General features: G+C 33.0%; 18 protein-coding genes and 1 non-coding gene across 29 annotated transcripts; 12 read left to right on the top strand and 7 right to left on the bottom strand.

The window, feature by feature from the left end:
• Nucleotides 1-3,387: 3,387 nt before the first annotated feature.
• Nucleotides 3,388-5,907, top strand: LOC112714843 (7-deoxyloganetin glucosyltransferase-like). Its single transcript, XM_072205687.1, has 2 exons — nucleotides 3,388-4,671; nucleotides 4,790-5,907. Exons 1-2 carry the CDS (start codon nucleotides 4,047-4,049, stop codon nucleotides 5,722-5,724), a joined length of 1,560 nt encoding a protein of 519 aa, XP_072061788.1. The 5' UTR covers nucleotides 3,388-4,046; the 3' UTR covers nucleotides 5,725-5,907.
• Nucleotides 5,908-6,233: 326 nt separating this feature from the next.
• LOC112714842 (uncharacterized) lies at nucleotides 6,234-8,499 on the bottom strand. The gene is made up of 4 exons (XM_025766526.2): nucleotides 7,479-8,499; nucleotides 7,254-7,399; nucleotides 6,734-6,953; nucleotides 6,234-6,645 (listed from the first exon to the last, which is right to left on the bottom strand). Exons 1-4 carry the CDS (start codon nucleotides 7,920-7,922, stop codon nucleotides 6,463-6,465), a joined length of 993 nt encoding a protein of 330 aa, XP_025622311.1. The 5' UTR covers nucleotides 7,923-8,499; the 3' UTR covers nucleotides 6,234-6,462.
• A 33,080-nt stretch (nucleotides 8,500-41,579) lies between these two features.
• On the top strand, nucleotides 41,580-42,804 carry LOC112714840 (protein EXORDIUM-like 2). Its single transcript, XM_025766522.2, has one exon. It carries the CDS (start codon nucleotides 41,631-41,633, stop codon nucleotides 42,522-42,524), a length of 894 nt encoding a protein of 297 aa, XP_025622307.1. The 5' UTR covers nucleotides 41,580-41,630; the 3' UTR covers nucleotides 42,525-42,804.
• A 2,340-nt stretch (nucleotides 42,805-45,144) lies between these two features.
• Nucleotides 45,145-49,227, bottom strand: LOC112714838 (phospho-2-dehydro-3-deoxyheptonate aldolase 2, chloroplastic). The gene is made up of 5 exons (XM_025766521.3): nucleotides 48,329-49,227; nucleotides 47,644-47,921; nucleotides 46,827-47,103; nucleotides 46,367-46,612; nucleotides 45,145-45,699 (listed from the first exon to the last, which is right to left on the bottom strand). The coding sequence occupies exons 1-5, from the start codon at nucleotides 48,794-48,796 to the stop codon at nucleotides 45,448-45,450; spliced, it is 1,521 nt and encodes a 506-aa protein (XP_025622306.1). The 5' UTR covers nucleotides 48,797-49,227; the 3' UTR covers nucleotides 45,145-45,447.
• Nucleotides 49,228-49,868: 641 nt separating this feature from the next.
• Nucleotides 49,869-53,608, bottom strand: LOC112714841 (polyadenylate-binding protein 2). 3 transcript variants are annotated; one of them, XM_072205686.1, is made up of 8 exons: nucleotides 53,175-53,271; nucleotides 52,926-53,028; nucleotides 52,419-52,489; nucleotides 51,566-52,102; nucleotides 51,097-51,246; nucleotides 50,502-50,693; nucleotides 50,303-50,430; nucleotides 49,869-50,206 (listed from the first exon to the last, which is right to left on the bottom strand). In XM_072205686.1, exons 5-8 carry the CDS (start codon nucleotides 51,151-51,153, stop codon nucleotides 50,158-50,160), a joined length of 426 nt encoding a protein of 141 aa, XP_072061787.1. In that variant the 5' UTR covers nucleotides 51,154-51,246; nucleotides 51,566-52,102; nucleotides 52,419-52,489; nucleotides 52,926-53,028; nucleotides 53,175-53,271; the 3' UTR covers nucleotides 49,869-50,157. The 3 variants fall into 3 exon arrangements, with proteins under 3 accessions (XP_072061787.1, XP_025622310.1, XP_025622308.1); XM_025766525.3 differs by lacking the exon at nucleotides 51,097-51,246 and having other exon boundaries at nucleotides 53,175-53,343; XM_025766523.3 differs by lacking the exons at nucleotides 51,097-51,246; nucleotides 51,566-52,102 and having other exon boundaries at nucleotides 53,175-53,608.
• A 342-nt stretch (nucleotides 53,609-53,950) lies between these two features.
• Nucleotides 53,951-57,093, bottom strand: LOC112714837 (ABC transporter G family member 1). Its single transcript, XM_025766520.3, has 8 exons — nucleotides 56,676-57,093; nucleotides 56,244-56,323; nucleotides 55,667-56,137; nucleotides 55,493-55,579; nucleotides 55,293-55,421; nucleotides 55,025-55,216; nucleotides 54,854-54,940; nucleotides 53,951-54,763 (listed from the first exon to the last, which is right to left on the bottom strand). The coding sequence occupies exons 1-8, from the start codon at nucleotides 56,950-56,952 to the stop codon at nucleotides 54,128-54,130; spliced, it is 1,959 nt and encodes a 652-aa protein (XP_025622305.1). The 5' UTR covers nucleotides 56,953-57,093; the 3' UTR covers nucleotides 53,951-54,127.
• A 1,646-nt stretch (nucleotides 57,094-58,739) lies between these two features.
• Nucleotides 58,740-62,250, top strand: LOC140175928 (uncharacterized). 2 transcript variants are annotated; one of them, XM_072205684.1, is made up of 3 exons: nucleotides 58,740-59,108; nucleotides 61,146-61,359; nucleotides 61,581-62,250. In XM_072205684.1, exon 3 carries the CDS (start codon nucleotides 61,608-61,610, stop codon nucleotides 61,989-61,991), a length of 384 nt encoding a protein of 127 aa, XP_072061785.1. In that variant the 5' UTR covers nucleotides 58,740-59,108; nucleotides 61,146-61,359; nucleotides 61,581-61,607; the 3' UTR covers nucleotides 61,992-62,250. The 2 variants fall into 2 exon arrangements, with proteins under 2 accessions (XP_072061785.1, XP_072061786.1); XM_072205685.1 differs by having other exon boundaries at nucleotides 58,763-59,108; nucleotides 61,562-62,250.
• Nucleotides 62,251-69,046: 6,796 nt separating this feature from the next.
• Nucleotides 69,047-73,263, top strand: LOC112714833 (uncharacterized). The gene has a single exon (XM_025766514.3). The coding sequence runs from the start codon at nucleotides 69,285-69,287 to the stop codon at nucleotides 73,074-73,076; it is 3,792 nt and encodes a 1,263-aa protein (XP_025622299.1). The 5' UTR covers nucleotides 69,047-69,284; the 3' UTR covers nucleotides 73,077-73,263.
• A 603-nt stretch (nucleotides 73,264-73,866) lies between these two features.
• On the bottom strand, nucleotides 73,867-77,076 carry LOC112714835 (tRNA (cytosine(38)-C(5))-methyltransferase 2). 3 transcript variants are annotated; one of them, XR_011867048.1, is made up of 10 exons: nucleotides 76,858-77,076; nucleotides 76,664-76,774; nucleotides 76,186-76,279; nucleotides 75,977-76,095; nucleotides 75,758-75,880; nucleotides 75,305-75,605; nucleotides 75,079-75,173; nucleotides 74,747-74,926; nucleotides 74,513-74,577; nucleotides 73,867-74,321 (listed from the first exon to the last, which is right to left on the bottom strand). XR_011867048.1 is itself a non-coding variant. In XM_025766516.3 (10 exons), exons 1-10 carry the CDS (start codon nucleotides 76,936-76,938, stop codon nucleotides 74,246-74,248), a joined length of 1,113 nt encoding a protein of 370 aa, XP_025622301.1. In that variant the 5' UTR covers nucleotides 76,939-77,076; the 3' UTR covers nucleotides 73,867-74,245. The 3 variants fall into 3 exon arrangements, 2 of the variants coding, with proteins under 2 accessions (XP_025622301.1, XP_025622300.1); XM_025766516.3 differs by having other exon boundaries at nucleotides 74,747-74,809; nucleotides 75,758-75,839; nucleotides 75,951-76,095; XM_025766515.3 differs by having other exon boundaries at nucleotides 74,747-74,809.
• Nucleotides 77,077-77,840: 764 nt separating this feature from the next.
• On the top strand, nucleotides 77,841-84,746 carry LOC112714831 (probable DNA helicase MCM9). 5 transcript variants are annotated; one of them, XR_011867046.1, is made up of 20 exons: nucleotides 77,841-78,123; nucleotides 78,210-78,312; nucleotides 78,404-78,503; nucleotides 78,596-78,734; nucleotides 78,933-78,999; nucleotides 79,267-79,441; nucleotides 79,760-79,859; nucleotides 80,634-80,731; nucleotides 80,821-80,886; nucleotides 81,494-81,586; nucleotides 82,016-82,132; nucleotides 82,265-82,337; nucleotides 82,564-82,630; nucleotides 82,752-82,833; nucleotides 83,055-83,176; nucleotides 83,252-83,319; nucleotides 83,640-83,749; nucleotides 83,840-83,883; nucleotides 83,961-84,113; nucleotides 84,323-84,746. XR_011867046.1 is itself a non-coding variant. In XM_025766509.3 (20 exons), exons 1-20 carry the CDS (start codon nucleotides 77,987-77,989, stop codon nucleotides 84,400-84,402), a joined length of 1,998 nt encoding a protein of 665 aa, XP_025622294.1. In that variant the 5' UTR covers nucleotides 77,841-77,986; the 3' UTR covers nucleotides 84,403-84,746. The 5 variants fall into 5 exon arrangements, 3 of the variants coding, with proteins under 3 accessions (XP_025622294.1, XP_025622295.1, XP_025622297.1); XM_025766509.3 differs by having other exon boundaries at nucleotides 83,836-83,883; XM_025766510.3 differs by having other exon boundaries at nucleotides 83,836-83,883; nucleotides 83,961-84,126.
• A 975-nt stretch (nucleotides 84,747-85,721) lies between these two features.
• Nucleotides 85,722-89,079, bottom strand: LOC112714832 (dicarboxylate transporter 2.1, chloroplastic). Its single transcript, XM_025766513.2, has 4 exons — nucleotides 87,901-89,079; nucleotides 86,966-87,279; nucleotides 86,361-86,809; nucleotides 85,722-86,194 (listed from the first exon to the last, which is right to left on the bottom strand). The coding sequence occupies exons 1-4, from the start codon at nucleotides 88,726-88,728 to the stop codon at nucleotides 86,079-86,081; spliced, it is 1,707 nt and encodes a 568-aa protein (XP_025622298.1). The 5' UTR covers nucleotides 88,729-89,079; the 3' UTR covers nucleotides 85,722-86,078.
• A 3,759-nt stretch (nucleotides 89,080-92,838) lies between these two features.
• LOC112714830 (small ribosomal subunit protein uS2c) lies at nucleotides 92,839-95,456 on the top strand. Of its 2 annotated transcripts, none has more exons than XM_025766508.3 (4): nucleotides 92,839-93,009; nucleotides 93,203-93,581; nucleotides 93,995-94,173; nucleotides 94,423-95,456. In XM_025766508.3, exons 1-4 carry the CDS (start codon nucleotides 92,945-92,947, stop codon nucleotides 95,201-95,203), a joined length of 1,404 nt encoding a protein of 467 aa, XP_025622293.1. In that variant the 5' UTR covers nucleotides 92,839-92,944; the 3' UTR covers nucleotides 95,204-95,456. The 2 variants fall into 2 exon arrangements, with proteins under 2 accessions (XP_025622293.1, XP_072061779.1); XM_072205678.1 differs by having other exon boundaries at nucleotides 92,840-93,009; nucleotides 93,335-93,581.
• Nucleotides 95,457-99,412: 3,956 nt separating this feature from the next.
• LOC112714827 (bifunctional riboflavin biosynthesis protein RIBA 1, chloroplastic) lies at nucleotides 99,413-103,230 on the top strand. Its single transcript, XM_025766506.3, has 7 exons — nucleotides 99,413-99,684; nucleotides 100,114-100,492; nucleotides 100,584-100,805; nucleotides 101,088-101,410; nucleotides 101,724-101,853; nucleotides 102,214-102,510; nucleotides 102,599-103,230. The coding sequence occupies exons 1-7, from the start codon at nucleotides 99,629-99,631 to the stop codon at nucleotides 102,866-102,868; spliced, it is 1,677 nt and encodes a 558-aa protein (XP_025622291.1). The 5' UTR covers nucleotides 99,413-99,628; the 3' UTR covers nucleotides 102,869-103,230.
• Nucleotides 103,231-113,314: 10,084 nt separating this feature from the next.
• Nucleotides 113,315-113,386, top strand: TRNAE-UUC (transfer RNA glutamic acid (anticodon UUC)). The gene has a single exon. It is a non-coding gene; the product is annotated as a tRNA-Glu (tRNA).
• A 1,956-nt stretch (nucleotides 113,387-115,342) lies between these two features.
• On the top strand, nucleotides 115,343-117,054 carry LOC112714825 (uncharacterized). Its single transcript, XM_025766504.3, has one exon. It carries the CDS (start codon nucleotides 115,614-115,616, stop codon nucleotides 116,898-116,900), a length of 1,287 nt encoding a protein of 428 aa, XP_025622289.1. The 5' UTR covers nucleotides 115,343-115,613; the 3' UTR covers nucleotides 116,901-117,054.
• Nucleotides 117,055-117,899: 845 nt separating this feature from the next.
• LOC112717217 (cuscuta receptor 1-like) lies at nucleotides 117,900-123,325 on the top strand. Its single transcript, XM_029289559.2, has 8 exons — nucleotides 117,900-118,476; nucleotides 118,568-118,723; nucleotides 119,359-119,433; nucleotides 119,523-119,693; nucleotides 120,039-120,122; nucleotides 120,247-120,411; nucleotides 120,721-120,792; nucleotides 120,870-123,325. The coding sequence occupies exons 1-8, from the start codon at nucleotides 118,077-118,079 to the stop codon at nucleotides 123,089-123,091; spliced, it is 3,345 nt and encodes a 1,114-aa protein (XP_029145392.1). The 5' UTR covers nucleotides 117,900-118,076; the 3' UTR covers nucleotides 123,092-123,325.
• An 819-nt stretch (nucleotides 123,326-124,144) lies between these two features.
• On the top strand, nucleotides 124,145-126,801 carry LOC112714823 (pentatricopeptide repeat-containing protein At5g09450, mitochondrial). The gene is made up of 3 exons (XM_025766502.3): nucleotides 124,145-124,309; nucleotides 124,491-124,791; nucleotides 125,652-126,801. The coding sequence occupies exons 1-3, from the start codon at nucleotides 124,275-124,277 to the stop codon at nucleotides 126,543-126,545; spliced, it is 1,230 nt and encodes a 409-aa protein (XP_025622287.1). The 5' UTR covers nucleotides 124,145-124,274; the 3' UTR covers nucleotides 126,546-126,801.
• A 2,410-nt stretch (nucleotides 126,802-129,211) lies between these two features.
• LOC112714820 (root phototropism protein 3) lies at nucleotides 129,212-132,421 on the top strand. The gene is made up of 5 exons (XM_025766499.3): nucleotides 129,212-129,544; nucleotides 129,682-129,798; nucleotides 130,011-130,080; nucleotides 130,200-131,492; nucleotides 131,659-132,421. The coding sequence occupies exons 2-5, from the start codon at nucleotides 129,683-129,685 to the stop codon at nucleotides 132,214-132,216; spliced, it is 2,037 nt and encodes a 678-aa protein (XP_025622284.1). The 5' UTR covers nucleotides 129,212-129,544; nucleotide 129,682; the 3' UTR covers nucleotides 132,217-132,421.
• A 1,006-nt stretch (nucleotides 132,422-133,427) lies between these two features.
• LOC112714822 (transcription factor bHLH143) lies at nucleotides 133,428-136,926 on the bottom strand. Its single transcript, XM_025766501.3, has 4 exons — nucleotides 136,796-136,926; nucleotides 135,725-136,312; nucleotides 135,421-135,580; nucleotides 133,428-135,335 (listed from the first exon to the last, which is right to left on the bottom strand). The coding sequence occupies exon 4, from the start codon at nucleotides 135,316-135,318 to the stop codon at nucleotides 134,257-134,259; it is 1,062 nt and encodes a 353-aa protein (XP_025622286.1). The 5' UTR covers nucleotides 135,319-135,335; nucleotides 135,421-135,580; nucleotides 135,725-136,312; nucleotides 136,796-136,926; the 3' UTR covers nucleotides 133,428-134,256.
• Nucleotides 136,927-139,540: the final 2,614 nt, after the last annotated feature.

The following is a 139,540-nucleotide window of genomic DNA, read 5'->3' as shown; positions in this document are numbered from 1 at the left end:
TTCAAGTTCATTACGTTCTATATTTGAAATTACATACTTACATGCTATTTTTGCTACTCAGATGGGCCACATATTTGCCCTCTTCTGATGGGAAGGAACGGCGGATTATACAGTATCGTCTGACATTGGATTGACTGACTCATCGAGATGTAAGTATTTTGTTTTTGTTTGTTGTTATTTTAATTGTTTTTTTCACACTTATATGTATACATTGGTATAATGCTGACCTTGCCTCCTGTCCATCAGATTGTGTGGGAGCCTTATGGTTTGCTGGACGTACTGGCAGTCATCCATCCGGAGATACTGACCGAGGAGCACAGCCGGTTATGGCGGGCTATCACCAGCCTTATCTACTTTGCAGTTATTGAGTGGCATCAGGTTGACAGGGTCTTTCCACAGCTAGGGGGCATACAGCATTTGCCTGAGCCAGCGCTCAACATAGAGTATCTTCATAGTAAGGACGGCAAGGATGGAGATAGATGGTTCCCCACTTACTATAGGACATGGCATCAGCATTGGGACGAGCGAGTTCGTTCTGTGTTGAGTGTCCAGAGAGTTCCTGATCCTGGTCCATCCACTGAGTACTTGGACTGGTGGCACCGTGTTGCACATAGGATTCTGTCACCAGGAGTTGCTTTCGCCGACCCAGGTTCCGGACGATGCTATACTCAGAGGGTCGTCGCAGGCGCCGACTAGAGTTCCAGCGTTCGATATGCCGGATAACAGACGTTTGGAGCGGAGACGATGCATCGGTACACGTGCCACTGATCGCGAGTGGCGCTGGCTAGACGACATGATGCAGGAGGAGCAGGTTGGTGGTAATGACGGAGGCCAGGCAGATCATCGCCTTCGCCAATCTTCTGCTAGACGACGAGCTGCTCGTGGTGGAGGAGCACCTTCCGTCCACCACGATGATGAGGCAGGATCGTCCCGTCAGCACCCTACAGACACTCATGCTGGTGGCACCACGGAGGCTAGTATAGGTGGTACACCTTTTACCCACGTATCTAGCTCTCAGGTACTACATGGGTGTAGCACACAGCTGTTAGCCGATCTTGCTGCCACTTCTTTCACCATGAATTTGGACGATCAGTTGGGTGGACCCCAGTTCTATGCGGATTTTGATGAGTTCATACAGGGTGACGACGTTCATCAGTACCAGAGCCCGATTCCAGGCGGCCCTTCAGACCCTACGGAGTATAGGCCACATCCAGCGAATATGCCTGAGATCCAGGTTCCTGAGACCCAGCTCCCGGTTGACTTGAATGAGCCCGCAGGCAGCCCGTACGACACTTGGTTCGGGATGGGGGGGACGCCACCATCTGCATTTGGAGTTGGGGCACAGGAGGCTCCGCCGGGAGATCGGCGAGCGGCTAGGGTTAGGCGTCCGACTCGATGTGGCACAGGCTCGCACCTACTTGGTCCATTCGGAGGCGATCATGATGTTGACGGTGACCAGCAGTAGCGTCCGACTCTCTTAATTTTCGACAGTTATCCATGTATGAATTATGACTTATTTATTTTCTGTTAGGGTTAACGACTTGTGATAGTTATATCTGTATTAGTTATGTAGTTATACCTGTATTATTTCTGTACGAGTTACTGCGAATGACGATAAAATTTTGTATCAATTCGTGCATTTTGCATCATGGGTTTTAAACCCTAACATATAAACACCACTATACTCATAATCCGCTACAGGGTGTAGTGGATTATGCATAAAAGCCATTTGGTCATAAACCGCTACAGGGTGTAGTGGTTTATGAGTAACTCCGCCCTCAACGTAATCTGCGATACCCTGTAGCGAATTACGTGCAATTAAGTTTCGCTGCAGGGTGTAGCGGATTATGTATAGTTGCGTTTGTTGCATTTGCGTCTGGAAATTGTCAATGTTATATTTGCGTAAACGTTTTCTTCAATCATTTTATTTGCGTAAATTGCCCATTAAAAAATATAAATTTATATCCCAAACATCTAAAAAATGAAAATAACATTAATATGTGTAAATATATAAATAGAATGCAAACAAATAAAAAACTAAAAAAATTATTTTTTTATAAATAAATTGATTATATAAAATAAAATATAATTGATGATAAGACATAGTATTTATATGACATGGTTGTTGAAATAATAAATAAAAATGACATTACTTTATCATAAAAATATGATTTTTTTAAACTAATATATATATATATGGTAACATATACCATTTGAGCTATTAACTCATTTTAAATAAGGTATATATACAAATGTACCTCACAAAGACATTTCAAGGTTCATACTAGGGGTGCACATGGGTCGGGTGAAGTCGGGTTTGATGTGACCCAGACCCGGCCCGAAAATTACACCGGATCTATTTATTAGACCCGAACCCGGCCCTAGACTTGATGAAACCAAATATTTAAATCAATACAAAATAATACAATCTTATGTATTAGTCTAAAGTCTTATGCATTCTAAACATAAAATATTAATTTATAGTCTTCTAATGACTAATAACACAAAATATTAAGGTTTACAATACTTAAATTCCACATAAGAATAGTTATGATCTATCACTAATAACACAAAATATTAATTGTGTATGATGACCGGACCACCGGACCGACTTCGGGTGACCCGAGCTATGACCCGGACCCGATCCGAAATAATGACCGGGTCTATTTTTGAGACCCATACCCGACCCTAGACCCGATGAAATCACACCAAATTAGTCCATAAAGTGTTCGGGACCGGGCCGGGCCTTCGAGCTGGACCGGGTTTGTGCACCCCTAGTTCATATATATCTCCCATTCAAGAATAAATATCCATTTAAAGAAAAGCCATTCTAATATGGCTGCACACAAGGTGTTTGAAAAAGCCATACAATGATGATGAGTACCACGGAATTATTAGAGGGTCGTCAAAATTTCATCCAGAGATACTAAAGCTGATCAGGATCCCAAAAAGTTCTGAACAGGTTTCAGAAATTGCAATTGCTGCCTACAGATCAAAAGTCAAAAGTGCTGTTGAGGAACTTAGTGCTGACAAAGTTGCTGTTGAGGCTGGTGACAACGAAGCAATTAGAAAATGGCGGATATGCCTTGCTTTAGAAAGCATTACTGAAGGGTGTGATACTTTTGTGCCTTCTTGTGATTTGATTTGACTCTTTGGTGACAATTGAAGTCTGTGACAATTGATGATGACTATTGTGAATAAATCCTTGTAGTATGGCTATTGTGCTTGAATAATTGTTTAGCATTTCATACACACATTTTACTTGTCAATATTATATTGTTTGGTCAATGCATAGTCACCAGTAGTCACTAAAGACACAGCTATTAGAGACGTAGCCTATGTATAATGTATGTGATGCTTTAAAGTTTGAAGCGGCAGCAATTTTCAAGGTTCATATATATCTCCCATTCAACACATTCCTCCTTACATGGATAGGATACATTTTTTTCAGATGGATGGGATACATGTTTACCATCTTTTGGTACCTCAGCCTTGGAAGATTAAGCTATTTTTTCCCGGATAGGAGTTCTAAAAGTTTATTTTTGGTGGTGTAAAGACACATACACACATCTTAGCAAAATCTAAATTGTTTGGGCCGCTAGTCAAAAGCTATTGTCATGATCACATTTGCCATTCAGTTCCAAGCATGCTTATAAATCTTTCAACCAAAAATATGAGATACTTATTTTATGAGATAAATAATAAAGTAAAAAAATGGTAGAGCAATCTATTGTTGTTACCATAAATAATAATAATAACGTAATGCAATTTTTTCAATCTCAGAAACTTTTATAGTACAATTAAGATTTTAAACTTTTTTAATGCAAGTGTCCAATCTCAAAACCATTTTGGCATATAACTCTAATCTAAAAGGTTATTTAATTGAAGATGCTATCTTATTTTTTTTTGTGTCGGATATCCCATGATGTCTCAATTTTCTCTTTAATTTGCTATGTATCTTTTGAATGACATCAACAACAACAATGAAATTGATATATATGAATAAATATGCAGGCTTATTGACAGGAATATGAAAATAAATAAGCATGCAGGCACAGCTCTTCATCATCATCATTATCATCAACCTTACAAGAAAAGTTTCTGAGTTTTTAATTAGGAAAATGAATTCCATCATTGAAAGTAATAGAAAACCGCATGCAGTGCTAACACCTTATCCACTTCAAGGCCATATCAATGCAGTGTTCAAACTAGCAAAGCTTCTTCACCTAAGAGGCTTTCATATAACCTTTGTCCACACTGAATACAACTACAAACGCTTCCTCAAATCAATGGCTATGTCTCCCAACAACAACAACCACCTTATTCATTCCATTCCGCACTTTCGCTTTGAAACCATCCCTGATGGTCTTCCCCATCCTGATGATAATGGCAATGATCATAATCAAGATCTTCTTGCTCTTTGTGACTCAGTCAGGAACAAATTCCTCGCCCCGTTTCGAAACCTTCTTGCTAAACTTATAGACTTGGCCTCAGCTGGTGCTGTCCCTCCAGTTTCTTGTCTTGTTTCTGATGGAACCATGCCTTTTACTATACAAGCTGCTCAAGATCTTGGACTCCCTATCCTTCTCCTTTTTCCATCTGCTGCTTCTTCATTCTTGTCTGCTATGCACTTTCGCACTCTCATTCATAAAGGTCTCATACCACTCAAAGGTAAGTACCTTCACTACTATTCTTCATGTCCAATATTCATAAATTTTATAAAATGTGAGTATGTGACACTGAACATACTCCTAAAGTCATGTAATTTATCTATGTGATATATATGCAGATGAAAGTTGTCTGACAAATGGATATTTGGAGACAAAAGTTGATTGGATTCCAGGAATGAAAAATTTTAGACTCAAGGACCTGCCTGACTTTATAAGGACAACAGATCCAAATGATCCCATGTTACAATTTCTCATGGAATTGACAGATAAAGCTCACAATGCTAATGCTGTTGTTTTGAATACTTTTGATGAACTTGAGGGTGAGGTAGTCAATGCTCTCTCCTCTATGTTACCTGCTGTTTACACCATTGGCCCTTTCCCTTCATTTTCCTATCACAATCCAGAGGATCAACAACTGGAAATTTTGGGTTCTAATCTTTGGAAAGAAGATACTGTGTGTCTTGAATGGCTCGACTCCAAGGAGCCGAGATCTGTTATTTATGTGAATTTCGGCAGTATAACAGTTATTTCGCCCGAAAAACTATCAGAGTTTGCGTGGGGTTTGGCCAACAGCAAGAAGCCGTTCTTATGGATCATTAGGCCTGACCTTGTTATTGGTGGCTCGGTGGTTCTGTCCCCGGAGTTTGTTGATGAGACTCAAGGTAGAGGCCTAATAGCTAGTTGGTGCAACCAAGAGCAGGTGCTGAACCACCCTTCAGTTGGTGGATTCTTGACTCACTGTGGATGGAACTCGACCACTGAAAGCGTGTGTGCCGGAGTGCCAATGTTGTGTTGGCCTTTTTTCGCAGACCAACCAACAAACTGTAGAAATATATGTAATGAATGGGGCATTGGGATTGAAATTAATAACGATGTGAAGAGAAAGGATCTGGAGAATCTTGTCAATGAATTGATGGTGGGAGAGAAGGGAAAGAAGATGAGACAAAAGGTCATGGAGCTCAAGAAGAAGGCAGAGGAGGTGACTAGACCCGGTGGTTCTTCATACATGAACTTGGACAAAGTGATTAAGGAGGTCTTACTGAAAGAAAACTAGATTAAATTACTGCCATATTTTTTCTTTCTTAATAATGAAATGCAGTATTGTGATCATTCAATTTTATCTTTCTCCTGTTGAATATGCAGCATTGTGTAGTAAAAAACTGGTGGCATCTGTTTGTGCTCCATGTAGTGGAATGTGAAAAGTCCTCATCAAGCTGTGTGATTTTTTAATGATTAAGATTAATTGTTTGCCGGCTAGTTTAGGAATTGATGATTAGTTTATGTTACTAATTACTACAAGTTGCATGCATAAGTTCCAGAGAGTAAAGACAATTTATTCCATTAAAAAATAATATATGCTTCTGCATTTTAAGTAAGAAGTCTTCTATTCATAAAATAATGATTAAAGAGGTCTTGTTAAACTTATTGATACTAGTTTTTCCTTTCTCCCTGTGATGCTAATGCATAATAACTACTAAGTAACTGTGAATATAGTTCTTTTAACTTTTTGCTCAATCTATCTTTTAGTAATATGAAAATGTTAAATGTCACTAAGATGAAGCATAATGAAAACCAAATTTAAACCCTTTAAAATACATGACCATATGATGAAACAGAAAGTAATACCCCTGAACCTTTCTCTCCATTGATATCTCCACACTGTACTTATTTGTATATATACAAATCTCATTCTTTGTTTGCAAGATTGGCTAAATTGAGAACAAATTTAATAGAGGTAACAAGGTATTATGGTAGGGTACCAAATGTTTAAGCCAACCCTTAACTGAGCAAGCTAATTGAAGTGCTGCTTAATCAGAATCTGAGCACCTTCAACTAGCCTCTTCACAACTTCACCAGCAGGTAGAATTTCCTTGATGAGACCAACTCCTTGGCCGGCATACATAGCCATGCTCTCAATATCTCCTGTGGTTGTCATGTTTGGGACAGTACCTGCGAAACGGCGAATCTCTCTATCCTGTTGGATAGAAAACACAAAGGTTTCAAGTGGTCTGCAATAGCATATAAAGATCAAAGACAGACACAATGAAGGTTTGAAACTTTACCATGCCATGGATTGTTGAATGGCCAATGAGTGGCTGGTTGGTTTCATTCTCATGGGGTGGAAGTGATCTCCAATCCTTGTAGAAGGGTGTCTTGAGAACACGCTGCGGCGCGCCAGGCCACCTTGCCCTCCCAAATACATCTGTGTACTCGGTTTCATCCATTTCAATCAACTTCCTCTTGTATGTTGGATGAGCATAGCTTTCCTCAGTTGCCACAAACCTGCAAAATTGGTAGATTATGTTAATAGAGAACACTTTGACCAGAGTAAAAACTCGCGTGCAGATATCTTCACTTAAAAGTTGATAGATAGAAATTGTTAGATAACAATTTAGTTAGCGACTATGCTACGTGTACATCAAAACCAGCCACTAAAATCAGCCACACATGTACTTATACACAAATATATTGGTGACTGATTTTGATGTACGAATAGCATTTTTGTTTAGCTAAATATATCAAATCCTCTGACAGTTCTTGGCTATGAAATTCATCACATGAAAAATAAAAACATGTTGATACCTTGTCCCTAGACATACACCCTGAGCACCAAGAGCCAGAGCAGCAACATAACCTCGAGCATCAACGATTCCACCGGCTGCAATAACCGGAATGTTCCGATTACCAACGAGATCAACCACCGTTGGCACTAACGATATCAAACCATCCTAAACGAAATTCATCATGTGAGTAACTGAATTTGGAATAGTACACAAGACAAGTGAAGGCAGCATGGAAAATGAATACCTGACCAATGACATGACCACCGGCTTCGCGTCCTTGAACAATGATTCCATCAACACCAGCATTAATGGCCTGTTTGGCACCTCTCAAATCCCCAACTTGTGGAACAATCTTGACACCAGCTGAATGAGCCATGGCAACTAAATCAGGGGTACAATCTCCCCAGTAGACCTGCAAGATTGCAACTTTCTCGTCCAAAATGGCCTTGAGATTCTGTTCATGAGGAAAAGCAAGGACTACACCGATCCCAAAGGGTTTATCGGTTAAGGACCTGGTCTTGTTTATGAGGCCCCTCACATAATCCGGGGATTCCCAATCGGGGGCCCGGAGAAGACCAAGACCGCCGGCATTGGCAACAGCAGCAACAAGCTCGGGGCCAGAGATATCAGGGCCTAATGGCGCCTGAACTATGCCATATTCAAAACCCAGTAACCCTCTCCAACCCATAACCAATGCTCATCATTTCTCTCATCACTTTCTTATTTTATATCCACCTCGAATGACGTGTTCATTAATTAAACTCTGTTTAAAATCAGTATAAAATATATATTAAAATATAAATATATTATTAATTAATTTTAATATATTAATAATATTTTTTATTCATTTCTCACATTTAGTATTATTTTATATGTATTTTTTAAAAAATTTTATTTTAATATACTAATTAAATTTTATTTTTAGTTGCACACGTATTTTTTTATAAAATAAATAAAAAATTAGTCTATTATATATCTAAATTTTATTTAAAAATTTGTTATTAACTATTAAATTATTATATATATAAAATAATATTCTAATTCCTAACACTTGTTTCACGGTTAATCCAAATTGGTTTAATTTAAATTTTTTAAAGATAATTTTATGACTTTAACATGCATTGGCAGAGGAGAAATCAAATAAGTAATAACTCTTGTTTGTGAATGTGGCTAAGCTTAACTCTTGAATAAATATGACAATATCATTTAGGTAATATGAGTTCATTTCACTTTCTATTTTTTTGTGACGAGAAGTTGTAAGATACTTGAGTTTGTGCTCACATAATGGCAAAGTCCTGCACGGAATAGCACCAGTCCTTTTGTTTATTATTCAAAACTATATTATAGTCCTAATCAGTATACTAGTTGAAATTGAACACTTCTCACTTTATATTATTATATTATTCATTTTTTGAGAGATTTGGAACCTTTTCTGTTTTCTTTTTGGGCCATTAGGAGCCTTTTCAGAGTAGTCCGAAGTCCTAACACACATTTATTCTGGGCTCAGGTCCCTTCTAGGGTGGGCTCATATTTCTTAAATAAAATTTAGCCCCAGTTATTAATTGAATCAGTGTCGGAAAAGAGTTTAGCTCATGGCCCATGGGTTCAGTTGAAATAGGAGCACCCCAAAAGAAACTATAACTGGAACAATCCAAGAGAGAGTGTGTATGACCCCAAAAAAAATGGAGTGAGTGTGTGTAAAAAGAAAAAGGAAACGAAGCAATTTTACCCATCAAAATTACAAATACTTACAAAATTATCCATGTAAGATCGAAACGGACTTTTTACATTTAAACTGCGTTTGTTTACAAAGACAAGACACTGGAATATGGACACAGAGATACAAAATCGTGTTTTAGAGAGAAGACATAAATAGAGACAGTGTATCCAAAGACACTGAATTAGTATATTTTGTGTCCATCCTGACAGAAAAAACACAGAGATACTAACAAGAGACACAACTTATTTTTCATTCTTTCTTTCATTATTCTTGTCAATTTTGTAAGGTATCAAATATGAGATAGGAGGTGAAAGAAAAGGAAAAAATGATAGAAGAGAAGTTCAAAGGAAAAATTGTTATTGTATTTCTTTTTGAGTTAAAAGGTAAAGGTAAAGAGTGCTATAGTACAAGTATTTATGGTGTGCTAGTGTGATTGAAGGGTATATTTACAGTTGGTGTTTAGTGTAACAGATTGGGGATAATTATAACTATTTGAGAGTAACTAACTGTTGAGGTGTCATTGACAACTTAACAACTCTTGTTACAGCTTCCGCTAACCGGAGAATGAGAAAGTGTATTTGTATACACTAACATGCCCCCTGGAACCAAGGGTTATGTTTGTCTTGACATATTCCTGCCTTCCTTAAGGTTCTGTTTCAAACACTCTTAATAGGTTCTTGAATTTTGAGAAAGCAGTTGCTAAGAGGGGCTTTGTTAGCGTGTCTGCCAACTGATCTTGAGCTGAGATACGTTGAACAAAAATTTCTTTTTTGGTAACAAAGTCTCTGACAAAGGATTGACTTAGTGCAAAGTGTTTGGACTTGTTGTGTAGGATTGGGTTGGCTGATAGTAGAATGGCACTTTGATTGTCACAATAAACTATAGGCTTGGTAGAACAGGTGATTCTAATTTCTCCCAACAAGTTTTGCAATCAGATGATCTCAGTCATTGCATCTAAGATGCCTCTAAATTCTACTTTAGTGTTACTCTTTGACACTGCAGTTTGTTTTCTGCTTGCCCATGACACCCGGTTCAAACCCAGATAAATTGCATAATTATTTGTTGACTTTCGGTCATCAATATCATTAGCCCAGTTAGAGTCACAGAATCCATATATTCTGAAATTGGTGAATTTACTGAACTTCAAACCATGCTGTAAGGTGCCTGCTAGATACCTAAGGATTCTTTTGACAGCTTTCTAATGGGATTCAAGTGGGTTATGAAGAAATTGAGCTACTTTATTTACTGAGAAGGAGATTTCCGGTATGGTGATTATGGCATATTGTAGGCCACCTACAATGGACCTGTACAGTGTAGGGTTGTCGAAGGCATTGTCACCAAAGACAAAGAGTTTTAGAGATGAGGTCATGGGGGTTGGCACCGATGTACTTGATTTGTTTTAGTGTAACTGTTCCTGTGGAGCTTTTGCAGACTTCAATCCCAAGGAAGTAGTGCATTTCACCAAGATCTTTTAGGGAGAAGGTGTTGTGTAGTTGCGCCATAACGATTGTAAATTCACTCTCAGAGGTTCCAGTGACTAATATATCGTCCACATAGACGAGGATGAAGGTGGATGAGGATGGTGTGAGTCTTGTGAATAGGGATACATCGGATTTTGTGCTTGTAAAGCCAAAGCGGTGAAGGGCAGCACTAAGCTTTGTGAACCATGCCCTTAGAGTTTGTTTGAGTCCATAGAGCGATCTTTGGAGCTTGCAAACTTGCTGAGTGTTGGGGGATACAAAGCCCTCTGGTTGTTGCATGAATACATCTTCATAGAGGTCACCATTCAGAAATGCGTTATTGAAGTCAAATTGGCGAATTTTCCATCCCTTAGCAAGAGTAATGCTTATCATGGCTCGAACCGTTGAAGGCCTGACTACTGGGCTAAATATTTAGTCGTAATCGACTCCTTGCTTCTGGTGAACCCTTTTGATACAAGCCTGGCCTTGTATTTTTGAATGCTGCCATCACGGTTCCTTTTTACTCTGAACACCCATTTGCAACCTCTGGGAGTTGAGTGAGATGGAGGATCAACTAACCGCCAGGTGTTGTTCCTTTGCAAAACTGAGTACTCTTCCTCCATGGCTTCTCTCCAATGTGGGGTAGCAAGAGCTTCTGCAATAGATGTTGGGAGACACTGATCTGCAGAATTTTCACTGGTAGAGGCCAAGGTGACAGCGAGTGCTTTCGGCTTGTAAATGTCACTTTTACTCCGTGTTTGCATTCGATGGGTGTTCTGAATTGTGGGTGGTGGAGCTCCAATGAATTGTGCATCAGGTTCAATTTCTACTTGCAATGGCACAGTGTCATGGGACTCTGTAGATTCAATGGTGTTAGTGGCTGTATCATGATCAGTGACTTCAACAGATGCAGTTGGTAATGAATTTGCTATAGCATTGATATTAGTGGAAGGTGTATCATGAATGTCTATGCATGGATTTTCATAAAATGTGAAAGTAGTGGGTGGGGTGAGGTTTGATCTGATTGAGTTCGGTGTAAGGGTATTGAATAAAGTGGAGTAAGGAAATTCGTGCTCTCCAAAATATCACATTTCTTGGCATGTAGATCCTGCCTGAAGAGGATAGGCATTTGTAGCCTTTGTGGTCTGGGCTGTAACTTAGAAAGATGTATTTTTGAGATTTTTGGTCAAACTTGTGTTTGTTGTAAGGTTTCAGCAGAGGATAACATGTGCAGCCAAATGGTTTTAGGTGATGGTAGTCAGGGGTGGTCTTGAAGAGGATTTCTAGAGGAGTTTTGAGATTGAGGACCTGGGTTGGTAAGTGATTGATAAGGAAGGTTGCAGTTAGGATGGCTTCGTCCCAAAAGGAGAGGGGTAAGGATGCTTGAGAGAGTAAAGTGAGATAGGTTTCGGTTAGATGTCTGTGTTTACGCTCAACAAACCCATTTTGTTGGTGTGTGTGAGTACATGTTAGTGTATGTTGGATACCCTGGGTTACAAGAAACTGGTTGAAGGGTTTTGAGAGGTATTCCCCGCCGTTGTTAGTTTGAAGAGCTTTGATTTTGTGGCCTGTTTTATTCTCAATCATGGTTTTATATTGGAAAAATATGGAGAAGGTTTGTGATTTTGCTTGCAGCAGATAGGTACATGTGTATCTGCTGTGAGCATCTATGAAGCAAGCATAGTATCAGTAGCCAAACCTGCTAGGAGAAGGAGCTGGCCCCCAAAGGTCTGAGTAGATAAGTTTTAAGGGTGTGGTGTGTTGTGTTTGGGATTGGGAAAAAGAAAGTTGATGTATCTTGTTCATGCAGCAGAGTTCACATGGTGTATTGGTGAAGCTATTGGTCTGAGGTGGATGAATATTGAGTTTGGCTAGAACAAATTTGGTGATTTGTGTGGATGGGTGGCCAAGATGCTTATGCCAAAGCTCTGGGGTGTTGGTGGTGTGTGTATTCTGGTTGGCTAAGGTTTGGGTTGTAGTTTGGACAGTTAGGTAAGAGGGGCTGCTGTTTGGTGAATGCTGACAAGGAAAATTAACAAGCTTAAGGGTGTTTGGTGTAGTACTTGAGTTATGATGCAGGCCAGAGGAATCGATGGCAGTGCTATTTGAAATTTTAAGGATACAGGGATTGTTCAATGCAGTGTTAGAGATACATGCAAAATTATTTGAAGATGTAATGATGGTGCAGTTCAGTAGAAGATTAGCAGTGTTACAAAACGGAGCTCTTTTATTGAATTGAGAGGCAAATGTATCAAAGTTTGCAATTACATTGTTTGCACTATCTTTTTGATTATTCTTTTTTACATTTGTACTGTCAGCAGACTCACTGCTACTACTTGCTAATTTGCTGCTATTGGCAACATGCCTTTTGACACTATTTACAATGTTATGAACAGATTTGCTAACACTATCAACACTATCAACAGACTTGCTTTTGCAAACTACTTCTGTCCTGCTTTTATTTGACTCTTGCTCCTCTTTTTCTAAATCATAACAATCTTGTTTTCTTTCTTTTTTCTTTGAATAAACTGCATTTTTTACTCCTTCTTTTTCACAGACATCTACACAAATGCTCTTTTCAACATTTGATGATTTTTCTTTCTCAACTTTTAAGATTGGCCTTTGAATTTGAATATCATTAAATTTATACAATCAATTCCTAATTCTGCCTTGCAGCAAGATCTTCTTAGATTCCTAACATTTTACAGTACATAGGTAAGACCAGAACTCAAAGAACACTCCATTGTCTAATGCAAATTTTGATATACTAATTAGATTTTTTGAAATGGTAGGGACATGAAGTAAATTCTGGAGTTTGAAAATTTTGTTTGACATAGATGCATGAAAGATAGACCTTCTAATATTAGCAATATTCATACCTTTTCTATTACCTCCAAACACCTGTTCAGGTCCTTGATATTCTAAAATGTTGATTAAGTTCATTTGGCCGAATGTGATGTGATTAGAGGCGCCTGAGTTCGGGTACCATCCTGGATCCGACCCTGGAGTGGTGAGCAGTGCTTGGAGGTTTTCATTTACTTGTTGGGGTTGAGCTTGTGGTCTGTATGGCTGAGATTGGGAGGATTGTGGTTGATAGAAGGCTTGAGCTTGATGATTTTGCTAGTGAAACCCATCATTGGGTAGTGGAGGTCCACTGGTCGAGTGTTGAAGCTCTGGATTTTGGTAATTTTGGTTGAAACGGTGATAGCACTGCCACACGATGTGGCCTATTCTTCCATAGAGTTGGCACTGGAGTTTGTTATTCTGCCACCAAGAACGTCCTCCTCTGAAGCTTCTTCCCTTGCCTCTTCGACCACTATGTCCTCTGCCATAGTCTCTTGAGTAGCTCTCATAGGGCGTTTCAGTTTGATATTCTACATCTTCTTTGCTTGAATCTGGTTTCTTGTGGACTAGGTTTGAATGCACCATGTTTAAATCTGTTTTACAGAATCTTTCATTTACTTCTTCCTGAGCTAACAACTATGACTCTAATTCGTGAATAGACATGTGATCAGACCTTCCATTGACCATAGTGATAAAGGCAATGAATTCTTCGTCCAATCCTCCAAGTGTGCACCCAAAATACTCATCTTTAGTTACAGGAGCTCCAAGAGAATAGAGAGAATTTGCTACCTTATTGATCTTTGCGATGAATTCTGTGGCTGATGAGCCATGCTTTTATATTATTTTCAGCTGAATTTTCAACAATTTTATCTTCGATTTCATTCTGGCTGTGAAATGTTCTTCAAAAACCTCCCAGATTTGGGAGGTATACTCATATTCAACTACCTTGTTTACGAAAAATTCATCCAATGCAGACAACATCCACGCTACCAAATATTCGCCTTTTTGCTCCCATTCATCAAATTCTTGTGAGACTTTATCTGCAACTTGATCTTCTACTGTGTTGTACTTTCTTGGAATTGAATTTGCTATGATGTAACTTTGTAATCGGTTGGCTTTGATGCAAGCTAGGGCTTGGCGCTTCCAAGATTTGAAATTGTCTTCATCCAGTTTAATTGTTGCTAGAAAATTGGCAATGGAGGCCAGGGTTGGAGCCGAGCGATTTTACAGTGCGGAAGGGGCGTGATCCATGGATCAGAACGAGAGCTCTGATACCATGTAAGGTATCAGATATGAGATAGGAGGTGAAAGAAAAGAGAAAAATGATAGAAGAGAAGTTCAGAGAAAAAAACTGTTATTGCATTTCTTTTTGAGTGAAAAGGTAAAGGTGAAGGGTGCTACAGTACAAGTATTTATAGTGTGCTAGAGTGATTGAGGGGTATATTTACAATTGGTGTTTAGTGTAACAGATTGGGGATAATTGTAACTAATTGAGAGTAACTAATTGCTAAGGTGTCATTAACAATTTAACAACTCTTGTTACAGTTTCTGCTAACTATAGACTGAGAAAATGTATTCGTATACACTAACAAATTTTTCATAATTATATTTTTTTATTATTATATTTTTCATCTCAAATTTTTTAAATGAAAAAATGAGAATAAATTAGATTTTTATAATTTATTCTAGTTTATCATCAAATAGAATATAAAAACATAAAATTTTGTATCTCTATCCATCAATATCCTATCCTGTCATATTCTTAGAAACAAACGCAGCCTTAAAGACATCTAATGCTCCTCAACAACATTAAGTTAGAGTTCGATATGGCCTGTTAGTGTTGAAGTAGAATTTTAAGTTAAACTATCCCAATTTTCTTAATTTTGAGTTAATACTCGTATTAGTTGTTAAAGTTATATGCACACTTTACTTTGGGTATTTAAATTTTGAGTAAATAGCCATTTCTGACCATAAAAGATTTAAACGCTGATAAAACTAACCATGGAAAATTAAAACTAAAGTTATACCCATGTAAGATAAATTTCGTTCGACAAAAATGACCAATTATTAAATTTTTATTCATAATTTCATAAATACCCGTATCCTTTCTTCTTCCTTTCTCATCTTCCTTCCAAAACCACCACCAAAATTTATCATTCCACCATATCTACTCCTTTACTCTCACTTCTGCTAAAAAAAGTTATTCACCTTCTAACACATTCTTCATCCTCTTCTATGCCATTTCACAACTTAACCTTTAATTTGTTCTTTTAAGATTTTATTCTATTATCCCTCGGCCCGGAATATCAACAATGATAAAAATCACTTTTTGACAACCCCCCACCCAGATTCGAACCAAACACTATCGTATGCAGGTCACAACATTTATCTCCAAAAAATCACACCCCATTGTCTATCTTTTCCTCCTTCACCTATGCTTTCTAGGATTTCCAAAGACAAACATGGAGAAACAGAACTACCCTACCCTAAAACTTTTGCTGCCGTCGACCCTCCATTCCCAAATTTAGTGACCATGAAGAACGCCTTCTCATGAAATGCACCGTTCGACCACTCTTCGCGTTCGTCTTTCTACTCGTCTTTGTCTTCACCCTTACCTCATTGGTGCGGTGATTTAACAACCACAGACTAATCGGCAAGTGCACCTGATCGTACCAAATAATACCTCATGTGAGTGAGGGTCGATCCCACGAAGATTGATGGATCAAGCAACAATGGTTAAATGATTTACTTAGTTAGACAAGCAGAAAAGGGTTTTGAGATATTCAAAAGATTTAAATTGAAAATATCAAAAGGCAGGCACGCAAGTAAATAAGTTGAAAATAAAATATTAGAGAAACAGTTATGACTTTAGAGTTATCTATTTTTTTCGGATTAACTTTTCTTACTAACTATTTTAATCATGTGGGATTTAATTTATGACAAACTATATGTGACTAGACCCTAATTCCTTAGATCTTTCTAGTCTCCTCTAAAATTCATCGACTGCCAATGCCTTGGTCAATTAATTCCAATTAGAGGGTGAAGTTCAAATTCCAATTTATATGCCACAAAAATTCTAATTACCCAAAAATAAGAGGATTATATGTCATGTATCCTGTTAAATCCAAATAATTAATATTTAGGAGAATATGTTTTCAAGTTGTTGTTCAAGTAAAGAGCTTTTTCAAGTTATACAAGAACTCAAATAAAAAGAGGATATACTTCCGTTCCACCCAAATTCATAAGATAAAGAGCAAAAATAATTCTTAAATTATAAATCCATACATGAATTAAAATAGAAAAAGTAATAAAATCAATCCATACAAATAGACAGAGCTCCTAACCTTAACAATGGAGGATTAGTTGCTCATGGTTTAGAGAAGAAAATAAGGATTCTGATAAAATGTATTTTTGTAGTCTGGAATTGAATGAAAAATTCAATGTTGCATATCCTTTTATATCTAATCCTAATAGATTTGAAATCTAATTATCTAAAATTAAAAATAATATATTTTCTTAAAAATAAGATTTGAATTTAAATCAGAATAATAAGCAGGTCTTTAGTTGATGGGTGGGGACCACATGTTTTGTCCATTCTGCAGTTTCTAATCTGTGTTTTCTGAGATGAAAACTGGGTCAAAATAGTCCAGAAATTGCCCCCAGCATTTTTCAGCATTTTCTGCATGTCGCGCATGTCACGCGTACGTGTCGATGGTCTTTTTCGCAAGTCACGCGGAGGCGTCGGTCACATGCACGCTTCGCTGTGCAATTCTTCAAATCACGCGTACGCGTCAGTCACGCGCACGCGTTGCCATGGAAAGTTCCAAATCACGCGCACGCGTCAGTCACGCGTACGCGTCGCTCCTCGCTGTCATCTCCTTTTGTTCTTTTGCTGCAGAAACTCCATCAAATCCAGCCGAATGCTACCTAAAATAAACTAAATTGCAAAAGACTCAAAGTAGCATCCATATTGGCTAAAAGATCATTAATTCTTTATTAAACTCAACAAATTATATGCAAATTCACTAGGAAAAGATAGAAAAGATGCTCACGCATCACTCATGCACCGTGTTTCGCCGCCCCCTCCTCTACATCGAGCACAAGACGCGCGTCGTCTTGATCCACGCGCCCCTCCTCCTCCTTTGCAGCTCAACGCCACGCTGCTCCGCCATGTCGCCATCTAGATCGGCGAGGACAAGGCCAAGTAGGAGATCCAGCAGCTCCTCGATGGTAACTTCGGCAGCGAGGCTCACCGTTGAACCTTTATCTTGTGGCGACGGATCATCCATCACCATGACGCTAGCGCCGGAGATAGGTCCTCCTCCCGGACCACCATTTCAGCGACACTCCGTTCTCTGATGTTCTATTGTTACTGGTTGGATCTCCGTAAGGTTCTGAATAATTGGGCGAAGAAGAATCGATTCGAACTAAATATCATAGATGAGCTGATTCGTTTGGTGAAAATTTCGATTGACAAGAAAAACGGTATCTTGGGTGAGAATTTATGAAAATACGATTCTTGTGGGATTGTGGGAATAGAAGAGTAGATCTAGTGAGATGGTGGGTTTTACGGTGGAAGTGGTGGTGGTGGTTATAGAAAGAAGATGAGAAAGGAAGAAGAAAGGATAGGAGTATTTATGGAATTATGAATAAAAATTTAATAATTGGTCATTTTTGTCGAACGAAATGTATTTTACATGAATATAATTTTAGTTTTAATTTTTTATGGTTAATTTTGTCAACGTTTAAATCTTTTATGATCAGAAATGGCTATTTATTCTTAAATTTTTTATTTATTCAATTTGTTCTCCAACTTAATATTTATAATTCACGTTAGTTCATAATTTTATTTTCGTTACAAAATCATTAATAGTATGCCAAGATGAACTAACTACTATTACATACTCTTTAACATATACATTATTAAATATATTAGGTACTTTTAAATTAACATTTAAAAACTTTAATAATCATAACTTTAAAATATACTCTAAAAAGAAATATTAGGTAAACCAGAAAGAAAAAAAAAAAACAAACGTTGGGAAGCAGCAGATAGGGAAGGAGCTATAGCTAGCTGTGTCCCACTACAGTATATTGAAATTAGAGCAACTAATAAGCTAACCTAAAATTAAAATCAAAATGGTTCTTAAAGATAAAGGATGTGGGCTATACATGTATTCTACTAATAGCACCTATATAGTATTAATAAGGGGTTGCTTTAATTATAGCTGGGTCTGGTAGTCGATCATCCATCATAATCAACAATTTCAAAAACATCATTATTTGATTTCTACTTTAACTAATTTAATTAACCCCCAAACTTAAATCATTCATATACATCTATTTATATGTTAGACGTAAGTCAAACCTACGTATCATTTACAAGTATATATAGGCAAAATGAGTAGTACATTTGAAAGAAGAAAAAATAGGTAAAACTAGAGTAGGAAATCAACTACTTACTTGTATACATACTTTTTAAAAAATATTAAATAAATAAAAAAAATCAACTAGTTCTATTTGTTCAGTATGATGGTGTTTGAAATTTTCTAGTCATAGTGCATCCAACTTTGGATTTAGGATAGAAATATAAAACAGGTCAAATCAGTCTTTTTTCTTAATAAATCAGACTTATAATGTATTTAGGCCCATAATTTATTGTAGATTTTATTTTAATTACTGAATCTGACTTGATTTGTAGTCTAATAAAAGGTTTTATATATAATTTTTTATTAAAATAAAAAATAACATTTTTTTAATTTTTAAAAAAATATATTTATATATAATATGCTAAATTCAATCTTTATAATAATATCTAAATTTTTAAAATATTTAAATTATAAAAATTGTTTATAATAAAGTATAATAAATTTAAAACTTTTAATAATATTTTAATTATAAAAAAAATTATATTTTAAGTCCTAAGAAGTTTATTAAACTATTTTATGAGCTTAAATTTAACTTATTAATAGAATTAAACTTTTAAATTAATTTAGAGTTAAAATTATTTTATGACAAATCAGGATAGCCTCCCAAAAACTTGCATAGGAGGCCACCTGACCTATTTCCACTTTTAGTTGGATTATATACCTTATTGTGTTTTTTCTTCACAAAAAAGTCATGGAAGAACGGAAAGATTTATGGCTTTTCCTGAAGAAAGGATTAAAAAGAAAAAAAAGTGCCCCCTTTTGAAGACTTTGATTTAAATTATTTTTCATGAAAATGGCAAGAAGCCAAATTGGAAGTCAAATGTGTCCTAAATAATTCATTTCAGTTTGAAGTTAAACCCTCAAATTTGTAAGGCCTGAAAGCTGTTTTGTGGAAAAACCAATATTGTTTTTGTTCATGATATCATCTTCAAAATCACTATTTTATCTCATAATCAAAGTCATTAATCAGTACACCAAAAAAAAGTCAGTAATCAATTGGGAGTATATTTGGGTGCTGAAAGAATACTACATATATAATATATATACAAATTAAAAAAATAATTGTGCATTTTTATATGTTAAAGTACATTTTACATTTTACTAGGTTTAGAAATATATAGATATATATGATTAGTCTTAAATAAATTAAATAATGTGATTAATTATGCTAATGTCTGCTTTAGAGCTGACAAAATATCTTGTAGTATCCATCAAGAGAGGCCGGTGGTGGTAGTAAGACTAAGACCTAAGAAAAGGGAATGCGTCAAAATCGGTGTTCAATCTTTTAATGATAAAGAATTATCAGTGTATATATAATTATATATATAATGAACTAGAAACTCTAATATAAGAAGCAAGCAATGCAAGTTTGATAAGTGTTTGCTTTAATTTGGGGTCTCCACCCTTTCAAAGTATGAATAATAATGTTGGCTTAACTAATTAAGATTATTGCTGTTGATGGGTCATTAGTTAAATTAAAATTTGGGTATGACTAGGACAAGTATGACATTGGTCATGAACCATATATCTCATAGCTAGAAAAATAATATAATAAAAACTTAAGTGAGATATGTTGAATGAATGAATAAGTATTTTGTAATTAAATTTTAATTCAGCTTTTAAAAGGTTACGTTTTTTAAACTATTAGTTTCTTTTAATAAAAAAAAAACAGAATATTTATTAATCTAAACACAAAATTTCTTATAATAATAAATACATAAATTTTGTATTTTTTCAATTTTTTTTCTTTTTTATGCTTTTCTTTTGTTTTAATAATAAATTATCATTTTTATTTACAAATATTTTGAATATTAACAAATTTATCTACCAAAAATAAAAAATAATTTGATATCTATAAAAAATGTATTTTTCGGTTGATAAAAATATCTAAATTTTAAAAAATTATTTAAAATTTCTAAACTATATACTTAACTTAATAAAGCATCGTATCTCTAATTTTTAACATTTTTTACTACCAAAATTCATTTTTCATGAATACAAAGTTATTTTCGTTTTTTTTTTAATAAAATTATTTTTTTTTTGTCCACGGTATCCCCCAATCTGACAAGCCAATGACTAATCCGTCGCAGATCGGAACTCCATTATTTAAGGATCTGCCGCTAACCAATAAGTTGCTGCATGCACAAGGCGGGATTCAAACCTCCGACACTTGCTTAAACGGACGAGTGAGCTGACCACTCGACCAACCAAATTGGTTAAAAACTAATTGTATTTGGTTTTGGTGTCCAACACAGTTTCATTCTAATCACATTTTCTTTTTTTTTCTTTCTCTATATATTTTATAATAAAAACTTAGGTACAGTCAATTTCATGTAAAATTAATAATTGAGAACTTTTAAATAAAAATTTAGTCAAATTATTTAACAGTTCTTAACTATCAACTTCACGTAAAGTTAACTCTACTTAAATTTTCACCATATTTTATCTCTATATATTTTATCAGAATACGAGTTGAGTATCCATATGTTAACACGGATCATGAATTAGAGCTTATCATGTAACATATTTGTAAACAATTATTTTTCAATTTCAAATTCAATCCGTTCGAACAATAATAATCATGTTGTATATACTAATAAAACATATATATATCTAAAAGACTGAAAAAAGTAGTTTCTAATTGAGCCTAGACATATACAAGAGCAGCACCAAACACGTCCCAATGAAATGGTGGTGGGGCTACTTGAGTTGCTTGAATATCATAATCATAAGTCGCCATCCCAATATTATTACTATCCATTTAGAAATGAAATAGTCAAAGATTTAGGCCATGCTTGGGATTATGGCATCGCAATACTCATAATTTGAAAAGTTCCGTGGCTCAATTATATTGGTATCTAATATTTCAATAATATAGTTTCGCAATGTTATTATCGGTCATCAATGTATGGAATATATATGTCGCCATTGAAGCTAATTAAGATCAGTGTTACGAAATTATTTTTTCAAAAATTTAAATTATATAAATAATTATATTTCTAATATGATTCTTTAAGTAAAAATATCTTTTAGAATTTGTTTGAATTTTTATTATAATTTCTTTTATTTGTCTTATACTTTTTTTTTGAATAATAATAATAATTAAATTATAAACTTTTTTATTATAAAAAATTTGATATCATATTATAAAATTATTTTTTTCAGAGACTTAAAATAATTTGTTAATAAATTAATTGGTTAATTATTATTTGTTATTAATTGGCAAGGTTGTTAGGCAGCATATGCATGCATATATTTATATGCATGCATCTTCATTTCGTTTAGTTAGATTGTGTTCATATGTGCTTTTCATAGCATATTATATATATGATGGATTCCCTACATCTACTAATTATGATTTGATATTTTGATTGTCTCTAGTTTCTACCATTATTTAAATGTCACGCTCACTGAACACACCAAATAATTTGGAATATATTACTATTATTATACTATGTATATACCCTACACAAGGTTGTATCTCTCTCCAACCAATATTCAGATTACAGAAATTGACCTTCTGAATTTTTTTAATTTAACTTTTGATCCTTTAGTGCTTGCTTAGTGACTGCTTGTGATTGTTTTAAATATTTTCAAGGATTCTCAACAATTTTTTATTTTTCTGTTGAAAAAGTACAGAACAACATAGAGCATTAGCCTTTAAGAAATATAGACAGTATTATTTGAGTAAAAGATTATTAAAATTTATTATTTTTTATTATTATTCAAATTTATTATTATTATTATTATTTTAGTTATTAATTTAATTTTTTTAGTTTAGTAATCCAATAATATATTTTTATTTTTTATTATTAATGACTAATTAATAACAAAAAAAAAATAAATTTTGATAATCATCTAATATTTTTTTTAATTTTAAAAGAATGTAAGTCTATTGATCAAGTAGATTTTTTTTCAGGTTTTGTAACAAAATATGATCGATAATATATTCTTCAGGTATTTTTTTGTTTTTGGGATTCTATCGGAAAAGTTAGTTTCATAGCGACTTCGTAGAAATAAAAAGAAAGAAAAAGGAAAATATGTTGATTAGTTATGTGATACATCCAAATAAGTAATGATAATATGAAATAAACACATATTCAAATAATAACCTTGCTTTATAATAAATTAAGAAATGAAGAAAATTAACTTTTAATTAATTAATATTAATTTTTTGTAATATTTTAATTCTCATTTTTGAAAGATTTAGAATTTAGAATTTAGAATTTAGAATTTAGAATTATTTAAAATTTAAAATTTAGTGTAAAAAAACAGTTATATTGACAATTGAATAATATTGATTAATTGGATTGTTTCAGACTTTCAGTGCATTGTTTAATGTTCACAAATTAATTCTACATCACGGGTATGCATATAATGGTTCATATTGAATAACAAGTGCATATTATTCGGACCAACTTGGATAGACAGCTATAGTCTATCCTTATAGATTATTAAAAACGTGAAAGGTTTAACTAATACGTAATATAATGGATACAACGTAAATTAAAGTTATTCCCGAATCTTCATCCAAAATTAATTTATGTACTGGAATATTAGTTGATAAATCATAAGTTCATAACATATATAGTTAACCAAATTAATGGTGCGGGTCTAAGTGAACTTCTCAATTTGTTAAAAAAAAATTAAAGAAAGTCAGTTCATTAATTATTATAATAATTAATAAATATTAAATAAAATAAATTTTGATTATTTTTTATTTTTTTAATATTATTATTGTTTATTTAATATATAGGTTAAATAACTTTAATTAATATAAACCCGTTTGTTTATACTATATGATTTTTCATGTTAAAAATATTTAATAACAAAAAAATTAGTCAAAAACAATCATAATTTATTTTATTTAACATTCATTAATTTAAAATATTAATTATTACGATAATTAATAAATATTACAAATTTTGTCTATTTTTTTTCTAGCATTATTGTTCTTATATATATATATATATATATATATATATATATATATATATATATATATATATAATCACTAATATTAAAAAAATAAAAAAAATAATCAAAATTTATTTTATTTAATATTTATTAATTATTATAATAATTAATAAATATTAAATATGACAAGTTATGACTATTTTTTATTAATTTTTTTATTGTCAAACGTTTTCGATATATAATATTGAACTGGAAAATAAAAAGTGAGTCATTATAAGTAACGTGTCATTTAGGTTCAGAAATCAGAGTGAACATTCTCGTTAGGTTATCGTAGCAGACTAGCAGTTCTGTGGATGGCGAATTAGGTGACCAGTATAATTAAGAGAATAATTTCATTATTAATAACCAATAATTCAAAAACACCCTTTAACAGAATTCGGTACTTTGGTGCATAGAGTTTGAAAAGTACACAATTTAATTAGTAGTTATAAGTTACAATCAACTTGAGTTAGTGAAATTATCAATTTATTTAGATTCGTAATGAATTAATTTTTAGGCTGTTGGATTAAAAATATCGTAGACAAAAAAAAATAATAGTTACATAAACATTATTCAAAAATATTTTTTAAATAATATAAAAATAAAAAATAATTATCTTTTAGATAAATGAATTCATCTAAAAAAAAGGCTAAATAGTAATTCAGAATAGGTCCTTTTTTTTTTAATTCAGGTTTGGCTTATGACTTCTTCTTGAATTGCTAGGATCCAAAGAACTTTGTTCAACGTTGAAAAACAACATCTATTTTTCCTAACAAGAGATGCTATATTGGTCCCCCCCAAGTTGCATTTATTTATTTACTTATTTATATGAACCATATAACAAGGGTCAAATGTCAACCGAGTCCATAGTCCATACCCTAAGGGAAGAAAAAATCTACCTCTAAATGAACCAAAATTCTAAGACAGCTATTAGTGCCATTTTCTACACTCTTTATTACAAAGTTTCTCCGCACGTGTTGTATGTGAAACCAATGCATTTTATTTTTTAAATTTTTTCACACCAAATATACCCAAAATACTTGAACATTGTACGTAGAAATTTCAAAACTAAATACATATAAATAATTGTGCCTTGTTGGTACCCATTATTGTATACACAGCTTTAGGTTTTTGGTTTTAATTAAACCACTTTAAATGTCATTAATAATATTATTGGAAAATAATATTGCCCGCGTATGTTATAAAAGAGATAAGGAAGAGGTAATAAATATAAAATAAAAAATATAATTAGATAATAATATTCATCACAATTACTATTTTAATATAATAGAGATGATTAATATATTTATTAATATTATAATTATTGTAATTTAAAACTACAAAAAGAGAAAGAGTTTATATTATAATATAAAGAGAAAGAAAAATATTTGTTTTATTGTTTATTAATTGTTTTATATACGTGCCTCTATTTATATATGCATGGAGGCTTCTTTTTTCATTATCATTAAATATAAAGACCTTGGTAACATAGCATTTCGGTAAGAAAAAGATGAGTCGTTTATGGTCATCCATTTCATTCTTATCACAACAATCTCCCTTGAATAACCATTTAGGATTATACCTCGTTAAAACCTTACTAAAGAAAATCAAATAGAAAAAAATTTTAATGAAGGAAAAGAGTACAAAATTATTTGTAATGGGAACTGTCTCATTGAAAACCTTGTCAAGAAAAACCCAATGAAAAAAAAAGCCTGACCAAGAAAAAAAGAGTACAGTCTCCCCCTCGTGTCGACATCATTTAATGTCTCGAAATTGGCGCATCTCAATCTCATGTACCAATCTTTCAAAGGGAGATTTTGGAAGTGACTTTGTAAATAAATTTGTCAGATTGTCACTTGAGTGGATTTGTTGGACATCAATTGTCCCTTGATTTTGAAGATCATGGATAAAGAATAATTTGGGAGAAATATGCTTTGTTCTATCACCTTTGATATATTCGCATTTAAGTTGAGTAATACATGCTGTATTATCTTCAGGACAGTTGGAGCTATCTTCTTATCAATCAGTCCACATGATAATAGAATATATTGGATCAAATTTCTCAACAAAAAACACCCTCGACTAGTAATGGTGTTTTTGCGGAAAACGAATTTCCAAACACATAGATCTAACCGGCAAGTATACCGGATCGCATCAAGTAGTAATAACTCACTTAGAGTGAGGTCGATCCCACAGGGATTGATGGATCAAGCAACTTTAGTGGGTGATTAGTTTAGTCAAGCTAACATTGAAGGGATATTGGATGAAATGTAGCCAACAGAATTATAAATGACAGGAAATTTAAAGTTGCAGAAAGTAAAATTGCATAAAACTTAAAGTGCAAGAAAGTAAAATAGCTGAAACTTAAATTGCACGAAATGTAAATTGCATTAAATGTAAAGAGGATTAGGTGTAGGGAATTTAAAATTCAACAAGAAAATGTAAAGAGCAATCAAGCAGAGGAGTAAAAGATGAAATAAGTGCAGCAGATTTAAACAGAAATGGAAAATTGCTTGAAGAAGCAACACAGAATGTAATTAAGCTCAATTGTGAAATTTAAAGAGACAAATGAAGATCTCAGGGAATCAAAGAGACTAGAAAATAAGTCTAGATCTCAAGCCCTTCCTTGATTTAACAGCAGGCAGATTGAAGAAGAAATGAAGATGAAAGCAGTAGGAGAACTTTGATTTAAATTGCAATTCACTGAAATTATGCAGCAAGGCAAAACAAAGAGAAATCTCAAAGGGAGAATGAAACATAATTTCTTCAATTCTCCACCCAAGATTCAAAACTAAGAAAAGAAAACTAAAAGAGAGAGCTCTCTACTACTACTCCTAATGCTCCCTAGTGGAGCTACCCTTCCTTTTTGAAAATGAGAATGATGCCTTTATATAGGCTTTTTACAAAATAAAATGAAATTGAAATGAAAAATAAATTAAATGAAAATCCTAATTCTAGCTTGTTCTTGTGCCTTTGAGTGATGATGTGGGCTTTACTTGCTTTGGATTTGAGGAGAAATGGATTTGGTTGGCCTTGATTTGGTGAAGAAATGACTTAAGTAGGATTTTTGAGTGAAATTCAGCCCATCTTGCTTCCAGGAGGCTCCTCTGCTCTTGTGGAGAGCAGAGCAGTGAAGCTTTGTGTGGGGATGCATGTTGCGTGCTGAGTATAGTGAGGCATCAGGATGCTGCCCTACTCTTGGGGAGAGCGGGGCAGTGGTGTCAATTGCGCTCCTGCCCGTGCATCCAAGCTGCGTCCTGGCCGTGTCAAGCGCGCCTCATTTGCGTGCTAAGGAGTGGCGCTTCCAAGGGGAGGTCCCAAGTTCAAACCCTTGTGAAAGCATTTGGGAAAACAACTTTTCTTAAATCTTTAGGAAGAGAGCACGACATTGCTCTCACCAAGAGAGCACTCTGCTCTCCTTGAGAGCGCTACTTTGCTTTGGAGTGAGGCTCCAGCTTCGAACCTTGGTGGAAGCAATGGCTGATTTTTTTTTCTTGTTTTCGGTTCTTAAAGATGCCTTTCACTCGTGCCTCAATTTATGCCAAATATGGATTGCTATATATCGTTGGAAAGCTCTGAATGTCAGCTTTCCAACGCAACTAGAAGCACATCAATTGAACGTTTGTAGCTCAAGTTATAGTCCTTTGAAGTAGGCATGGTCATGCTGTGAGCGCCCAGATTTTAACTTAGCGAAAATTTGCTTCCAACCTCACTTTGTTTCATCATGATATTGCCCTGCTCTTGGCAAGAGCGGAGCAATGTACGTGCTGGTTGCTTCCTCCTTTAATTTGGTCATGGGCCACGCTTTTAAAAGCGTGGCCTAAGGCTCCAAAGTGTGCTCCAACTTCAAAGTGTGCCCCAAAGCTCTTTTTTTCTCCTTTTTAGCTTATTTTGTGCTTCTTTGCTTCTTTTTCTTCTTATTTCCTACAAGATTTATAAATTTAAAAGATCAAGAAAATATTCTAATTAAGCACAAAAGAATGCAATATTTAAGCACTAATCATCAATTTCTTGTATGAAAAAGCATTGAAAAATAGGTATATGATGACTTGCCATCAACTAGCTTTATGTATCACTAGTATTTCAGCATGATAAGAGGATGTTGCTGCAATCGTCTATTTTGTGGACCTCTATGATGTAGCTATACCACCATATATGAACAGGTATTCTGTTTGAGATCTCCCTTTATGTGGATCAGACAAGTATCCAGCATCTGCATAACCAACTAATTGTGACTTGGATTCATATGGATAAAACAATCCCATACCAACCATTCCACGAAGATATCGAAAGATTTGTTTGATTTCATTCCAATGTCTTCTGGTTGGAGAGGAACTGTATCTTGCTAGTAAATTCACAGCAAGTGATATATCGGGTCTCGTATTATTGGCAAGATACATTAGTGTTCCAATGGTACTAAGATATGGTACTTCAAGATCAAGAATATCTTCATTTTCTTCTTTAGAACGAAATTGATCTTTTTCCACATCCAAAGACCTTACGATCATTGGGGTACTTAGGCCCAATTTGGGTAAATAACTTAAATAAGTTCTTTTGGAAAAGGAGCTTAAAGTATAAGGACTTTTATTAATAGTAGCTTATAAATAAGTTATTTTGTGTTTGGATTTTTAACTATAGAAGTACTTATTTTAAAGTTGTAGCGTTTGGATAAATAACTCAAAAAATACAATTTTTTTGACATAAGAGAATGGATATTAATTTTTTTTAAATTGTTTAGACTCATAATTTAAACCAGTCTCTTTCAAGAATTTTATTTTTAAATTTGCCCAACCAACTTTGTTAAAATGTGTTCCAGGTCTATTTCGAGCCACCATCTCTTCTTTACATATTTTCATGAATATAACAGTATTTCGTTCATTCCAATCAGCTTTAAATTTTCTTCTGGACTTGCCACTTTCATGAATTTGTTGGGGAAGAACATAAAAAAAAGAAAATTATAAAACTAATAATAAAAATAATAGCAAGTTGTATAAAAATAAAATCACATATAAAAAAATAAAATTAAAATCACATATAAAAAAATAAAATTAAAACTGAGATTTCATAGCATACAAAATATTCAATACAAATTTAATAATAAAAATAGAATGATAAAATGATAAAAAAAATACCTGGAAGGAATATATGCTGGTTCAGATAAAACAGAAGATGGTGGTGAAAGGTCAATACTTCCAGCAGATGAATCATTACGTGAAAATGATGGTGGAAGGCCAACACTTCCAGTAGATGGAACATTGCGTGTGAGGATGATGGTGGAAGGCTAGTGCTTCTAGAAGATGGAACCTTGCGTGAAAATGGTGGTGGAGGGCCAGTATTTCCAGTAGAAACAGGAAACATTTTTCCACAGAATCAAGAACGAAAGTAAATTTTTTTGTTTTGAAATCAATTTTTTTTCACGGAAGTGATAAAATGACTTATCAAAAAGGAGAAAGTCATCTATTTCTACTTCTTCCAAAAGCTATAAATTAACTTTTTGGGAAGTTAAAAGCTCTTCTTAAAAATAGTGCCAAACACACTTATCGTAACTTTTCATAATTCAAAAGTCAAAAAAAGTAACTTTTGTGCGTTCCCAAACGGGTTCTTAATGGATGTGACTTATTCATATAAAATCGCTTCAAGATATTTTCTGTGTATGTTTAGGGGTGGCAAGCGGGAAGTCCGCCCCGCCCCGCCAGAAGCCCGCCCTGCCCCGCCTAGTGAGGCGGTCCCAAAATTCCAGCCCGCCTCACCTAACAGCGGGCTGGTGGGCCGGCGGGCCAAGCCCGCCAAATATCCTCTTTTTTTACTTTTAACTATATATATATATATATATATATATATATATATATGTATATATATATATATAAAGGCATAAAAAAATCTCTTTTATTTTTTACTTTTAACTATTATAATTTCTAAAACTATAAACAAATTATAATTTTTATATTCACAAACATTAAAAGTCTTTGTAATTAGAAATATCTAATAAACATAATTATAAACCAAGTTTTTATCCAAAACATAATTATAAATATTGTTTCCAAAGCAAAATAAACATAATCCAAAACATAATTATAAATATTGTCTCTAAAACAAAATAAACATAATCCAAAACACTCAATTTTCATCTTCATTCTCTTGTAAATTGGGTTGGGAGAAGTTGGATTTCGGTAAAAATACCCCCTTGCTAAAAAATACTAAGCCCAGCGGGGAAGTCCGCCCGGCCCCGCCAAAGCCCGCGGTTTAAGCGGTGCGGGTTAAGCGGGCTTTTGCTATTTGGCGGTCCCAATTTTTCAGCTCAACCCGCCTTTTTTGGCGGGTTACGCGGGCCGACCCGGCGGGTTTAGGCCTGTTTGCCACCGCTGTGTATGTTGTTTGAAGAATAAAGATCCCATTTTTTATATGCTCGATCTGCATGTCGAGACAAAATTTAGTCTTTCAAAGATCTTTCATCTCAAACTCTTCTTTTAGAATTTTTATAATTGTTGAAATCTTTTCAGGAGATCCAATGATATTTAAATCATCAACGTACATAGCAATTATAATGAACCCAGATGCAGATTTCTTTATGAAAACACATGGACAGATATCATCATTCTTAAATCCATTTTTGGCCAGATACTCAGTAAGACGATTATAGCACATTCATCTAGATCACTTTAGACCATATAAAGTTCTTTGCAATTTGACTGAATATAATCCTTGCGAATATTCATTGGATGGTTTAGATATTCTTAGTCCTTCAGGGACTTTCATATAGATATTACAATCTAATAAGCCGTATAAGTAGGCTATTACCACATCCATTAAATGCATATGTAGTTTATAATATGCAGATAAAATGACCAAATAACGCAATGTTGTCGCATCCACTACAGGGAAATACGTTTCTTCATAATCTATACCGGGCCTTTGTGAAAAACCTTGTACTACAAGTCGAGCTTTGTAGTGTACAACTTCATTTTTCTCATTTCGTTTTTTCACAAATATCCATCGGTATCCAACATGTTTTACATCTTCTGGTGTACGGACTACAGGTCCAAAGACTTCACGTTTTGCAAGTGAGTCTAGCTCAGCCTTCATGACTTCTTTCCATTTTGGCCAATCATTTCTTTGTCAACATTCTTCGATTGATCTTGGCTCAAGATTCTTACTTTCATGCATGATATTTAATGTCACATTATATGCAAATATTTCATTGACAATTGTCTTATTTTGGTCTCATTTCTCTCCTATAAAGACATAATTTATTGAGATCTCATTATTTTCACAATTTTCAGGTACCTGGACGTCTTCTGGCGTTAAAACTATATCAGAATTTTGGACAACTGCAGGTGTCTTTACTATATCTTTTTCAACAGGAAAGTATTTACCTCTTTTCTTTTTCGAGCATTTTTGTCTTTGGAACCGACAGGCCTGTCACGCTTCTGGTGTGATTTTTTTTAGTGGCAATTTGTCTGACTGGGATATCAATTCGAATTGGGACATTTTTCGCTGGTATATAAGATTTGGTTATCCTCTTTGTATCGACAAATGTATCAGACAATTCATTTGCTATTCTTTGCAAATGTATAATCTTTTGAACTTCTAGTTCACATTGCCCTGATCGAGGATCTAAATGCATCAACGATAATGCATTCTAATTAAGTTCCTTTTCAAGAAGCTTATACTCTCCCTTTAATGTTGAAAATTTTGATTCATCAAAATGACAATCTGTAAATCGGATTTTAAATACATTTCCAGTTTGTATCTCAAGATACCTTACTATAGAGGGAGAATCATATCCAACATATATCTCTAATTTTCTTTGGGGTCCCATTTTGGTGCGATTAAGTGGTGCAATGGGAACATATATCACACACCCAAATATTCTTAAATGGGAAATATTTGGCTGCTAGCCAAAAGCTAATTGCATAGGAGAGAACTGATGGTGTCTCGTTGGCCTCAAACGAATAACTGATGCGCCATGTAAAATAGCATACCCCAAATCGATGTTGGGAGATTTGTTCTCATAAGTAAGGGTCTTGCAATTAATGGGAGGCGTTTAATAAGTGAATCTGCTAACCCATTTTATGTGTGAGCATGAGCTACTGGATGCTCAACACTTATTCCATTAGCCATACAATAAGCATCAAATGTTTGGGAAGTAAATTCACCAGCATTATCAATACGAATTGCTTTGATTGGATTTTCTGGAAACGGTGCTTTTAATCGAATAATTTGAGCCAGTAATCTCGCAAACGCCAGGTTGCGAGAAGACAATAAGTACATATATGACCATATCGAAGATGTGTCTATTAGAGCTATAAAATATTTAAAAGATCCACATGGTGGATGAATAGATCCACGTATATTGCCTTGAATCCTTTCTAGGAATTAAGGGGACTCAAATCCAATCTTTACTGGTGGTAGCCTTAAAATTAACTTCCCTTGAGAACATGCAGCACAAAAAAATTCATTAGATTTAATAATCTTCTGGTTCTTTAGTGAATGTCCATGAGAGTTTTCAATAATTCTCCGCATCATGGTTGTTCCTGGATGACCCAATCTATCATGCCAAGTTATGAATTCATTTGGGCTAGTAAACTTTTGGTTTATAATGGCATGTGATTCAATTGCACTAATTTTGGTATATTATAACCCAGATAAAAGTGAGTGTAACTTTTCTAATATAACTTTTTTATTTAAATTATGAGTTGTGATACATAAATACTCATGATTTTCCTTATTTATTGTCTCAATATGATATCCATTTCGGCAAATATATTTGAAACTCAACAAATTTCTTAGGCTGCGTTTGTTTTTAGAGACAGGATAGAATATGACACTGAGACGGAGATAATAGGACGGAGACACTAAAAATCATTCTTTGTGTATTGTGTTTGGATATGATGGATAAGACACTAATGTAATGTCTAGTATTATGTTTGGATACACATGGACAAGATTAAAATACTATATAAAATGACAAAAATAGTCCTTTGATTCCAAATTTTTTACATCAAATACAAATTAATTTAATAAAAAAATGAGAGTACATAGGAGTACAGACAGAACTTGAAAAAATATTTGAAGAGACAAAAAATTTTAATAAAAAATATATTAGTATTTATATTAAAATAAAATTTATAAATATAATTATTTTATTTTTAAATTTATTATTAATATGTAGGAATACATATGGTTAAGATTAACAAAAAAAAATAAATCTGAGTTTGATTAATAAAAAGTTTTGTTTAGGTTAATAAGCTAAATTAATTTTAAATAAAAAATTAGTTTAAAAAAATCCATTTTTACATGAAAAAAATAGTTTTTGCACATAAAAATCTATTTTTATTTAGAAAATTAATTTTTTTATAAACAATTATTTTTTAAAATTATATAAAATCAATTACAATTTATAAATTATTTTTTAACATTTTAAAAGATCAATTTTACTTTTGATAATATTTATCTTTCAAAAGTTTTAATATTAATTATTTTTTTATTATTTTTATTACAAATCAAATAATATAATACAACGTTAAAATGGCATTGGAGTAAAAACAATAAAAAAAAAGAATTATCTACCTCAATAAAAGTTTCTACAGAAAGGAGAGAGTACCTGAAAAAGAAAAAGATAGAGAAAAAGCAGGAAGAAGAAAGTAGCTATATGAGAACAACGCAATAGAAAAAATAAGAAGGGGTAATAGTGGAATAATAAAAAATATCCATGGACAAAAAGGAAAACAAAATTTATAAAAAAAGTCCGTGTCCACTCTTTCAAATTTCGTGTCCATCATTGTCCTTCGTAAAAGAATGGACACAAAAGTATAAAAAACTGTCTCAGAGATAATATGTCCAGTTTCCATGTCTCTGCTTCCAAACACTTTTTAAACAAGTGTTGTCCATGTCTCCGTCTCCTGCCTCCGAAAACAAACGCTACCTTTGAGACTTCGTAGACAATAGTGCATTATTTATTATGAATTTTGTTCCTCTGGAAAACAAAATTATAGCTCTTCCAGAGCCTTCTATTACATTGCCTGAACCAATGATAGTATTAACATATTTTTATTTTAGTACAAGATGGGTAAAATATATATCGCTTTTAAGAATGGTGTGCGAACTTGCACAATCCGCAAGGCATACATCTTCACTATATGTCCTTGTCATTCTCTTCAAAGACAAATAATAATAAAATGAGTAGAAATATTTACGCAATAAAATTATTTCCTTAATTGAAAATATTTTTCTAAGAAATATAGTATATACCAAAAATTTTATTATTATTATCTTAGCACATTCAGTAATTTTAAAATTTATAAATATTTTATTAAACATTATTTATATACATCGTACTTGAAATTCAAATGTATAGAAAATAAAACTTAACAAGAAGTTCTTTACATTATTTATTTATATAGATACTTAACAATCTTACATATTAAACTATTCCATCATTGATCAAATGACCAATATTTTCTTCAGAATCCTCAAAGAAATCAGATATTCATAAGGAGTGATAGAATTTTTAGCATTATTTGAAACAAAATTCGACTCTTTTTCTTTGTCATCCTTTTTCCAAGATGCTTAATAAAGATCGATTAGATGCCTTGTGGTACGACAAGTACGTGACCAATGGCCCTTTCCACCACAATGGAAATATTTATCCTCTATTGATTTATTTTACCCATTATTCCTTTCTTTATCCCACTTCTGGTGAGATTCTTTGTGAACATAATTCATTTTTCTTCCATAATTTTTCTTGTTACTAAAACCTTTCCATTTACCTTTTTTGGGGTAATGATTTGTCGTATTTGCTTCAGAAAATGGGGCAGCGCCAGCTGGACGTACTTCATGATTTTTTAAGAGCAACTCATTGTTTTAACTCATTGCTGAATTATATTCATTTATAGACTTAAAATCCTGTAGACGTAAGTGCGTCCATTCATATCGGGTTTGAGGAAGTATCACCGTCTTTTGATGATTATACCTTTTTTCAAGGTCTTTCCACAGATCTGCAGGATCTTTTAATGTGAGATATTCATTTTTCAATCCTTCGTCAAGATGACAACAAAGAAAAATCATGACTTTGGCTTTATCCTTCTGGAATACATTATTTTCAGCCTTAATGGTATCTCCAAGATCCATTGAATCAAGATGGATTTCAGCATCTAGTATCCTTGATAAATAATTGTTTCCAGATATATCAACAGTATTAAATTCAAGATGAAAGAGTTTCGACATAATGAAAATTTGTTATCTAAATCTTTCTAAAAATTTGATCAGAGTCTCGTGATGATAACGTGTTGTAAAATAAATAAGAAAGATGTAATAGATATAAAATAAAGAGGTATAATTAGATAACAATATTCACCATAATTACTATATCAATATAATAGAGATGATTAATATATTTACTGATATTATAATTATTGTAACTTAAAATTACAAAAAAAAAAGTTTATATTATAATGTAAAGAGAAAAAAAAATATTTATTTTATTATTTATGTATTGTTTCAGATATGTGTCTCTATTTATGTATATATAGAGATTTTTTTTTTACTATCATTAAATATAAAAACTTTGATAATATAATATTTCAGTATAAAAAAAATGAACTGTTCATGATCATCCATTTTATTCTTATTGCAACAATTACATTGTTGAACCCTTTTTGGTTGTGTATGTATAGATTTTGACTCTACTTAAAACGATAATAAGGCGTTGGTTGACGACCACCAAACATGAACATTATATTCATTTAATTTTTAGTAGGTAGCTATATATTCTCTCCCGTGAATGTAAAATTTTTATCACTCTATAGTCTCTACTTTCTAGGCTTCATGCATCTACATTAGACTTAGCTTCCTTCACAATCCACAAAACTCATGATTTGGAAATGGAAAATAATATTAAAAAGTTTTTAAATGTATATGATACATTAGTATTTCAATAATTTTAAGAGTTGATTTTAATTAATATATATTATTATATATATTTTTTATAGTTGAAAGTTTGAAACTAACAATTAAAATTATTCCAACACTGGTGTACGATATACATATATATAAAATATAATTCTTCCAATAATATTAATTTACTACACTACTAAACTCATGTTAGGCCGACCATGTAGGCTGTAGCCTTATAATTTAGAGTTAAATTGATAAATTAATTTTCAGTCCTGTTACGTTATCAATAATATATCTGCTAATTTTTGTCAATTTTTGTTTATGATTGTAGTTAATAAAAGTGTCTTTGTGGATGTGTCTAATAAAAATATTTTTTTATGATTGTATCTCATGAAAGTGTCTTTAATCTTTATAGATGTATTTCCTGGATGTGTCTCTTTATACATGTGTTTAAAAAACAATAATTAATTATTGTTGACAATAAGTTGACAGATAGTATATTGATACCCTATACTTTTTCATTAATTTTTTAGTCAATATTAATTAGTATTTTAATATTATTTTTATTTTAAATTTTAAATTCTCAAAAAAAATGTTACAATAAAATAGATTAACAAATATTAATTAATTAAAAATTAAATTTTTATAATTATTCTATTATTTATTAATCATGCCTTTACTTAATTTGTTTGGATATGACGTTGGTGTAAATATGCATATTTTTCACGTCCTCTAATCTTTTCCTGTGATCTATAAATTATTCCCCAAATTAAATAAAAGTCCTAATCCAAAATTACCCAATGAAGATGGCTTATAATTGACATACTAAAAAACGAAACATGTCTTAATCGCCATAATATTGTTAGGTTGAAAATTATCCACACATACAGTGATGCTCTCCGTGAGTTCCATCGTAACAAAAGTTGTTTATCGTCACATAATCCAAACAAAACTCATTAATTCACGGACAAAATTACGCCTCTGCCCATTTTGGACTTCTTCCCCTTCCTTTTTATATATCTTCCACAAAATTCACAATATTTCACTATAATCAAAGTTCTTATTATTTATAATACTGCTTAAACAATAGCGTTATGTTCATATATATATATATATATATATAATTATTTTACAAATATCTTTTTTATAATTTGCTGTTCAGATAAAAATAACTAAAATATCTTTATTATATATTAATTTTAAAAACTCTAAATCTTAATCCTATGACTATGACGACAGAGAAAAAAAGTTAAAATTTAGAACTTTTAAAATTAATATATATAATATTAGTATTTTAGTCATTTTCTATTATAGGAGTATTGTAGTAATTTTTTATAAAAAATATTAATTTAGACCAATTTAAAATTTAATTTACTATTTTTTTTTATCAAATTCATTTGTTTTACCTAATTTTGATAAAAATAATATGATTTAATTAATTATATATAATAAATTTTAATTATTAAAAATATTTTTAAAAAAAAATATTTTAAACGTATTTATATGAGTAAGTCTACAAATTATTGTTATGCACATACAATAAAAAAATGATAACACAGCTGTCAATATTGCTGCTTAATTAAATTATTGGAACACATATTTTCCAATAACTGTTTAGTAATTGAATACTTATATACATGCATGGATACACGTAAGTATGTAACCCATGGTTATTGATTATTATTTATGAGATTCATGTGGTTGAATTCAATAATACACAACAAATTCGTTTAATGGTTGCAAAACAAGTACCAACCAAAGTAACTAACAATATGGAAAGGTGACGTTAAATAATGAATAATGTGTGTTAGCAGTGAATATATATAGTATAGTATAGTATTGAGTGGTGGTACCTGCCATATATATATTGCGTGTGTTGGTATTCAATGAATCTTCAATGATAGAGGAGTTGTTTAATTACTGCTCCATTTAGGGCAAATAGTAATATTCAGAACCAATCCTAACAAATATACAACAATATAATTATAAGCCCATCCTTTTTTAATGGTTCCATTATCATTTTAATTTATGCATCCACAAGTTTTAAAATTTCATAATATACTGATGTTAAAGGAGTAATAATTCTAATTCATTTTTTAAATTCTTGAAAAAGTTAAAAAAATTCAAATATACATGTCATTTCTAAAATCATAAAATTAAAAAATAAAAATAAAAATAAAAATTTTATTTATTTAAAATGTATTCTTCAAGTATTTTATTAAAAAAAAATTGTTAATAAAAATTAAAATAAATATTTTTTTTCGGTCTCTCACTTATTTGTCCGATTGAAAATTCTAAATAATTTTCAATTATTGAAATAATTTGTTTAAACTCGCGGTCCCTCTAAATGGCGACTTGCTAGTGTATTTATCCGGAAGTCTTTAGACTAATAATTAAAATTGCTTAAACTAATTACTTAAATAGTTATTAGAAATTAATTAAAAATGTTTAAATTGTAAAAGACTGATTTATATTTAGTCCAAATAATTATTATGGATCAGAAAAAAAATATGGTGAAAACTCATATATAATTCGATAATGTTAAAAAGATAAAAAAGTTAGTTAGAATTTGTCTTATTTAATATTTATTAGTTGTTGATAATTAATAAATATTAAATAAGACAAGTTATAATTATTTTTGGTTGATTTTTATTTTTATCGAATATTTTTGTATATAATTTATGTGAGATTAATAATTAAAAATTATTAAATAAAAATTTAGTCAAATTTATTAAATTATCTAATAATTTTTAAATATCAATTTTGTATAAAGATTAAAGACAGAAAGAGATGGGATTGCGTGTGATGTTTGGGTTTATTATGGCTAGCGCCAAAATGGAATCACTGATTCATAAAACGAACTGGTTGGCTTCTTCAATCTTCGTTCCCCCAACTCGCACGTGAATTACCATTACTCATTCTTTTCATTCAAAACCAAAGTGGTATTTAATTTCTAGCTTTCAATTATACCGCTTCATTTGTTGTTTTTGTTTAATAATAAGGAAAAGTCTAGGAAACCAGTAGATTTGTTGAATTTTGGCCAGTATGTAACCAACAGAGGAAGGTGAGCCATTGGATGAAATTTCACGCCAATTTTACACCATCAAATCATTATTGATGGCTAATTGATGGCTAACAATCACAAAAATTGCTGACCCCTAACATTGCTATAATAATAATCTATCCTCATTACTTTCTTATTAATGATGTGATTGTGACTTTAATTTATTAAGAATCAAAGACTGGTGCATGAATCTTCATGGGTTATCTCTACTAACTACTTTTTTAATTATAATCCCCTTCTCCTAATCTAATCTCATGTGGTGTGTGTTAGGCTGTTAGCTTTACCTTTAATAAATAATTTGTCTCTCTTTTTTTTTTTTTTTGTTAACTCTTTATATGCATGGTTCATCATGTACTTCCCACCAATACTAGACTAAACAAATTAAAGCGAAAACACTTCTGTTCAAATTCTTTGTCATTAATTCTTAAAAAATTAATTTTGATGGATATTAGTGTGATTAGGTCAATCTCCTCAATACTATTATATATATTATGAACAATTCATGTTTTTTAATCGAATGTTTTTTAAATTTATTTATGGTTTTTAGCACTTTTTATGACATTACAACACTCAGTTGTCTCGTACATCATTACTGAATCCTTATTTAGTACTGTTTTAGAATAGAAAATGATTGTTCATATTAAAAACAGTATATGTTCTTTTGAAAGACTATATATATACATACATAATCTATAAATATTAATTTGAATACGACAAAAGTGGAAGGCCTGCGTGTTTTTGGATTGTGGTTAATTAAACTGGAGTTTGAATAAAAGTAATTTTATAAAATTGATTTTAGGTAGAAGTAAGTATGTGTCAACATGATTTATATTTGACAATTTTATAGTAAAATTGATTGTGATAAAATAAATATTATTTGGATAATATTAGTTAAAATCACTTTTAGATAGATAATTACTAAAAAGAACATGACATTAAATTATAATGTTATTTTTTTATATATATTTAATTTTTTTATTTTTTTCTTATATATTTTTATATAGTATATTTTTAATATTCTTAGTACTATTTTTTGGTATGCTATAATTTTTTACTATTATTATTATTTATGGTTAATTTTTTTTGTTTAATTTATTTTACCTAATGGGATCAATAAATTATATTATAAAAAGATAATAATAAATATAATGCACAAAAATTACCATTATAAATATATAATGTCAAATAAAAAATTAGTAAAAAATATAAATAATAAATAATAGAAAAAAGAGTTCATGTAAAGAGAAATAATAAAAATTTTATAAATAATATAATAATACGTATAAAGAATAAAGTTGGTAAAAGAAAAATAAAGGATAAATGTCAATGGCTAAAAACCAGTTAGTGCAACGCAGAAGTTAAAAATTATTGTTTCTTGTAAACGTGGTTTTGTAACTAAAATCACTTATGCGTTTGTAGATAGAAAAATTAGCCAAATCAAAAATTGAAACGTTCAAAAAACTGTAACGTATTTTTTCTCTCTCAACGTGGTTGTCAAACAAGGAAATTGTCATTATTTTAATATCAAGTTTCATGTAAATTAAAGAAGAGTGTTAGGAACAGCAAATTTTATGATTTGTAATTATTAAATAATTATTATTGATATTTTTAATGGTGTGAAATTTTATCTAAAACTAAGAGTATAATATTACTCATTTTTTTTTACTAATTAAATACGATCAAATTTTAATAAAATTACTCACTCTTTAAATTTTTTTTAAATTAAATAATGCTAAGGTTGCTTGGAAGTTGGAAGGTATCTGATGTATGTGGCCATGTGGGTAACAAAATGATACTTTCTCCCATTGCATCTTAATTAATAACTACACTACCTAGCTAGCCTCTATGCAATGGAATTTTGGTTTATGTCTTTTTGAATTATCCAACAACCGCCAAAACAAATGCATGTACATCGATAATGATATTAGTGAGTGGCCATTCAGTTTAAGAAATATTACATATATTGGTTTTCAATATCGATAAAGTGAGAGAGGATAAATAGTTTATTTTGTATATTATAAAATATATATAATTTTTCATTCAATTTATGTAGTTGGCTGGCACCGTCCCATGATATTATGTTTAAATAACAAAAAGTGAAAATTGAAACGCTGAATTTGCACAGTGGCCATCCAGATTCCAGACGCACTATGGTTTTGATTTCTGAACCAAGTTGCGCTTCTATTTTTAAAATTAAATTAACACTTTGTTTGGTTTAGAAGAATTTAAAAAAAAAAAAATAGATAAAAAATTAGTTTTTTATTTTGTTTGGATCAAAAAGAAAAATGAATAGAAAATATAAAAGTATATGTAAAATCTATATTAAATTTTTTTTTCTAAAATTAAAAAAATTTAAATTAAAATAAAAAATAAGTTAAATTATAAATTTATCCTTATAACATTAGTATAATATAATTTATAAAGGGTATTAATGTAATTTTATTTAAGTATGATTTTTTTTTTCTATTCAAACAAAAAAAAATTTCTTCTACTTTTTTTTTTATTTTCTCTTCGTCCAAACAACACAAAAAAATTAACTTTTCCTTCTATTTTTTTTTTCATTCATTTTTTTCTACCCATTTTCTATTTTACATCCAAATAAAGTGTAAAAAAATCCCCTAATAAGAATAAATAAATGTGTTTATTTTATATCATTTATAATTAAAATAGTAATACTTTGACGTATTGAGTAGGATAATGGCTCAGAAGCCATAGGCTGGGGAACCATCAATTTGATTGCTCTATACTTTCTGATGATATGACGTCAGCTTCACGGGGACCCTCTGGCCCGTCTGATTGCGTGTGGATTTCCTCTAAACAAAATAACCAAAGCACTCCACTCTCAGTCTTGGGATTGTCAAACTTAATCAGCGTAGACCGCCACGTCACCCGCCCGATACTCCAGAGCATCCAATCACATACTCCCACGTGGACCCTCTCCAACCATACCCGCGTATAAATACCCCTTTCCCTCCCGCTTTCCATTCACCTCATTTTTCAATCTTCATAGAATCTTTGACCCTCTAAGATGGCCTATAATTACCACATTGCCACGCTGTTGGTTCTGCTTCTCGTGAACTCCACGGGAGGGGCGCTAGTACAGCAGCAGCCCCTCGTTCTCAAGTACCACAACGGCCAACTCCTCAAGGGAAGGATCACCGTTAATCTCTTATGGTACGGCACCTTCACTCCAATCCAACGCTCCATAATCGTTGACTTCATCAACTCCCTCAGCTCCGGTGGTCCACCACAGCCTTCCGCAGCATCCTGGTGGAAAACAACTGAAAACTACAAAGGTGGAGGCTCCTCTGCTCTCCTCGTAGGGAAGCAAATCCTACACCCGGCTTATTCCCTCGGAAAGTACCTCAAATCAACGCACCTCCTTTCTCTCGCTTCCAGCTTCAACGACGTGTCCGCCATCAACGTCATTTTAACGGCTAAGGACGTTTCCGTTGATGGTTTCTGTTCGAGCCGTTGCGGAACTCACGGCTCGACTCGTTCCGTCAACGGGAAGGCCCGGACGGCGTACGTGTGGGTTGGAAACTCAGAGACTCAATGCCCGGGCCAGTGTGCGTGGCCCTTCCACCAGCCCATCTACGGCCCGCAAACTCCGCCGTTGGTGGCGCCAAACGGAGACGTTGGAGTTGACGGCATGATCATCAACTTGGCTACACTTTTGGCGGGAACCGTAACTAACCCGTTCAACAACGGTTATTTCCAGGGGCCGGTGACGGCGCCGCTTGAAGCGGTGTCGGCGTGCACCGGAGTGTTTGGGAGCGGGGCGTACCCAGGGTATCCGGGTCGGGTTCTGGTGGAGAAGACGACGGGGGCGAGCTACAATGCGAACGGAGTGAACGGAAGGAAGTTCCTGTTGCCGGCGATGTGGGACCCGGTGACGTCAGCGTGCAAGACGCTTGTGTGATAGTGAGAGAGAGGTTTGTACTTTGTAGTGTGGTGGTGTAGATATACTGATTTAAAAGTGAACTGTGATGAAGTTGGGGAAGGAAGAAGGTGATGCAGGTTTCGTGTTGCTTTTGAAAATTACTAGTTTGCCATTTTAGATTGTTCTTGTCATTTACTGTATGACGTGTAAATTAAATTCTGTTTCACCACTTCATGTAAAGAAGTTAAGGGGAGAAAATAGTGTATCTATAAGTGTATAACGAGGAATAAAGAAAAATGAAATTTATATTTATTATTTATATCATGTACTATTGTTAATAATAAAAATTTATATATAATTATTTTTATTTAAAATTAATAATTATTTATTTTTAGTTATCAATTTTATATAAATACAAATACTTGTAAGTTTTCACCATAGTTATTTAAGATTGTTCTTTTGGAATTTGAAAACCGAGAGAGAGAATTTGTGTTTGTTTTTCATTTTAAATTTTTCCTTCTATTGAAGTAAAGTGAGTTGATCCAAAAAAGGTGAGTCCTTCATCTGATTATTTTGATGGATGGTGAATGAATAAAGTATGAAGGGGTTTCTTTTTAAGAGGAAAAAAGAATGGTAGGAAATAGGAATGATGAATTGAGGAGGTGTGACATAGGAGGCCACATTGTTAAATGTTAACTTTTAGCTCCCCGTACTTCATTCATTGTTAATTGTAGGATCTCGTCCTTCCGTATAATAATCTGTATAGAATTCGTTCTATTTTTATCTGCTGAATTCTAATTCATTTTTGTAGATATCTGTCCCGCTTCTATAATTATTAAAATTCAATAAATAAAATTAAATTTCAAAATTTATATAACCATCATCACATACATAACATAAATTAAAATAAAAATTTAAATATAATACACTATTATTAATTATTTATTAATTATTTTACATATATTATACATATTATATATTAAAATTATATATATTATATATATAGCGAGACGGGTAGAGACGGATATTACCTAAATCCGACCCCGTTTCGTTCCTCCCAAGAATCCTCCGTGCTAAAAATCCACTCCAATTATCCGTGAGTTCGAGTAATATTATCATTCCTAATTAATTGTTAAGTGAAAGCATTGTAGAGGAGATTAGGTTTATCTCGTTTTGTTAGTTACTACTGCTACATCTGCAATGTCTTTTCTCTATTTCTATCATCTATTCTTTCTTTTCAAAACAACCAAATCAAATCAAATCTTATCCCCATCAATTATAAATTGTTAGCTTTATGTATGCAATGGATGAAAGAAATTTGGTACTTGAGTGATACATCAATATAAAGAAGAGTACCAATATACCAGTGTTTCATTAATTTTTAAATTTTAACCGTTGATCTTAATTATAAAAAATATATAATATATATAATTAAAATTAAAATATATAAAAATGACTGAAATACCAGCAAATCGATATACTTAAAAATTTTCTTATCTTATATGGCATAATCGGTGGAATTATGCATTAGACCATTTCCAGTAAGAAATTCATTCTAGTTTCTGTTTATGGTCCACCTGTCATAAAAAGTAACTCCACATCAGCTCTTGCGTCATAAACAGTAAATAAGAACTCAAAACATATCTCTTTTCCATTAGAAGGAACTAACTGTAGTCCCTATTGTGGTCCTACTTAATTAATTAAAATTTTTAAAATTAATGTAATTAATTTTTTTCAATAATATAATTTAAATTTATAAATTTAAAAAAATTTTACTATTAAAAATATTAATATTAAATAAATTCATATATAAAAATGATACATAATATATAATTCAAAATTATATTAATTTGTAAAATTATTTAAAATAAAAGAAATATAGTTAAACTCTATTATTTTGTAATGTGGTTAACATTTAAATTTTAAAGATAAATATAAATAATTCACTAAAAATTATTTTATAATATATAAAAAATTAAATTTACTTTTTTATGTAAATAAATTTAATTAATTATAATTGAGTATAATTATTTTAATTATAATTTAAATCATTAATATAAATTATTAATTAAATAATAATATAATTATTTATTATGATTAATTATAATTTAATTATTTTAATAATATTAATTATAATTCAATATAATTATTAAAATAATAATTAATTATATTAATTAATTAATTATAATTTAATTATTTAATATAATTATTTAATTAATTATTTTTTTAAAAATAACTTGCCACATGGCAAGTTATCATTGGTAGGATAGAGTCCCCCGAAGAGGAACTCGTCTTCCTTGAGACTTGTGGGAGGACTTTCATATCCTTTTCTCTTTCATATCCTTTTTTCCAATGATTGGAGTCTCTTTATGTCAGCAAAAAATGAGAGAGAGACTCTCCATTAGAGTTGCTCTTAAGATTTGTTATTCCCAAACTTCTTTCATCCATCATGAATCCAAGAACAAAACAAGATCCTCTTACTCTCAAATCTAGAGTGAGCTTAGAAACCCTTTATAAAAATTTTGTGGTTTTTTATATTAAGATTACTATTAGGGAAAATTAAACCCTTCAAAAAATTGGGACAAAAAATGATTGATTAGAACGCTATAAAAATGCGCAGGTTTTTTTCTCTTTTGGTAATTGTGTGCCCATGAAGATATACTTAAAAACATTAAATTTTCATTCATCACTCATTACTTAATCTAAAATAAATACGCCATAATGTCCCCAACAACACTAGAACAAAACTTGCTACTATAACCTGATGCACCCCCTTCTCCATACTTTGACTTAACTGTCTTATAACACTTACACAGTATATAATTTAATAATTTATGTTCTTATGGCCATGGTGGGATTGCTCACAGAATTTGGCCACTCTATATTGGAGAGTTTAATTTATGTTCGTACAACACCATGCTGTGATCCAAGAACAAAGGAAGACAACTTCTTACTCCAATATTTAAAGTGAGGTTAGAGACTGCATTCTTTTCTTGCGCAACCTCTCAGCAATGTTGAATGCAAGCTCTAGAGATTGAGAGGCGTTAAGCCTTGGATCACAATGCGTATGGTAGCGCGAGCTCAAGTCGTCATAAGTGATGGTCCTCGAACCTCCAACACACTCTGTCACGTTCTGGCCAGTCATTTCCAAATGAACCCCTCCAGGGTAGCTTCCTTCTTGGTCATGGACATCGAAGAATGCCCTCAGCTCAGCCTATTGCAAATAACAACATACAGGAACATGAATTTGTAGTCAGTTGCAATAGAAGTTATGGTAATATGCAATAGCATTCAACCTTGAGACTATGATAGAGCCAGATCGTGAATGCCATTAAGAAAGCACAAACATAACATATAAATAAAAAATCAATTTGATTCTACTATGTTCAGTTCATCTGCATTTTGAATGTACTGCTGTAATTTTCTAGCATGCAATTCTGGCCTACGAAAGTAAATGAAGGGCCAAATAATCATTTAACTAATTATGTGTCAGATCCGTATACTCGCTTTGTTCATCATTAACCTAACAAGGATTACAGCATCTGCTATTTTCCATATTGGTAAAACACTTCATGGAAATTTTGATGGATCATGAGGGTTGGAAAAATCTTATTGGAAATTCTTATTTGAAAGCTGTTGCCAACCGCCAAACAAAAGAAATATTCCAATGATAGTTCTGCAGAGTGTTATGTGAGACAACACGAAAGTCTCTAACATGATGATCCAGAAGCAGACTTTTTTTCCCCAACACTTCCATAGGATCAAAAACAATATGTATTATAGACCACATAGTCTCTTCAGTGAAAACTTCTGCATTGTGTGAAAATTGATATAAAACAAGTACATATATTTAGATGGAATAAAGTATATATGAAAATTACCCTGATTGCATCAAAAGAACGGGTTTTAAGTCCAGATGGAGCTTTGATGGTGTTGCCATGCATGGGATCACTAACCCAAGTGACAATTTGACCTGCTCCACGCACTGCTCTGATTAGATGTGGAAGCTTCACTCGCATATTCTCTGCTCCCATCCTAACAATTACAGTAATTCTTCCAGGCTTGTTTTTGGGGTTCAGAATATCTATCAGCTTAACAAGTTCATTTGGATCCATCTTATCACTCACCTGAAAACCACATGACCTTTTCAGTGGGAACAAATACATGCATAGCACATTAAAGATGCTCAGAACTAATTAACAAAGTCAATCAAATGCAAAAGTAATTTTGATAATCAAAACAAAGTTGGTTTAATACAACGTAATCAAACTAAATAGAAAAAAGCGCAAAAGTAATTTGATCAAGCAATATAGCCCTACAACCTTAAAAGAGACAGTATACCTTAATTCCAAGTGGATTTGCAACCCCTCTCAGGAATTCAACATGAGCACCATCCAGTTGGCGGGTGCGTTCCCCAACCCAGAGCATGTGAGCTGAGCAATCATAATGAAGCCCGGTAGTAGAGTCCTCCCTGGTAAGTGCTTGTTCATAAGGAAGAAGCAAACACTCATGGGAAGTCCAAAATTCTGTCGTAGTCATGATTGGATGCTCCGATGTTAGCCCGGCAGCACTCATGAAGCCAAGAGCCTCATCGACTCGATGAGCCAATTCACGATACCTGTAACCCCACACCACCAAACAAGAACTAATGTAATAGGTTGTTGAAAACTTTCTGAGAGAACAATTTCAAGAATAAAAAGTGTCTTTTTCTATTTAACATGATCTGTAGTTCTGTATATCATTTGCAGAAAGCACGAAAAAGAAAAGTACCAATGCATGAACTACCACTTTAGATCAGAGATGTTAAGTAGTAGAGGACCACTACAAGAAAATTGAAGATATTGGAACAACATAATGAACATCATCCCATCTTTTATTGTTTCTACTCTTTTATTCTGATTTTTCTTCCCATATATTTGTGCCCGAGATGCCATTCAAATTCCGAATTAAAATTAAGCGCAAATAATCCCAGACTACTTCCAATTTTGTTCCCACTTATTCTAACCCTTTTGTTTCCATGATCTTTTAAGCAAGATGGGAAAAAAGTGCATTTTCAAATACATCCATCCCAAGCGCAAACCACATTAAAGTTTAACCATGTAAGAATAAGATTTTTAAATATGGCCTGATTTGAGAATTTAGAGGATAGAAAAGATGCCTGTCTCCCTGCTCACTACGCTCCATGAAATCCAGATTCCATTGGTTGATCCTTTGCATGGCAGCATAACCTCCGGTGGCAAATGCACGCAACAGGTTCAGAGTAGCCACAGATTGGGTGTAGGCTCTTATCATCCTCTGTGGATCCGGAATTCTCGATGCGGCATCAAATGCATCCCCATTCACATTATCACCCCTGTAACTAGGCAGCTTCACTCCGTTCTTCTCCTCAAAAGGGTCTGACCTTGGCTTCGCAAACTGGCCCGCCATTCTCCCCACCTAAACCACCATATTCAACAGTTTAAGAATATCATACATTCTGATTGATTCATAATATAATGCTAAAGCATACACATAAAACAAGCTAAAACTGAATGCCTAAATGGAAATTAAAAAATTGTCTCCAATTTTCCATCAAATCATTTATAAATGTAAAACATGATTCATGACAGTAGTTGTGTGCAAGTAATCATTGCTAATTAGATCAAATCATTAATTGAGGGATTGGATAACCTCCAACCCAAGAAAGGCACCAACCTTTTTTTACCAAGGTAAATTAGATCAACCACAATACAACACTCTCCTGATTCTTCATCAAAATGGCTCCAAATTTCAGATTTAATTACAATTAGAATGAATTGTTGAGAGAATTGAGTAAATTAGGGATGACTAAAGAAAAACAAAACCTTGATAACAGGCATTTGACCACCGAACATAAGAACAACGCCCATCTGAAGAATGACACGGAAGGTGTCACGGATATTGTTAGCATTGAATTCCTTGAAGCTCTCAGCGCAGTCACCACCCTGAAGGAGGAAGGCGTTGCCCATGGCGGCCTGAGCGAGCTTCTCCTCGAGGCTCCTGGCTTCTCCGGCGAACACGATCGGAGGGAAGGTCTCCAGAGTGTGAAGAACCTGATCGACGGAGCTCTGATCTGGATACTCCGGAAGCTGAAGCGCCTTCTTCGTTCTCCAGCTGTTGAGGCTCCATTTCGTGGATGCTGGAGCTGAAGCAGAAGCAGAAGCGGTTGATTGTGACGCTGATTTTGATGAGGGCTCTGCGGAGTTTGCAACGACAATGGATCTGCGTGGTTTCTGGAAAGGTGCGGAGAGACAAGGTTTGAAGCTGATAAGGGATGATGATGCCAGAGCCATTGCTATTTGCAGAGACTCTCCGATATCTGATTCAGCGATAAACAACTTTATGGAGTACTAGTTTAATATTACCCTAAATTTATACTATTATAATTTATATTTAAATTCTAATTTTTATAACTTAAATTTACACTGATAATTAATTGTGTAATATTATATTTAAATTTATTAATTAGAAAACTATTTAATATAAATGATATCTAAAATTATTTATATTAGTATATCAAAATTAAATCTTTAATTATATATATTATTTTTCAACTAAGTTTTGTTTTGTCTTATTTGGTTTTTTCCCATGTGTGAGTGTCCGAAAGGGAATCTGACAGGGAGGGATGAGGATCTGCGCAGACATTAACGGTGTCTGAGTGAGTCGGCTGTGATCTTGGCAACTTGATACTTTGAAGGGTAAACAGAAACAGAATAGAGAATACAAAAGTAGGTATATTCTAATTCTACTATTCTAGGGAGTAAAATAATGATAAATGTCCTTTTTGTGAGTTGAATAATTCAAGCCATATCCTAAAAGGTTTCCAAGTTGACATGCTAAATATTATAATCATCAATAATACTCTTCAATAGTGTGCTTAGATCTTTGTTTTGTCCTTTTGAGGGTAGAATGGATATTTCTGGGGGAAAGAAATGGTTGGTTTAAGTAACTGATCATTTTCGGCAATATTAATTTAAGCGTTTTATTGGATACTATTATTAATTCAATCATTAGCTTTCTATTATGAATAAACTCGGACAAATAACTCAACTACGCACCCAGAAATAGGTGCTCAAATGTTATGAATTTAAATTTTAACGATTTTATTTTTCACTAATTCAATCGTAAAAATGACCGTGACAGCTTAAAAAACTATAATTCTTAACAATCAACACTAAAGCCATCTGATTTACGTTTTCTTTTCACTTACTTGGTTTAGTGGGTTCATTGGACTAATTAAACAACACGCAAACAATAGGGTACAAAAGAGTATGTGACGTCTAAAATAGCGAATGGTCACAGTCTATGCATGGCCCATTTTCATAAAGAAAAATATCGGCAACAATAATGCAATACAGATGAATAGGCAACTCAACAAAACCCACGAATTTACCACATTTACCAAGGATAATTTTACAATAACTTCATTTTAATATTCTATACTAAAGCAATGCAAAGTAAAAGCAGGCCCAAGCACCACAATTTTACAAAGTTTGCTGTTTAAGTCAAAGCTTAATCCTCACAGAACGACAGAACTCAATCAGATGAATATATGGTTGGAAAACTCCCACATAGCATGCCTAAAACCCTATGGTAGTTGGTACTAGATGATGGAAAAGTGGGGCATTCTGTTCATCCAACCAGAATTGGACAATCAATAGTAGGGGCTATAGCGCATTGGCATTCTGAACCTTGGAACCTTTCTGTAATTAACAGACAAATCTGGTTAAGTTTACTATCGCAGCATAAAAACAGAACACATTGGAGAGGGCAAGAAGCCAAGAACTAAGTGCATATACCCATATCCATAAGGAGCATAGGCGAAAGGAGGTGCATATGGCGGTCTGCCTCTAAATCCCATGTGTGGATTAGGTCGGCGGCCACGGAACTGCTTCATTCCGGGTATGTTTGTCCTCTTAGCTGTTACCTGAAAAATGTTCAAATAAGCTTATATGGTAAAAAAAATTGAAGTGAACGGCGAGAGCCTCTAGCTGTAACCTTTAATTGACGCCCATGCAATTCAGATTCATTCAGCAAAAGGGCCTCTTGAACAGCCTCTGTTTCAATAAACTCTACATACGCATAACCCTTGGGTTGGCCAAACTTATCAGTCCGAATGGTGACTCTGTTTACTGTTCCACATGATTGAAAATGCTGCTGCACTTCTTCAGGAGTGCATGAATAGTCCACCTGTGGAGTGTGTCAAATCCAAGAGATTACATGATGGCATCACAGCTAAGAAACAAGCAAAACCAAAATGATTACATGGAAATGATTTTAAATAATTGTCAACACTTAAACACCAGCTTTTCAGGATAAAAGATGAGTCATCAGTGTCCTATTTACTAGTACAACCAGATAACTTATTATCATTTGCCTAATTATCCATGCAACATTCAATGGAAAAAATAAATATATCTGAAAATACAACAAGCTTTATTAACAAAAGCATCTTAAGTATATATATAATAAGCATATTTTATAGTAATTTTAGTGATAGCTTTGGTAACCATGCCAAAAAGATAATCAGCCTTATTTTGCAGGAACACCCCTCCTTGCAAGTTGCAAATAATTATGTTAGTACTGATTTTACCGCAACTAAAACGCAAAAGGCTTGATATGTCTTCAACCAATGGGCAACAGCAGGCATGCTAACATGCAGGAAACCTTCCCAGACAAAATACTTTGTCCTGGCCTATATGACTGCAAGTATCAAGATGCATCCTCCAAAATGCAAGGTACACTTTAAAGAATAGAGTACCATATTGCCATTAGACAACTACAAATGAAAAGATCTGGGAAGCTAAATTTCAAAATCCATCAATTAGTATTCAGATTCTTGGTAATTTATAAAAATATAAACTTTTCTTTTTTTTCATCACAGCTATCCATTGTGCAAGTTACTCTCTATAGTGCACCTCAATTCTTTTTCTTCCTTTTTTCTTTAGTTTTTGAGGTAAAAGCAGTGTTAAAACAGGGGAGACAATTAAAAAGACCCAAGTTAAAAGAAATCCCTTTTGATCCTACAAAAGGATAAAATAAGAATGTCGAGGATCTCTCACCATGGAAAAAGGAGGTCTACATATTTCTCGAGCACTAGGCACCACTAAAAGCATCCTTTGAACTTGCAACCAAAATGATATAAAGTCATATAGTACTTGACCTAGAGAGCATGTCCTCTTCTCACCAGTAGGAGTCTTGGCTCATAATCTCCAATCTAACAATTCCTCAGTCAATCCCAATGCAAAAAGTTGGCAGTATGCTAATTCAAACTTCTAGCTAAAGGCTTATCATTTTTATCTTTAAATATAACAAATTGATTTTTTTTTCTTTTTCTTTTTTTCTTGGTTCATTATTTCTTTTCCCTCATTCTCTCAAAATATGAAAATTCACAAAACCTCAAAGATCACTTCCCTTAACTAATGTTACCCTCGCTTCTATCCCTCAAAGGTTTTTTTTTTGGCATTTTATATTTATTTTTTCACTCTCAGTTAATTTCAAGTTCTTAATGAAAATTTTTTCCTCCTCCAGCCATATGTTATCCTATACTTTCAACGGCAGCATTACAATAGCAGAAAACTCGTAGATGGAAGCATAACCTGCGATTGTAGTCAAAACATCACGTCAAAGCAGGATGCCACCAAATGGAAACACAATTCAAATGCAAAACAGAACAAGCATATTCAACAGCAACAAAAGCTTTGAACTTCCCAGGATAAAATATGCAAAGTCCAATGTATTTATCCTCCAATACACATTGGCTCATAACCAAATAAATTAGACAAAAGTTATGACGTTGATATCTTTGAAAGAAGTTAAGACATTAATATATTCAGTCCATATCATGAGTGGTGAGGAAAAGACAGCCAAACAACATAAAAATTTCTCAAGTAAAGAGGGAATGAGAGAGCTCACATTGCCTACAAAGACTGAACGAGAATCTATCTCCTCTCTGTTGACCTGACTAGCAGATGCAGTTCCGAGATCTATTGGGAGATTATAATCAATAACAGACAATGGAGTCTAACAATACACTGGAATAACATTGTTTACACATTAACATAAATAAGAATGAGAAGGGAATGAAAAAGAGATAGAAAAACATAACAAACCACATAAAAAATGGTCTAAAAGTATAATGCAACAATATTAAGCATGAAGTCATGAAGCCCTGTGAACTCTAAAACAGAGGTCAACAAAATTCAGCTTGAATTTGTTCATAACATGAATATTCAAATGAGTATTCAAGAATATAGCTTCTCTTCACATCCAAGTGAGAGAGTGCTACACATTAGCCAGTAACAAAACAAGTCAAATCGTAATCATCCAACCAGAAACAAAACATCTGGAGTTAGGACATGTTCTATGATCAATGCAGAATGAGAAATCATTTACAAAAAAAAAAAAAATTAAAATAGCTACCCTGAACAGATCCCATCTCCTTCTCGACCTTGGCTTGCATCTCTTTAAGAGCAGCAGTTTCATCTTCTATATCCTTCAAGCGCTTATCCATGTCATCAAAATCCTGCACTCACAATAGCAGTGTCGTATCATCAAAATTAGGGTTTCGGATTCAAACATCAGCAGCACAGAAGAGGGAAGCGCGATTCAATGAAATCAGGTGAACTCAAAGAAACAGAGAATAGCAACAAAAGAAGAAAGAGATAATACAGGTTCGTTGTTATCTTCGGCGTTCATGTCGACGTCGTCGTTTTCCATTCCTCCGTCAAAGAGAAACGCCGGCAGAAGCGCACCCTCCTTTCCCTTCGCCTTCTCTTTCAATTTGCGAATCAGGGTTCGTATAATAACTTGGGCCCCAACCAAGATATTTTTTCGTAATAATTCAAGTTTCAATATTTATTTATTTAAATAGAACTCGGTTCCCAACCATAAAAAAACAGTTTTAATAAAAAAATAAAATTAAAATTTTTAATACATTTATTAAAAAAAATCAAAAACTTCTGCTAATTTTATTAACTAAGGTATACACACACATAAAGTGAAGAAAAGAAACCTCTAACTCTATTCTTCATAGTTTTCATCTCCCATCATAATAAAATTATAAAGTTATTGATCCCAATCCAACAAGAAAATATGGCTTTCCCACCCATTAAAATTGGGACTTAAAGAAAATATACCATTGAAGTTGTCATAGCATATGTTTGATTGGATAATAATATTGACATATTTATATATAATTTTTTTTACAAATAATGATTATGTTCATAAAAATTTTCAATTTATTCCTATTCTCCATAAAAAACTTTAGCATTTCAAAAGTCACTTTTATTGTAAGTCATTATAACAAAAAACAATGATTAATATCTTATTAAAACTTTAGTTGTCTAACCATTTGCATTTGTAAGTCACATTTTTTAATTGACCATAATTATGGTTTTGATCATAATGATGAGTACCTATATAAAATTCTTTGCACAAAATCAAAATTTGAAATCTTAGTATAACAAAGCTAGATAGAGTTTTTGAAGTGATCAATTTTTATAATGGTATTTTAGTCTAGGAGTATCTATAGCAGAAACAAAAATAGTGTTTCCTAAACAATCATGCAAGATCAGCTTAGTTGTCATGCATCAATAATGCAGAAATTTTGCAGCAATCTTATGCTATTTCCACTTGAAGGCTGCAACAATAGGCTTCACTTTTTCCATGGCCTTGATGATCACCAAGAACAAAACTCTATACAAAACCAACATCCCCAACAATATGAAAAGATCAACCCACTTTGAGTGACACATTTCCACTTCCCATAAGTCTCTTAGCATGTCTTCACCACTAATGTTCTTCATATGCTCCCCAACTTGATCATTATTATTTTTGTTGGTAAATGTTAGACCTTCAAACTCATTCTTGAACAATCCTTGGTATGCATACTTGTGAATTGAAATGTAGTATAAAGGGTATTTCCAAATTGGTTTAGGAAGATCACTTGGCAACTTATAGAATCCACCATTTAACATCATTACTCCCAGAATCCCACAGCCAGTGATTATTCCAGTCAAGAAATTTGGAACCATGCTGGCAACAATCATCATAAGGCTCTCAACTAACATCACAGAAACAAAAAGGACACAAGTGAAGTACACAAAGTGTTGACAACTATGGTGAAGATTAGTTAGGTAATAAACAATTGCTCCTGGTATCAGTGATATCAATAATATGTATGGAATGGATGATAATGTTTGTCCAATGATGTATGCAGTGACACCATAATGTCCATTAAGTCTCTCTTTTTCAAATACCTGAATGAAAAAAAGCAAGAGAAAATAGTCAAATACCCCATTAGTTAACTATATTTAGTGCCAAACATGAACATAAAAGGATTAGCATACCTTCATTTCCTCTACAAAGGAAGGAAATCCACCAATGGTTATGAAAGTGAGGAATGTGGCCACAAACATGAGCAATGAGCCTCTAGCCTAAAACCATTAACAAGATTGATGAGTTGGTTATTCTTTGGTATATTTTTTGTATCTAGATATATACATTAAGATTTGTGTTACCTGAGCTGATTCTTTGCTTGAACCAATGTTGTAGAAAATTGTACCAAGGCATATAGCCAAAGCGCCATAGATAAATAGGCGTAGCCAGTAGTAGCCTAAATCGCGATACATATTCAAGTATGATCTTCTTGTAAGAACAATGCATTGAGTAAAGAATGCAGCATTGCTTTTCTTCTCCATTGCACTAGAATCCTGCTCCCATTAAGTTTGTTTATCACTAGGTATCATATTTATACCAATCAATAAGAATGTAAGTAAATGCACTTACACCAGTTCTTATGGCAACTATTTCTGTTTGAATTTGTTGACTAGTTTCAGATGATTGGTATGATTTTACAAGCATGTAAATAGCTTCTTCTGTGGTAAGTCCATCAGTTAATCCTTGCTCAGGGTTCTCCTAGGATTATAAAAGTACATCAGCAAAAGAAACAAATTAGTTCACAAGAGGTACAAAAAAATTGCACTAACCAGCTCAAAATCCTTATTAATGGTTTTCACAAAATGATCAGAAGGATTCTGGAGAGTTGGGCAGGGAAAACCATTCAATGCAAAAAACTGCATGCAACTAAGAACAAGTTAGCTTCAAACTACACATGATAATAATTGTACTGACACACATACTAGGCTTCTCCAAATTCGAACCTTATTCGCAGCAGAAGCAGGGCCAAAGTAGACTAATTTACCATTAGAAAGAAGACAAAGGTTGTGAAAGAGTTGGAAAACTTGAGTGTTAGGTTGATGAATAGAAGCAATAATAGTCCTTTGAATGCCATCAGTTTTATTCAATCTTGCTATTCTGTTCATAACATAAAAAGAAGCTGCACTATCAAGTCCACTAGTTGGTTCATCAAGGAATAGAAGGTTAGGACGTGTAATAATCTCAATGCAAATGCTAACTCTCCTTTTCTGGCCACCACTAATGCCTTTGGAACCACACCCTCCAATCCTTGTGTGAATGGCATCTTGCAAACCCATTTCCTTGATTGTGAATTCAGCTCTTTCTTTCTTTTCAAACTTGGACATTGAATCTGGTAATTGGAGTTGAGCTGAGTAGTACACTGCTTCTTCAACTGTTAGTGTGGTCAACATAGCATCTTCTTGTGTTAGATATGCCTGTATATATTAACATGTTAAAAAAGGCTTCAGTTGAGTGTGGAAATGGTTAGAGGGAAACAAAAAAATAGTATTGTAGAAAATAATTGTATCAGTCTCTTCTTACTGATGTTCCATAAGCAAGTGCTTGTTTGCGTCCATTGATTAAGATATCACCTGTCTGTTTTGCTTTTGAATTCAACCTACCTGCAATATAATTTGAACATGGCAATTAAGGCCTTAACTTGGAAGTTCTTCAGCTTTTGAAAAGGTTTGTTTTGTTCATATAATTATAATCTCTCTTTGTTGCAGCACATTTTGTGTTGGTTTAGAAACTAAAGAAACTCATATTTGCCTCTATTTCTATTTATCACAATTTGAGAAAGTCTAGAGGACCAGCACGTTTATTAAAATTTGGCCAGCACTTAACCAGCAAAAGAAAAGTGAGTAATCTCACACAATTAGATATAATCTCACACCATTAAAAATACTGATAATAACTAATTGATAGCTACAAATCACAAAATCTGTAGACCCCTAGCACTCCTCGGATAGGTACCTGCTAAGGCATCAAGAAGTGTGGTCTTGCCACAACCAGAAGGACCCATAACAGCAAGAAGCTCTCCTGGCTTGGCATACCCTGTTTGGCTTTCAAGGATTATTGCCTTCTTCCCATCCTTTCCACTTGGTTTTGACATTGTCACCCACAACTCCTCCCATGTCAAATAAACACCCTCTCTCACCACAATTGGAACATCTTGTCTTGATGACCCATCTTCAACATAACCACCTCTTCCTCTTCTTGTTCCAAGAGGTGCACAAAGAGAGGAACTCATGCTATAATTGATTAATTATTTTGTGTGTAACTTGCCTTTGTGAGTTGCGTAGCTAGTAGTTTGAGACGCAAGCTTAGTAGTTAGTTACTAATATAATGATCCAAGTGTATAGAAAATGACCTTGCATTTTAAGTCTGCTATGATGTTATTTAAAGCTGTGTTTGTATATAAAGATAGGACATTGAGATATAGATACAAAGACACAAAATCGTATTTAACATGTGAGATATAGACAAAAATATTGTATCATGAGACAATAAATTGACATATTTTATATATTTTCTGACAGGAAAGATACAAAAAATACAAGATAGGTGCGATCACACGTGATAGTCATGTTGTGTGCTTCATGGGGAGACAAAAAACTTAAAAAAGGTGCATTATCTTTTTCCACTGAAGAAAAGTTTGGGAAGTTAAGTAAGCTATGTATGTACTATGTAACAGTATATATGAAAGGAAAGTAGACAGAAAAGAACAAGAGAGTGCGCAAATTACAGCGCCATATGCGCATGTATATCCAGATACACATATACATACATGGTATTTGGTATGAGTAATTGTCTTTTAAGTAGTAGCCGCCCCCACCCAATTATGAAGCTACGTACCCAATGCAACAAGCTAACTGATCTCTTGTTCTCTTTTTTATTAGGATAGGAATAGAATATAGCATTGTACAATAATAGCCAAAGTTCAAGGACTATGGAAGCTGACTTGCCCCCACAAAGTTAAGATTTTTATTTGAAAATTCTACATAACTGTTTTTCGGTCCTTGCTCAGATTTTACTGCTGTTGTTTATTTACATTGCCAACATGTTTTTGCTGTCAGAAAGTAATAGAAACGATTATTTACGGTTTGTTTTATTGCTCTACAAGTAAAGAAGTATAATTTCAGTTTTTTTTAGAGACGGTTCTTTCTCGTAGAGTTTTGGTGATTTTTGGACACGATAAATTGTAGTAACGAAAATAATTAACTCGTTGAAGAATACTGACTAAAACCCTCAATTGCTCGCAACGAATTAGTCTATAAAGGATGTACTTCAATGTCATCTGCCACTCTCGCAAATTCCGTCAAATTGCTTCTTAAAATCTAAAAAAAACTCCTTCTAGCTGGCCATCTCCCTAAGGACAATTCTTAATTTCACTCAATTCACCTTATTATTTTCTTTCTTTTAACTTATTCTTAATATGTCTATATACTGTTGGATGTATACCATCAGTATACTTTTTAAAAGATTCTTACTTTTCGCTATGCTTAGGGATGACAACACTACCCGACGGGTACTCACCCCACCCTTATCCACTCGGAATGGGTAATTATCCGTCCCGCACCAGAGCGGGTTCTTGAACGGGACGGGGCGGAACCGAATTTAGGTAATATCCCGGTGTATATATATAATATTTGTAATATATGTAAAATAATTAGTAAAATGGTTAATAATATTGTATCATATTTAAAATTTTACTTTAAATTTATAAATTTTGAAATTGATTTTTATTTATTGAGATTTAATAATTATAGAGACAAATAGGAGCAGGACATGTATCTGTAGGAATGGATTCGGGTTCAATTTTTTACTATCCGCAGATAGAAGTAGGACGAATTCTGTAAGCAAGGTTCTGGAAACTGGTTTAAACCGGCCGGTCGAATCGGAAACCGATGAAAATGCCGGTTTAGATCAATGCCAAAACCGCAAGATTAGAAAGCCGCTGTTAGACTGCCAAACCGGCTGGGAATCGGTCGATCAAACCGAACTGTGAACTGGCCGGTTTTTGAGAATTTAGCAAAAGTGCAAAACACAGTTGTTTGGATGCACTAAACCCCCCCATTCCCCATTGTGCATTACGCGATTACTCTGCCCTCCCAACCCAGGAACCCTAGCAACCCACACAACGGCGCAACTATCTCCCTCCCTTCACTCTCGCGCTCGTCCTTCCTGTCAACGCCGGCGAGCTGTCTCCGTCACTTCCGTCCAGCCGCTGAACCACTCCAGTCTCCGTCGCAAGTTGGAGCTTTGAAGATTACAGTTGCGGTTGTTGCAGCTCTCCACTATCGTTGTCGTTTCAGCTCTGGAAGCACCACCTATTCCACCGTCGCGGTTCCTCCCTCCGTCATGCACCTCTGTTCCACCATCGCCGGTGTCAGCTCGGTTCCACAGGTCCAGTTCCCCCTCTGTTTTGTGCTTCTAGCTTCTAGGTTTTATTTTTTAAAACAATAATTGGTTAATAATAATTGTTGAATAATCTATGAACTTGTTATAGGTTGAATAATTGTTAATTAATCTGTGAATTTTGCTGTTATTATTTGTTGAATAATTGTTAATTAATCTGTGAACTTTGCCTTGAGTTGCTATGATATTGTAATTAGATTGGATTATAATTATTGCTATGGGTTGAATTTTGATGTGGGTTGCTGTGAACCTTGCTGTGGGTTATTAATTAAATTAGAGAAGGTTTTCTTCAAGGAAATGTGGCTTAATCTTGAAATGTAGCATTCACATCAGTGGACAGTTGAGTTTAGCCTCTCAACTTTAGCTGTAACGGCATATTTTCTTGTTTTTGCCATGACTTCTAAGCTGTTTCTAATGTCTTCAATATTTTTCCTTTTTCTCTTTCCTTTTCGTTTCATCGGAAAACATGTCTTCATATTTTGAATGTACGTTATATTACAACAAATTCATATGTTAGAAATAGAAATAATCATTAATATGGGAAGAAAAAAAATGTGGTGTAAGAAGGGTCAACTCTAAGCAGGAAAAACCTTTTAAAATGAAGATTATTATGAGCAAGATCTTGCATTGTTAATTCAATTAATTAGATTATATATCAAGATAATCTAATGGTATAGATTTTATTATGGCTTTAGACCATTCTTGTTACTAAATCTACAATATTAAATATCCAGTTAGCGGGCAAATAGGTATTATATATTTTTAGTTAATTTGTGAACTTTGCTGTGTGTTGAATGTTGTTGTTATTATTGGTCTCAAGATTGTTGGTAATTTTGATGTGAACTTTAGATGTTGGCATTTTATGTTTGGTTGGTTATTTTTGTTATTTGACTTTTGAGTTTGTATTTGAATGAGATCATAACATTGTAGTTTATGTAGTATTTTTAATTTGGATGATATTTTAAAGTTTATATTAGATTATAATTATGTTTTAGTGTGTTTATTTGTATTTTATTTATTATTTTATTATAGACGGTTTTTTCACTTGAATTACGGTTGAATTGGTTAAACCAATAAACTAGTGAACCAGTAGCTAGAACAGTTTGACGACTGGTTCGGTTTTTAGAAACTTGGTTTTGAATGTATATTGACAGTAAGATTGAAAATAACCGTACATAGTATGAATGGATTTAAATACTAATCTTAATTTTAAAATTTTAAAATTTAAAATTAAATAATTAATTAATAATCTAATTTTTAATTTTAATTTTATCTTTTTTTAATTCATTGTACACATTATACACAATTAATATTAGTTCTTAATATTTTCTCTTAATTTTTTATTACCCATAAATAAAAGTGGAACGAGTTTTATATAGATTATTGTAGAACAAAGCAAGAGCAGAAGAATTAGAAAGAGCAAAAATTCACCTTATTCTCACCCCTAACTATGCTATCCTGTTTTAGACATTTTTATAATTTATTTTTCACTAATCAATGAAATATAACCTTTCTACTTTGGGAGGGAAAAAAAAGGCGTTTATTTGATTGATTAATTTTTTGCCTTAACGGCTTTTTCGTAAAATGACAATATTGTGTACAATATTTTCCATCGTTCGACGTCGTGCTAGTTTAGAAAACAAACATCCTTACTGAATTCAATGCATGGCGCTAGTTCTCATAGTTTTTCATGGAAAATTTACTATTCAACTGTTCAGAATTGATCTTTTCATTTATAAGACTTGAATCATAATTACAATGATTGATTATTGATTATAAAATCAAATATTTTGATGATCTTTAACTAATTCAATAATTGTTAATAATCATACAACATACATAAAAAGGTCGATTAATAGGTATTTTTCACTAGTCTAAGATTTTTTTCAATTGCACATAGTTATTTATCATATTTAATTAGTTATAATTTAAATACAAATTAAAAAACAATTGTTATAATCTTTGGAGCAAATGTTAAATTAATATGCTCCAAAATATCCAGTAATATCTATTTTTTTTGGACAGAAAATTTAAGCCCAAATCTAGGAGGGCCTAAGGCCCAAAGTAATATTAAAAAGGCACAAAGAGGGTCAGCTGCTGGATCTAGTAAGTAGTAACACAAGACATCAGCAAACCCTTCACCGGAGCAGTCCTAAAGAAGATCGCCGTCAAGCATTGAGGGAGGAGCCTCCCATCGCCGCCACCTTTTTCCAGCTTGTGCCCATTAACTTCCTTCCAGGTATCATTCAAACTTTCTCTCTGGGTCATTAGGTATCATTCAAACTTAGAACCAAACACAAGTTTTTTGGGCCTGGAAGGGCATGGTTCAGGCCCATAAATGACATCCAAAAATCGACATTGAGAGTCGGTTATTTCGCAAAGGATTTTTATTTTTGTAGAATTTCATCTTTGATTCTGTTTCATTTCTTCTCACTTCTCAGAACTCCGTTTTCTCCCTAGGGATTACGCTAATATCAATTAAGAAGCATGAGAAACGCAACGAAAATGGCGTCTTTGGATCCAGAGATTGCAAAGACGCAGGAAGAGCGCAAGAAGAAGGAGCAGCAACTCGCATCCCTCATTTCTCTCACCTTCGACACTGACCTCTATGGCGGTTCCGACAAGGGCTCCTACCTCACCTCAATCCCTGCCAACGAAGATGGAGAGAATATCGATGCCATGGATAACGAGGTTGCTCGCAAGGTTGCCTCCTATACTGCCCCCAAATCTCTGCTCAAGGAGATGCCCGGTGGTGATGACAGCGACGCCGGATTGGGGTTCGGGAAGCTGCAGAAGATTACCGACAGGGAGGGTGAGTACCGCCAAAGGAGGCTCAAGCAGGTCATCGGAGCGCCACGATCCCTTCTCTGAAGAGGGAGCAGGCGCTGAAGAGGGAGAAGGAGGAGACCTTGAAGGCCATTGCCAAGAAGAAGAAGAAGGAAGAGGAGGAGGCTGCTAAGTGAGAGAGTGCTACTCATTAGCAAGTGCTTGTTTGCGTCCATTGATTAAGATATCACTTGTTTGTTTTGCTTTTGAATCCAACTATTTACTTATAGCTTAAAATTATTTCGTTGTTATCAGTTTTTCCCAATATTTGCTTTTGAATCCAACTATTTGCTTTTGAATCCAACTATTTGCTTTTGAATCCAACTATTAGTATGACAGGTTTTGTTAACAATTCACATGCTCAAAGATGAGGTCATGCATTATTTGATTTGGTGTTTTTATTCTTTGTATTCTTACTTTTGCTTTTTTGAAGACAAATAAAGAAGCATATCGTTGGTGCACCAAGCTAATCATCCTTTTTGCATTTGCAATATTATAAAGAGGTCATCAGCAGAGGAGTATTCAATACTATGAATAGATGCTATGAAGGAGTCACACATTCCTGACTGCGTTGGATTATTAAGTTCTATGATTTAACTGTATCAATGCTTCCATACATTATATAAATAGCATTCGCATCAATAGTGCTCGCTGATTAAAATGAATTTGGGTTGTAGCTTAATGCATTGCAATATATAAGGATGGATTTTGATGAGTTTGTGCAGCCACACTCAGTGTTCATCAACTTGAAGCACTTGACCAATGGGAGCAACATGCACAGTGTGCCTATGAACATTTTGAAAAGGACGGAAACAGCTCTATAATCATTGAAGAACTAGCTTTGGTATGCTTAATTTTACCATGGTCATAGCTTATGCATACGTATCTTAATACAAATAATATGAACATGCTGATGAACATTTTGATGATGCTGTAAAGCTTATTGATCTAGCCACACCCTTTATACCGTACAGGTTTGTTAATTATTAGTAAAAATGAAAGCATGATGTGTTGCTAGATTTTTGCTTATATTTATTTAGAAATGATTCAAACTCATTATGTCATGCCATATTGGTTGGCTTGACATTTTCCTGATCTGCATTTGACATTGCATCCATTTACATGTGCGCATTGAATTTTTGTTGCACAAGGTTTGGTATTAATGATGGGAAACTTTTGGGGTGCTCATACTACCAAAATTTGGTTGGGGTATGGATAGCAAATATATCGGTAGGATTACTTTCCCTGATCTGTTATTTCCAGTGCACTTTACTGGGGTTTTGAGTGCTAAATTCATGATTTTCATTTGAGAAGTTACATGTTTTATTTATTAATTGCTCTAGAAAATAATAAAGAAATAGATTTGAGTTTTGATATGATATAATTTTAAATTCTATGACATATAGAGAAGAAAGAATAAACCTTTGTATGTTATATCCATTTCATTTTGACAAATTAGATCCAACACTAAAAGGATAAAGTGTGATGGAATTCAAAGGTCCCAAGAACAAAGTTCATCCATTCCTATTCACCTGCTTATGTGAATTTGGTAAACTTTAAATTTTATATGTATTTAGCTTATAATAAACTAAGTGGTGTGTCCAGTGTCCCTTATCGTTTCATCCGTAGCTTTGGTCTATAGAAGTTTAGCATTGTGAGTTATCATATCTTACGTCTTATTGGCATATTTTTGGTAATTTTTGGATGGTTTATGGGCGGAATAACTAAAAAGGAGTAAAAGAAACTACAGACCACATATTACTAGCATTAGGAACAATATTTAAATGATTTATTGTGAATCAAATTGATCTCTTGGCTATTGGTACACTTTTGATATTGCAAATGGAACTTTCTCCGATTCAAGAATCAAGTCACATGTGCAGTTGTTCCACTTCTAATATTGATTTTTGCTTTGTGGTATAGCATTTGTTAGTCTTAGCCATTTCATGCTTTTAATCACTTTTGATGTCATTACTTAATCAAATCGGAAAGCCCTTGATTTCTCCTTAATGAACTATGACACTTATGATTGATGTGAAAAAAGTTTTATAATTGCATAATTTGCTATATCTATTGGAGATCTTACAAGGCTGAAAAATATCTAACACTTTTGGTGGTACATGGGCAGAACATCTAAAGAGGAGTAAAAATTTTTGCATCATCATTTTAACATTTTTGTTCTATAATATATTTGTTACTAAAGTGATAATTTCTTACATGATTGTAGCCATAATTTTTCTTACATAATTTCTTAAATTCAAAGAAAATATATAGAGATAGTGATCAATAGTAAATTGCTTTATATTATGACAGTTTCTTTATAGATACTAGAAATAGATGATGTAATAGTGGTGCATACTAGAGGTTGCCATAGCAAGAGCTGTTTTACATAGTATATATATCTAGGGATAGTTGTTTATATAGGGTGCATAAATTTTTCAAACTGAACCCACTAGAACTTGATTTCATAAGAACACTTATATTCTCTAGCTAATTGAAATGGTACAAGGTAACACAATAGTTTCTTTTAATGTGGATTAGGAATTTGAATTTTAACAACTATATATAAGCTTACCAATACAATGATAAATAAACACTTCAGGTTTATTCCAATGCACCGGATGGGAATGAATCCTTGGCTTTGGACATGGGAAGCATGGGGAAGATACTGGATGGTTTATGGAAATGGTGGGTGCAATTCTTACAGATATCCTGAGTTGATTCCACTTTGCTATAAAGTGCCAACTCATGGGAAGCAAAAGGTGTTTTTTATTATTATTTTTATCTCCAATACTTTTTAACCTTTGATATTCTTACATTATTCTTTTTATTTATTTATTTATTAAGTTTTTTGTTTTTGTTTTGTCTTTTCTAACTTCTCTCCAAAAAGATTAATATAAGCATTACTTTTTTGCTTGAGAATATACAAAACAATGAAGCAGTATCTTTTATGTTGCTCTTAACATCCTTATTTATTAGTATGCTGTTAGCTTTCATAAGTATCTGGATTTTGTTGTTGCATTACGTTGTTTGTCTATATCAATGAAGAGTAACCGAGGAATAATTATGTTAATTATTTCTTTTTCTTCCACTATTGTTTTTCCTTTGGTTTGTCACACTGGCTTTTGTAAGTTTGATTTTTGCTGAAACTGAGAACAGTTGTATTGTTTTTCATTCCTAGCTGTATGATGATGTTGTTGCACTGTGTTGTTTGTTTCACAATGAATTATGAGTAATTAATGAATTATGGTTTTCTTTGAAACTGCAATACTTTCCAAAGACTGAGAAGTATATTCCTTTGTTTATTGTAGGTGATGATTTGGAAAGTTGACAGGAGGAACGGGCTGCGGTAGCAGATTCATGCCAGATTGACTGTGGCCACAGCAAGGGTCAAGGACTTAGAAGGTTTCATTAATTGTTGATATTTGTCTTTTTAACTGTTATGAATGTTTAAAGTATGTGTTGAGATAGTTATATTTAGAGCATGAGTGCTCAAATTCAATTTGGAACACTTATGTGGCATTAAATAAACATTTGTGTATGTCTTTTTAACATTAGTTGTATTTGTTGTTTGAAAAGATGTGAGATTTGGAACAAATGGTGATGGAATTGGAAAAAGGAAATAAAAACGGATCAGACATTGAGACATGGATTTCATGTTCAATTAATGATCCTTGAATCAAGGGTTAAGGATGTACTTGGATTTAAAGATATATCAAAGTTTAAAATTAAAATATTTCAGTCTGTCATTTTTTATCATGAACAAATATCTAATCTATAGTTGTTTGTAAGACCGGTTTCTTATTGCTTTTTTTTCCCCCCAACATTTTTTACCATAAAATTAAAATATTTCTGTCTTTATCTTTGTTGCAAACTGCTACATCTTGATGTGAATGGATTTTTGTGAGTTTTGTGTTGAGATCATGTGCAAGTATGATACTGTGATCCTTCTCTATTATTGATCTTTGGCCAATGCTTGATTTAGATTTGTTTTTATATTGTGCTCTCTCTTTTTTTTTTATTTATTTGTTTTATTTTCACTCTCAAAGGAGTCCCAGATAAAAAGGTAAACTATCTTGTGTAAGTTTCTGCAATTGAAAAGTTTCACTGCTACAAATTTATGTGTTTTATTTTCACTCTCACCTTTTTATGTCAGTTAAGTACATCATCTAAACCTATGTTAAAAAGTGATAATTTATTAGCTAATATTCCTCTTTCTCTCTTTTCATATATATATATATATATATATGCTTTGTGTTAGTCTCAATTGGTTCATTCCTTTTTCTAATATTTTTTTCATCTTCGTGAATTGTTTAAAAGGCTATGCATTCAGTGCTTATTATTTGGAAAAGTTCTTTTACTTTATTCGAATTTGATAGATATCAGGTAATTCTGTTCAGAAACAAAAATTTCTTACCTATTGAATGTCCTATATCAATACATTAATGTTGTTAAAGGACAATACATGGAAGAAATTGAACAATAGCAAGAAATGGGAACTATGCAGGACATGAAGTATATAAGAGGGCATCTATTGCAGCACCATCACATATAAAGGGGAAGAAAGTGGTGCAAAATGCTGAAATAGGATTGTTTTGCATTGATGACTGATCTCTCTTTTAATTAAGTATTTTGTTTGGAAATAAAGAGTTTAAAAAGATGGGAATCCCATAAAAAAAGAATGCAATTAGCAGCTTTGACCATTTCATTTCGTTTGTAAAATATTTGAAAAAACTTAATAAGATCTTAAATAAATTTCATCCCTCAATTGTGTATACTTGAATTCTCTATAAACGGTTGAACTAAGTAAATGAGTTCTAAGTATAGCTTGGAAAAACTCAAGGACAAATAGATAAAGAGTTAAAAGAATGCAAGTCCCAAATCAATTATTCTATGATGAAACACTTATTGTATGTTGAAACATACGTTGCTTAAAAAACTAGGCAAACAATTTTATAGTAGGCATATAGTAATGTAACCGTCGTGGTGAAAACTTATGTGCAAACTGCAAGAGATTCAATAACATAGTTATTAAGGATTCTTATGTGATTAAAATAAAAATTATTATTTTATATTTTTTTGGCACATAACAGTAATATAGTGTTATAATTTTATTTAAATACACATAGATAATACTTATTTGCATATAAGTGAAATTCACTAATATGAAATAGTAGTGGACTTAAAAAATAATTATTTGCGCTATCGAAAGTAGAAGACGAAATAGTATTGTATAAGTATGAGTTTTTACGCATAAAAATTTTTTAAAATAAAAATAATAACTATTAGCATCAATCAATATGTACTATTTTATTCTATATAAAGAGTTTTTAAATCAATATCTACTAATTAATTTTGACATTGGATTTACGCGCTGGTTTTACACTAGTAACACTGTACAATAATCGCCAAGGTTCAAGGATTAGGGAAGCTTAACTTGCCCTATAAAATTAAGATTTTTATTTGAAAATTTTTATATGACCGTCTTCCAGTTCTTATTTAGATTCATTGCTATTATCTATCTATATTGTCAATATGTTTTTATTGTCATTAAGAAGTAACAGAAATGATTATTTACTGTTTGTTCTATTGTTCTACAAGTAAAGAAGTGTAGTCTCAAAGTTCTTTTAGAGACTGTTTTTTCTCGTAGAATTTTGATGATTTTTGGATATAGTAGATTGCAGCAACGAAAATGATTAACTCTTGAAAAATGCTGGCTGAAACTCTCAATTGTTTGCCATTATTTGCTGGCATATTAAAAAGTTCACAACCTTTTAGTTTTTAAAGACTGCAGTTCGATGTCATTTACTACTTTTGCAAACTCTGTCAAGTTGTTTCGTAAAATTTAGAAAAAAATCTCTCTTAGCTTTTCATCTTCTCGAGGACAATTCTTAGTTTCATCAATTCACCCTATTATTTTCTTTCTTTTAACTTATTTTTAGTTTGTCTATACACCATTTGATGTATACCATCAATGTATTTTTTAAAAGATTTTCATTTTTCGTTATGCTATCTTGTTTTGGACATTCTTATATTTTATTTTTTTAATTAATGAAATATAACTTATTATTTAAAAAAAAAAACAAAAGACGTTTATTTGATTGATTAATTATTTAATTTTTTGCCTTAACGGCTTTTTCGTAAAATGACAACATTGTGTACAATATTTTCCATCGTTCCTACTGATGTCGTGCTAGTTTAGAAAACAAACATCCTTGCTGAATTCAATGCATGGCACTAGTTCTCATGGTTTTTCATGGAAAATTTACTATTCAACTGTTCAGAAGAGATATTTTCATTTATAAGACTTGAATCATAATTATAATTATTGATTATAAAATCAAATATTTGATCATCTTTAACTAATTCAATAATTGTTAATAATACTACAACATTAATTATTTTTTAAATTATAACATAAATAAATAAAAAGGTGGATTAATAGGTATTTTTCACTAGTCTACAAATTTTTTCAATTGCACATAGTTATTTATCATATTTAGTTAGTTGTAATTCAAATACAAATTAAAAACAATTGCTATAATCTTTGGTGCAAATATTAAATGGCCAATTCTATGATACTTTTTGTTTGGTACCTAAATTTTTACCTAAATTATTTTTTATAGTAATTTTAAAATATTTAAAATTTTTTAACTTTTATATTTTTAACTTTAAAATTGATTATTTAACTTATTTTTGCAATTAGGTAATATATTTTAGGCACAATAGCAAACACCATATTAAATATACTCCAAAATATCCAGTAATATCTATTTTTTTTGGACAGAAATTTAAGCCCAAAGCTATGAGCGCCCTCTGCTGGATCTTTGTAAGTAGTAACACAAGACATCAAAATACCAAAAAAAAAAAAACATGACATCAGCAAACCCTTCACCGGAGTCCGGAGCAGTCCTGAAGAAGATCGCCGTCCAGAGTTGAGGGAGGAGCCTCCCATCGCCGCCACCTTTTTCCAGCTTGCGCCCATTAATTTCCCTCCAGGTATCAAACTTTCTTTTTTTTTTTGGTCAGAGTATCAAACTTTCTCTTTGGGTCATTTGCTATAATTCAGACTTAGAACCAAACATTGTGTTTTTGGGCCTGAAAAGTCATGGTTCAGGCCCATAAATGACATAAAAAAACCGACATTGAGAGTCGGTTATTTCGCAAAGAATTTTTATTTTTGTAGAATTTCATCTTTGATTCTGTTTCATTTCTTCTCACTTCTCAGAACTTCGTTTTCGCTTTCTTCGTCACTTTCTCACACTTTCAAACCCTAATCTTCAGTCTCCCTAGGGTTTACGCTAATATCAATTAAGAAGCATCAGAAACGCAACGAAAATGGCGTCTTTGGATCAAGAGATTGCAAAGACGCAGGAAGAGCGCAAGAAGACGGAGCAGCAACTCGCATCCCTCACTTCTCTCACCTTCGACACTGACCTCTATGGCGGTTCCGACAAGGGCTCCTACCTCACCTCAATCCCTGCCAACGAAGATGAAGAGAATATCGATGCCATGGATAACGAGGTTGCCCGCAAGGTTGCTTCCTATACTGCCCCCAAATCTCTGCTCAAGGAGATGCCCGGTGGTGATGACAGCGACGCCGGATTGGGGTTCAGGAAGCCGCAGAAGATTATCGACAGGGAGGGTGAGTACCACCAAAGGAGGCTCAAGCAGTTCATCTCGCCGGAGCGCCACGATCCCTTCTCTGCTGGCGAGAAGACACCGGACCCCTCCGTCAGGACCTACGCCGATGTCATGAGGGAGCAGGCGCTGAAGAGGGAGAAGGAGGAGACCTTGAAGGCCATTGCTAAGAAGAAGAAGGAAGAGGATGAGGCTGCTAAGGCGGCGCCTCCACAGGCTGCACCGGCGCAGCAACAGCAACAGCAGAAGCGGAGGAACAGGTGGGACCAGTCACAAGATGAGGGTGGTGCTGCAAAGAAGTCGAAAACCTCGGATTGGGATATGCCGGACACAACTCCGGGGAGGTGGGATGCCACCCCTACCCCGGGGAGGGTGACTGACGCGACTCCAGGAAGGAGGAACAGATGGGATGAGACTCCTACGCCTGGGAGGTTGGTGGACTCAGATGCAACACCTGCTGGTGGTGTTACCCCTGGTGCTACGCCTGCTGGGATGACTTGGGATGCTACCCCTAAGCTCTCTGGCATGGCTACCCCAACCCCGAAGAGGCAGGGTTCTAGGTGGGATGAAACTCCTGCTACTATGGGCAGCGCAACCCCTTTGCCCGGTGCTACCCCTGCGGCTGCTTATACCCCTGGTGTGACCCCTGCTGGTGGGTTTGGACTGGCCACTCCAACCCCCGGGCAATTGCGTGGTTCTGTGACCCCGGAGCAGTATAATTTGTTGAGGTGGGAGAGGGATATTGAGGAGAGGAATAGGCCTTTGACTGATGAGGAGCTTGATGCCATGTTTCCTCAAGAAGGGTATAAGATTTTGGAGCCACCTGCTTCATATGTCCCTATTAGGACCCCTGCGAGGAAGCTTCTCGCCACGCCTACTCCGATGGGGACTCCTCTTTATCAGATCCCTGAGGAGAACCGTGGTCAGCAGTTTGATGTTCCTAAGGAAGCACCTGGCGGGTTGCCATTCATGAAACCCGAGGATTACCAGTATTTTGGTGCTTTGTTGAATGAAGAAAATGAAGAGGAGTTGTCACCTGATGAGCAGAAAGAGAGGAAGATCATGAAACTTCTGCTCAAGGTGAAGAATGGAACGCCCCCTCAAAGGAAAACAGCTCTAAGACAGCTCACTGATAAGGCTCGTGAGTTTGGTGCTGGGCCGTTGTTTAACAGGATTTTGCCTCTGCTCATGCAACCTACACTGGAGGACCAAGAGAGGCACTTGTTGGTTAAGGTAATTGATAGGGTTTTGTATAAATTGGATGAATTGGTTCGCCCTTATGTGCATAAGATTCTTGTTGTGATTGAACCTTTGTTGATTGATGAAGACTACTATGCCCGTGTGGAGGGGAGAGAAATCATCTCTAACCTTAGTAAGGCTGCTGGTTTGGCCACTATGATTGCAGCCATGCGACCTGATATTGATAACATCGATGAATATGTTAGGAACACTACTGCTAGGGCTTTTAGTGTTGTTGCTTCAGCTCTTGGTATTCCTGCGCTCTTGCCCTTTTTGAAGGCTGTCTGTCAAAGTAAGAAATCATGGCAGGCTCGGCACACGGGGATTAAGATTGTTCAACAGATTGCTATTTTAATTGGTTGTGCAGTTTTGCCACATTTGAGATCCCTTGTGGAAATTATTGAGCATGGTCTGAATGATGAGAATCAGAAAGTGAGAACCATCACTGCTTTGTCTCTTGCTGCTCTTGCAGAGGCTGCAGCTCCTTATGGTATTGAAAGTTTTGACTCTGTGTTGAAGCCACTATGGAAGGGTATCAGGCAACACCGTGGTAAGGTGTTGGCTGCATTTTTGAAGGCCATTGGTTTTATCATTCCATTGATGGAAGCTCTATATGCCAGTTACTATACTAAGGAAGTGATGCTTATTCTGATTCGTGAATTCCAGTCACCTGATGAGGAAATGAAGAAAATTGTTCTGAAAGTGGTGAAGCAATGTGTGAGCACCGAGGGTGTGGAGGCGGATTATATTAGAAATGATATCCTCCCTGAGTTTTTCAGGAATTTCTGGGTTAGGAGGATGGCTCTGGATAGAAGAAATTATAAGCAACTTGTCGAGACTACTGTAGAGATTGCTAATAAAGTTGGTGTTGCTGATATTGTTGGGAGGATAGTTGAGGATCTTAAAGATGAGAGTGAACCTTACAGGCGAATGGTTATGGAGACTATTGAGAAGGTGGTCACAAACTTGGGATCATCTGATATAGATGCAAGGTTAGAAGAGCTTCTCATTGATGGTATTCTATACGCATTCCAAGAGCAGACCAGTGATGATGCTAATGTGATGCTTAATGGGTTTGGTGCTGTTGTGAACTCCCTTGGGCAGAGAGTGAAACCTTATCTTCCTCAGATTTGTGGTACCATCAAATGGCGTTTAAACAACAAGAGTGCAAAGGTGAGACAGCAAGCAGCAGACCTTATTTCAAGGATTGCTGTTGTTATGAAGCAGTGCCATGAGGAACAACTGATGGGCCATCTTGGTGTTGTGTTGTATGAATATTTGGGAGAGGAATATCCCGAAGTTCTTGGGTCAATTTTGGGAGCTCTTAAGTCAATCGTCAATGTTATTGGTATGACGAAGATGACTCCACCTATCAAAGATTTGCTTCCCAGGTTGACACCAATTTTGAAGAATAGGCATGAGAAAGTGCAGGAAAATTGTATTGATCTTGTGGGGAGAATTGCTGACCGTGGTGCAGAGTTTGTGCCAGCTAGAGAATGGATGAGAATCTGTTTTGAGCTTCTTGAGATGCTGAAGGCACACAAGAAGGGAATTCGAAGGGCGACTGTGAACACTTTTGGTTATATTGCAAAAGCCATTGGTCCACAGGATGTCTTGGCAACTCTTCTGAATAACCTCAAGGTGCAGGAGAGGCAGAACCGTGTCTGCACTACTGTAGCAATTGCAATAGTTGCAGAGACGTGCTCGCCTTTCACAGTGTTACCTGCTTTGATGAATGAGTACCGTGTGCCAGAGCTCAATGTGCAAAATGGTGTCCTCAAGTCACTCTCTTTCCTATTTGAATACATTGGTGAAATGGGAAAGGACTACATCTATGCTGTGACTCCATTGCTTGAGGATGCTCTCATGGACAGAGATTTGGTTCATAGGCAGACGGCGGCTTCTGCTGTGAAGCACATGGCGCTGGGAGTAGCTGGATTGGGTTGTGAGGATGCTCTAGTCCATTTGCTGAACTATGTCTGGCCAAACATTTTCGAAACCTCTCCACACGTGATCAACGCTGTGATGGAAGCCATCGAAGGGATGAGGGTAGCCTTGGGTGCTGCCGTTATTCTCAACTACTGCCTCCAAGGGCTGTTCCACCCAGCAAGAAAGGTTAGGGAAGTGTATTGGAAGATCTATAATTCACTGTACATCGGAGCTCAGGATGCTCTTGTAGCTGCATACCCCATCTTGGAGGATGAGCAGAACAATGTGTACAGCAGACCAGAGTTGATGATGTTCGTGTAGATCATAGTTTAGTCACTAATTGATATCTGTTGTGTTTAAGCACTTGTCAGTATTTTTATTATGTCCATATTAACAATAATGTTTTATCATATCTGGACTTACCTAGTGATGCCTACTTTTGAATGCTAAATTTATATCCTTCTACGTCGTACTATTATTATGCATGAATGAATGAGGAATTCTTCTATCAGCGGTGTCTTGTTAATATGCGGTGGCTTCAAGAGTTCAATAAGTCGCTTGATGATTTTGATACATGAATAGCATTTAGGGGTCGAGTACAATGGTATATGCGTGAATTTCCTGTGCTCCAGCATATGACTAACTACTGTAATGATTAAGTTATACCCTTGTGAGTTCTGTTTTGGATTGATGTTATTAGCGATTTTTCGTGTATATTATTTATACACTTCTAAGTCTAAACAAATATATGAACCCGTTGGACTGATTTGTTGAGAATTGATCAGAAGCATAGTCATATTATTCATTAGCGTACTGAGTTGGCTTCATCTATCTCTTGGCAAGGTTAAATTTTTGGAAGCTGGTTAATGGGGTTTGAAGTGTGCTTTTCAAGGTTGTTAAGAAGTTATTTACTTATTTTCATTGTTTGATCAGCGAAACTAGAAAAGATTGTTTTTGAGAATGAAAATTGCCTTAGGATTACTCATAATTGCTTGCTATAATAGGACCAAAGATTCCAATGAAAGCCTTAGATAGCTAGCTTTCTGAGGCTGTTATACCAAAAGAATACTACTGTTATAATTAAATTCAATCATGTAAAGAACTGGAAGCATGACGAAAACTGATCATGACCCTGCAATTAACGCGTGTAATTTCTTGTGGTTTGTGATCATTTGCTATCAATTCTAATCAATAATGCAAATAAAGGAATAAGTTTGCCACGTAAGCAAGCAGTTCACAATATCCCATCCTATCTTCTTCACAACATGCTTGAATATAACATTTCTAATCCCTTTCAAATTCCGATTACATTTCACAACCACCTAGGGTCAGTATTGATAACTACGATCACATGATTGAATGTGGTTTTCGGGGAAATGAACCAGTTGCAGGATCTCCGATTGTCATTGCAAAAAATTGTAGGAGGCAATGGCATGATTCGAAAATATCAGCTGCTAGTGAATGAATCATATGAATGTGACCGAAAATCACTACGGATTGGCGAAAAGATACTGAAGTAAGGGAGCAACAACTGCTATGCTTAAACTGTTTCCTAGCAAAGCATAACTGCAAAAGAAAGTAAGATTGATAAGATAAACAAAATCAATAGAATTAAGCATGCCAATATGGACACTTATCTGACCTTGGGTCATGAAAAGCAGGTAATATTGAACTCAAATTCTAGACAGCAATAACTACATTCAATGGATGTTTCTACATGGAATTGACGCTAAGGTATGAAATAGTAAATGGCATACCGTTGTTTGAGACTAATGTGATCTGGAAACTTGAAACCTTCAGGAAACGAATGAATGTTCGCAACCTAGTCATGGGACGACAAGAAGTACCTTGTAGATTAGTTATATGCACTGAAATGAAGACAATACAATTTTACCGAGCATTCATGGACACGAATGCATGGCATTCTATATAATAATGCTAAGTACCAAAATAGAAGCTATAGAATAATGGGATTTAAAGAAATCACCCACCTCTCTAGGGGTAAAATATCTAAGGCACTGCTCCTTCAATGATGCTTTGTCCCTCTTCTTTGGCTAAATGTACAAAATGGAGGACATCAAAGAGTGAGAACAGTTTCATAGGTACCCAATGTGGTAGACTGGTAGTAATCCCAAAGATTGTATCAACAATTTAGTCCATCAAAGTCACAACTATGAATAGCTACCAAAAATGTTAGATATAATGATGATTGTAAAGCACAAACAGCATCATAGTGCTTGAAAGGCAATAACATGAATTACATTGTTATGAGAATACATTAAACAATACATCAAAAAAGATTTCTACCATTTAGAAATCCTACCTGAACAGTCGCCAAAAGGGATCCAGTTCCCTTCACATATCTGTAATAACTTTTTGTAAAACAGCAGCAGCGCTTTGAATCAGGATAGACAACATCTAGGCTCTTTTAAGGAAACAAGAGTTCAGAAATAATACTGTTAATACTAACCCCCCCCCCCCCTTCTTTTAAAAAATATTATAATACGCTGATTTGAATATACTGCAATAATTAATGTAAGGGTGGATACCCATAGCACTTCCCCACCGCTCAACCAAACTCAGGGGAACATAACACTGCTGTAAAGAGTCACAGACATTATCATCACCTTTGCCCAAAGTTGCAGATTCAGCCTCAATATTATTGCTAGGATTCTTTAACTCAAGAAAACTTTCAATAGGTTCACATGACTGCAACAACATATGCCTGTCCTCTTGTGATAAATCATCTTCAATAAACGCTGTATCAAAATGCTCATATAATGGTCTTGGAGATTGAATCAGTTGTCTGTTCCAAATTTCATTAACAAAAGAGTAGGGCTTTCTCTTAGCCTGAAACAATTAGATAACAATCAGATGATCGTATCCCAAAGCATATAGGATAGTTCCACCTGTTTCCTTGATGACATAAGAATACAACCAAAATCTTTTAAAATTCTCATTTAAGATAAAGAAAGCATACACCAAGGACCATAATACCCTACCAGACAAAAATATCGAGGCCTAGAATATGGGATTCCAAACTGTAGTGGGCTCAAAATGAACTCCTGTGTAACAAAATTTGTTCTGTCCAATATTTCAATCAGTTTTGCATGTGTGTCAGATGTCTGTATGCAACACGAGTACAAAGAAAAAGGAAGTGAATAGAGAAAATCATTAATGAAACGAGACTTGTACTTATGAGTTAATCCAAGTTGACAAACCTCGAAGCCAACAACATTTTCTACGAATAACAAGCTTGGAGGCTTCAATAAGAATGGCATAAGCTCAAGAATCTGAAGAAAAGAAAATGCCCGAGCATCACCAGTGTCCTTCTGGAGACCTAACACAAGATCATTGAGCAACTTTGGCTAAAATAGGATAAAGTAACCCATAAAATAGGAAAAAGAGAAGGAACCAAAAAAAGGTTCACCTTGCCGCGTGTAAGGTTGGCAAGGAGGAGAAAGAAGCCATGCATCTCCACCATAGCCGTCGAGATCAGCCGCAGTCAAGCATTGAATATTTCCCTAAGCAAAGAAACATAAACAAAACCAAGATAGCACAATATTTTTATCTCGGCTATGTCTCTGTAGCTAAGTATCCAAATTCATGTAGTATCGAAAACAATAGCCAAAGTCAAACACCAAACATTGAATGACGAGAAGACAAGCCATTTCATCTAAATGAAGAATAACACTAAAACCTCATAATCTACAAATAAATCCCATTAATTTTGAACTTAAAGCGATTACATTACATAGCATACTATACTAAAACCATTACTAAGTGTGAATAACCTTGAGACACTGAACTAACTAGAACTATGCACAAGCACGAAAGTTTAATTACTGTACCAGAATTCGTTAACTGAAAGAATTAACCATTACGCAGAAGCACAAAAAGCAAAAAACCTGATAAGGACGATGACCGAAATTATGCTCGTAAACGTCATTGGCTCTGTCGTTGATTTCAAATGCTTCAACCACTTGAGCTTTCACCCCTGCTCGCATCAGAGAGTACCTCTAACAGAAACAAAGCATTTGAATTCAATGAAAAGAGGATTATAGGTTTTTATGGGAGGAGGGGGGAAGGGAGCGTTAGTTACCATGCCGCCGATTCCACTGTAGAACTCCAGCACTCGCTGGGGTTTGTTTCCGCCGCCATGGGACTCTGCTGCATCCGCCATTAAAGCCGATGTTCGCTGCTTCTGCTAAGGTGTGTTTGGCTTCATTTCGGGAAAAAAGCGTTTATAGGTTCTAACAATATATATATATTTCAGTTTTTGTTGGTGTAAAACAGTATTAAAATTGCTCAAGTTCTAGTTGGGTAAAGTTTTTTCAACAGAGATACTTAAATATAATAAATATAAATAAATTAATTTTTTAAAGTAAGATGTTTATATTTTTCTGTTTATTAAAACTATTTTAATATTAAAAATAATTTTATCAAACAATAATTTTTTTGTAGTTTGTGTTTATTAAAAATCATGTTTATTTTAATTTATCAAACACAATTGCTATAAAAAGTTATATTTAAGAAATTAGTCTTAATAAATTAATTGTTTTTTTGCTCTTTTTTTTTGGTAAAAATTTGGGACCTAAGTCCTAATTGTTTTTTTGCTATTTTAGATTAGGCTAATTGTAACCAGTTTGAGTTTGTTAACCTTTAAATAAATTCTGGATTCGCAACAGATGAGATTAGTTGTTGATCTGTTAGGTTGGATTTTAGTAATTTTTATTTTGAGATACTGGAATAGAAATTAGGAAACTGAAGTATCATGTTTGTTGAATCAGTATTTTTGTACCTCTAAAAAATAAGAATATAAAAGACTAAAAATTTTAGAGATAAGAGACTGAAATTTTAATAACATTTTATACATAAAATATTCTCATTTTAATTAATTAATTTCAATTTTATTTTTTATGCAAATTAAATTAGAGTTTCATTATTGTTTTAATTTTTATCTCCTATTTTATACCAAATAAAATACTAAAATTTATTTTAATCTCTGTCTCTTAATCTTTCTATCAGTCTCAATCTTTCCATATCTATCTCTTCACCAAAAGCTTTAGAAAATACCATGAGCAACTAAAGATTTCAGGCTAATTGTTTGCGTTTGAAAAAAATAGGCCCATTGACATTTGCCAACAAGTGCAAATGAAAAACAAAAAAAGTTCTGTGATCTTCCTTGATTTGGCGCCAAAACCCGCGACGATTGCAGCAGTGTGAGAGTGATGGAGGTGCAGTTGCAGAGCGATCCATGGGAGTGGGAGAAGCCAATGGCCACTTATCTGCTTCGCTACCACTCCGACCAGCTCCGATCCATCGCTTCCTCTCCCGATCCCAATCTTCACTATCCTCTCTTCATTGAGTAACTCTTCTGTTGCATCAATTTCACTTTTTACTTTCTACAACGCATATTTAAAACTGAAACAAACCTCTTTTCTCTTTCTTTAGCTTCGCAGAGTTGATGGAGGAAGATCCTCACCTTGCGCGTCTCATATTCTCCCAACCCACCCCTTACTTGCAAGCCTTCGACAATGCTGCTCTCTTGTCTCACGTTCGTTTCTTTCTTTTTTATCTTTTCACATTTTTATTCATTTGGAGGAGAAAGCTGCAATTCACTTCGATTTGTGTTGCGAGTCGTGCAGAGAATCGTGGTGAGAGATTTAGAGCAAGAGAAGAATGTTGTTGAGAAGAATTTCATTCATGTTCGAATCAACATCAGTGGTTCTCCCCTTGAATGCTCTGGTTTGTTAGCATTAAACCTATTTGTTGTAATTCCCCTTACTTAAGGAATAAGGACACTTTATATTTTGACATTTTTTGGATGATGGAATTAGAGACGTTTCCGACCATAGGGCGTGTTCGAGTGCAGCATCGCGGAATTCTTCTCACTGTGAAAGGGACTGTAATCAGGTCTGGGGCAATCAAGATGCATGAAGGAGAGAGGAAGTATATGTGCAACAAATGCAAGAAGAGGTCAGCACTTTTTTTCTTTTTTCAATCCATGTTTTTGTTAAATTATATGTCCTAAGGATAACATTAGGGATTAGCTCAGGATTATCACGTGTGACAGTAGATGGTAAGATGAAGTTTATTAAATGATGGTTAGCTTTGCTGCATTTTGTTCATCACATTAAGCAATATGTTAATTGGATTAACAAAGCATGCGTACAGCTTCACAGTTTATCCTGAGGTTGAAGCTCGAAACTCCATATCATTACCTTCAATTTGCCCCATGCAGGTATCTTCTACATCTGAGATTAAATATTTCATTTCACCCCAGATGCCATGTATTAAAATGTAACATTAGAAATGTGTTCGCTTGCACTGCTGTGTTAAGTTTCTTTCTCTAAGTTGGGGAGTGCAGCATATTAAACCTGCAAATTTGCCCAGGAAGCTTAAAAATTGATTTTGGAAACTCGATCCTGCAGTACTATGTCTTTGTTCTTCTGTAGATCCGATGATAGCATATCTTTCATTTGATTGTTTTAATTGTTCCTAATGGCAGAAATTGAAGCCCTGTGGAGGCACAAACTTCCAGTATGTAGAAAATACTATAGTATGCCATGATTATCAGGAGATAAAAATCCAAGAAAGTACACAGGTGCTAGGTGTTGGAGCCATTCCTCGTTCAATTCTTGTCATCTTGCATGATGATCTGGTTGATGTTGTTAAAGCTGGAGGTATTTACATCAGCTTTGATTCCTTTTCTCTTCAATATGATTGCATGACATGCACATGGTATTTTAACAACTGTTTTCTTCCTAGACTAAGAAGTATGTAGGAAAGCTGGTTAAAATAAGTTAATGTATTATGTCTCTACCTAAATTGAATATTCTGGACATACATTCTTCTATTTTTAGTTAAAATAAAAGGTAACCTTTTTTTCCCCTTAACAATTGATGATCTCTCACAAGCTAAAGCTAGAGTGCTGGAACATAAATGCAAAATTTTTTTTTTTTTTGGGCTGGTTGAGGACTTCAATTCTCTTTTACTTGCAGATGATGTGATTGTCACTGGTCTCTTGACTGCAAAATGGTCTCCAGAGTTGAAAGATGTGCGCTGTGACCTTGATCCTGTATTAATAGCCAACAATGTAAGGTGAAGAAGTTCTCTTTCTTTGCCTTTAAAACCTTGTTAAGCAAAAAGAACTTACTAGCATTTGTCATTCTTCTTGTTTCTTTTCATGGTAAATTGTATAAATATTTATTTATGCATCTCCTAAACTCTCTCCCTTACTCATAATTTATGGGCAGTCTGGTGATACTTGTGGTTGTGATGCAAACCTTATCTCCTAACTTGGCTTATCATTCATTTCTCATGTTCTTTTTAACTGGTACTGTTTTCTTATGAAATTCCTCCTCAAGAAGATGAGTTTTTTCTCAACCTGCCGTTGAATGATCATAATTAATGCTAACTACAGTTCATATAATAGAGTAATCATTTTGGTTGATTGTGTTTTGGCACAGTAGTTTCTGTGTCAGCGCCCCTTTGGTAGCTGGTCTGAGGATAGATCCATGCCACCCATATTCTTCAGGACTGAATTGTAGATTTTTCTGGCTTCACCATCTTCCACCTTCAAAATGCTTTCTTTCCTTTGGCCGTGTCTTCATTTGCAACATTTGGTCTATCATGAATGTTCCTTAATGATTTAATTACTCCTAGGAACTGATTTGCCACTGCTTGTCTGCTTCCCTTTTCTGTCCTATTACAAACCACATAATAGGTTGTCAGTCAGATAGTATAATTCACATATTATATGTATAATATCCTAAGTGGAGCACACATTGAATGATTTCATTGAATTAAGTTATACTATAAATTGAAGTCAGTTACTCTCAGTTTAATGGAAGCAGAGCATTCTCCTTGTTTCAGGAGGACCAATCAACTGAAGTCAGAAATGGACATTTCTGATGACTTAGTTACAAAATTCAAGCAGTTCTGGGACCATTTCAAAGATGCACCCTTAAAAGGTGGTATCCAAGAAGACGTATCTTGGTTATCCTTTGTATCATTTAATTTCATATTTTCTTAACTTCTTGGATGTTTCAAAATGATCCAGGGAGGAATGCTATTCTTCGAGGAATTTGCCCACAAGTATTTGGCCTGTTTACTGTCAAGCTGGCCGGTAAACACATATATTTATGGTGATGGCTATTTACATATTGCTATTTTTCTCAAGGATTTGTTGTTGCTTTGACATATTTTATATTTTCCATTTTGATAAACAAATGACGTCTATCTATGATGGATTTTGACTTTTAAATTCCAAGATCCCAAATTCTTTTGTGCATGTTGGAGAGAAAGTTTATGCAACAGACTTAAATATGATACAGAGAAAGACAAGGTAGAAGGGGTTAAATTTATGAAAAATTTTAAATCAAAACAATTTTTTGCAAACCATAAATGAGTACTTAGATTAGATGCAATAAGACTCACTTGATCTAGGCATGTGGAAATGAGGATCTTATAGATGATAACATGATCTCTATAGGTCCCATTTGGTTTCATTCAAGAGAGGAACCTCATAAAGATCATAGATGGAAATACTTGAATTTGCAAAGATTTTATATAAAGAAATTAGTCCTGGACTGGATTTAGATGGGCAGCAAAAGTGTGATATGGAGGCTCTCATTCATTTTGTTTCTATATTCATGTCAGCAAACTAAAATACTAATATCAAGATATCAGTTATGATCTTCTTTCTCATTTCATGTCTGTTGTCTTTCAATCAGTTGCATTAACACTTATAGGAGGTGTTCAACATGTCGATGCTTCTGGAACAAGGGTAAGAGGGGAATCTCACTTACTCTTGGTTGGTGATCCCGGTATGCAATCTATTGCTAATGTGATTTATATGAGCAATGCTACTCTTGTTATTACTTGTTTCAAGTTTGTAGCATAGATGGTTTTTTTATTGCTTCATGAATACTACAACACACCCGTGAAAGTGACTTCGATTAGACAAAAAAAGGCGAGTTCTACCAATTAAGTTCTTTGTTGTGCTTCAGTTATGCCACTACTTGTTCAATGATGTTCAACCAAGAAAAGGAAATTTGAAAAGTGACCACATAATAGTTGGACTTATACGAGAAATTTCTATATGCTGTTAGCTTTAGTGCAGTTTTCTTAATTATATATATGAACTGTTTGTTAACTGTTTTGTGAATTCTTATCATCGACTTAAGGAATAAAAGAAATGACAAAATAAAGTTGGTCCTCGTTTTCTATAACTTGCCTTTTTATGTTTGATATAGGCACTGGAAAGTCTCAGTTTCTGAAATTTGCAGCGAAATTGAGCAATAGATCTGTTATTACCACTGGGCTGGGAAGCACAAGTGCTGGATTGACGGTTACTGCAGTGAAGGATGGAGGCAAATTTCCATACATCAATTTTTACTGATAAATAGCCCACATTATTAACTCGTCTAAATGTAGACATGCATGAATCTGTGTATCTTGTAATTGGTTTTGCTAAGTGCATGGCCAATTTATGGAATTTTTAGGTGAGTGGATGTTGGAAGCTGGAGCCCTTGTTTTAGCAGATGGAGGATTGTGCTGCATAGATGAATTCGATAGGTAAGCACTTTATGAAGGACACAAGAATGTATATAGTCACAGTAAGAGGGTTAACAAGATTTACATCACATTTGTTCTACTCTTCATCATCATACCAAATTTGTCACTTCAAGTTGGTCAGGGTAGTTTTCAGTGGATGCATTTATGAGAAGTTTAGATTTATGGAAATTCCAGCAGAGTTGTTTATGATACTTAGCATTGTTTATATAAACTTCCTTTTTCCCAGCATGAGGGAACATGACAGGGCAACAATACATGAAGCCATGGAGCAGCAAACAATAAGTGTAGCTAAGGTTGGGTGGAATATTTGAATATTACGCAAAACCTGAATGAACTTCTGCTTTTCTCAATACAGACATGTATCTTGTGGTCAAAAGCATCGCTGCTGCTTACATACTCTCATGCTTTGTCCAGGCTGGTCTTGTAACAACACTCAGCACTAGAACAACGGTATTTGGTGCCACAAATCCTAAAGGGCAATATGACCCCGATCAACGTATCACTTCAGTCAATATATATTTGTCTAATACTATTCTAAATTGACGTTTAAAAATTGTTCGGTATTACTGATGTACAATTTCTAGTCCACGAAATTTTTTCCTCTAGCTGCTAGCTTAGAAATTTCTGAACTATCAATGTAGTAATTATAGCAACCTCGTTTGCCGCTAAATTCACAGTTGCTTCAGTTTATTACTTGTCCAACTTAACACAAGGTAGCTCTGTCTGTCAATACAACACTCTCTGGTCCTTTACTTAGCAGGTTTGATATTGTCCTTGTGCTCTTGGATACAAAGAATCCTGAATGGGATGTAGTAGTTTCATCCCATATTCTTTCTGAGGTAATCTATAACCATCTGCATTAAAAAGCTTCCTGTGGGTACAGATATAACACTTTTATGAAAACTAATATTCAGGCAGAACCTGATAGAGCCAACAACGATGAAGATCTAGCAAAAGTCTGGCCTCTTTCTACACTCAAGAGGTGAAATATGCAGCTGACGACCATGGATAACATGCATAAAAAGGAAAAAGAAGTTTGAATCCTATCTTGCATTGGTTTTTCTACATCCCAACTTAATTTCTTGCTTCCTTTTCTTTCCTCTTGCTATCCTAATTAAAAATAGGATAAAACATTTCTTTCTCATTTAAAATAGTGAAGTTAGTTGTATACCAAATCAGTCTCCATTGAATTCTGTCTCATAGAAGGTTTTCAAATTAGATAGAGCTTTTAAGTTTCTGAATTTCTTAATTTTTTCTGTAGTTGGCTCGGTAAGAGACTCTTGGTTATTTCTAATCTTGCAGGTACTTACACTATGTGAAAGAAACTTTCAAGCCAGTCCTTACAAGAGAGGCCGAAAGAGTCATATCTAGCTATTATCAACTTCAAAGGAAGTCTGCAACTCATAATGCAGGTTTCAGATAAATACGTCCCTTTCTAAATCAAGTTTAATACTCATCAATTTATGTCGTTAAATTAAGTTCCAAATTTGCAATGTAGCCAGGACCACCGTCCGGATGCTGGAAAGTTTAATACGCCTAGCTCAAGGTATGTAACTGGAACTATGGTGAAATTACCCATTTAACTTCCTTATCCTCTTATGTGCTTTTGATCTTTAATGACAGCTCATGCAAGGCTGATGTTCAGAAATGAAGTGACCCGATTAGATGCCATCACAGCAATTTTATGCGTAGAGTCCTCAATGACTACCTCAGCTATAGTGGATTGCATTGGAAATGCCCTGCACTCCAATTTCACTGAAAACCCTGATCAGGAATGTATCCTTGCTAGGTATCTTTCCTTGCATTATGTAGCTGTATATAAATTGTACAATCAAACTTGTCTTCATCATGAACCTATGCTCCATTAGAAAACCATGTTTTACAGAAAATCCATTGGTAGCATGGTATATTCTTTACCTAGACATTTTTCTCGACGGCATTTTGATTTGCTTTCAACAAGAACTTCTTAACTACGTGCAAAACAGATGCTGAGCAAGAAAGACTGATCCTGGAAAAGTTGGGATCAATAGATGACTTCTCTGATATGAACAGAATGGGAGACTGAAGGACAACGGAGGATAACAAAATTGAAGTCCTGTATATTGAATCATTAAAGTGATTATTTTTAGTTAGATCTGCTATTAGTTGGCACAGGATAACAAAATTGAAGTCTTGTAGATTAATCACGAAAGTGATTACTTTTAGTTAGCTATGTTATTTAGTTGGCATTTAAGGAAGGGGGCAAAACATTTTAGTTCTCTTACTAGACAATTAGATAGATGCCTTTCCTATCTTCGCCTTTTCTCTAGTCTTTATTTATTATGTACTTTCGGTCTGTTGAGAGGGGCACTCAATTTGAATGATGATTTTGTTGTATTAGCCTGAATATAAATGTTTGTAGGTTTGCAACTCTTATTTGGCAATTAAAGCGAGTGTTAAGGTGAATTTCTTTTCAAATTTTTACTTTCATTTAACAAATCTCAGAAGCCCTACGCGTACTTTGCTTAATGAAACTAAATTGACTCAGCTTAATTTCATTTAATATATATTCATTGAACTAACACACTTCCAAACCATAACTAAAATTTGACATGTAAGTTAGGTAGGTAGGACAGCTAACAGTCAGATGCCACTGTTGAGTCCTTTTGCTTCAAAATGGCTTGACGAATAACGGTTAACATTCAACTCAACCTTGTGACCTTACATTCATATCTATCTTTGCAGACAATACATGAATCTCGCAGAATATCAAGATTTCAAGCTTCACTTACTAGTCTCATCTTCTGAATTCTAATTCTGATGTGGAAATGCATAATGACTAATGAGGTATCTCTTGCAGCTCTCTCAAACACGTTTATTTATTTATTTACATAGTAGTACTCATTTCTATTCGACTGGATAAAGTATAGTAATAAATATAAGATTGAGTATTGTTATCGAGAGTTAATACCTCCTAGTTCTTCCTTTCACATTCCTCAAGTGCATCACAATTGAGTATCTGAATCTTCTGCAATGTCTCAGATACTCATACAACAGCAGCAGCAGATTACACATTTCAAAGCTCATCATAACCTCATTTATTGATGAGTAATTATTGGATAACATTATTTGAAAGTATTGTATAATAATTCAATCTGTCACACTACAGTACAGGATAAGAATGATGCTGCACCGAAACCAGAGCTTCACTTATCACAGGGCCACTAATTCATAATTAACACTAGTAATCAACTTAAAAATGATATTAATGTACTCCATCATGGTACATTCTTGAATGTACGACATGACTTGTTCAATGCAATTATATTCTGTCAATTCACAGTATCCTAAGGGGGAAGAAATAATATAGTCTTAATGTTTATTAAAATGCCATGAATAAAGTAAGCTTGAAAATAGCACCATATTATAGATAACAACACTGACAAAGAAAGAATAAATCACAAATAGGAACACCTTCAAACCAGGCTAAACCTCCATCAATGAAGATCATATCGATTTCAAATCTTGAATGTAGGTTTCCATAAAACCCTTTATCAGAATATCATTTATTGTTTGTAAACTAAATGTGACACTGCTAAAACTAAGAAGACAAATAAAGCTGAAGGCAGAAAATTGAAAAATTGTGTTGAGCTCAATTGTCCTTTACATGAAGGACCTTTTCTTTCGTTTTCTTTTGGCCGGGAAGAAGAAAGGCCTATTGAAACTGGGAAAAACTGATATTTACTTACACTGAAATGGGAATCAATACAGTCCCAAAAATTTCCACCAGAAAGCACCAACACCTCCCCAGATGATAGCATTGATAACAAACATAACGAACCCCATTTTGAATATATCAGGAAGGTCGATATAACCAGCTGCCAAAGAAGGAAAATCACAACAATTTCAGCCAAGAAATTACAGATTAGAAATATCATGCACGGTATGAAGAACGGGGATAGAATAAAGTTGCTAAACATACACAAGCTAAATAATTGAATAGCCGGAAAGAACAAAAGAGAAAAGAAAAAGACAGGGACAAACCTCCAAAGTATACAGCAGCCTGACCGCTACTATAGTGTGTTATTGCACCAAAAAGATTTGTGTTGTAACCTAAAGCGAGCGCAGCCAGAACACCAGGAACACCAGCTGCCCTATGCATAGCAAGAAATGCAGAGTATAAAGCCCCCACGTGTCCTGTCTGACTGGCGAAAAGGTAGTGGATTAAGAAATAAGCTGCCTGAAGAACAGCTAGTGAAGCTGGCCAGCTCAAAGAGAATGACCGAAGCGAGTTGGCTACACAATCAGACATCCAGGTTACGATACCAAGGTTTGTCAACTGGCCTGCCATGCCCACAAGAATGGCAAACCAAGCCAAGGTATCCCAAGCCGATTTCTCATTCAAGCAGTCATTCCAGTCAAGAACTCCTAATACAAGTAGTATTGATAACCCAATCATCGCAGCTACAGCACTTGCTATGCCGAGACTATCTCTGCAAGAACCCAAAAAATATTGATGATTCTGAATTCAATTCAATGATAGTTTATATGACAGTGGGACAGTTTATACTGTCCAAAATGTCAACAAACCAATAAATCATTCAAGAAAAAATTCATGTATATTTATAGTATGAGTATGTCAAGCATACCCAAAGATCCACAAAGAGACGGCAAGAAGCATCGTAGAAACCATAATCCATTCATTTTTTGTGACAGGGCCCATAGTTTCGAGTTTCTTTGCAGCCAGGGCAGGTGCTTCCGGTGTGTCTTTAATTTCAGGGGGATAGAGCTTGTATAAAACCAACGGTGTAACAAGAAGACAAACAAGTGCAGGTAAGCTAGCTGCCTTGAACCAAGTAACCCAAGGGCTAGAAACAATGACCCCAAGCTCCTCTGCTAATTTGATACACAGCAGATTTTGAGCTGCAGCAGTTAGGAAAAGAGCACTAGAGTTACCAGCAGACTGTCACAGGTCACAAAGGCAATGCACAAGTCACTTCATTATCTCATGATAGCAATTTGCAAATAAGAAACAAAATACAGAAGAGTAGAATTCAGCTACATCAAAATAGATTATGATCATTACTATGACACATTTGTAATACCCAGATATAGTTGCAACAGCTTTCATAAAACAACACTTATAGTTGTAATAAAACCAAAACATAGCCAATAAAATTAAAAGACAATAGGAATTTATACAAATCATTGAAACATACAGCAACTAAGCAATATTTAAGATAGATTTCAGTTCTTTCACAAAAGCCAAGCTGAAAAAGAACCTAAATTCTATGTTGCACAAATACAAATACAAATACAAATGCAAGTATCACAGTACAGTGTGATACTAAATATAAGACATTTTATGAAAACTCACAAATTTAAGAATTTTAGAATAGCAGTATTTGATGCAGATGCTCATATGCTAGTGAACATGTAGCATTTGTGCATCATAGCTAAAAACCTTATGAAATCTCTGGCTGAAATGGTTAGAAGTTTTATAGTGATAATTCTCATTTAATATATCCATCAATTATTCTAGCCATGATTACAAATCTGTGAATACTATTAACACCAAACCAACCTGAAACTGGTTCTGAACGAGATAAGCACCAAGCCTCTTAGCAGTAGGATTGCCAGGTTCACTGCCAGCGGAGAGTGACAGTGACTTGATGATCGGCAAGAACACACCACCAGCTCTTGCGGTGGTGCTCGGCATTGCCGGAGCAATAAGCACTTCACTGAATGTCAAACCATAAGACAAACCCAAAGTGCTCTTCCCCATCCACTTCACAAAGTAAGTTGCAATTCTATCTCCCAAACCAGTTTTCACAAATCCACGGGCAAAGAAGAATGAAATCACAATCAACCAAATCACTTCGTTGGTGAAGGCACTGAAGGCTGCACCAAAGGTTAAAGTTTTGGTTACCACAGCAGTTGTAAGGCCCAGAAAAGCCCAGGCTCCAACGGGCAACGGGCTCAGGACAAGGCCCGCGATGGTTGAGAGGAAAATTGAGAGCAATTGCCATGCCTCTGGAGTAACTTCCACTGGCTTGGGAACTAAGAAACGAACAATGAGGCCTATGCATACGGAGATTACGAAAGGAATGGGCTTTGCACCCTGCAGTGGCGGTGGTGACGGAGAATTTGAGGAAGATGAAGAAGCATGAAGTGGGCTGTAATGGGGTCTTGAGGAAGTGTTAAATTTTGAAGCTTTGGAGGGAAAGGAGAAAACTTGAGAAATGAGGGGTGATATGGGAGATGGGTTTGAACGTGATTGTGGATTCAGTGGAAGTGAGAGTTGGGATCTGTTTGTCATGATGGGTCGAGAACGGTGGTGAAGGGAGAAGCGTGAAGATGAGAGAGAGAAAGAGGTTGAGGTGGAGAGCGAGTGCAGCGCAAAGCTCTCCATTGCTAACAGCAACAATGGAAATGAGTGATTCTCAGAAGGAGAGAGTAAGAACCAGCAAGCAAGAAGGCGAAAAAAAAGCAGCAGCAGAGAATAAGATTGGGTAATTGGAGAGAGCCTTTTGTTTTTTGAAGTTTTATGACTTATATAATAAAGTTTTTTTTTTGAAAAATAAAAATTAAAGATCTGGTGTGTGATTTAATTCGGTAATTCCAAAGTGGGGTGTGGCCATTGTTGTAGCAGAGGAATGGGATCTTTTAATCTTTTGATGTGAGGAGGGAAATCATAGGAAGTTTCTTAACATCTTCTGTTTGTTGGGTCTCTTACACAAAATATGCAATACTCTTATTTCAACATTTAGGTACCCTCATGACGAGGATTATGTTAAAATCTAAGAGCTAAAAGAAATGGAAAAGAACCCGCAAAAAAAAAAAATCATAAAATCTCGTACCAATTTCACATCATTAAAATTATTATTGATGACTACAAATTAGAGATGTCAATGGGACGGAATTAATTCCCGTTTCGGTCTTGTTTCCTGCCATGGAGAAATAATTGTTCTCATCTCCATTTTTCGTGTGTCTCGCGTTTTCCGTGGGACTCCATTCTCCATTTTCCTATGTTTAACATTTATATGAAAATTATAATAAAAAATATAAAAATAAAAAAAAATTACAAAATATTATTACAAACACACAAACATATTTTATCTAAGATTATAAGTGCATAAATATAACATAGCAAATCATAGTCTATAAAATAAAATATTGAACAATAGGATTAAAATTTTTCAATGAGTGAAATTACTAAAAAACTCCTATATTAAAAATAAAGTAAGGATTATTAAGTAAGTTCAACAATCCGAAGAATTATCGGGGATGGGGCGAGAATCCCCACTCGGGTCCCGCGCCTGTCTCAAAAAAATTTCGCTCTCCATTCCCATCCCAACGAAAAAACTTTCTCACCATTGGGGCCTTATTCGAAGCGGTCCCGTCTGCAAATTTTTGACACTCCTACTACAAATTACGAAAGTTGTTATTTCCCTAACATTTCTCAAAAAAAAATATATCATTTTGGATCTCATAAAATGAGAAGAAAGGTAAAAACTCAATTAATTTTATACGAAATTGATAGTTAAAATTGTTAAATAATTTAATAAATTTAACTAAATTATTATTTAATAATTATTATTAACTTCACGTAAAATTATCTATATCTAAAATTTTATAGAAAGATAATAGGAGGTTCTCTTATAAATAGAGAAAAAGAAAACTATGATGTAGTTTCCCTAACTATTATTGGTGGCTTGCATGATGCATTTACAAAGTTACATTACATATCATATGGTAACATTTTTTTGGGCACGTACGCAGGCTCCATTTTTCTCATGGTTTGGGATTTTGCTTGCTTTAGTTGAAATTTTTCTCATGCCCAAATTTTGTGACTCATGTTCCATTTGTTAGATGTCATTTTCTGCTATTTGAGACAACAGGATGAAAAGACTTTCATTTTTCCTCTATTATCCTCATGTTATAAATATTAAAAATTCCAAACTAAAAAATTTCTTGACATATGTGACTTTAATTTTCTTATGTTGTTCTTTTTGGTTACCATGTATTTGAAGAAAGAATGAGAAAGTGATGTAAAAAAGAAGAAATTACAATATCGATCTATGTAAAAATTTATATTTTATAAACAAAAATTACAAATTTTAATGAAAAATTATATTTTGCCTTTATTTAAGGGCAACAGGAGAAGGGGCAGGGACGGATCCAGGCACAACAATGAAGGGGCACTTGCTTCCATGGTGTTTTTAATTTTTGTTTTAAAAAATATAGTTATATATAATATGTTTTCACTTTAAATTTTAAATGATCCCATTATAAATAAAATAAATTCAATTAGCTAAAGTTTTAAGTTTACTTTTTTATTTTTCTATCATTTTGACTATTATTTAACCTAATCAAATTTAATTATTGTACCATTACTCTTTTATTCTCTTAAACCCTCTTCTTATTTTTATATTTTTAACATTCTTTTTCTATTCCTTATCTAGTGGTTATCTTCTCTTCATCAAAAAGTAAATTTTAAATTCTCCAATTTTTTTTATATAACTCTTCATGACTCTATGTATCTTTTAATTTCATTGTTTTTCTTTTTGATATTTTCAATTGCAATTTTTAATTCAAACAATTATAGTTTAGGTATTAATCTAATATTTTATTTTTTTGTGACTTTATATATTTTATTTTATTCTCAATTTATTCATCTTTATTATTTATTTTTTATCTTTTATTCTATTATATGTACCTATGTTGCATATAAAATTTTAAAATGAACTGATTAATTTACTAATTTAGAATATATTTTTTATTTTTAAAAATAATAATAAAAAATATTTTAATTACAATATATAATTAAACAGATGCATAAAATTTTTTATCTAACATTATATTAAAATTAAATTAAAAAAATATATAACAAATTTATTTATTTAAAAAAAGAAAGAAAAAAATTATAAATTATGTTTCTATTATTTTATATAAACATATTTTTCATATAAAGATTTAATTTTTCTAGTATTTATATATAATTATAATTTCAAATTATAAATACTAATGTATTATTAGGCGTTAATGTGCCAGTTAATTCAGTCTTTTATTATTAAATGTCTATAAAAAATTAGTTAGGTTAATAAGTTATCTATAATTTAATTAAAATATTTTAATTTCAAGTTTTAGAAATAAAAAATATTTTGTTATAAATTATATATAATGAATAGTATTTTAAGAATAAAAGTATTCACTAACTCTTTTTAATTTTTATATCTCCATATAATTAATAATATTTAACAAAATTTATTTAATATATATATATATTTTTGTCCCTACTCCTAAAATTTTTTGGATCCGTCACTGGGGATGACAATACCCAATTTTGAGTTTAAATGAAATATAGGATATTTAATCACTAAATTATGAGTTTAATAGTTCTTCTAACAAAAAACTTTCCATCTTAATAATTTTAATATATTTTAACATAAATTAATTTAAGATACATTAACTTAAATTGTTAATGTACAAAAGTAATGAATATGTGAATTGCATGATAAATAACATATGAAACTCAACTATTTTTTTTTTGAATAAAAATTACAGCCTAACCTGAGTCAATTACCTCAACATATTATTATTACATCTTTTCAACGAAAAGAAAGGGTACTTTTATTTATTTTATTTTTTTAATTGATGTATTTCTTCAATAAGTACCTTAACCAATAGTATGCTGGTACAATATACCAATTGTACCTGTTATAACTGGACATGAATCGGATAATATCTGTATATCCGCATCCGATTCAAATTTTATAGATATTATCTAATCTGTATAGTCATCGATCGGATCCTATCTGCACTATGATAGAATCAGATTACGAATTTGACAGTGATATCCGCGGATCCGATCTGCAGATCCGCATATCTGCACGTCTCATATAAATAGCATAGTTTAAGAAAATAAACTCTAATGTGATATGAATTTTATGATATTTTATTTTTAATTTTTTATACTGTATTTTAACTTAGAATAATTAAACTTAGATCTTGAGTTATTATTTTTTTTTTGTTATTCAAAAGAATTTTTGTTGATAATATTTTAAGAGTAAATAGACTTAAACAAATGAAAAAATAGATTTTCTAGAAAAAAAAAATTTAAATAATTTTTTTAAATTATGCGAATATACCCGATATCTGATCCGATCCGATAAATATAGTACGGATGGAATATATTTAATAAAATTAAATGAAATATATCATGCCAGTTATAAACTTACAATAATAAGCGAAAAATTCTAATTACAACAACCTCAATTTCTATGATGCCATGTGTAAATAAAAAAATTAATTATTTATATAAAATATAAATATATATTAAAACTATATAAAATATATGTAAATATAGAAATATATAATAACTAATTTATTGAGTAAATGTATGTAACTAGTAGTCATAGTATTGCTTTCATTAGGAAAAAGTAATAAGTACGATGATGATGATGGTGAAAACTGAAAACAAAAGGAAAGAAGGGGTATATATTACTGCGAAAAAGCATATTATATATTGATAATGATGATTATAATTTATAAGCCCAAATCTGTTTTGTTCAAACAAAACCCTGCTTAGTTCCTACATTCTTCATTCAAAGTCTGCGTTTTTCACTATGCACCCAATGGCTTCTTCCAATCTCTCCTATTATTCTTCTTTCTCATTTCTCTCCCACTCAAGGTCTCTCTCTCTCTCTCTCTCTCTCTCTCTCTCTCTCTCTCTCACACACACACACACACACACAGAAACCGCCACAAAAATCTCTTTTTTTTTGGAGTGGAATATATATCAGCTCATGAAGTCTCTGTATCAATAAATTTCTTATCTTTGTTATTTTTTATGATTTCCTTTGATTATCTTTCTCTGAGTATAGGGCATGCAGACACTACAAATTGCAGAATGGACTAACACTAACCACCATAAAAACTTGCATGATAAATGGATATGATTTACCATTTATCCATCTCAGTTCCAAATTTTTTCCAAGTGACATTGCTGTTTGCAGACAAAGAATCAAAGCTACACTGATATCTGGAGTAGGAGGAGGAGGAGGATTTGATATAAATGAAAATTATGAATCTGTTGGAATTGAGTTACAGCCTGATGATGCAGTACCATTTGGATCAGTGTCACCAGAAATTGTGCTAACAAGAACTGATTCTTCTGTTGACAACAATGAATTTGATTTGGCCGAACCCACCAAGGGTTTTGTTTTCATTCCTGAGGCCACAGAAGATATTCTCCAGGGAAAGGTACACTCTCTGAGGGTAAAAAAGTCTTTTTCTTTTCCCTATAACTTTTTTTGTTGGAGGTCACTGTTATTGGTTGTTGTTTGTTATGCATAGAACTGAGATAATCTGTGTGAGCATGAAAGAGGAAGATCTAAAAGAAATGGAACTTCCTTTGATGGAGAAGATTAACAGAAAAGCTTTTATCTAATTTTTACATGTATGATTAATTTAGTTTGTTAGATATGGTAGCTTTTGTGCCTAAGTAATTTACATAACATTGATAATCATTTAACAAAGTGTCTTCAACCTGAGAAAGATTACTGAAAATCTGCCATCTAATGTTTATTATAGTATTCAAGATTCCTCTCTTTTAATTTAAATTTAGTTTAAGCATTTATTGATTGAATTTGATACATGTCAACACGCATTTGCAGGATGCTAAACATGGTACCACCACAGTGGTATCGGTTGACGATACAGCAACGACTGTGGATCATGCTGCACCTGCTGGTTTGATGATTGTTGATGACGGTTTGATGGCTCGATTGCCAAATATTCGTCAGTTTGTAGCGCGTGAAAGTGATAAAGTTGCATCCATTGCTGACTTGCTAAGGTCTGTGGCCATTGAAGTTTCATTTATGCATATTCATGTCCTCTGCCTAGATTTTGCTTAAAAATGCATATACCATAGCTTAAATCACTTATGCTGTCTTAAATATTTGAAAAGAGCCTTATATCAAAATTTATACACCTGATATTTGTTGTACTTACCTTGTGATGATTGATTGTGGAGTATCTTCTGTTCAAATCTTGTTTCTTTTTTGGTTATTTCACATAGTGAGTTTGCTTACTGTGGTGGCAGATATAGAAGAAAGAGAGATAACTTAGTAGTTCATGCTGCCGTAGCCGCCTCGGCCTCAGTGCCTACAAAGCAGGCAAAAAGATATTGGAACATAACTTTGGAAGAGATGATGAAAGCAGGAGTTCATTTTGGCCACGGTACTAGAAAATGGAATCCGAAAATGGCACCTTACATATCCACAAAACGCAAGGGTATCAACATCATAAATCTTACCAAAACAGCTCGCTTTTTATCAGAAGCTTGTGATTTAGTTTTCGATGCAGCAAGCAAGGGGAAACAATTCCTAATTGTTGGCACTAGGAAGACAATAGCTGATTTAATAGCACAAGCGGCAATAGGAGCTCGGTGTCATTATGTTAATAAGAAATGGCTCGGCGGCATGTTAACCAATTGGTATACCACAGAAGCAAGGCTTCGGGAGTTCAGGGACTTGAGGATAACACAGAAGACAGGCAGAATCAAGAGTCTTCCGAAAAAGGATATTGCCAAGTTCAAGAGAAAACTCAATCACTTGGAAACATATCTGGGTGGCATTAAATACATGACAAGGTTACCTGATATCGTGATAATCGTTGATCAGGAAAAGGAGTATACTGCACTTAGAGAATGCATCACTTTGGGAATTCCAACCATCTGTTTAGTCGATACAAATTGTGATCCAGATCTTGCAGACATTTCGATTCCAGCTAATGATGATGCTCTAGCATCAATCAGATTAATTCTTAGTAGATTAGTGTTTGCAATTTGTGAGGGTCGTTCTAACTATGAGCAAAATTCTTAACAATATACAAAAGTTGGTCATGCTTTTGGTCACTTGAGACTGATTAAGTTGAGGAGTACCTCTGATTTATGCTGAACCATATGTATAAAATTCTTAAATATGGATATATTGCATCTTGCTTAAATCGCATCTTACCTACTAGAACTCTAGTAGTTGATTATGTTAGTGTGAGGAATGTATGAAATTAGTCCCACATTTAAGAAAGCAAGAAAGAGTAAGGAGTTTATAAGATGAGAGATTTATTATTTTATTATCTTAAGGTTTTGAGTTGGATGTAGTGTTCTCTTATCTTATATTTTCTCATTTGATTTTTTGTTACGGTAGCTTAACAAATAGTATCAGAGTCCAATATATTTTTGGTCAGGCACCACAAAATATATATATTCCAGAAAAGGCTCATTTTTTGTCATGTCTGGGCCGAAGCCGAAACGAACAACAAGAACATAGTCATACTTGTCTATTATTTTTCCTTTTTTTATTGTGTGGGTTAACCACTGTATGGGCTATCATTTTTGTGTTTTTGTTTGCCATGTGTCCATATCCATTTATTATACTTTCCTCTTGGGCCTCATCTCAAAGCATCAGTGTCTTGGACTGAAAAAAATAGGAGATAAAAAAATCAAGAATACAACCAAAATAATACCAAATGAAAATAAAGTAGTTATGAAATAATCTGTTTGAACAATTTTATTAAGCAGCAGTTATGAAATAATTTGTTGTGTTTGTATTTTATGAAAATGCTTCCTTTTGTGTGATAAAATTATTAAAAAGTTATGAAATAAAAATTTGTTGTAAAATAAATAAATAAAGAAGATAAAATAAAGAAGTATAAATAAAAGACTTTAGTATTAATATTCACTAATATTAATATCCTACCATAATAACGATAATTTATATATTAATATTGTATTTGTAGTATATGAAGAGAGAAAGAGAAAGAAAAGCTTTATATTGTACGTAGAGAGAGAAGAAATATTTTATTGATGTGTGAAATTATTTCTCAGTTGCTTCTCTATTTATAGGCAAAGAAAGATTTACATTTTCAAATTTCTTTAATACATTCATCCTTGAGAACATGAGCCGCCTATAATAAATAACATCTGCATACTCATTCTTATAACAACAAAATTTATATTGTATAATATTTTATATTTTTGATCAATTTGGCAAAATTATATAATTATAAAATAATTAACTTTTGCAAGTCATTTTTTTAAACAACTTTTCCAAGCATGACAGCTTATGTCTAAGCTTCCCATCGTCCTTATGACTTTGAGCAGTCAAGGCAAAAGAAAAATGAGTTTATGATGATAATGATTTGATGAAATTGAATACTAGAGAGGTCTGAGAGAATCACAGTCAAATAAGTGATGGTCAAAATAAAACCACAATTTTGTAGACAACAATAAAACTATAAAAAAAGAAATATTTAGCCGCCATCCTCATTCATTGGATGTAACCCTTAATCAATACCGGCCACTATATTATTTTATTTTAATATTTAATATTCATAGTCAAAGTGCGCTTTATTATTTCTCCATCCACGAACATTCTTGGCGTTTTCGTTGCCTAAACGTAATTGCTCACCCCACCATGCACCACCTCAATTCGCCCCATATATACCAGAAGAAATTTGCCACCAGGAAATATTCTCCAATATTCACCTTCTTAATTATTTAAAAAATAATAATATCTTAAATCATTTTCTAAGAATTTTTTAATCAAACACAACAATGAGTTTTTATTATATAAAAAAATACTCTCGTAAAATATTTTTATGTGAAGATCACATTATAAATAGTTAGATAATTCAATTGAATATATTTAATTAAATATATTAAATTAGTCACTTTTTTTTTGTAAAATAACATCATGAGAATATTCATTTATTATAAATTATATTATGAACATTATTTATTTTAATTTTATTATTTTAATATTTTTATAATAATTCATAAAAGAGACATGGTGGTTAAGAGGAAGGTAAATAAATTACTAAATAATTTAATATATTTTCACTCATCTTTAACATAAATTCTAAATACTTTAATTATTATTTTAGTATGAAAACATTGTACATGTATTATATTTTGTTTCCTTAATTAAATCCATATGTTAGATTTAGGGCAATCGTATTTTTTTCTTTAATAAAATCCATATGTTAGATTTAAGACAAATTATACATTTAACTAAAATTAGAAAGCAAAATTATTCAATTACAATATTTTAAAAATTATTATATTTTGATTCTATATTTATTTTGTATAAATTGCTACATGAGATAAAAATTGACTACACTCATAAACCGTAAATCTAAGCACGATTTGCAAACAAAAAGAAGACAATATAAATTACTAAAAAATGTAGCAATTTACACATAAATAAATAAATAAAAATTGACAACCCCACTATTTATGTACAATAATTTTTTTTTTCTTTTGATTTCTCTCTCTTTTTTATGGTTGAATTTTATTTTATCCTTCATTAACTCTCGGTCTAATCAATTTGGATTAGTTTAATAAATAGTTTACTAATCCATTTAATAAGTAAGTATTAAAAGTTAAAATCTCATCTTATACATGTAGAACAATATTATATATTTAAGTTTTTTTATTAAGCAAATTAGTTTAACATAATAAAAATGAGTTATAATTAGTATTATTTCAAGTCTTATTATTTAATTTGATTAAACTTTTTTTATAAAAAGATTTTGATGTATAGTATTATTGGTACATTTAATAATTTATTGGCCAATATAACAAGTCACAAACTCTTAAATAAAATTCAAATTTATGATAGATTAGTCCATTATCTAATGGACTAAAAGATATTTTAAAAAACACAAAAAATTCTCTCCACAATGGATCTCTTAATTTTTTTCTCAATTATTTAGTAAAGTATGATATTTCATCATTTAATATTTTCTTTTACATATTTTTTTGTCCCATTTAAAAAAATAAAAAATAAAAAATTACATTTTACCAAACAATTAAAAAAATAAAAAAAATCCATTCATCAACACACCTTTAGCATCATGGGACATGGGAAAATTTTTTTATTATTTTTATTTTTTAAATATAAAATTATCAAATCATATAATTTTAAAAAATAATTAATAAATTTTAAAATTACTACTTAAAATATTATCTAAATGAATGATTATAATTAAAATATTGTATGAAAATTTTTATATGAATAAATACATCAAAATCAAATTTTTTAAGAGTTATTATATTTTTAAACCTTAATTAATCTTTTAAAAAGTTTTAAACCTTAATTAAGTTTGAGAGAGAGAAAGTTGGTGGAGAGAGTTATGCGGGAGGAAATGAAAATCAGTAATAAAAGTAGAGAGAGAAATCAAAAGAAAGGAAAAGAGTTAATGCGGGATATCCATTTAGATTGTCTTAAAACTTTTGCATCTTATAGTATAGAATCAAAAGGTTACCATTTTCAAAATGTTATAATTAGATATTTTAAATTTATTTAAATATGTAATTCTTTGTTTTATCAAAAATAAAAAATTTGAATTTGTAATATCTTAAATTAGTATGGAGAGACTATGTTAATTCATTGGCTATTTCAATATGTAACTTGTTCTTGGAATTATTATCAAATATTATAAAATAAAATATTATTTTAATTTTTAATATTTGAATTAAATTTTAATTTGGTTATTAATTTTTTAAATATTTTATTTAGTTTTAAAATATTTTAAATATTTTATTTTAATTCTAAAAATTTTTAAAATGGACTTAATAGTATTCACAAATGATCATAATGTAAACATTTTTCTTATGATTTTAGAAGGTTGATAATTAATTGCTAAAACTTGAAATTTTACATTAAAAAATAGATTAAAAAAGAAATATTGTAAAAAAATTTAAAGGTTATATTTTTTCAATTAACTTGTTTTGTTAATTATTTTTGTTAAATTTAATGGTATGATAATATTAAATTTATTTAAAATTTTTTAACACAAAAATAAAAAATTACATTAAAAATTAAATTAAAATTTAATCCAAAAATTTGAATTAAAATCATAATTTACCCATTTATTATAGAATTTAATTTTAATATAATATTAAAATAAAATAATTTTATATATACATTCAATTACATAATTATATATCATTAAAAATAATTATTTTTTATATTTACAAAATTGACTGTATAAAAAGTTTTCCATACATCAAAATTAAACTCTTTATTATATATACTTTAAGGTTTTCCAGGTTGGTTCGTTTCAGAAGAAGTGTTGTTGCGTCCTTCATCTCCAAGTTGACAACTCTCTTCTGACTCTCTCTATTATATATATATTTAACAACAACCGCGATAACAATTAACAACCCCACCGGTTTTTTTTTAGTTTTCAATTCTTTTATTTGCTCAAACCAAACCTTCCATCTTCGCCATTCTCAATCGTCAATGGCTTCTTTGAATCTCTCCTATTCTTCTTCTTCACCAGCACTCTCACACACAAGGTAAGTTCCCCCTCTCAAACAACCACATCTCTAATGAATTTATCATTCTATATCTTAATTATATTTTTATTTTAATTTCTAATTTTTTTTCATTTCTTGGGATCAGTTATCACCAAACCATTTTGGCCGCCCTGTATTTTCTTATCCTCAAGATCATCTTTTTCTGTTGACCGTTTTCCCCCCTCTTTCTTAGAACGTGTGGTGGGGTTTTCACTTTACAAAAACCAAGCTGTTCGAAAAAATTAAATCTTTTGGGCTCTATATCTCACCAAAACTTGTCTGCAAAAGTTAATATGTACTTGGATGTCTCAGCTGAATAGCTATCTGCTCATTGTGCCAGATGAATTTTGGATTCTAACTTCGGTTTTTTCTCATTTGGTGTTATGTTTAGATGTTATAATTATTAATTTGACCTTCTATTGATTATAGGGCAATCAAACAGTTCAAATTGTTCAATGGACTGAATTCAGCAATTGTGAATGGACAGGGACCTGATTTTCCCTTTGTCCGGTTGAGCTCTAAATTTTCGTCAACTGAAAATGCTGTTTCCAAGGTCAAAGCTACATTGATCTCTGGAGGAGGTGACCTACTTTCTTATCCAAATGGCAGTGCTGTTGAGAATTTAGACAAAGATAAATCTGTTGGAATTGAGGTTCAACCTGATGCAATAGCATTTGGATCCCTGCCTACGGACACCACCCTGTCGAGCATTGGTTTTAGCATTGAGAATGATGAATTTGATTTGGATGCACCCACCAAAGGTTTTGCTTCCATCCCTGAGGCCATTGAAGATATTCGCCAGGGAAAGGTAGACTCTTTCTCTATAGGAAAAACAATTCAATTCTTTTTGGTATATGAACATTGGAGGTGACTGTAATTAATTGATGATTATGATGCAGATGGTAGTTGTTGTAGATGACGAAGATCGTGAAAATGAAGGGGACTTGATAATGGCAGCGCAGTTGGCAACACCAGAGGCCATGGCTTTTATTGTGAAGCATGGAACTGGTATAGTATGTGTGAGCATGAAGGAGGAAGATCTCGAAAGGTTGGAACTTCCTTTGATGGTAAACAGCAAAGACAATGATGAGAAACTCCGAACAGCATTCACTGTGACAGTGGTATGGACTACTCTTACAAGCATCTTCACATTTGGGTTTTCCTTTGTTTTCATCAACTAGAAACTAAACATAATAGTTCCATTTTATTTGCATTATGCATAGCTTTTAGGCCTGCCTAGTATTCTACAGGACATTGACTAACAGTTAAAAATGATTTCAACTAAAAGATTATTGAAAATTTATCTTCTGTTGTATTAGTATAGCATGCAGGAGTTCACTTTTCTGTTTAGTTTAGGCATTTATTCATGAAATTCAATACATTTCAACATTATCCACTTGTAGGATGCCAAACATGGTACCTCCACAGGGGTATCAGCTCAAGATAGAGCAACTACCGTATTGGCCCTTGCCTCAAAGGATTCTACACCTGGTGACTTCAACCGCCCAGGCCATATTTTCCCACTAAAGTACAGGGAAGGTGGTGTTTTGAAGAGAGCCGGACACACAGAAGCTTCGGTGGATCTTGCTGTACTTGCTGGTTTGGATCCAGTGGCAGTTCTATGTGAGGTTGTTGATGATGACGGTTCGATGGCTCGGTTGCCAAAGCTTCGTGAGTTTGCAGAGCGTGAAAATTTGAAAATCGTGTCTATTGCTGACTTGATAAGGTTTGTGGCTACATTTCATGGAATATTTAAACAAGTTTATTCATATTATGTTGATTTTGCTTTCAATTGCAGATAGTGGATATCATAAGTTTAATCCCTTGTGCTTTCTTAAATAACTTGGATGGTACATACTTTTGTCATTGAGGATACCATGGGTCAATTATAAAGATTATGGTTTAAATATTTTTAGAAACTAAAACTGGCAAAACATGTTCCTTAATTAACTTCCTTTGTCATGGTTTCTGCTGCCTTGCCTTCCATACATCTTTTGCTTATATTATAAGACTAAGAGTTATGCTGCTTGTTGTGGCAGATATAGAAGAAAGAGAGATAAACTCGTTGTTCATGCTGCTGCTGCCCGGATACCTACAATGTGGGGACCGTTCACAGCTTACTGTTATAGATCACTCCTAGATGGGATTGAGCATATTGCAATGGTTAAGGTGAGGAATGCTTGTGTTTGTGTTTTATAATGCACTACATATACATTGCATTGCTTATGAACATTCTGGATAGTGTAAATATGTATACTAACATATTGCATCTAGACCCTAGAGTATAGCACAGCTTATTTACATGTGGTTTAGGTTAAATGTGATTTCTCCAAATGCAATTAGAAAATTATTGGCTACAAGTAGCAGTTTAAATATCATAAAATCCCCCCTTCAAGAGTACAGTTCAAATAGTTGTATACACTAATTTGAGATTTGAAGGCTTAAAATTTCAGAACAATGAGATGTTTATACTTCTTAGCCATTATCTACTTTAAGCATTATGGTTCTTAATGCTGCTTATTTTAACAGGGTGACATTGGTGATGGACAAGATGTTCTTGTCAGGGTACACTCGGAGTGCCTGACAGGAGACATATTCGGGTCTGCCAGATGCGATTGTGGGAATCAACTTGCACTGGCAATGCAACAGATCGAGGCTGCAGGCAGGGGTGTACTGATATACCTCCGTGGACACGAAGGGAGGGGTATCGGGTTGGGACATAAGCTTCGTGCTTACAACCTACAGGACGATGGACGTGATACTGTAGAAGCCAACGAGGAGTTGGGATTGCCTGTTGACTCTAGGGAGTACGGTATTGGTGCGCAGGTAATATATTTGTAACACTCTTTGGCTAGAATATTCATGATTATTGAAAGTTTCACTGAAATGAGTTTGAATTTTAAACTACCTGCAGATATTGAGAGACTTGGGTGTTCATTCTATGAAGTTGATGACAAACAATCCAGCAAAGTATGTTGGGCTCAAAGGATATGGTTTGACAGTTACAGGGAGAATCCCACTGGTAACTCTCATCACACCAGAGAATAAGAGGTATTTAGAGACCAAGCGCGTGAAAATGGGACACATGTATGGCTTGGAGTTTAAGAGCCAATTGAACAGTAATGGCAGTGTCAATGGTGAAGCCAACAGTGTAGATGAATCCAATGCTGTTACTAGCTTATAAACCTGGATTCTTTGTTTTGGGGAAAATAATCTGCATGCTGTAAATGGATCCCAAAAGTGAGAAATAACACAGATTCTGGTGGTGATTGATTGATTTCAAATTCATTTGCCCAATTTTCCTCAGGGCAAGGTCAAAAAGAATTATATAGGCCTTAGAAAAGATCCTTCTCTGAAACTTGGTGCTGTGTATAATATTAGGGAGCATTGCCTATGCCTTTTATGGAGAGCTTCATTATACATTAAAATATTATATTTCCTTTGTTTCTGAAGGAATTTATATTTCTACACTCTGCTCACAAATGAGTAACCACATTGACATTTATTGCTAATTTATATATAAATTCAAGGGAAGGTATTCATTCATATAACATCTTTTGATTTGATCTCATGCTAGAGTGGTGGTTAAGTAAAATAATCTGTACAATAGGAACTCTATGATATGATCTGATATGATATCAAGGAAAATGTATGATGCATCTGCTATTATTGGTTTTGAGAATCACATCCTACATCCTTTGAATGATAACAATTTTAAGTAATATTCCTTTTTCTTCATTTCAATATTAAACTTAGGAATGAAGGTAACAAACATGTTTAGCCTTTTTGTTTTTGGATCCAAATGTATTCACATCCAAACATAACTATACCAAAAAACAAGCTGATATTTGAATTCTAGAATCTTGATCAAATCTCTAATAAATGATATTGAAACTCTTACTAAGGAAGATGGTGGTAGAGATGGATTCCAAATTTGTCTTTTCTCTCTACTAGCTGACCCTGAGAAGAATAAACAGCATCCCAACCAGTAAGTTAGAAAAATCTTACTTATGTTAGAGAGATTGGAGATTAGTGTTTAGTCACACGTATCATGAAGGAAATAAAGGGAGCTGATTTCCTCACCAAAAAGAGTGTTTACTCTTTTTTTTGTCAACGGTATTTTTTAGTTCAACAGATCAAAGAAAAACTAATCCTTTGGGCTTCATAGCCCCGTTTGTATTAAAAATAATGATAGTGGAACTCTAATAAAAGTATAAAACAAATCACTTACTAATCCACCAATAAGTACCGTGATAATTGTGTTGTGTGTGGGCTGAATTCAGAAAGACAAGAGAAGATGGATAGAAAATGGGATGGAGTCTGAGTGCAATTGAATCTGAGTTGACTCAATCATAATCATGTGTAGGTCTAAGAACCCTGAATTAATTTCTGACTACAAAATAAACAAGTCTTGATTCATTTATGACTGCATTCAACGGCTAGTTCCAGGTTAACTACAAGTGTATGGGAGTGTACATTTGTATAAAGAAGAAACTAGAGGGTTCTAGTAGGCATAATTGTATGCACTACAAGACAAGAGAGAGAAGAGAGTGAGACTCTTTATCTGGCACCAACCACGTGCTCTGATGCTCTCTCCACCTCACTGTCCCCTTCTCCGTTACATGCGCCTCTTTTGTGTTGGCACCAGCTCAATCCGCCGCAACTAACCCAATATTTTACTTATATTTAATAAAATATTTTAAATACATAACTAATTATTAACAATCATATTAATGTTTTTATGTACCGATAATATTTATGTTTAAAAAAAGTGAAATGAAATAGAATATAGAACATGATACTAATTCACATTCTAATATTCTATTATTCTAATCAACTAAAAAGTGTAGTTAAAGTTAGAAAAGTTCCAACCTCCTTTTAGACACGGAATAATTTTAAAACTCATAGCTGTCATTCATTTTCTTAAATTTATTATTTAAAAAAAGAAGAAGCATAAATCAATTTTAAGTGAAGATTAAGCATAATTTTAATTCAGTTTCCGACCGTTGGCAGTTTAACCCTAGGCATCCAACGGTACAGCTTCTTCTGATACAGCTGTTCCAGCTTAGTCTCACCTCTCACCATCTCTTCTCACTTTTCTCTATTCAGCAATTCTCCCACGCGCCACTTCTCCACGCGCTCACCACACCCCAACCTTCTATAAATACCATCCCCACTCCTTTCTTCTTTTGCACACAACCTGCAACACACGGCCTTCTCTTCTCTCTTACTCTTAACAAAACCAACTCGCAGCGCACTCACTCTCTCTCTCTCTCTCTACAATGGCTCTTCGCTCTCTCTTTGTTTTCATGGTGGTGGCTGCGTTGTTGTTGAGCGCCACAATGGCTCAAACTCCGGCTACCTCGCCGGTGGCTACTCCTCACAAGAAAGCTAAGCATCACTCATCTCACGCTCTTTCTCCCTCTCCCGCCGTTTCACCTTCCGCCGGAGGTTCTCCACTCTCATCCGAGGGTGCCGTCTCTCCCTCCTCCATTTCTACTTCACCTTCCGGAGCACCAGGACCGGCTCAAAGCGCTGCCGTTTTGAACAGATTCACCGTCGTTTCTTCTGCTGCCGTTGTTTTCTTCTCTGCTGCTCTACTATTGTAGATCTAGTTTCATGGATCTTGCTTTTTTGATTCGTGTACTGTCGTTTCTTTTTTTTCTGGTGTGTTATAGCTTGTGTTACTGTGTATTCACCATTTATTTGATTATTTTGTGTATTCTATTAATTAATATATTATATATTATATATTTTGCTATGAATGATACCTGATTTTATTTCGGTGTAGCTTGATTCAATTATTCTTCGTTGCAGATGATTTTAATTTAACAATGTAAGATTTGTAACTCTATCTGTTACTGTACATAACTAATGGCTGCGTTGCAAGTAGTAAGTTAAACTACTAAACTAAATTTTATAATGTATCTATCACAATAAAATTACTGTTTACTAATATAAACTTTATCAGTTAACATTTTTTAGCTAAATCCAATTAAATAACGTTGCCTTTTTCGAGTTATGAAGACTGGATTCAAGGGAGTGTGAATTTTGGTCTACAGGAAAATGCGGAGTGTTACTTCTTGTAGATGTTTATCTTACTATCTGTATTCAAATTAAAATTAATGTAACGTTAGGGCGGAGTAATATGACGTTGGATCCATATAAACATGGAGTAATTTTCAATGGTACTGAAATCCAATTTAACGTTTAATGAAAAATGTGAAGTACTTGGAAATTTGAATCCGAAACCAAACGGTGGACAGATTCAAATGAAAGGATTCAAATTATATATGCTTTGGCATAAAAATTCTTTAACAAATATTAGAGATTAGAGATATAAAACATGTTTTGCATACATTAAAGATTTCTGTCCTTGTGTGAATTTGGATTTTACTTTCATATTCATTGTATATAGGACAATAATTTGTGCATTATTTGACGTGTGGTGTGGTCTAGGGTCACATGTAAAGTTTTGAGTGAGAAGTGAGGAGTGGGGTAAAGAAAAGGCCAGAAGCAATCTCTGCCTGTGGCAGTAGGTCTGGAACTGAGCCGCTCAGCTCACCAAAATTGAGCTTAGCTTGAAAACTCACGAGCGGATTCAAATAATAAAAATATAAACACAAAATTTATAATTTTATATTAATAAATTATAACTTATATATTTTAAAAAATATTTAAAAAAATAATTTTATATATTATTTATTTATCAATAAATATAAATTTTTTATTTATATCCTACATCAAAATTATATGTAATAAATAAATATAAAATTTTAAATAATTAAAATTATTAATATATAATTATATATTACTATTTTATATGTATATATATAATATTAAAAGTATAAATTAAATACATATAGGATATATATATATATATATATATATATATATATATATATATATATATATATAATCGAACTAGCTCACGAGTTAATGAGCTGAGTTTATCCAAATTCAAGCTCAACTTATTTAATTTATGAGCTTAATTTTAGGGTTAAGCTTGGCTCACCAGCTCACGAGTTTAACTTATCGAGCTATTAACGAGTCGAACTCGAGTTGGCTCATGAGTTGACGTGACTCGCTTCCAGTCCTATGTGGCACAAAACAAAAACACCTTACCTATCATCATTTCACGGTCAAATATTCCAACCTAACAATTAAACAAGCAATGGGGGCGTGTGCTGTAAACTTCTCATTGCTTCACAAAAATTAAATTGGTCAAGCTTCCCAAAGTTAACTAAGCGTTTATTAAGGAGGGACACAAACTTTAAAGTGCAGCTAGTAATAATTAGTATTACAGTCCCACCCTTAAAAGCAACTCCCCTCTGATTACGGACGGAGTCATCAACGACAAAATTTTGAAAACCTGGTTGGATTCTACAAAGAATGATACTAAGTTCTAAGTAGCAATCGGTTGAAGTGAACACAGTTCACAAAAATGGAAATCAATTATACTATAATAGTTAGGAAATTCAATAATAATTAAGTGTAATTCAAAACTATGACATATATTGGAATAAATGGTAAGTATATGAACAATAATGTGCCATTAAAATATGAAGACAAACAATACTAAAACAAATAAGGTGCTAATCGAATAAATAATACTCCAAAGTCTTCCTGGATACGGAGAAAATACATAATTACTTATTGACCCTAGATAAAAGAATTAGTGACAACAATAACTCCTTGCTGAATCCACACATTCCAATCCATTGTTGAGTTACCGAAAATCCCCACTGCTTGCCATAAAATACCAAGGGTGCAAAAGAGAAACTTGACCAATTGAAGCTACCCATAAGTATGTGTAGTTGTGTACCACTGATTAACGTGTTAAAAGCTAATCAATAACAATAATGGTAATTTTCGACCTACTCAAACATAGAAACAAGAGTAATTTTTGGAAACTTTTTTAATAAGAATAAAAATTCTAATCTATTTGAGAAAAGAATTTATTTTTATTTAAAATTTAATTTTATAATTTAGAGTCCGTTTGGGAAGTAGCAGAAGCTACTTTTTTTAACTTTTGGATTATAAAAAGTCACAATCTATGTGTTTGGCACTATTTTAAAAAAAGTTTTTAACTTCCAAAAAAGTTAATTTGCAGCTTTTTGAAAAAGTAGAAATATATAACTTCTTGCTTCTCGAAAAATCTATTTTCCTTAAAAAAATTAATTTTAAAACAAAAAAATCTACTTTCCTTCTTGACTCTATGAAAAATACTGACCCTTCATCACCATTTTCATACAAGGTCTGCTAGAAGCACTGGCATTCTACCATCATTCTCACGCAATATTCCAAGTCTCACCATTTTTACGTAATGAAACATTTGATAGAAGTATTGATTCTCCACCACATTTTCAGACAATATTACATCTGAACAATTTACTGCATATATTCCTTCTAAGTATTTTTTATCATTTTATCACTATTTTTTATTATTAAATTTGTATTTAAGTGTGGTATGAAATTTCGGTTTTAATTTTATTTTTTTCATATGTAATTTTATAGCTTATTATTATTTTCATAGTTAATTATAACAAGTTCTTGACCTCAATAAAGGAGAAGAGAGTTCTAATAAGAGTAAAAATAAAAAATAAAAAACAGCAATAAAATATACATTGACATACATTTTATATTTATTTTTTATTTTCACCTATCATATCATACACAATATTAGTGATTATGTTATGTAAAATCAACATTCAATATTAAAAAATATTTGTTATCATTGTTATTTTAATATTCATTCTCTTTTATAAAAAAAATTTATCTTTTGTGTTATTTATCTAAACGCTACAATTTTAAAATAAGTACTTTTATAACTAAAAAACCAAACATAAAATAACTTATTTATAAGATGCTTTTAATAAAAGTCCTTATGTTTTAAGTTCATTTTTCAAAAAAACTTATTTAAGTTATTTACCCAAAATGGGTCTTATAGTGATTTTAATATGTTTGTGGAATTGAATTCAATCTTTTTATTAACAATAATTTTTAAATAAGTAAGTAAAATTCTCTTCACTCACTTATAAATAGGAATATCTTTTATATTTTAAATATTAAGTTACAACTTACAATGTTGTGAGAATTAATTTGAAAAATATACTTTTTAATTTTTTTATTTATAAATGACAAAAATATAAAAATAAAATAATTTATTTTTATATATTTAAAATAAAAAAATATTATTTTTCAATGAATTTTAATTCTTTAAATTCCAAACAACCTTAAAGAATTGTCGTCCCAATCAACACCGAGACTAGAGAAGATTGTTATTCGTTAATCGTTACAATCAACGGTTATTATCAAAACCCTCAAACACTAAATACCAATTTATTATATATGCTAATTATCATTTTTAAAAGTATCCATGAATCAGATCATATCTATAAATTTATCGTATTTATTTGCATTCAATTTATAATTTGTATATATGATCTAATCTATAAAATAATAAGATCAAATAAGATTGGATTCACACTCCAATGTGATCGAATTAGGGATATATATATATATATATATATATATATATATATATATATATATATATATATATATATATATATATAAATCCGATCCATATAATGAATAAATTAATAGATAAATAATATATATGGTATACTTACATTTTGTTTTAATTAATAATTATTATTTATATATTTTATGTTATTTAATTTTATTATTTATAAAAAATTGATTTAATAATATTTTAAAAATAAATTATTTTTAAAAAATAAAAAATTACAAAATAAAAAAATTATTAATTTTTTATAAAAATAAAATATTTTTAATACATTTTATATTTTGCAAATATATTCAATATTCCATTCGTTCCAAATGTGCAAATTAAATATATCGAATTCAAACATAAAAAATATAAATATTTGATTATGTTCGATCTAAAAAGTTTAATATGAAGTGTATAAAAATTTTAGTCATATCTAATTTAATCTGATTTATGAACATTTTTAATTATTTTTTAAATATTAATCAATATATTATAATAAAATAAAAAAATCCATATATACTTATCTTCATATAAAATTATTAATTAAAATCATTAAATAATAATTTAATTAAACATGTGAAGTCATATTACCAATTTTAATTAACAACTTCAACCTCTGGAAGTGAGTTTTTATCTTATTATAATAATCTTATCATCAAAATAATAAGAAAATCTCTACCGTGGGATCACCATCGAGCGGCCCTAATTCCTCTCCTTTACTATAAATACTAAGCCTCTATCCTTCCGCACTCAGAAATATTATTCTGTTGCTGCGCAGTTCAGAAAACACACACTCTCTCTATGAACATGGCTCGCTCTGGAACCCTAATCACGATAATGGTTGTAATGTGCTTGCTCTCAGCCACCGTTTCAGTATCTCATGCGGCGTCTCCGAACACTAGTAAAGCTCCCACTCCATCGTCGCATGCAGCATCTCCCTCATCAACCTCTTCACCGCCAGCTCACGCTCCTGCTCCTGCTCCTGGACCGTCCGGTAGTGGCGCCGCGTCGATTGGTTTCTCCGCCGCAGGATCTCTGGCCGTTGTTCTCGTCGCTGCTGTATTAATTATGTAAAGTGTCGCCGCCATTTGGATTATTGTGGCTCGCTCTCTACACCTGACGGCATGCACATATCGATCATTTTATATTTATAATAATAATAATAAATTATTTTACTATTTATTGATTTTTGTGTTTGTTGGTACATTATTTAGGGTTTTTTCTTTTAATATCTTGTGCTGTGCAATAAGCTTTCGCTCCGCCGTGTTATTTTGCAGCATATATATATGTATAGTGAATTGCTAATTGGTAATAAGTAGTGGATTCTCTCTGTTTGCCATTTGCTTAATCCTAATAATTGCCAAGTATATATATCTATGAAATTGAAAATAGTCCAGAAGTAGTAGTCAATATTACTGAAACTTAAAGAAGTAAAATGAAAAAAGACAGCCATGATGTTGAAACGAAAGCGATGAGAATGACGGGAATAATGATAGAATAAAATAGGTTAAAGTATACTTTTTTTGTCGTTGAAGTTTGATAAAAGTTTTAAAAATATCCCTAAATTTTATTTTGTTTCAATTTTGTCCCAAAAATTTTCGAGACTAATTTTTCAAAAAATTTAAAACCAATTCAACAACAATTTCATAAGAGCAACTCTCAACACAAGTAAATCAAGCATAATTTTTATGCATTATTGTTAGATTGGTCTTAATTTTTTTGAAAATTTAGCCGGTAGGGGTATATTTGATGCAAATGAAAAACTTTTAAGACAAAATTGAAACAAAATAAAACTTAGGGGTATTTTTAAAATTTTTGTCAAACTTCAGGGACAAAAAATATACTTTGCCCAATAAAATATATGTATTAAAAATTAAGTTTTTTTTTTTTCAAAGACAGAATTAAATTCGCGGTGAGTATGAAGACACCATTTGAGTTATAATTCATTAGTATTAGGGGTGACAATGGGTAGGATAGGATAGGCTTTGGAGTCAATTCTAATCCTATTCGCAGGTTGAGATTTTTATATAATCTCAACTCTACTCTACCTGCGGGTTGAGAATATCTCAATCCTAATCCTACCCGCTCTTAACCTGCTGGTATCCGACTCTATCTGCAAGTTACAAAAAAAAGATGCAATATTATTAGATAACTTGATGATAATTTAAAATAGAACTATTTTTATGTAAAAAAAGTTTATTAAATTATCAATTAGTGATCTTCTTTTAATAACTAAGCATCTTTTGCATTTAGTGACAGGTCTTTGGTTCAACATCAACTTAGAACATATTTTTATATAAGTATATAACATATACATATATAGGGTGCGGGTTGGTCGGGTAGGGTTGAGGCTCAACCCACACCCTACCCGACCCGCACAAAAACCCTACCTGCACCCTATCCTACCCGCTGCGGATCGGGTTGGGTACCCGCGGATAGGATACATATTGCCACCCCTAATTAGCATGTTAAAAATTATGTTAAATAATATATATTTATATATAAATATATAATAATTTATTTAGTGATTGATTTTTAGTATCTATAGAGTATTTTTAATTGAAAAAGTATAGATAACCAACAACATTTTTAAACAATGTGTGAATAATATAAATTAATAGGGTTAAAAGAATAAATTTAAATTAGTAGCATTAAATTAGAATGTAGTGTATCTTTATTTGATTGGTGGTTGTTCATATTATTCAAAATAATCATTATTTACCTAGCATTTTTCTTTTTAATTTGTTGGTTAATATATATATTCAAAATATTATAGTCATTTTTTAAATAATTGTCTTATTTTAGAGAACATATATAAATAGTAGTTATTGAATCTACATCTTATTTATTGGTGTCTAGTCTACATATTAATTATTAAGACTTTTATATTTTATTTGAATTTAAATTTATATAATCCACTTCTGTAGAAAACAGAAATGAAAAATATTAATTGTAGATAGTAATATTATATTTTTGTGATAATTTTTAATATTTCAGAGTATTATTATCAAATTTAATTTTGATGCACAACGTAAAATAATTTTACACATATATACAATTACGTAATGATACATAGATAAAAATAATTACTTTCTATATTGATTGTATGAATAGTCATTTAAAAAAAATGTGATTGTACGACTATATAAAACGTTTTACATTGTTAGTGTCCCAAAATTAAACTCATTATTATTTTTTACTTTTTATGTAATATAAATTTTTAGATATAATTTTGATATTTTACTCTAAAAACCCAAAGAAAATAAAGTATTTAATAACAAAGGATAATAAAATTTAGCTTGGCACATGTAAGTTATATAAATTAAAAAAAATAAGAATAATATATAAAACTTTAAGTTAAAAAATCACTAATATAATACCGTTAAGGCCTTGACTTATGTTAATGGTTGGATGTAGCAACAAAAAGTAAAGAACAGAATAGAGAAAATGTAATTTTAACGGGCCGCTATCTCTTCCTTGAGTTCGTACTTCATATATAGTTCATACGCCAGCCTCTTTTTCATTTCGGCACCCTTAACTTGATCCTTATTGACGCATTGAAATAGAGCAACTTGCTAACATCCGTATTTTGTGATTGTATATGCCTTTTTACATCAACAACACTTCTGAGTTTTTGAGGTAGGCATGACCCTATAGATGTTTATGGAGATACAGAAAAGATTTTATCTGAGGTAGAAAAATTGAATTCATTTACCCTTTTAAAAGTTGCTTTCTAAATTATAGTCTAAGGCAGGTAACAAAACTAAAGTAATGAAATCAGGCACTATATCAAAATGTTGCATGCCATGGAAGTTGTTCGTAACTCCAAGCAAAGGTTTGGCCCAAAGATAGAAGGGAACCGCACGTTAAGTATTTGATGAATTCACTTCTAATAATAGGCTTCAACTTTTGAAGGCAAATCTCATCATTTTCTCCCCCCCCCCAAAAAACAAAAAAAAAAGCTTCTGATCTTGATCTTGTTGTTTGTTACAGATTTATTTTGGTTAACATAATTCGCAAGTTGATTTATATTAAAAGGTGGCCAGAATGCATGTATAAAACTTTGGTAATTATTTTTATATAAAACTCTTTTGCAAAAAAAGAACATTAACATCCGTTGTCGTCCAGCGGTTAGGATATCTGGCTTTCACCCAGGAGACCCGGGTTCGATTCCCGGCAACGGAATTTTTGTTCCTTTTTGGATGCTCCTAAAGATAGGACATAGGATACCATAGATCATATTGAGCAATATAGCTGGTTCTTATATGTTTCATCAAATCTAGCAATACTGTTGACCGAAAAGAAAGAAGTCCAATAACCCTTTTCTTAGTAAATATTATTGGTTTCATTCAACGCTCGTGTTTTTCACTTTTTTGACATACTTGTACTAAAATTTCACCCATTTTAGAGTTAGTATGCTAAGTATTATTCTTGAAGGTTAGTTGGGTTTGCATTTTAAATTAATAAATTATGAATAATGTTATATATTTAAGTATTTTTATTAATTAAATTTAATTAAATTAGTCTAATATAATTAAAATTAATTATGATTAATATTATTTTACATTTTATTATTTAGCTTGATTGAATTTAATTTATAAAAAATTTTAGATAGATAATATTACTGATAAGTTATTACCTGCTCTTTCGTTTGAAAATAGAAAGAAAGGGAAAAGGGACGACTAAAATAAAATATCTCTCTACCGTCCTTGATTGCTAACAAATTTCTGAAGCTTAATAGTTAATATGGTGGCCCATGTAAGCCCCTATGCAATGTTAGGTGAATTAATTTGTTAATGACAACTAAAGTTATATTATTTGACGATGTCAATATCAATAGGAGTACTATATAGCCTATACAAATTTTGCTAGGAAATACAATATATAAATTATGCTAGCCATATAATTTTCGTATTAATTTTAGTGAACATTTTCACCTTAATTTTGTGGTCGCAGCAAATTGCGCTCTTATCGGATTAAGTATCGGGTCCAAGCCCACCGACGAACCGACCCCTTCCCCCTAAATGGAAAAGAACTACACACGAAAACAAAAAAATAAATAAAGATAAAAAATTAGATAAAAATTTAATCAAAATAACTTTTAAGAGACCTCTTATACGTACGAGTCTTTTTGGCTTACAAGTTTTACAAGTCTAATAAAGTACACGCATTACACTTAATTAATGCATTACACACTTCCACATTCGAGAGTAAATAAAACGCAAGTTATTCAACAACTTCCTGTTTCCAAAGCGCGCTACTCACCATGCATTATGAACGACTCTTCTTCTTCCTTCATGAAAACAATTTTCTTGCCAAATTTGAAGATAATGGAACTTCAGAAATAACCCAAACGATTACAGAAATACACCCCAACGATTACAGGAAATACACCCAAAGGATTACAGAAATACACCCAAAATTTATGCATATTTCAGAACTCTTTCTCTTTCTCCTCCTCATCTTCTGCTGCTTCTTCTTCAAAAACGATTTCAGAGCTTGATGTCAAAAAAAATGGGAATCGAGAATAACGAAAAAAGAAAACAGAGAAAAAAGTACATAAATGAAGAAGAAGAACAGAAAGAGGAAGAAGAACGTGCAACAAGAAGAAGAAAAAAGAGAAAGAGAAGGTAAGAAACAAAAGAAAAGAAGAAGAAGAGGAAGAAGAAGAACATGCAAGAAGAAGAAGAACGAGAAAGAGAAAGAAGAAACAAAAGAAAAGAAGAAGAATAAGAAGAGGAAGAGGAAGAAGAACGTGCAGAAAGAAGAAGAAGGAGGAGAAAGAGAAGACAAGAAATGAAAAAAAATAAGAAGAAGAGGAAGAGGAAAAAGAAGAAAAACGTAAATCTTGTATCGCGTTTTTTGGGTTTATTCGTTAATTAACTTGTAAAGCATATAAGCCCTAATGACTTATATGCAGAGCTTTTCTCAACATTTAATTATCAACTTCGTATAAAATAGAGTGCCACAGTTTCCAGTTTCCACCATAAATAAATAAATAAAGATCCAAAATGGTGTTATAACGACAAAATTAGTCTCACGTAGCAACGAATGAATTCATGAAGATGTTAACAAATTTGTATATATAATATTTTCTCGAAATAGTAACTTACTCCCACATAAAATACAAAACTAAAATAAATGAAATCTGATATGCAATAAATTCCGTAGATATAGAAGTAAAACAAATCTGTAATTTATTATAATCCATGTGGATAGGGGTGATTACATATGAATTATGAAGTAAGTAAGTGTAAAGTTAGAAAGTCAAACTAGGAGACCAAACTTCACCATCCACCACCACCTTCTCTGTTCTCTCTTTGAATGCTGATGTTCATATTTCTTCTTTTTCTTCCTCTCTCTTCTTTCTTTCTCACCCTAAAACCCTAACTAACCACAATTTCTCTCAGAAATGGTGTTTCACCATCGCAGAAAACTCATGCCAGAAATCTGCGAGTCCATCTGCAAAGTGGAGAAGAATTGTTCTTCAAACTGTGAGGAATGCCTCAAACTCTGCATCACCAACCCCCAATACTACTATTATTCCCAACCACCGCCACCGATTCCTCCTCTCCCCTTAGACGATACATCAGATCATGGAAAAAGCCACGCGCTCTCGCCCTACTTGGTCCTTGCTCTCTCCGTTATCGGAGCTGCTTTCTTCGTTGTTATTTGCTGTGCAATCTTCGCGAGGATCTTCAGAAGGAGGAGAAGATCCTTATCGCCACCGTTGAGTCTTCGAACACAGGATAATACGCGTGATGATTTCTTCGTTGATGAGGAGCACGGTCCTGTGGTGGACCACCCGATCTGGTACATCCGTACACCCGGTCTTCAAGAATCGATTATCAACGCAATCGCTGTTTGTAGGTATAAGAGAGGTGAGGGTTTGATTGAAGGAACAGAGTGCTCTGTTTGTTTGAGCGAGTTTCAAGAAGATGAGAGTGTTAGATTATTGCCAAAGTGTAACCACGCTTTTCATTTGCCTTGTATTGATACATGGCTTAGGTCACACACCAATTGTCCTATGTGTAGAGCTCCAATTGTTTCCAACAACACTCTTAGGGTTCCATCTATGCAGCATCATAATCATAATCTTAATGTTCTTGATTCAACTTCAAGTTCAGGTTCAAGTTCAGGTTCAGGTTCAGGTTCCTTGGAGATGAGATCTGTGGAAAATATTAACAATGGAAGAAGCCTTAGAGGAATGGAAAATACTCAAAATATTGGCTTTGAATTGAGGAACAGGGAAGAGGATGAAGAAGGAGAAGAACAAGGCCAATTGGGAGGTGAAAGAGTACTAAGCATGATTAGGCCAAGGAGATCTGTTTCTCTGGATTCTTCTTCTGTTGCAGATATTGCTCTTGCTGCATCTGCATTTGTTCTATCTGCGGATTCGGATTCCGATTCGAATAGAGTTCTTGGGGATGAGACTGAGAGTGAACGAATTGGTTCAAAGAGGGTTAATGTTAATGTTAATGTTAATGGAAATGAGAATGAGAATGGGGCAAGTAGTTCAAAAGGGAGAGGAGGAGGGAGAGGGAGAAGCTCTTCTTTCAGGATAAGGTATCTGCATAGTGTTGTTCCTAGTTCAATGAAGAGGTCACGTTCCTTCAATGGTAAATACCTTGTGTCTTCTTTGTATAGCCGCAGCCAAACTCAGAGGAAGCAAAATGCTAATAATCTGAGAAGCTTTTAAAGATGCATGTATGTTGCTCTCAACAAGCTGAGAGTTTCAATGTTTTCCTTTTGTTATTGATGTTGGCATCAAACAAGTTATGTGATGCTCAATTGTGTAATAGAGAGAATCAATAAGTTGCAAATAAAGATATTTGCTTAATTTTGCTGAGAAATCAAAGCTGTCATTTATGTTTGATTTTTCACTTGAATTTGTTATATTCTGGTCTTCTAAGGTTTATACCCAAACTGCAATTAGGCCTTTACCTCGTTCAAGTTTGATGATGGCATAGATGGGAAAATGATAACCCACAATCACACTCATAGTTCAATGAACTTGGTAAACCATCAGAGAATAAAGTTGTGACAACAAATGAATCCAACTTGCAACTAGCATATATTATGAGGAACTCAAGCAGCCAGTTAGCCAAAAATGCTCATTAATGCTGCCATAATGTCAAAATGTAAATTAATAACAAACCTGATTTGAAAACATTACTTTATTATTAAATTGCATATGTTGTATAATTTATCTACTTTTTCATAAGTTTTCAATAATCTATCATATTATGAAGAAGAATTATATTCGTACTAATTGGTATTTTAACTGGTTATGGCACTTTAATGTTGTCGGATTTCACCCATTTTTGGTTCTTTAAATTTGGGCTTTAGATTCTACAAATTAGACGATAACAGTTCAACTAACTAGCATTAGAGTTCAGGTCCAAAAAAAAAACAACTAGCATTGGAGCTCAGTGAGCAACTATATTTAATTATTTATTTATCATTTCTCTTAGGTGTGTTGTGTGTATATATATATAAGTATATAACCGCGTGGGTCCCTCTTCATACCGATCATGAAGCATTCAGTCATTCACATTCAACAACTCTTTATTATAAATTTTTGGCAGTTGTAATGAGGCAATCAACAAACAAAGGCGCTATCCTAAATTATTGGCACGTTTATGTCGACGAGATTAAGAAATTAAAGTATAAAATAACCGGATGCGGGTTCTGTAAATAATATTATATATGACCGAAATAAATAGTTTATTTCATGGTGTATTATTAACTATTAAGTAAGAATTTCTCATGAATGCTGCAAGCAAGCATGACTTTGACTACTCTAAATATATAGTTGCTAATTAATGGAAAAACTATGTATCATATCTAAAAATCTTGCAACAAATTTGATACTATGTTGAACTCAAGGGTGGTGGTGTTGTATGCAGCAACAATAATAGTAATTATAGGCCATGGAAGCAAAGCTAAAGCATGTTTGGAAGTAGAGAGAAAAGCACTGCTAAAATACAAGGCTTTTCTGAAGAGTCCGGCTTCTCTGTCTTCATGGATCAACGACTCAAACAGTGATTGCTGTGGGTGGGAGCGTGTCACGTGCGATCCTGATTCCGGTCACGTGACCCATCTCTTCCTTCAGTTCTTGAACGGGGTTTATCCTCACCCGGATGACTTTGATCCGTACATCCACCAGTGCCTCAACTTCTTGACGCTGGATTTTTCCTTCTTCGTACCCTTCAAGAACTTAACCGCCATTGATTTCTCCTTTAACTGTTTCAATAACTCCATTTTCACTCAAGGTAAATTAGATAATCAACTTCGCTAACGTCTATCTCTCCGTTAAGTTTGTTAATTTCGCAAATATGATTTTTGTTTTTCTGTTTTGATAAGATCACGGAGGCATGTCAACGTTGAAGACGTTAGAAGCAATAGATCTTAGTTACTGTTCGTTTAACATCAGTGTCATAGATACGTTGACTTCTTTCACTTCTCTCAAGACTTTGCTGCTTCGTAATAACTTTTTAGATGGACCCTTTCCAGTTCGAGGTATTCAGCGCACTCTTGTATTATATTTGATTTGAGTTATATTTCATTCACGTTTTTAGTGGTTATTCTAATAATATATAAATTTAAGTAAAAATTCAGATGCAGTTGACTCGATATAAAATTAATAGCTGAGAATCATATAAATTTAGTTAAATCAATCAAATTATCTAACAGCTTTTGGTTATTAATTTTAGTGACTGTACCTGAATTTAATTTCTACCATAAATTTATAATTGTTATTAATGATTAAAATTAAATAAAAATTTATATATAATTATTTTTATATAAAATTAATATATATTTAAAAATAATTAGATTAACAATTTAATTAAAAATAATTAAATAACAATTCAATCAAATATGATAAATTATTTAATAATTTCAACTATTCATCTCATATAAAAACAAACTGTCCACAACTTTCTATTATAAAACTATTGAAACACCTAAAATGCCATAACATTTGAAATGCTTCCTAGTTATTATATTATTATAGCTAATAATGATATAAGCTTATTATTAATTTATGTGGCTCTCAACATTTATCTAACAAATAAAAACCTATAGTAGTTATTGGCAATTGAGAAAAATGAATTGAATAGTTAAGAAATAACATTTGTAATTTTGTATATCAGAGTTGTTAGCTTTACGAAACTTGGAGCATTTGGATTTAAGCAGTAATCGACTTCAAAGCCCCTCAGAAATTGACGGTATGTGCTTGTACGCTTTACTGTTTAGTAAAAATCGAGCATAATTATTTTGATTACTAATTCATTTCAATAATGTATTGTTGTCGAAGATTTCAAGAGGATGTCAGAATTGAAGAAATTAGAAACATTAGATCTGAGTCAGAATTACTTAACCATAAACGTTACTAGCATATTCAGAAGCTTGAGTCCCCTCAAATTCCTCAAGAACCTGCTTCTTAGCCAATACAGCATGGGCACACTTGGACCTCTAGCTATTGATGGTATTTTATACATATATACGTATAGATGCATTATTATTATTATTATTATTATTATTATTATTATTATTATTATTATTATTATTATGAGGAATAAATGAACATTTGTATCCATGAAAAATGAAAACGCTGACATATACACCTACATTAAATCAAAACTAAACTTGTCAATATTTTCATCTTTTATGAATACAAATGATCATTTATTCTTATTATGAGTTTAATTTTGATCACTGACACTGTAATTATATCTATTTTTTTGATATCTATTTACACTGTTAATAGTTATTTTTGTTAATATGACGTAATTTGATGTACGTATAAAACTATTTTATTCTTTTTGTACAGAGTTGTCAGTTTTACAAAATCTGGAAACACTGGATTTGAGTGAAAATTCACTTACAATCACATCAAGCTCCTCGACAACTCCAGGTACGTGACTCCACTTGTGTCATGAAATCAGATGTTTCACTGAATTTAGCTATTGATTTCATTAATAAATTTATTATTTTATATATATGTATTGACTAATGACTATTGAGTCTAAAAATTTCAGAGTATTCCAAGACTTTGTCGAGGTTAATGTTAGAAACCCTTGATTTAAGTGGTACTCATGTTGTAAATGCCAACACAACATTTAAATTTTTGTCGCACCTACCAAATCTTAGATCTCTCATCCTGCATGAGACTGAGATCCTGTTTGGAGAACAAGATGATGAAGGTAAGTGCTAGCATATTATAATGCTTATACTATTAATTTGGAGATGTTAAGTGTCAGAATATATTATGATCAATTAGCATTCATTAAAATTATTTAGTATATCTGAATATTTATAAAATATTACGTCTTTGTTACTACGATTCTCTTAGCACCTATAAATACCCTTCTATACTATATCATTGGAACAAAAATTGAATACAGTCAATAATACACAAATCCTTTCTCCACTTTAGTCTCTTGTTTCTAACATAAAGCAAAGCTATTAAATTGATAGATCCATTTCTAAGTGTCTCACCTTTTTCTGTGAAGTTTTTGCTGACTTACCCAACTTGGAAGTACTTATCCTAAGGTCTGTTTCCGGAACCACAGTACCAATCCAAGGTGAACACACATTTTCATGATTATTTTTCTTGCTGGATTAATTAGTGATTGTGTTAACTTTACTTGGTTGGCTCTAGGTTTATGCAAAATGAAGAATCTTCAAGAGCTAGATGTGAGTGATAATCATCTTACTGGATCTCTGTCTTCATTCTCCTGCCTAAAAAACTTGACATCACTTAGAGCTCTTGATCTCTCAAGGAATTTTTTAAGTGGAAACATATCATTATCCTTTCTTGCTCAAAATAATGCACCTCTTGAGTACCTATCCCTGGCAGACAACAATTTTGAGGGAACATTCCCATTAAGCACATTGGCTAATTATTCAGAACTCAAAGTATTAAGACTTGGAAGACAGCAGAACAAGAATTTTCAAGTGGAAACTGAGAATCCTCCTTGGATTCCATCATTTCAATTGCAGTATCTAGACATGTCCAGTTGTCAACTGAACTCTGCCACAGGAGCAATTCCTACCTTCCTTTCCAACCAAAGTAGCTTGATATTCATTGATCTATCAAACAATAATCTTCTTGGTAGGTTTCCCAATTGGTTATTGATGAACAATCCAAAGTTGGAAGCTTTACTCCTCAACAATAACTTGTTCAATGGTTATTTTGAAGATCAAAAAATGAATATTCATCTCTACACATTGGATGTATCGAACAATATGATCCAAGGTAAACTACCAACATCCTTGGGATTCTCTTTTCCATACCTTGAATATCTTAATGCTTCTTTTAATGTCCTCGACGGCGATATTCCGGCTTCAGTTGGAGAGATGTCAACCTTGAGAACTTTGGATTTGGCATACAATAATTTATCTGGGGAGTTACCAAATGAAATGTTTAAGGGATGCATCTCATTGCTAATTTTGAGCTTATCACATAACAAGTTCCAAGGTCAAATACTTGCTGCACCTTTGAGCATGACATTCTTAAGTGTGCTGATGCTGGACAATAACAACTTCCATGGAAAACTACAAGACGGACTCCGGAATATGCAGCATTTGGGTCTGCTTGATCTCTCTAACAATGATTTATCAGGTGAGCTTCCAGGTTGGGTGGTTGGAAATTTGAATCTTGTATTCTTGAGTGTGTCAGGGAATAACTTTGAAGGTGCAATACCAAGAGAATTATGTGAACTTGAATTTATCACATTTGTAAGCCTATCTCATAACAGATTTTCTGGTTCATTGCCTTCTTGTTTGGGCAACTCATCATCATGGTTGAAGTTCATTCACTTAAGGAACAATAGTCTTGCCGGTACCATTCCCGAATCAATACTAAACAACTCTGAATTATATTCTCTTGATTTGGGAGACAACAACATTTCAGGAAGTGTTCCCAATAGTGTCAATGGGCTCACAAATTTGAAGTACCTTTCATTGGCTGGGAATAGATTGCAAGGTCAACTTCCCAAGCAGATTTGTGAGTTAAAACAACTCAATTTCTTGGATCTTTCTCGCAATAACTTCTCTGGGACTATACCCACATGCTTCAACAATATCTCCTTTGGTAACCAAGGGAATTATTATGATTTTTTAGCAAACTACTTCAGATCTTCTTACTTTGGATTTATATACAGTCAACTGTTCTACATCAACTTTCAGTACCATAACTTTGATGTTGAAATGCATGACAAAGTTGCCTCTTATTTTGCCCCAGAGGAAATGAGAATTACTACAAAAGGTTCAAGTCTATCATACAAAGGCAATATTCTCAATAATATGTCAGGTTTGGATTTGTCTTGTAATCAGTTAGAGGGAAAGATTTCACAAACCATAGGAGATTTGGTTGCACTTCATGCCCTTAACTTATCACACAACCATTTAGTTGGGTCAATTCCAGATAGCTTCCAAAAGTTAAAGATGATTGAAAGCTTGGACTTATCTTTTAATAGATTGAGTGGACAAATCCCTCTTCAACTGCAAGGCTTGAACTCTCTGGCTGTTTTCAATGTGTCCTACAACAATTTTTCTGGTATAGCACCTGATGAAGGACAATTTGCAACTTTTGGTGAGAACAGCTACATAGGAAATCCATATCTCTCTTGGAGTATCAGTAATAGAGGCACTGCAATGGCACCATTACCAGCACTTGCTACCTTCAATAATGGAGAGGACAATTCTGTCATTGATTTCACTTCATTTTGTTGGACTTTTGCAGCATCCTATGTGATGGTAGTCTTGGTGTTCATTGCAATTCTTTGGATCAATCCTTATTGGAGGAGAAAATGGTTTTATTTTATTGAGGATTGCCTCTATAAATGTTTTGGTGGAGTCCTTAAAGATATGTTCTATTAGGCATCTAGCAAGTGTTGAATAAGTTGTGTTCAAGAATATTTGACAGTGTTACAAATTGAAGGTTGTATTCATATCATGTGTAAATCATATACGACAACTCTCTTGCTTTAGATTTCCATGCAATCTTTGCTGATTAGATTTTTAATCGACTTCCTTCAATTACATGTATCTTTTTAGACTTTTAGTGATAATAATCAATCTTAATTTGAGTAGCTAGCGACAATTTTACTCTAATTAGTATATTTTCACGCTTTGCATGAGCTGTTCTTGAGGAATTTATGTACTTTATACATTACTTCTTTGTTGTGCTAATTGAGTAGTTAATCTTTTTGTTATATTGATGTCTAATCAAATTTAAAAAAGTACATAAAGAAATTGTGTCAATCTAATGTTTTACATAAGTTTTATTTTTTTGGTTACAAATCAAAAGATGTATTGTTACACTTAAAATCTTAACAAATATATTTTAGAGTTAATAATCAAAATCATTCCTTAAAAGAAGCAACTCAGATAAAGACGTTGAAAACGTCTTTTCATAAAGATATTTTTTAATAATTAAAATTTAACATATAATCGATTAAATCGTGTTATTTTTGTCAAAATTAGGTTAGACAAATTGGTTTGACCGAAAAATGATGAATCAAATCTTGAACTGGTCTAAATTAATATTATCTTTTATAAAAAATGATTGCAATACCCTATTATAGAAAATGACTAAAATACTTCTATTATATATATTAATTTTGAGAATCCTAAATTTTAGTCATTTATTTTTCTATTATATATATAAATTTTATAATAAGGGTATTGTAGTAATTTTTTATAAAAAATAACATTAATTTAGACCAGTTCAAGATTTGATTCACCATTTTTTCAGTTAAAACAATTTGTCTAGCCTAATTTTGACAAACTTGAATAACTTGTTCATCTTTCAGAACTATTTTGATTAACTTTATCTTTTAAAAATAAAAATAAAGATCAAAATATATTTCAGGAACGATTTTAATTACTAACTCGTATATTTTATATATTTACCAAGCATCTTTAAAAAATAGACTCTCAAGTCTCAAATTGTATTTTAAATATTTTAGAAATTGGACATATTTAAGGGTATAATGTAAAAGTGGAATAGCTGACTAGCTGAGAACAGAGAGAATCAAGGGGAAGGAAGCAAACGCCTCCAATGGCGTGTCGCTCGCTGTTCTTCGCTCTCAGACGGTAAGCCTAACTACTCTCTCACTCGATGTTCCAAAATCACACTTTGCAACTGCGATTTGATGTTAATGTCATGCTGACCCTCTTTTCCAATCAATGTATATCATCCCACTGATTGAAATTGTTTAGGGTATTGGTAGTTCTCAACTCACCCACGATTATTGCAATTGGTCATATCATGCAGAAACAGCAGCTATATCTATCAGCCGCAGCCTTGTTTCCTGAAGGGAGCATCAAACCTATCAAGATTTTCGTCCTCGGGTGCTGTGAACAGTGACGTGGCGATTGAAGAAGAGACTCATAGCTCTGTGGCTGAAGACGATGATGACCTAAGGAGCAGAATCATGAGGTTAAGGCTCCCAAAGCGAAGCGCCACAAATATTATTCAAAAATGGGTCCTTGAAGGGAATACAATTACAGCTTCTGAGCTTCGGGATATATCCAAAGACCTTAGAAGATCTCAGCGCTACAAACATGCTCTTGAGGTTTCTATTTGATCTTTTCCTTTCTCATGGTGATTGGAATTTTAATGATTTAGATGGTTAAATTGCTAGTATTATTAGATAGTTTTTATGGAGTTAGTTGTTCGTTTTTTGTATAAAAACCAAGGCTTAGAGCCTCAAATAATGGAGGACAAATAATCATTTTGTGAATTAAGGTCAGGGATCCTTTTGTCTAGAGAGCTAGGTTCTCTAGATTGGTCATTAAGTTCATATCTCTTAGCATCTCTTGAAATTTAGCAAAATAGAGTGATGAGAGTGATACTGAGCAAGTTGGAAATGCTTCAGCTATTCCCTGCTCAGTTAGCTTGGCTAATAAATTAGAGTGTTAGGTTGTTACTTGTTAGTTAGTTGTGATGATGACTCAGCATACAGCGGGCACTTAGTTAGTTAGCTATGTCTATAAATAGAAAACTGTTGTAATATAGTTAGATTCTCTCACTCTAATTGCTGCATTCAATAAGAAAAGGGAGCTTTCTCAGCACCTCAAAATTGTCTCTCATTTTCTCTTATTTTCTCACCAAGAAACTTGATCCTGCACACAGTTTCAGCTTAGAATAATACAGTTTGAGATTTGGAGTTTTATTAGGTCTGTAAGGTTTCAAGTATTATAGTTGTGCTATGCTTATAATGGCTGAAAATGAAGAATCATATAGTGGTTGGTAATACACTAAGTATGGACTTTGATAAATAGTCCCATTGGCATTTGAATTTTGACTGTAATGGAACAAAAAGTTTAAAATTTATAAGAGCACATTGAGCATGGAAGGCTCTAGTATGAATATTGTTCTCTTATTTTCTGTTGGATCTACGGCTCTGCAGTTTGTGACTATTGATGATTGCAGATATCAGAATGGATGGTTGCCCATGATGAATACCAATTATCAGACTCTGATTATGCAGTCCGCATAGATTTGATGACTAAAGTTTTCGGCATTGATGCTGCAGAGCGTTACTTCGAGGGTCTACCTCTTGCTGCAAAGACAACTGAAACTTACACAGCCCTCCTCCATTCTTATGCAGGAGCAAAACTGATTGAAAAGGCTGAAGAACTTTATCAAAGGATTAAGGATTCCAATCTCTCCTTTGATGCCCTCACTTACAACGAGTTGATGACACTTTACGTGTCAGTCGGACAGCTTGAAAAGGTTCCCTTAGTTGTTGAAGAACTGAAACAACAAAAGATTGCTCCAGATATCTTCACCTACAACCTCTGGATTAGTTCCTGTGCTGCTACTTTTAATGTTGATGAAGTTAGAAGGATTCTTGATGAAATGAGTCATGGTGCTGGTTCTGATGAAAGTTGGACAAGATATTTGAACCTGGCAAATATATATGTTAAAGTAGGTCATCTTGAGAATGCTGCTTCAAACACCCTTGTTGAGGCTGAAAAAAGAATCTCCCAAAGGCAGTGGATAACATATGACTTCTTAATCATTCTTTATACTGGGTTGGGAAATAAGGATAAAATAGATCAGATATGGAAATCCTTGAGAATGACTAACCAGAAAATGATTAGCAGGAATTATATTTGTGTTGTTTCTTCATATTTGATGCTTGGGCATACAAAAGAAGTGGGTGAAGTTATTGATCAATGGAAGCAATCAACTGCCTCAGATTTTGATATGCTTGCATGTGAAAGGATTATGGCTGCATTTACAGATATTGGGTTAGGTGAAATTGCCAACAATTTGAACATGGTTCTCATTGACAAGAATCTCAATCCCGGAAACAATTAATCAGCAGTTCTTTGGCAGTGAATCTATCATGTAGTGTACTTTACAGGGTTTTGAAAGGAAATTATGGATGACTCAATAAATAACCTGCAGGATGACAGTTTTGAACTGTTTTTGTGGATTTGTAACACTCCAGTGGTTCTATGTGAGAGCCTTGTATTTTCCTCATTTCTCATTAGATTAGTTGTAATGCTGCTGTGGTGGCTAAATTTATTCCTACAACTTTTTATATATGCTCTCTTTTCCTTCTTTTTGGCAACATGTCTTGACAATGGTTAGTTAATAACTTAATATGAAAATGCTAAGTTTTCTTCTCCCCCTTCAATAAAGAATAGAAGCTAATACTACATGCAAGTGTTTAAGTAAGCACCTTTTTTGGTTTCTTGCAGAAACAGGGAGGTTTTCCCATAAATGGCAACAACCATTTGACAAGTAACTAAGCAATGCTGTAGCCTCCAAGCATAGATCTATCTAACTTCTAAATCCTAATGAAAGAACAAACAACAAACATTGAATTGAAATAGACCTAAAAGCCAAACAATAATGGATGATGGGACTGACTGCTTCTGCTAGCAACTAACATGGTACAAATCTCACAGAACAATTCATTAACATCCACATTAAACAAGATGCTTGATAGTACCATATGAAAATGCATTATTGGTATGGTATGGTATGGTATGGTCCTTGAATGAATCAATGGAAAGAGAAGGTTGAAGTGAAGGGGGTTGAATACAGGTAGTATGCTTGGTCAAGAGCCAACAGCCAATGGCAGAAGCATGTGAAGCAAATAGTTGGGAGCTTACGCGGCACAACTCCCACCATGCACTTTGGAAACAATATCCCTTTCCCGTATTTTCACACACTATGCATCATGCATGACCATTAATTCATGTTACAAAATATTATTACCAATTTATACTGTTCACTAATCACTACTGAGCTAGCCACAACTGTGTCTGTTTATTTTTGTCAATTTTTTAAGAGTTTAATTTTGATACGTATAAACATTTTACAGAGTCATTTAATTACATTTGTTCTTTTGGAGTTATTTACGCTATCAATATAAAAAATAGTTATTTTTGTAGACGTATCGTTACATAATTAGATACACGTATAAAACTATTTTATACTGATAGTACATCAAAATTAAATTATTTTTTAAAGTAATTTATCTGATATAGAGATGTAAAAAAAATTGTATATACAATCTTGTCTAATTTCAGGAGTTAAATAAGTTATTTTTTTAAAATCAAGTAATTTAATAAAGATTTGCATGTTGCATATCACTCAACTGGGCATGCCAAAAGGTAATCTCATGCAAGAATTATTTTTTTTTTTCGAAAAAGAAAATTTGACAAAAAAAAAAATAGACATGAGAAATTTATGCTTCTCCATTCTTCTCTTTTGGCCTATTATTCAAATGACTTCTAATAATTGATAAGGTCAGACAGATAAGTAGGAAGACATGAATATGATATCTCCCGGATTTGAAGATTAAGAACCAAAATCATGATGTAGCAGAATCATAATCCTATCCTTGAGTTTTATATAATTAATTTAAATGATGTAGGAAATAAATTCAGATAGGTTTCATTGATTGGTAGTTCAGATTATTTGGATTTAATCTCATATGATGAAACCAAAACCACACATTTATTTTGAGGGGACACACACTAAGTCTAAGGGTAAAAGTACAACCTAATGAGACAAACTCAAACTACTCTGCCAGTGTTGAATAATCTCTTAAGATTATAGTACTTGACCCAAAAAGTTTACCCTTACCTTATTCAATTCAGACTTCAGAGTGTGTCTAATGGTTTCAATTATCAAAAGGACAAGATTTAGATGTTGTTTTCTTGTTGACATTTAACCATATTTTAGTTAGCCTAGTATGGCACTGATTGAGAATTTGTATGATTCTTTTGAAAAAAAAAAAAAAGAGATTGCATAATTCTTTGTAAAGTACAATTTTTTTTAGTAAGTTCTTCCATAAAAGTTTTTCCTTTTTATCAGATATGTACAAGAAGTACAAAATTCTGCTGATGATGCAGAATATACCTTTTTTTATTCCTTTCTGTTTTGCTTTAAGCTCCTCTGAACTTTGAAGTATATTATTATATTTTAATTTGTCTTTATTACTACACCAACACTCTTGTTGATGACTCCAAATACACTAAACTTATAAAAACAAAACTGTAACTTTTTTCCTTAAGCAAATTGTAAAAACATGTATAGTTTGGATTAACACAGGGACTATGAAACAGTCAAATGCAGATATGTTGGTAGCTGGTACCACTAGGACAAAACATATAACCACAAGTCATAGTCATTTTTGCCCTCAAAAATCCACTACCACTTGTTCATTTTTACCTCTCATCAATTTTCAAAACCTGTTCTTGTTCATAGGATAAAAGGAGACATGTTTACTCTCTTGTAATTTTGCTCTGCCAAGAGTTATTTCTCTTTTACCTTTGGCTATGATATGATTAATCCTAGTAGTAATCAATTGGCATTATTGTAATAATTGATTGAAGTTTTTCAGTTTTTACATACCAAAAATTCTGCATGGGAGTGCGTTTATTTTTTATATTTGTTTATTTTTCCCAATGTCAAAGGAATGTTTTGGAATGTAATAAATTCAGTAACATCTAAAGAATAAAGAAAATAAGCTGAAAAGGAAGAGACATGTATGATTGTGTGGTCACAACTCACAACCTCACAGCTGAGTTTACAAAAACAAAACTGAAGCTTTCTGTCTTAATACATTGACTCATAAGAAAGGGTTACCTAAAATCCAAAGGCTTGAATAAAAACACAAGCTGAGATTCATCATTAACATTTCAAAAACAACAACACTAACACCACCACTGTCTATTGACTATGCCCATTTCAGCACAGCCTGTAAACCAGTCCTCCAACTTTTTTCTTTCAAGAAGCCGACAATTTTTGTGATAACTCATTACTCCAACCATCCCATGTGGTTTCCTCCTTTCACTGAAGTCTCTTGTCTACTACTCTAGTCTCTCTACTCATTCACATAGCTTTTTTTATTTTTTATCTCTTGGCCTTGTGTGTGTAAAAGCTACTTTCCTGAGAAAAATTAAAGAGCTCTGCATTGTGAATCTGGCTTTTGCAGCATGTGGGAATCAGAAAGTGAATCAGCAGCAGTAGGACAACAATATGGGGGTGGAGTACTCACTTCAACCAAGCATGGTGTCAAGACAGAAGGATTTGTTCAAAGAGGCCACTCTTGGTATGTTTAATTAAACTTAATGTGTATGATTAATTAGTACCCTTTTTAAGGGTGTTAACAGTTACTAATCTCCTTTACTAATTCTAGTAACTTGGAAAGTCTTAAGACACATGGCAGAAGATAGGACTGAAAAGTTTGTTTTTTTATACTGTTAATTTGTCCATTTCATAATCTTTGAACAATCTTAAAAAGTTTAGTCCCTTCCATTGCAGGTATGTTGCAACTGATATTCCAAGTGACTTTCTAGTACAAATTGGAGAATCTAGCTTCCACTTGCATAAGGTATGCAATTTTTGTAACCTTATAGTATGTATAGTCATATATACAAGGAGATAAGGTACTAATCTTTGTACTGTTGAATTTTGTAAATTTTTTGTTCTCCTTTCTCTTTTGTGAAAAAGTACCCCTTGCTATCTAGAAGTGGAAAGCTGAATAGGATCATATATGAATCCAGAGACCCGGATATAAATAAGATAGTTATGGATGATATCCCTGGTGGGCCTGAGGCTTTTGAGCTTGCAGCCAAATTCTGCTATGGAATTGCTGTTGATTTAACAGCCGGCAACATCTCTGGCCTAAGATGTGCTGCTGAGTATCTTGAAATGACAGAAGACTTAGAGGAAGGGAATCTCATATTCAAGACAGAAGCATTCCTCAGCTATGTTGTTCTGTCTTCTTGGAGAGACTCCATAGTGGTGTTGAAAAGCTGCGAAAAGCTCTCGCCTTGGGCCGAGAACCTCCAAATTGTTCGCCGGTGCAGTGAGTCCATAGCTTGGAAAGCTTGTGCTAATCCTAAAGGAATAAGGTGGTCTTACACCGGAAGAACAGCTAAAATTTCCAGCCCAAGATGGAATAGCATGAGCATGAAAGATTCAAGCCCAAGTAGGAATCAGCAGGTTCCTCCTGATTGGTGGTTTGAGGATGTTTCGATCCTCAGGATCGATCACTTTGTTAGAGTGGTAACTGCAATCAAGGTTAAGGGTATGAGATTTGAATTGATTGGTGCTTCAATAATGCATTATGCAACTAAGTGGCTACCAGGATTGATCAGTGACACAGCACTCCAAAATGATGAAGCAAGTAGCTGCAGCATCAGTAACAGTAGTAGTAATGCTAGTGGCAATAGCTGGAAAGGTGGGCTCCACATGGTTGTGGCTGCACCTAGAGATGATGCTTCTTCAAGTCTTCAAGCTAAGGATCATAGACTCATCATTGAGAGCCTCATCAGCATCATTCCACCACAGAAGGATAGTGTTACATGCAGCTTCCTTCTTAGACTTTTGAGAATGGCTAACATGTTAAAAGTTGCTCCTGCACTTGTTACTGAATTGGAGAAAAGGGTGGGAATGCAGTTTGAGCAGGCTACACTTGCTGATCTTCTGATTCCATGTTATAATAAGAGTGAGACTATGTATGATGTGGACCTTGTTCAGAGGCTATTAGAGCATTTTCTTGTGCAAGAACAGACTGAAACTTCAAGTCCAGGTAGACAATCGTTTTCAGACAAACATATGGGAAGTAGTAACTTGAATGCCAAGGCAAGAGTTGCAAGGCTTGTTGATAGTTATCTTACAGAAGTGTCCAGAGATAGAAACCTGTCCTTGACAAAGTTTCAGGTGCTTGCCGAAGCTTTGCCGGAGTCAGCTAGGACCTGTGATGATGGACTTTACAGAGCAATTGATTCATATCTTAAGGTAATTAACTAACTACTGTTTCATTGGTTAGAGTCAAAATAAAAGATTGAATTGATTCAATTCAGAATTACCAAAGAATTAACAGTAAAAATGTGTTTAGTTAGTTCTTTCATAGTCTAACTGATTTCTACTTCTGAATTCTCTTATCTGCGAAACAAATAAACAGGCGCATCCAACGCTGTCTGAACATGAAAGGAAGCGACTCTGCCGTGTAATGGATTGTCAGAAACTCTCCATTGATGCATGCCTGCATGCTGCACAAAATGAAAGGCTTCCATTAAGGGTAGTGGTGCAAGTTCTATTCTCTGAACAGGTGAAGATCAGCAATGCATTAGCCAGCAGTTCTCTAAAAGGTGATGATGAATCTCTTGACCATCCAATGGTTGTGAACAGAAAAACACTCCTTGAAGGAACACCACAATCATTCCAAGAAGGTTGGTCAACTGCAAAGAAAGACATCAACACACTCAAGTTTGAGCTTGAGAGTGTGAAAGCCAAATACTTAGAGCTCCAAAATGACATGGAGACTTTACAGAAACAATTTGATAAGATGATGTTGAAGCAGAAGCATACATCAGCATGGAGCAGTGGATGGAAGAAGCTGACCAAATTTACAAAGACAACAAATGTTGAAAACCATGATGTTCCACCACATCAGCTTCCAACAGCTTCTGAAGAACATAACAGAAAGACTACTAGAAGGTGGAGGAATTCGATTTCCTAAAGTCCTAGTTTTACTTGGAACCATTTCTTCTGAGTCCCCACCTTTTTCCTTTTTGGTCATATTTCATTACTTTTCTTCATTTGAACAGTAAATGAGGCTTCTCTTCTTTCAGTTCCTATTGTATCTTATAGCAAGATTCTAGCTAAATTATAATTTGTTACCAAATTCAATAATATATTTCCAGTGTAAAAGCATATTTGAATCCTCTTGTTTTCTTTTGTTTTTTTTACCCTTGACTATAGAAGAAATTGAACCAATGAAAAAGGGGAATAATGATATCAAAATATTAAGGGAGACAGACCTAAGCTAAGGCAAAATTAATGTAATCACAAACTATAAAAGGAAGAAACATGATTAGATATTCCAACATAAATTATGCCACCCTGCATGAAAATAGTGATGGGCTTGTCATGTGATGCAAAAGCCTTCCAAGGTGGGCAATAAGTAAATATGTTGATGGCATGGGATCAAATCAAATCACCAAAATAGTGTATACCACAACACATGACAAGGGACAATATCAATAATCATGGCATTGCAGATGCTTCAGGTGAAACACCAAATATCATCATTCATCACCATCAGATTTTGAAGGTACCATCCGGGGGAAAAATTAGGGGGCAAAAGTTAATCTGCTAATGATTATCTTTATTATGGTAATAGTCATCTTCTCTAATTGATTTGATTATAGTGTTGTTTTTTATGTACAGTCCAGGTGGCATTTTAGTCAACTTCAGTGTCAAATCCTTGATAATGGCAAGATAATCAATTATCCAGGTGGCAAAGATATTCTAGTTCAAAAAACATTTAAACCAAACAACTCAATTTTGCAACTTAATTCAAAAAGATTGAATTGTTGTTAAAAAATTTTCTTTTGGGGCCAGGATTTAATCAATACACCATCAACTTCATTCGGATCAAGTTCTTTTAAAGTGAAAAAGTTAATAAAAGTAAAAAAAGAAACATCTAATTATTCTTAAAACAAGATAATAAAATTCATATATGATAAAAATTACAAATTCAATAATGATTATGATTCACTTTATCACTTTACAAACTCTTTGTAAAATTCTTTCCATTTTCATGAACTAGCATAGGATTAAAAAAATTCCGGGAAGAGAAAATAATCATACTGAATCACTGAATATTGAATGGCTCAATAGGTATAAACAATAAAACACAAGAAAAGACAACCAACATAGACAAATCAGTGAAGAACAGCTACAAAAACCAGAATATATAGATGATAGATTCACCCCCCAAACAAATTATTAACACAATCACTCAACCGACACATAAATAGTAGTAGGCTAGTAGCATCATGAAAAGGAAACCTCGAATGCTCAACTAACCTCTCAATTACAACGTAGAAAATAGAAAAAAGAAAGAAAACAAAATGTCTTTGATGTTGATTCCACCCTCTAGGATGTAAAACAAAGTAACCTTTACCACAAATGACACATCCAACAAAAAGGGTCCCAGCAAGCAACTCATGATGTAACAACCACTCTCCTCATTCAATTTGAAGCATAACCCAACATCCAAAACTTAAACTTTTCTTGACACTTTTTTAGAGAGTCCCATGCCAATGTGATATGATATGCGTACAAGTTTGAAAGAGAGGCCAAAAGCATCAAACCAGGAATCAAGAGGAAGGTGCAGAGTGGGACCCAAGTTACCTAACGCGCATGCATTCAATCACCATTCACCTACAGACTTCAACATTTTGAGGGTGGAAAATAAATATCCACTTTTGCAGCACAGTCATCCTCCACTACCATCTACACTCCAAGAAAGCCAAAAGATACAAATTCTGGTCAACAAATTGATATCCCAAGCCCCATTTTTTCCCCCTCCAATTGCTGCTTTTACTCCCTTATTGCACACAACTAAATATAAACCTTGAGAAAGCAGAATGGAAGAAAGTAAGAAAAGAACCAAGCATGCTAATTGCTAAGTTCAAACTTCTCATGAAACAGAGCTAAGAATTCGTCGACTATGACCTTTTTTGCTATTGATGTGTCCTTATATCAAAGTATGCTATGGCGGCGATGAGCCTTTGGTGATATTATCTTCTCCAGAAGTACCAGTCATCAAAGAATTCAAGTACTCAATTGTTTCATCAATGACTAACAGTGGATTCTTTCCCTTTGCACCAGGAACTAAGTTCTCAAGTACTCTCAATGATTCCCGGATTTTATCCCTTTTCAATTGAATATCATCCACCATTGAACTATTGTCTTTAGTTTGCTCAGCACCTCCAGAATACACACGGCCACTGGAATATTTTGATTCAGCGTCGCTGGCATACTCATAAGTATCATTTAGTCTTGCTAAACCTGCAGTACCTGCAGGCATCGGTGATCTATAGTACTCGCCATTAATTGACTTCCGCCTTTTGTTTGGCAAACCAGAGCTTGCAACCTCCTCCTTTGAATCCTCATACTGCTCTTGCATCACATAAGTCATTTTAGTAACCAATGGAGAGTGGCCTGTACTTGTTACCTCATCATCATCATCACCACTGAAATCAGAATCATCAGAATAAAGCAAGGCATTGATTTCTTCTGTGTCTTCATGCATTTCACTTTCTTCATTAACTATATGATCATTATCAGATTCTTCTGTTGAACTGTTCGGTAGATGCTTTTGACCCAAATTAGCTGCCTTTTCGTCCTTGTATACATATTGTGTAGCATTAACAACTGGACTCTGGACAAGAGGCAAGACAGAACCATAAAACAACCTTGTCTTATTACCAGATTGGTCGAAAATAAGTAACTTCTTCTGCAAAGATACAGAATTTGCATTTTGCAGTTGCATAGCCTCTTCAGTATGCATTTCTTTCAAAGTTGGCAATGACTGAAGATACTGATGGAACCCCTGCACTACTTCATTGGTGGGCTCAGCCTTCAGATATGGGGCAGCAGGAGCTGCAAATCCAGGAAATACACTCACAGCAGGCAAGATGAATGTACTAGGATTCAGATATGCTGAAGAACCATACAAGTTTGGCCCTGGCAATGTGCCGGAGCAATTCAAGCAAGGTGATGACCCAGCCATATGCTGTGAGCAAGGCCAAGGCATATGATCCTTAACCATCCAACGAAAAAAATAACCTAAAGAACAATAGTCGATCAATCAATGATAAAGATGACAAAACAGACCCTTTCCAATGAAAAAGTACAAAATAAAAATATTTACCAGTAGATGCTATGGTGCTTTGATATGGAAGCTTCAATAGCTTGATTTCTCTTGTGGACAAATAAAAAAAGAAAACTACAAACTTCAGGCTTCAGCTAAATGAGAAAAAAAGTTGATCTATCTACGTGACGGGCTTAAGCAAATGACGAAAGTACTCAGCCTGCAAAGAGTTAGAAGATAGCATTCATCACCCATGAGCTCATAAAACAATCCAATAATTAATAAAGATAACACAAAACAGATATAAGTTTTTTCGTCACAAATCAAGCTTCAAAATCATGTCTGTAAGTTATATGGTACCAACCTGACAATCGTGCAAGGGTTGAAAGCATGCTATCACTCTAACAACAATTGTCGATTCGCCTTCAATTCCATTCTCATGTTTTAATGCCCGAAATCTTGTTTGGCTTGCCGCTTGGCACACCATAACTACTTTTAATCCTTACCACGCTACTCAATCAACCTGATCCTAATGCACCCCAAAAAATATGCCACAATAGAGTATGGCAATGAAGACACTAAACTAACTACAAAGTAAAAATCAGCTAGAACTAGAGAACTATTGGAGACAAGAACAACACTACTGCAAAAAAAATACCAGGCTTGCACTTCACTACTGAGATTTCAGCTGATTCTATACTTATCTGAAGAAATTATCAAACAATGGTTGACTTCCATGGGTGCAACTAACTATAATGCAACAAAAGTAACAATATGGAGAACTTAAGGGAATGATGATCTACAGAATAACTTTACAATACAAGTTCAGGCATACAACTTTGCGAAACACATCAACAGAAAGACCAAACCACCGCATTCTGGTTTCTTCTTCTTAATACCCAGAACTGCTTAGAGTTTCATACAGATGTTAGGCCCTCAAGAACCAATGCCCCTGAAAAGAGATAAATCAGAATAAAAATCACAATTTCCTTTTCCATAGATAATTAAAAATAAAAAATAAAAAATAAAAAAGCTTGTTTTAGAAACCAGGCAGAGATTCAAAGAGAAAATAGAGGTAAAAACTACCATGCTGCTCTCTAGGTGAAACAGAAAAAAAAGGGCATGAATTTACCATTTTTCCCCATCTCAATAAGAACAAGTAAAAGACAAGTGAACCATTAAACAACTCTACAATCCTCAAAGTTCCCACCACCTAACTCTCCGTTAATTCAGTAGCAAAATGATCCCAAAAAACAAAATAAATAAATAGCCCCATAAGACTGAATTTCATGAAGATCATATCCCCATTTCACAAAGGTTTCAACTTTAATATTTTTCTATCATGGGCCAGCTACCTTTTTTTTCCCCCTTAACAGAAAACTTAGGAAGCAAAAAGAAGAAAGGGTCAGAGAGTATCAGAATTTGAGATACTTACAAATAGACTGAGATTGATAAGATTGGCTTCCAAATGTGAAGAGTTCAGAGAAAAAAGAAAGTTGTTAGAGCGGTGGCAGAGAAACAGGTAGAAGGAGAAAATGGAGAAAGAGGTGGATGTGCTTATTATTATGCATGCTCACACCTATATACACAACTTAATCTCACTTTTGCCCTTCATTTCCACATTATAATTCAAATTTAACCTTTTCCCACTATTTCTTATTTTACTATTCTTTTTTGTTGGAATATTTTACATTTTTACTTCTTTTATTACATACGAATACACTATTTCGAGGCTGATTAATTTAGATATGTCATGAGTGTGTGTTATGTATTGATATGGATGATGGAGGACAATAAAAAATTGGACTATTCGAATTCTGTGAAAAAAAAATTGGAAAATAAATTGGATGGTCCGAATTGTGAGGAAGAAAAAATTTGAAATTTAAGGTTAACTAATCGAACCATCCGATTAGTTTATTTATTTATTTATTTATAAAAGAAAAACGGATCCTCCAATTAAATTTTTCTTATTTTAAAAAAAAAAAAACGAATCCTCTAAATTCTTGTCTTCAACTCTCTCAGCTCCTCTGATACCATATACAGGTAAAGCTCCTATGTTTTTCATAACGCTGCAACACACCAACCTCTACTCCATAATAAAAATAAAAAGCGCTATTTCGCATTGTTAATTTTTTTTCCCCCTTAAAAGTCTCTAAAAGGCATATAATGATATAAGTAGAAAGAAAATAATATGAATGGTTATATTTTTAATATTTTTTCTAAATAAGAGTTTTTTTTAGGTTTGTTTAATTTTTACATAGATTTTTTTATTTTTTTATACTATTTTTTTTTTTAGGATTCATCAAAGATTGAACTCTAGATCTTTCAAATATAGAGTTCTAATACCATATTATAAAATTATTCATCCCAATTCCCAAAAACTTAACTGATACGAGGAGTCAACATAAATAGTTATATTTCTAATTATATAACTCTTCTTACACCAATAATTTTATATTAACTGTAAAAAATGTCCGTTGGTCTTTATAGTTTTGCAAAATTTTTAATTAGGTCCTTATACTTTTTTTTTCTTTTAATTGAGTCTTTGCACTAATTTTTTTTAATTGAGTCTCTACACTTTTTTTTCTTTTATTTGGGTTTCTGCACTAATTTTTTTTTAGTTGGGTCCCTATAAAATTAAGTCAATTACTGCTAAGAGGGACCTAATTGAAAAAAAAAATTAGTGCAGGAACCCAATTAAAAAAAAGTATAAAAACCTAATTAAAAATTTCGCAAAATTATAAGAACCAACGAAGTAATTAAACCGGTAAAAAACAATAATTTTATATTAGAACTTGTATTCCAAATCACTCATTAAAGACAATTACTATCTAGTATCTACTATATATTCCAACCAACTATATGCTTTTCTATTAACTTGGAATGATTATTATTAACTTGTTTGTTAAAGCTGAAATGAATAATTTTGAGAGAAAATAAAATTTTTGCTAAAATAGTCATAAATAAATGCGCCCTAAAATTATTTAATAAATGATAATATAAAAAATAATTTGTATTTAGATTTATTTATAACGAAGAAGGAGGGGAAAAAAAAGGAAGAATAAACTTGTGATCTTATTATCCAAACTTCGATAAAGTCTATAATTCCGTCTCAATAGATTATAGATGTGCAAGCACTAATTATTTGGGAAGTTTGCTTAAATAATGAATGATAGATGCTTGGTCGTGATTGATGATTATCAAGAGCATGAACCTTCCTATCATACGATTGAATAGTCGTAATAATAATAGTAATAATTAATTATGATGACAATAACAATTCTATCTATTATCTATTTTTTTATTATATAAAAATAAATATTAATTTATTATTAAAAATATTTGATAATAAAAAATAACTAAAAATAATTAACACCTATCTTATTTAATATATTAATTATTGTTAGAATTAATAAATAAGACAAATTTAGACTTCTTCTTAATATTACTGATTTATTATATAAAATAAACTTATACCATATTAGATTTTATAAGTGTATCACATCAATAATTTTTCATAGGTTAAATTTTACAACTTTATATTATAAATTAAGAGATAATATATTTTTATATAGTAATGATACAAAACTCTAATCCTCTTAATCAACTAAATTTAATATTTATTATTATTTAATTAAATTAAAAATAACGATTAAATATAATTAATATCTACATTAAAATGATGATAACAATAATTTTCTGTTACATATATTTAAAGTGTAAAGTATTTAGTCTACTTGAATATTTTCTATAACTCTGGCTCTTGCTACTATTATTAATTTATTATCCTATTTCATAATTTCTCAAATCAATTATCCAAATCATTTCCAAACACATTGGCTTTGACACAACAACATCGACTTAGTATGTATAGATTCTAATGTATCATAATTAGTAAAGTTTATTTATAATTTTATACTACATTTTTTATATTTTCATTCTCAATTATTTTTCTGTAATTTTTTTAATTATCTCCAAATACACTTAAAAATCTCAAAATTAAACTATGGAACGCCATCCATTGAAAAATATTAAAAAACATTCACACCAATAAATAAAGAGGAGTTTATCTTCTTAGAATTGATTATATTACATGATAAAATATATAAAAAAAATTCTATTATATAAAGATATTAGAAAATACACACAAATAATATTAAAGAAAGAGGTCAACTTCATA

This window comes from Arachis hypogaea, chromosome 10 (genome assembly GCF_003086295.3).
Source record: "Arachis hypogaea cultivar Tifrunner chromosome 10, arahy.Tifrunner.gnm2.J5K5, whole genome shotgun sequence".
NCBI lineage: Eukaryota > Viridiplantae > Streptophyta > Magnoliopsida > Fabales > Fabaceae > Arachis > Arachis hypogaea.
The sequence above is the reverse complement of the archived record's forward strand: the minus strand, read 5'-3'. Positions and strand labels throughout refer to the sequence as shown.

What these genes read in the sequence shown, in the direction of transcription:
- LOC112714838 (XM_025766521.3), bottom strand. Translation starts at nt 48,796, where the DNA reads ATGGCTCTGGCATCATCATCCCTTATCAGCTTCAAACCTTGTCTCTCC. An exon ending in CGTAGTGAGCAGGGAGACAG is followed by an intron (nt 47,104 to 47,643) that starts GCATCTTTTCTA and finishes GTGGGGTTACAG; the next exon opens with GTATCGTGAATTGGCTCATC. An exon ending in GTTCTTTTGATGCAATCAGG is followed by an intron (nt 45,700 to 46,366) that starts GTAATTTTCATA and finishes TATTTGCAATAG; the next exon opens with GCTGAGCTGAGGGCATTCTT.
- LOC112714833 (XM_025766514.3), top strand. Translation starts at nt 69,285, where the DNA reads ATGGCGTCTTTGGATCAAGAGATTGCAAAGACGCAGGAAGAGCGCAAG.
- LOC140175928 (XM_072205684.1), top strand. Translation starts at nt 61,608, where the DNA reads ATGAGAAACGCAACGAAAATGGCGTCTTTGGATCCAGAGATTGCAAAG.
- LOC112714843 (XM_072205687.1), top strand. Translation starts at nt 4,047, where the DNA reads ATGCAGGCACAGCTCTTCATCATCATCATTATCATCAACCTTACAAGA. An exon ending in AGGTCTCATACCACTCAAAG is followed by an intron (nt 4,672 to 4,789) that starts GTAAGTACCTTC and finishes ATATATATGCAG; the next exon opens with ATGAAAGTTGTCTGACAAAT.
- LOC112714841 (XM_025766523.3), bottom strand. Translation starts at nt 53,222, where the DNA reads ATGGAAAACGACGACGTCGACATGAACGCCGAAGATAACAACGAACCT. An exon ending in CCGAAGATAACAACGAACCT is followed by an intron (nt 53,029 to 53,174) that starts GTATTATCTCTT and finishes TTGTGAGTGCAG; the next exon opens with GATTTTGATGACATGGATAA. An exon ending in GTTCAGTCTTTGTAGGCAAT is followed by an intron (nt 50,694 to 52,418) that starts GTGAGCTCTCTC and finishes CACACTCCACAG; the next exon opens with GTGGACTATTCATGCACTCC.
- LOC112717217 (XM_029289559.2), top strand. Translation starts at nt 118,077, where the DNA reads ATGTTGAACTCAAGGGTGGTGGTGTTGTATGCAGCAACAATAATAGTA. An exon ending in AAGCTCCTCGACAACTCCAG is followed by an intron (nt 120,123 to 120,246) that starts GTACGTGACTCC and finishes TAAAAATTTCAG; the next exon opens with AGTATTCCAAGACTTTGTCG. An exon ending in TGGAGAACAAGATGATGAAG is followed by an intron (nt 120,412 to 120,720) that starts GTAAGTGCTAGC and finishes TTTTCTGTGAAG; the next exon opens with TTTTTGCTGACTTACCCAAC.
- LOC112714842 (XM_025766526.2), bottom strand. Translation starts at nt 7,922, where the DNA reads ATGGGTTGGAGAGGGTTACTGGGTTTTGAATATGGCATAGTTCAGGCG. An exon ending in GTGGTCATGTCATTGGTCAG is followed by an intron (nt 7,400 to 7,478) that starts GTATTCATTTTC and finishes AATTTCGTTTAG; the next exon opens with GATGGTTTGATATCGTTAGT. An exon ending in GGTGTATGTCTAGGGACAAG is followed by an intron (nt 6,954 to 7,253) that starts GTATCAACATGT and finishes CCAATTTTGCAG; the next exon opens with GTTTGTGGCAACTGAGGAAA.
- LOC112714837 (XM_025766520.3), bottom strand. Translation starts at nt 56,952, where the DNA reads ATGAGTTCCTCTCTTTGTGCACCTCTTGGAACAAGAAGAGGAAGAGGT. An exon ending in CACTTGCTTATGGAACATCA is followed by an intron (nt 56,138 to 56,243) that starts GTAAGAAGAGAC and finishes TAATATATACAG; the next exon opens with GCATATCTAACACAAGAAGA. An exon ending in CTGCTTCTGCTGCGAATAAG is followed by an intron (nt 55,580 to 55,666) that starts GTTCGAATTTGG and finishes AGTTGCATGCAG; the next exon opens with TTTTTTGCATTGAATGGTTT.
- LOC112714827 (XM_025766506.3), top strand. Translation starts at nt 99,629, where the DNA reads ATGGCTTCTTTGAATCTCTCCTATTCTTCTTCTTCACCAGCACTCTCA. An exon ending in CCAGCACTCTCACACACAAG is followed by an intron (nt 99,685 to 100,113) that starts GTAAGTTCCCCC and finishes TATTGATTATAG; the next exon opens with GGCAATCAAACAGTTCAAAT. An exon ending in AGTACGGTATTGGTGCGCAG is followed by an intron (nt 102,511 to 102,598) that starts GTAATATATTTG and finishes AACTACCTGCAG; the next exon opens with ATATTGAGAGACTTGGGTGT.
- LOC112714840 (XM_025766522.2), top strand. Translation starts at nt 41,631, where the DNA reads ATGGCCTATAATTACCACATTGCCACGCTGTTGGTTCTGCTTCTCGTG.
- LOC112714831 (XM_025766509.3), top strand. Translation starts at nt 77,987, where the DNA reads ATGGAGGTGCAGTTGCAGAGCGATCCATGGGAGTGGGAGAAGCCAATG. An exon ending in ACTCTTGGTTGGTGATCCCG is followed by an intron (nt 81,587 to 82,015) that starts GTATGCAATCTA and finishes TGTTTGATATAG; the next exon opens with GCACTGGAAAGTCTCAGTTT. An exon ending in AAACAATAAGTGTAGCTAAG is followed by an intron (nt 82,631 to 82,751) that starts GTTGGGTGGAAT and finishes TGCTTTGTCCAG; the next exon opens with GCTGGTCTTGTAACAACACT.
- LOC112714820 (XM_025766499.3), top strand. Translation starts at nt 129,683, where the DNA reads ATGTGGGAATCAGAAAGTGAATCAGCAGCAGTAGGACAACAATATGGG. An exon ending in GTTCAAAGAGGCCACTCTTG is followed by an intron (nt 129,799 to 130,010) that starts GTATGTTTAATT and finishes CTTCCATTGCAG; the next exon opens with GTATGTTGCAACTGATATTC. An exon ending in CAATTGATTCATATCTTAAG is followed by an intron (nt 131,493 to 131,658) that starts GTAATTAACTAA and finishes ACAAATAAACAG; the next exon opens with GCGCATCCAACGCTGTCTGA.
- LOC112714823 (XM_025766502.3), top strand. Translation starts at nt 124,275, where the DNA reads ATGGCGTGTCGCTCGCTGTTCTTCGCTCTCAGACG. An exon ending in CTGTTCTTCGCTCTCAGACG is followed by an intron (nt 124,310 to 124,490) that starts GTAAGCCTAACT and finishes CATATCATGCAG; the next exon opens with AAACAGCAGCTATATCTATC. An exon ending in GCTACAAACATGCTCTTGAG is followed by an intron (nt 124,792 to 125,651) that starts GTTTCTATTTGA and finishes TGATGATTGCAG; the next exon opens with ATATCAGAATGGATGGTTGC.
- LOC112714832 (XM_025766513.2), bottom strand. Translation starts at nt 88,728, where the DNA reads ATGGAGAGCTTTGCGCTGCACTCGCTCTCCACCTCAACCTCTTTCTCT. An exon ending in TCGTTCAGAACCAGTTTCAG is followed by an intron (nt 87,280 to 87,900) that starts GTTGGTTTGGTG and finishes GACCTGTGACAG; the next exon opens with TCTGCTGGTAACTCTAGTGC. An exon ending in GGCTGCTGTATACTTTGGAG is followed by an intron (nt 86,195 to 86,360) that starts GTTTGTCCCTGT and finishes CTTCTTTGGCAG; the next exon opens with CTGGTTATATCGACCTTCCT.
- LOC112714825 (XM_025766504.3), top strand. Translation starts at nt 115,614, where the DNA reads ATGGTGTTTCACCATCGCAGAAAACTCATGCCAGAAATCTGCGAGTCC.
- LOC112714830 (XM_025766508.3), top strand. Translation starts at nt 92,945, where the DNA reads ATGCACCCAATGGCTTCTTCCAATCTCTCCTATTATTCTTCTTTCTCA. An exon ending in TCATTTCTCTCCCACTCAAG is followed by an intron (nt 93,010 to 93,202) that starts GTCTCTCTCTCT and finishes CTCTGAGTATAG; the next exon opens with GGCATGCAGACACTACAAAT. An exon ending in AAGATATTCTCCAGGGAAAG is followed by an intron (nt 93,582 to 93,994) that starts GTACACTCTCTG and finishes ACGCATTTGCAG; the next exon opens with GATGCTAAACATGGTACCAC.
- LOC112714822 (XM_025766501.3), bottom strand. Translation starts at nt 135,318, where the DNA reads ATGGTTAAGGATCATATGCCTTGGCCTTGCTCACAGCATATGGCTGGG.
- LOC112714835 (XM_025766515.3), bottom strand. Translation starts at nt 76,938, where the DNA reads ATGGCGGATGCAGCAGAGTCCCATGGCGGCGGAAACAAACCCCAGCGA. An exon ending in ACAGTGGAATCGGCGGCATG is followed by an intron (nt 76,775 to 76,857) that starts GTAACTAACGCT and finishes TGTTTCTGTTAG; the next exon opens with AGGTACTCTCTGATGCGAGC. An exon ending in GGCCTCGATATTTTTGTCTG is followed by an intron (nt 75,606 to 75,757) that starts GTAGGGTATTAT and finishes TAATTGTTTCAG; the next exon opens with GCTAAGAGAAAGCCCTACTC.